Source organism: Budorcas taxicolor, chromosome 14 (assembly GCF_023091745.1).
Source record: "Budorcas taxicolor isolate Tak-1 chromosome 14, Takin1.1, whole genome shotgun sequence".
NCBI classification, from domain to species: domain Eukaryota; kingdom Metazoa; phylum Chordata; class Mammalia; order Artiodactyla; family Bovidae; genus Budorcas; species Budorcas taxicolor.
Window position 1 is genome coordinate 91570650 of NC_068923.1, and position 144179 is coordinate 91714828.

Below are 144179 nucleotides of genomic sequence, written 5' to 3' on the forward strand. Positions count from 1 at the left end.
AAGAAACGAGTCCAATTTTATAGGCTTCTCTGTCATTATAATCATGTTTTCATTTCAGACACGGTTTTTTGGCATCACTGTGGAAGCTGTATTCCATGTGCAGAGGATGAAAGTCATCGTTGCTCCATTAGTTAATATTACGGGATGTTAAAATGGCACTGTTTTTGCCTCAGTTTTTGTTCAGGTTCCAAGGGCAAATACAGATCTACAGCTGTGCGTCCTCCCACTTTCCAGATAACGTGGCGGGACTGCGAAGGAGGCGCTGCAGAGGGGCTGTGCACTCACGCGCCCACTCAAGGTGTTAATAGACGGAAGAGGCCAGAGGATTACGGCCAGAGATTCTTTGAGATAAGTTGCTGCAGTGAGCTGACAGGACCCACTCCCTTCCACTCTGGGATGAACAGTTTGCTTTTTAATCACTCCAAGCCCTGGGGAGAGGAGCCTCAGGAAAGACAGTTAACCCGAGAACGACCCTCAGCTGAGAGTTAACGTGTGTCCCCTGGAGCCTGGGACAATAGACAAATGCCTGAATTATGTCTGTAACCAAACAGAACTTGATGTAAGAACGGCAGGGAGAGTCGGGGCGGCAGGGAACAGGCTCTGTAGGGACTGATTTGCCAGCACTGATGGTGGGGCCAAGGTCAGATGGAGACTAGTGTCCTGGTCAGACGAGGTGACAGGCACAGACCCTGATGGGAGATTTCGAACAGCCAGTCAGAGAGACGGCAGCCCCTTCCCACGGCAGCTGCAGTTAGCATAACCCGGAAAGGACAGGGGCTAAGAGAAAAGATTCTGCTTTAAACACCTCATCAGTCCAGTTCAGTTCAGGCGCACAGTTGTGTCCGACCCTTTGTGACCTCATGGACCGCAGCACGCCAGGCCTCCCTACCCATCACCAACTCCCAGACCTTGCTCAAACTCACGTCCATTGAGACGGTGATGCCATCCGAACATCCCGTCCTCTGTTGTCCCCTTCCCCTCCCTCTTTCAATCTTTCCCAGCATCAGGGTCTTTTCAAATGATTCAGTTCTTCATATCAGGTGGCCAAAATATTGGAGTTTCAGCTTCAGCATCAGTCCTTCCAATGAACACTCAGGACTGATCTCCTTTAGGATGGACTGGTTGGCTCTCCTTGCAGTCCAAGGGACTCTCAAGAGTCTTCTCCAACACCACAGTTCAAAAGCATCAATTCTTTGGTGCTAAGCTTTCTTTATAGTACAAATCTCACACCCTTTCATCACTACTGCAAAAACCATAGATTTGATTAGACGAACGTTTGTTGGCAAAGTTAATGTCTCTGCTTTTTATATGCTGTCTTGGTTGGTCATAGCTTTTCTTCCAAGGAGCAAGTATCTTTTAATTTCAAGGTTGCAGTCACCATCTGCAGTGATTTGGAGCCCCCCCAAATAAATCTCTCACTGTTTCCATTTTTTCCCCATCTATTTGCCATGAAGTGATGGGACCAGTTGCCATGATCTTCGTTTTCTGAATGTTGAGCTTTAAGCCAACTTTTTCACTCTCCTCTTTCACTTTCATCAAGAGGCTCTTTTTCACTTTCTGCCATAAGGGTGGTATCATCTGCATAACTGAGGTTATTGATATTTCTCCCAGCAGTCTTGATTCCAGCTTGTGCTTCATCAAGCCCAGCATTTCTCATGATGTACTCTGCATATAATTTAAACAAGCAGGGTGACAGTATACAGCCCTGACTTACTCCTTTTCCTGTTTGGAACCAGTCTGTTGTTCCTTGTCCATTTCTAACTGTTGTTTCTTGACCTGCATACAGATTTCTTAGGAGACAGAACAGATGGTCTGGTATTCCCATCTCTTGAAGAATTTTCCATGGTTTGTTGTGAAACATCTGATCAGGTCATAGCAAATGGAGCTGAGATTAGATTGATACTGGTCAACTGTGGCTTTTTCTTTCTCCTACTCTATCATCCTTTCTTCCCTCTCTTCAGCCATGAGGAGGCCAGAGGCAACTTGAAGAACAGGTGTTGGGGAACTGGCTACCAGGAAAGAGAAGTGTCACTCAGGACCCCCAGCTTTCAGCCTGGCAGCCTGAAGCAGCTCTAAAGCTGCAGGGAGCTCCATCCCGTTGCAATGAGTTATGAGACCTTCCTCCCCTCCCCTTCTCTGTCTTCTCTCCATTCCTTCAGTTCAGTTCAGTTCAGTCGCTCAGTCGTGTGCGACTCTTTGTGACCCCATGAATCACAGCACGCCAGGCCTCCCTGTCCATCACCAACTCCCCGAGTTCACTCAAACTCACATCCATTGAGTTGGTGATGCCATCCAGCCATCTCATCCTCTGTCGTCCCCTTCTCCTCCTGCCCCCAATCCCTCCCAGCATCAGAGTCTTTTCCAATGAGTCAACTCTTCGCATGAGGTGGCCAAAGTACTGGAGCTTCAGCTTTAACATCATTCCTTCCAAAGAACACCCAGGACTGATCTTTAGGATGGACTGGTGGGATCTCCTTGCAGTCCAAGGGACTCTCAAGAGTCTTCTCCAACACCACAGTTCAAAAACATCAATTCTTCGGTGCTCAGCTTTCTTCACAGTCCAACTCTCACATCCATACATGACCACTGGAAAAAGCATAGCCTTGACTATACGGACCTTTGTTGGCAAAGTAATGTCTCTGCTTTTCAATATACTATCTTAGCTAACTCTTCTTACCTTTTCTGAAACAGAGTAGAGATGCAAGATATTGAACCTGAACTGGAGATTTACCTTTAAATGAAAGGTGGAGCGTATTTGCTTTTGTTATATGGGACTGAGAATACCCATCATTGAATCTGGAGGACTTTTCATTATCTGAGATAATAAATTTGCACTAGATCGCATCAAGAGTCAGGCGAAGAACTGAACCCACAGGAAGCATTTGAATGGACAAAGGGAGAATAATTTTTTCTAAAATCTCCTGTCAATCCTGTTCACTCAAGATGCTAATTACAACTGCGTGCAACACATTTGACTTGGCTTGTATTAGATGGAATTGGTTTTGTTCCTCTTCAGCCAGCATTCTATAGAAATGTCATGCTTAATTTTGATCTTGTACTGTTGCCTGTACATATTTTTATATTGTGTATTATGTACACAATGTTTCTAGTGAATAAGTGGGTATTTAAAGACTTATAAGCCCTATTTGGCTCTCCCTTCGCCTTGCGAACGCCACAGTTGTATTATACAATGTGTATTCAAAATTGGAGGATTTCTCCTGTGAGGCAGTGATTATGAAAATGTGCTCTCTTTTGCTTTCTTGAGGCACGGTATTGTTAGTCTTTTTGGTAACTGCCGCCAGCATAATCTCTGCCCTTTCGCCAGGGCAGGCTTCTGGGCTGTTCGTGCTTTCTTCTGATTTTTCCCTTTTCTTTTCTGTCATTGTTCATAGACTCATCTGAAGGATTTGCTCTATTTTACTACCCAGGGGCTCAAATAATGTTTGTATATACTAGGGCCTGCTTGCTATTAATAGCTTCAGTTCTAATTTTATTGCTCTTTTTCATACTTCAGGAAAGTGATTTTTAGACTGTGTCCCAGGGTATCACCAGAGGCGCTGCTGAGGGTCATGCCATCTTTATTAGAATAGTGCCAGCACTCTTTCATACCTGTTTTGTATCTTCCATATCCCAGTATGATTTTTTCAAAGGGAGAGGTCTATGAATAAATAGATTTGAAAAATCATTACTTTTAAAGAGCAGTCTGAACCCTTTGTTGAGTCACTTTTGCCTCTGAAGATTTGATAATTGTAAAATATTTTTATAATTTTCTATAAGTTCAAGATGCATTAATCAAAACTTTTGCTACCTTCCTTGTGGCTCAGCTGGTAAAGAATCGGCCTGCAATGCAGGAGACCTAGGTTTGATCCCTGGGTTGGGAAGATCCCCTGGAGAAGGGAAAGGCTGCCCACTCCAGCATTCCGGCCTGGAGAATTCCATGAACCCTATACTCCGTGGGGTTGCAGAGAGTCGGACACGACTGAGCGACTTTCACATCACTCAGTTGCTGCCTTCATATATCTCTTCATAGAGTTTATAATGTGTAAAGCAGCCCTTTCATTTAATGGAAAAAGAAATGTTTTTTCTTCCTGTTAAAGACAGTTTACAATGATTCCTTCAGGTACTTGAATTGTATTATAGAAGGAATAACTAAATTGAGTACCTCATATTCCTTTAAAAAAAGTATTTTTAGCATCATTTAATTTTTATTATGAGACAGATGCATACTCACTATGGAAAAGTGGAAAATTAAAAAAAAAATCACAATCCTATAACTCTGAAAAAAACTATTAACAACTAGGTTATATCAAGTAACAAACCAGATCTCTAGGAAGGAAATAAAGAAAAAGACAACCCGATTGTATGTGAGTGCTCAGCTGTGTCTGACTCTGTGCGACCCCATGGACCGCAGCCCACCAGGCCCTTCTGTCCTTGGAATTTCCCAGGCAAGAATGCTAGACTGGGTGGCCATTTCCTCCTCCATGGAAACTTCCTGATCAAGGGACTGAACCCGTGTCTCCTGTGGCTCCTGAATTAGCAGGCAGATTCTTTACCGCTGAGCCACCTGGAAAGCCCTAACCAGGTTGTCGTCTTGGCTAATTTCTGTGGTGTAAATAATCCCACCATGGGAAAAATTTCAAATTCCCGACACATATCTGAACGTGCAGTTAGATATAGAGTTGGATAAACTGAACACAAGGAGAGACTTCCAGCAAGATGGTGGGAGTAGTTATGAGACGGAACGTTTATACTTGTCCCTGATCTTGAAGGGAAAGCTTTGAATTTCTCACCAATAATTGTGCTGTTTAGCTGGAGATTTGTTCTAGAGAATGCTGTCAAATTGAGAAAATCACCTTCCATTTCTAGGGTACTGAGAGTTCTTATCTTGAAAGACTATTGGATTTTGTTAGGTGCTTTGCCGTATCTATTGATACGGTGATGTGATTTTCTTTTCTACCCAGTTGATAGGATGGATTACCTTATTTTTTGCATGTTGATCTAGCCTAGCATAAATGGGAAAAGTTCAGTTGGTGTCGTGTGGAATTATCTTCAAACATTATTAGATTAAATTTATTAATTCTTTCTTTTGTTGAGGATTTTGTTCTGTGTTTGTTCATTTGATCTATGTTCGTGAAAGATTCGTTGTTCAGTCGCTAAGTCATGTCCAACTCTTTGTGACCCCATGGACTGCAGCATGCCAGGCATCCCTGTCCTTCACTATCTCCCAGAGTTTACTCAAGCTCATGTGCATTGAGTCAGTGATGCCATCCAACCATCTCATCCTCTGTCACCCTCTTCTCCTCTCGCCCTCAATCTCTCCCTGCATCAGGGTCTCTTCCAAATAGTTAGCTCTTAACATCAAGAGGCCAAAGTATTGGAGCTTCAGCTTCAGTGGCAGTCCTTCCAATGAATATTAGAGTTGATTTTCTTTAGAGATGACTGATTTGATCTCCTTGCAATGCAAGGGACTCTCAAGACTCTTCTCCAACACCACAGTTCAAAATCATCACTTCTTTGGTGCTCAGCTACCTCTATGGTCCAGCTCTCACATCCATACAAGACTACTGGAAAGCCACAGCTTGGACTGCGTGCACCTTTGTTGGCAAAGTGATGATACTGCTTTTAAATATACTGTCTAGTTTTGACATAACTTTTCTTCCAAGAAGCAAGCATCTTTTAATTTCATGGTTGCAGTCAATGTCTGCAGAAGTAGAAGATATTAAGAAGAGGTGGCAAGAACACACAGAAGAACTGTTCAAAAAATGGCTTAGTGACTCAGATGACCACGGTGGTGTGATCACTCACCTAGAGCTAGATATCCTGGAGAGTGAAGCCAAGGAAAACTTAGGGAGCATCACGACGAACAAAGCTAGTGGAGGCGGTGGAGTTCTAGCTGAGCTATTTCAAGCCCTAAAAGATGATGCTGGGTTAATATGTTGCATTCAATATGCCACCAAATTTGGAAAGCTTATTAGTGGCAACAGAACTGGAAAAGGTCAGTTTTCATTCTAATCTCAAAGAAGGGCAATGCCAGAGAATGTTCAAACTATTCCACAATTGCACTCACATGCTGCAAAATTTTGCTCAAAATCCTTCAAGCTAGGCTTCAACAGTAAATGAACTGAGAACTTCTAGATGTACAAGCTGGATTTAGAAAAGGCACAGGAACCAGAGATCAATTTGCAAGCATTCGTTGGATCATACAAAAAGCAAGAGAATTTCAGAAAATCATCTACTTCTGCTTCATTGACCATGCCATAGTCTTTGACAGTGCGGATCACAACAAAATGTGGAAAATTCTTAAAGAGATGATATATCATTTGCAAATAAGTTCTCCCATTGTGTAGATCGTCTTTTCATTTTATTGGTGGTTTCCTTTGCTGTGAAAAAGCTTTTAATTTTGAGTAGGTCCCATTTTTATTTTTACTTTTATTTCTTTTGCATTGGGAGACTGATCTAAGAAAATATTGCTGTGATCTATGTCAAATAAATGTTTTGCTTGTGTTCTAGGAGTTTTATAACATTATATCTAACATGTAGATAGTTGAACCTTTCAATGTTTATTTTTGCATGCAATGTGAGGGCATGCTCTAATTCCATTATTTTATATGCAGCTGTCCAGCTTTCGCAACACCACTTGTTGAAGAGACTGTTGTTTCTCCGCTGTGTTTTATTCTTGTCTCCTTTGTTATAAATAACTCACCATAGGTGTGTGGGTCTATTCCTGGGCTCTCTGTATTGTTCAATAGATCTATGGGTCTGGTTTTTTGTTTTTTTTTTTTTTGCCAGTTCCATGCTCTTTTGATTGCTTTGGTTTTGCAGAATAGTTTTAAGTCAGGCAACATCATACTTCCAGCTTTGTTTTTTTTTCCCTCAAGATTGTTTTGGAAATTCTGTCTTTTCTGGTTCCATATAAATTTTAAGATGATTGTTCTAGTTTTCTGAAAAATGTTTGGGATATTTTGATAAGGATTTAGTTAAAATCTATAGACTGCTTTGGGTATCCATGTTGGCCATTTTAGCAATACTAACTCTTGCAACTGTTCTGTTCATAGGGTTCTCAAGGCAAGAATACTGAAGGGGATGACAGAGAATGAGATGGCTGGATGGCATCACTGACTCGATGGACGCGAGTCTGAGTGGACTGCGGGAGTTGGTGATGGACAGGGAGGCCTGGCATGCTGCTATTCATGGGGTCGCAAAGAGTCAGACACGACTGAGTGACTGAACTGAACTCTTGCAGTCCAAAGAAAGAGGATTAAAGTTTGCTGATATTCTGTTGATTTCTCCCTTTATATCTGTTAGCATTTGCTTTATATATTTAGGTGCTTCTATATTGTGTGCATATATGTTAATAAGCATAATAGCCTCTTATTGAATTAATCCTTTTATCACATGTATTATATATAATGCCTTTATTTGTCTTTCTTTTCGGCCTTTGTTTTAAAGTCTATTTTGTGTGGTATGAACTTCCCAGGTGGCTCAAGTGGCAAAGAATCTGCTGGCAATGTGGGAGACCTGGGTTTGATCCCTGGGTCAGGAAGATCCACTGGGGGAGGAAATGGCAACCCACTGCAGTGTTCCTGTCTGGAGGTTTCCGTGGACAGCACAGTCCATGGAGTTGCAAGGAGGCAACCATAACTGAGCACTAGCACGCTCCTGTCCTGTCATTCCCATTTGTCCAAAATATCTTTTTCTATCCCCTTTCAGCATGTATATATTTTTCACCTCGAAATAAGTGTCTTACAGGAGGTTTTTTTCAGGTACTTTTTTTCAGTCCAATCAACCACTCTCTGTCTTTTGATAGAAGCATTCAGTCCACTGATGTTTAAAGTAATTATAGATAGATATGCACTTTATTGTCCTTTAATTCTTTGTTTTTAAATTGTTTTTGCAGTTCTTCATTTATTTCCTTTCCCTTTTGTGATTTGATGATTTTCTTTTGTAGTGTGTCTGAGCTCCTTTCTTTGTGATTTCTGTAAATCTATTTAGTTTCTGATTTGTGGTTACCATGGGGTCATATATGTTGATCCATAAGCATATCTACTTGCTTTAAACTGACAGTCATCCAAGTTCAAATGCATTCTTACTAATGTACATGTTTATCCTCCCACTCCTCACATTTTGTGACTTTGAGCTCCTGTTTTATGTCATCATGCTTATCCTTTTACTGTTTATTGTTGCTATAATCCTTTTTACAATTTTCTTGTTTGCTTTTTAATGTATATACTGGCTTATTTACATGAATTTCAATTCTTATTATATATTTCCCTTTCCTATTGTGATTTTCCCTTTCCTATAGATTCCTGCTTCTTTTCTATTTAGAGGCGACCCTTGAATATTTCCTTTAGGGTCGGTGTAATATTGCTGAATCCCTTAATTTTTCTTGTCTGAGAAGTTCTTTATCAACCCTTTTATTCTTAATGATAATCTTGTATAAATTACCTGAGGTTGTAGGTGTTTCCTTTTCACGACTTTAAATATATCACGGTACCCCCTCCGACCTGCGAAGTTTTTGCAGAGAAATTGGCTGATAGCCTTATGGAAATTCCCTTGCAACTGACTCTTGGTTTTCCTCTTGTTGCCTTTAGGAGTCTCTCTTTAACTCTTGCCATTTAATTATGATATGTCTTGTTAAGGGTCTGTTTGGGTTCATCTTGTTTGGGACCCTCTGAGCTTCCTGCACCTGAATATCTGTTTCTCTCTTCAGATTTGGAAATTTTTCAGACCTAACTTCTTCCATACCTTTCCCTTTTGATCCCTTTCTCTCCCACTTCTCCCTGCGGAACCTCTATTATGCATAGGTTTACATGTTTTATGCTATCTCACAGATCTTGCACGTTGCTTTCATTTCTTTTTCCCATTTGTCTCTCATTTTGCTGTTCTGGTTGGGTGATTTACATTACCGTATCTTCAGAATTGGGTATTCATTCTTCTTTGTCATTTAGTAAGCTATTCATTTCTGTTTGAGGGCTTTTTAATCTCAGAAACGGTATTATCTATTTTTGATCGTTTCTGTTCTATTTTTATAGCTTCTGGTTCCTTTTTACAGTGATCCTCATTTATATCAGTATTTCTGCTTGGTTTCGATATGATCGTCCGCTGCATCTTCCCTAAAGGTATACCGGCCACTCTCACCTTGATTGGAGGCGCAGTTGGTACCGGAGTGTCTAAAGTCTGTAAAGAGGACGAGACAGGCCTTCCTTCTGCTCTGTGGGCATTGCTGCCCTTCTGGGGTCAAGGTCTGCGGCCGAGTTGTTGTAGTAGAGGCCTGAAGGTCAGATTCGATCAGGTTCCATTTCCCTTGAGTGTATGCTTTGCCCCAGAGGAAGGGTCTGCTGCAACAAGCCAGGCCAGTGTGTTGAGAGGGGACCGAAGGGCCACCTGCATAGGTGTCCACAGCTCTGCTCAGGTGCAGCCTAAGGTCCTGCCCCTTCAAGGCCATGGCATGGAGTGGATGGGGCCAGTGTATCCGCTAAGCTGGATCTGGGCCGTCTCTACAGCAGATTCTCCCAGACTTGTCTGCCCCAGATCCTGCATTAGGTTGTGGTATGCAGTGAGTGGGGTGGAGAATTCCCTTGAAGTGGGGGGGAGCTGGGGCCTGAAGTGAGGACCCAGGTATGCTAGCTCCTGGGACGGCTTGACTAAGTGCTAACAATGGCCACAAGCAGCCAGCTCCATCCCAGGTCCTAGGCTGTCTCTGCAAAGCTAGACCCAGAGCCCATGCCACCCTGTGGGGTGGTGAAAACAGAGCTGGGCATTTGCCCCACCTGGATCGGGGAACACAGTGAGGCCACAGCCTCCAACGCAGGGTTCTCTCTGCTCTGACTGGTGGCAAGCCAGCACCTGCTCACTGTGAGTAGGAGCTAGACTTTGCCAGCCTTTCCACAGCCCTGCAGTTCTCCCAGCAGCTGAGCAAGCTCGTGTCCTCTGTGAAGGATCCCAGGACAGGAAATCTCAGTGTGGATCTCAGCCTGTATCTCCCCGGGTGAGGGTTCTCCTGTGCAGAGCTTTTCCTCATCTTGGGCAGGAGGTCCCAACCCTGTGCCCTTTCCCTGTGCTTCCTGCTTGTGTGGGAGTTTTTCGTGCAGGTTTGGGTATATAAGAATTCTTCTGCCCATTTCCAGGTAGTTTTCTGTGAGAATTGTTCCACGTGTATGTGTGTTTTAGATGTGTTTGTGGGGGAAGGTGAGCTTCATGTCTTACTGTCCTGCCATCTTGACCCAATCTCGTCTGATTCTTTACTAAATTTCCCGTCCGTTCATGCATGCTTTTCACCTTCTTCCGTACATAATTTAGTATATTAAACATAGTTATGCTGGAAGCGCTAATAGTTTCAGTCTTTTGGTTTGTCTGTTGATCTCGTTTTGCTGTTTACTCCTCCTTGCCATGGGTTATACTCCTGCGCTGCGTTGCTGTGAATGGCTCATGATTTTTGACAGACTGCTAGATATTATGAGTCAAAGAACACAAAGGCTGAGGTAAGCAGGATTTACACCTAAAAATGTGCACGCCTCTGCTTTTTTCTTGCTGCGAGGAGCGGGTGAGTGCTGAAGTTGGGCCCAGGGTGGCTCTGTGGGTGCCCTGGTTATCATCAGGGCACCGGAGGCTGCACGCGTCTTTGGCTGTAGGCAGCTAATATCTTGTGCAGAATGTGAGGTCTGGGGCATTGAGGAGAATGTCTCAGTTCTTCTGTTACTCCCTGACAACTTCGACGTGTCTTTGCCACAGAAGAAGCTTCTCTCCTGCTCCTTTTCCACTCTGTATGGGAGCGTCTTGGTTCTCTTGCTCTCTCCCTGGTAGACCGTTTCCACCGGGGCCTCCGAGGTAGAGTGCTGACTCTCCGCATAGCGGCGGCAGGATTCTCCCTCCTGTTTGTGCAGGACCCTGGAGCTGAGCAGAGGCCTCGCCTCTACCCCCCTCCGCTTGTGTGTTACCTGCAGTGGCAGAACTCCTTCCAGGGCGTTTCATGTTGATCAGAGGGGGCAGAAGGACAGGCCAGTTTCCTGCTCTTCCTCCAGCAGGTCATTGAGTCACACTTGGGTAGACATAAAATCATAACCTTTCTGAATTTTGCCTACGATACATTTGTGAGATAATGATTGCTGGATGCTAGGTTTAAAATAATTGGAGACAAATTTCTAGTGTCTGGGCTCTTACGTCCCTTAAATTATCCTCAATTTTAAAAATGGTGTGCTCATTAAAGTACTTGTTTCCTGAAAAAGCTTATGGAGTGTAATCTTTATAAACAATTAGTACAGTGAAGAGGAGCAAAATCAGCCAACAATGCCATGTTTTCAAACACTAGTCTAATCACAAATCTGAAATAATTTTATTGACAAAAATGCTGGAGGTATCAGAGCTTGCCTGAAAAACTAAAGCAAAATTTATAGTGCCAATGAATAAATGAAATTCTCAGTTGATAAGCAATTATCATGAGGGGAAAAGCCACGGGAATGGGTGCCAGCTGGCAAGTGGTCCCCTTGTTGGCAGTCTCTGCCAGTGCTACAGCCTGAATCAACATCCTCACTCAACTATCATCTCACCCATAGAGGTGTTCTGTATACAGCAGGGTTGACACATTTTTCATAAGAACACTGGAAAGCTCTTTTGCTATGCCTACTCTGTATCCATTCAGTGAAAACACAATACAAAATAGAGAATTTCAATTCGTTAAAATATATTTTTATCTAGAAACCCTTGTGTATATACTTTAACAAATTTAATTGTATATACTTTAACAAATTTAAATGTTCTTAAAACATATTGCACATTATTTACATGAATAGGTTTAGCTCTTTTAAAAATTACATACTTTACTTACCCAACTTACCCATAAACCCTAGGTTAAACTCATGACCAAATTTTGGAAGCAAATGTTCATTTTACTGAATGTAAATAAAACTGGGTTGCTAAACTCTACAGAACACCCACCCTGTAAAGCTGTAACAGAAAAGTCTCCAGCAGAGGAGGAGTTTAACAAGTTACATCTGACAGAAATGGAGAACTCTAAGCATAAACAGCTAAGCTTCCTGTTTGCAATACTGGGTGAGGCAGGTCCTAGAATAAAGGATGTCACAGAAAGAAGGGAAAAAAAACAAAAACAAAAACAAAAACTTAACTCCTAACAGGTAAACTGAACTCTAAACTGATTTGCTGAGCTCAGAAAAGACACTTCTACTGAGTGACTTGAAATATTTACGTACTGATCCCTGGGGGCTCAGATGGTATAGAATCTGCCTGCAATGCAGGAGGCCCGGGTTCAGTCCCTGGGTCAGGAACCTGAAGAAGGGAATGGTAACCCACTCCAGTACTCTTGCCTGGAGAATCCCATGGACAGAGGAGCCTGGTGGGCTATATACAGTCCATGGGGTCACAAAGAGTCAGACACGACTGAGTGACTGACACTTTCACAGAGCCAGTAACAGAAGGAAAAAGGTTTTCCTAAAAAATAGATTTATTTTAATGAAGTATAGTTGATTTACAAAGTTGTGTTCATTTCTGATGTACAGCAAAGTGATTCAGTAACATATACACATACACACAGACACACACACACATATACATATATATGTATACTTTTTTCATCTTCTCTTTCATTGTGGTTTATCACAGGATAGTGAATATAGTTCCCTGAGCTGTACAGTAGGGTCTTGTTTACCCATTCTGTATCTGATAGCTTGCGTCTGCTAATCCCAAACTCCAAATCCATCCCTCCTTCCCCACCACTTCCTCACCCTTGACAACCAGTAGCTTCTTTATACCTGTGAGTCTATTTCTGCTTGACAGATATGTTCATTTGAATTGTATTTTAAATATTTCGTTCTTTTCAATGGCTGAGTAGTATTCCATTATATATATGTACCAGTTCTTCTTAATTCATTCGTCTGTTGATGGACATTTAGGCTGTTTCCTTGTCTTGGCTGTTTATTGCAAACAGCGTTGCTATGAACACAGGGTGTGTGTGTCTTTCTGAGTTATAGCTTTATTGGGATAGATGCCCAGGTGTGGGATTGCTGGATCATATGGCAAGTCCGGTTTCTTAAGGAAACTCTGTTCTGTTTCCCATAGTGGCTACACCAATTTACATTCTCACCGACAGTGTAGGCGGGTTCCTTTCTCCTCCATACCCTCTCCAGCATTTGTTATTTGTACTTTTCAGTGCTGAAAATTCTGACTGGGGTTTGTATTTCTAACCTAGCGTAAATATGCTGTTGTTCTTTTGCAAGATGCATTTAACACCATCGCTGCATCATCTGGGTCGGAATTCTGTGGACAATCCTCAAATCTGCCCTTTGTACCTGGAGATAACTGGATTAACTGGCCCTGAGTTAGGCTGGTCACAGACGGAACTTGAATCTTGGTGACATTGTATTGCTTTCTGCATCTATGTATCCAAAAGAATTGCTAATATCATGTACAAATCTACCTAGAATGACTTTTATTTAACATCTTTTAACTTTTATATAGGCTTCCCTGATAGTTCAGTTGGTAAAAATCTGCCTGCAATGCAGGAGACCTGGATTCTGTCCCTGGATTGGGAAGATCCCCTGGAGAAGGGAAAGGCTACCCACTCCAGTATTCTGGCCTGGAGAATTCCAGGGACTGTATAGTCCATGGAGTCGCAAAGAATCGGACACAACTGAGTGACTTTCACTTTCTTTCAACTTTTATATAAATGGAAGATAGCTAAACAGATAGAAAGTTAAGTACATACATAAACTAGAAAATAGATAAAACACTTAAATATAAAATACAGTGATATTAAAATCATTTTCTTTGAAGTACAGATACCTCTAACATACAAATATCTTAATAATTTAATATATTTCCGACAAATTCTCTTTTACCATCTACAAGTGGTTTTTTTCCTTAGTAGTATATATTGTCATAGGTCATACATATAGGTAAATTGAAATGATAGCTAGAGATTAGCATATACTAACTCTAGTTAGTGGAGAAGGCAACGGCACCCCACTCCAGTACTCTTGCCTGGAAAATCCCATGGACGGAGGAGCCTGGTGGGCTTCAGTCCATGAGGTCGCTAAGAGTCAGACATGACTGAGCGACTTCACTTTCACTTTTCACTTTCATGCATTGGAGAAGGAAATGGCAACTCACTCCAGTGTTCTTGCCTGGAGAATCCCAGGGATGGGGGAGCCTTGTAGGAGGCCGTCTATGGGGTCGCACAGAGTCGGACACAACTGAAACGACTTAGCAGCAGCAGCAGCAGCAGCAGCAACTCTAGTTAGTGAAGTTTTTTGAACATTTACTCTGTGCAAAGTGTTAGATGTTTTGGGTTGTTACAGGATGAATAACCTGTGTCTGTCAAAGTCATTGTAACCTAGTAGAAAGGAAAGGGAAGCCACAAAACTGTGATATAAGGTAGAATTTAATAAGACACAAGAGAAGAGATTAGTTTAGTTTGGAAGATCAGGGAACATTTCAAGGAGGAAGAATCCATTTTGTTAAAGAATGGCTAAGATTATGAGAACAAACAGGAGTGGAGATTGAGTTGCCAGGTAAAATATAGGCCTCTGAGTTAAAGCAACATTTCAGAGACCAGTAAGTATTATTTTTGCACAAGCAAAATCCCATGGACAGAGGAGTCTGGTGGGTTACAATCCATGGGGTTGCAAAAGTGGACATGATTTAGCAATTAAACAACAGCATGGCTTATATAATATATGGGACATACCTGTTGTTTTTAAAACTCATTTATCTGAAATTGTAATTTAACTGGTATTTTGTATTTTTATTTGCTATACGTGGCAGTCTTATGAGTGTGTGCGTGCTCAGTTGCTTCAGTCCTGTCCGGCTCTTTGCAACCCCACAGACCATAGCCCGCCAGGCTGCTCTGTCCACGAGATTTTCCCTGGAAGAACACTGCAGTGGGTAGCCATGTCCTCCTCCAGAGGATATTTCTGACCCAGGGATCGAACTCTGATCTCCTGTGTCTCCTGCACTACAGAAGTATTCTTTACTGCTGAGCCCCTGGGGAAGCCCAGTCCTAGTAAGAGAGGATTCCGAACAGAGCAAACTATTATAAAATACAGGAGGTTGGTGACGGTCAGGGATTGTTTGGGGGAAAAGCGTGAAATTCAGCTCAACAGAGATGCCATACCGATAGATGCGTATCATCAGGAAAGTTAAGTTCAAGTCCTGGTTCCAACACTTGACGCTGAATAGTATTATACAAGTTGAGAAACAGCTTAGTTTGTTTAAGTTCTGTTTTTCTTTCCTGCAAATATTAGTTACACCTCTGTTTCTCACACTTTTGTGAACATCATGAGAAGAGACGGGTGATTGGATTCGGTGGGTTTTGGAAGCTGTGTAAGTTTTAGTTACTGTCAGAGCCATCGTAGGGGGAGGAGGAGGCAAGAGTAGAATTTGATTTCCAGATGGAAAAGAAGAGACCGTAAATGAAGTTCACACTTCGCACTGGGAGAAGTGATATTTAAAATGTCTGACAATTGGGATAACACAAGGCACTAACCAATCTGAATTGATACGATGAAGAACTCTTTTGTTCTTTTTCACACTGGCTTCTCTTGTGATATGACTTACTGGCTTTCTGTGTGGGTTCAAGTAGCAGGGATATAATGCAGGAAGAGGGAGGGAAAAAAGGTGGCTCACAACTTAAGATCAAGACTGACAGCACTCTAATTTTATTATCCTCCCGCCCATTGAACTCTACTAGCAGGATATTTTCAAGCAATATTTCTGATTTCTTTTCCTGAACAAAAATTTCACGTTTATAGTAGAAAATTCAGAACTATGAGAAGCAAAAAGTATATTTTATCAGAAATATGAATAATTTTTGATAAGTTTAGAAACCTTGGTAAAGAATTAACACCCTAACAATAGTAGCTTTAAGTATATACACATACATGTATTATATCAAGTCCCTTACAAATAAATGGAATGGATAAATTTTAATAATCAACTGAAAAATAGGCAAAGATATAAAATATTCAAGGTAGAAGTATAAAAGTGGCCGATAAATATAATGAGTTTATGATTCTCACTAAACATGCATATAAATGCAAATTTAAAAAAACAGCAGTCTATGTTAAATTCAGGAAATACTAAAGAAATAATAATATCTTTGTTGCTAAGTAGAAGTAAAAATGGGCAATTCCTCAGCTTGGTGATAGTGCAACTGAATATGTCATTTTTAAAGGAGAACTTAAAGTAGCTACTAAAATTTTTTTTTAAAATTAATTAATTTTTTTTTGACTTTTTTTTTTAAAATTTTTAAATCTTTAATTATTACATGCGTTCCCAAACGTGAACCCCCCTCCCACCTCCCTCCCCATAACATCTCCCTGGGTCATCCCCATGCACCAGCCCCAAGCATGCTGTATCCTGCGTCAGACATAGACTGGCGATTCGATTCTTACATGATAGTATACATGTTAGAATGCCATTCTCCCAAATTATCCCACCCTCTCCCTCTCCCTCTGAGTCCAAAAGTCCGTTATACACATCTGTGTCTTTTTTGCTGTCTTGCATACAGGGTCGTCATTAATTCCATATATATGTGTTAGTATACTGTATTGGTGTTTTTCTTTCTGGCTTACTTCACTCTGTATAATCGGCTCCAGTTTCATCCATCTCATCAGAACTGATTCAAATGAATTCTTTTTAACGGCTGAGTAATACTCCATTGTGTATATGTACCACAGCTTTCTTATCCATTCCTCTGCTGATGGACATCTAGGTTGTTTCCATGTCCTGGCTATTATAAACAGTGCTGCGATGAACATTGGGGTACATGTGTCTCTTTCAATTCTGGTTTCCTTGGTGTGTATGCCCAGCAGTGGGATTGCTGGGTCATAAGGGAGTTCTATTTGCAATTTTTTAAGGAATCTCCACACTGTTCTCCAAAGTGGCTGTACTAGTTTGCATTCCCACCAACAGTGTAGGAGGGTTCCCTTTTCTCCACACCCTCTCCAGCATTTATTGCTTGCAGATTTTTGGATCGCAGCCATTCTGACTGGTATGAAGTGGTACCTCATTGTGGTTTTGATTTGCATTTCTCTGATAATGAGTGATGTTGAGCATCTTTTCATGTGTCTGTTAGCCATCCGTATGTCTTCTTTGGAGAAATGTCTATTTAGTTCTTTGGCCCATTTTTTGATTGGGTCATTTATTTTTCTGGAATTGAGCTGCATAAGTTGCTTGTATATTTTTGAGATTAGTTGTTTGTCAGTTCCAAATGGTTGATAATATGAGATCCCATTTCAGAAGGTAAAATTAATCTTGAATAGACACATTTATAAGAATATTCTCTGTGACATTATTGTTAAGAGTGAAAAGTTTGAGATAGCGTAAATGGCTATTATAGGGAAAAATTAATCATAGGACATCCACATAATGCCATGTTGTGTTTCAGTCACTCAGTTGTGTCCAACTCTCTGCAACCCCATGGACTGCAGCACGCCAGACTTCGCTGTGTTTCACCATCTCCTGGGGTTTCCTCAAGCTCATGTGCATTGAGTTGATGATGCCATCCAACCATCTCATCCTCTGTCATCTCCTTCTCTTCCAGTCTTCAATCTTTTCCAGCAGCAGAGTCTTTTTAAATGAGTCAGTTCTTCGCATCAGGTGGCCCAAGTATTGGAGTTTCAGCTTCAGCATCAGTCTTTCCAATGAATATTCAGGGTTGATTTCCTTTAGGATGGACTGGTTGGATCTCCTTGCAGTCCAAGGGACTCTCAAGAGTCTTCTCCAACACCACAATTCAAAAGTATCAATTTTTCTGTGCTCAGCTTTCTTTATAGTCCAACTCTCATATCCATATATGACCATTGGAAAAACCATAGCCTTGACCTGATGGACCTTTGTTGGCAAAGTAATGTCTCTGCTTTTCAATATGCTATTTAGGTTGGTCATACCTTTTCTTCCAAGGAGCAAACATATTTAATTTCATGGCTGCAGTCACCATCTGCAGTGATTTTGTAGCCCCCAAAAATAAAGTCTGACACTTTTTCCATCATTTCCCCATCTGTGTGCATGAAGTGATGGGACTGGATTCCATGATCTTTGTTTTTTGAATGTTAAGTTTTAAGGCAGCTTTTTCACTTTGCCATTTCACCTTCATCAAGAGGCTTTTTGATTCCTCTTCACTTTCTGCCGTAAGGGTGGTGTCATCTGCATATCTGAGGTTATTGATGTTTCTCCCAGCAATCTTGATTCCAGCTTGTGCTTCTTCCAGCCCAGCGTTTCTCATGATGTACTCTGCATATAAGTTAAATAAGCAGGGTGACAATATATAGCCTTGATGTACTCCTTTTCTTATTTGGAACCAGTCTGTCGTTCCATGTCCAGTTCTAGCTGTTGCTTCCTGACCTGCATACAGATTTCTCAGGAGGCAGGTAAAGTGGTCTGGTATTTTCATCTCTTTAAGAATTTTCCACAGTTTGTTGTGATCCACACAGTCAAAAGCTTTAAGGTAGTCAATGAAGCAGAAGTAGACATTTTCCTGGAATTCTCTCACTTTTTCTGTGATTGAAGTGGAAGTTGGTAATTTGATCTCTGGTTTCTCTGCCTTTTCTAAATCCAGCTTGAACATCTGGAAGTTCTTGATTCCTGTACTGTTAAAGCCTGGCTTAGAGGAATTTTGCATGACCTTGCTGGTATGTGGAATGAGTACAATTTTGAAGTAGTTTGAACATTCTTTGGCATTGCCCTTCTTTGGGATTGGAATGAAAAGATATTTTCCAGTCCTGTGGCCACAGCTGAGTTTTCCAAATTTGCTGACATATTGAATACAGCACTTTAACAGCATCATCTTTTAGAATTTGAAATAGCTCAGCTTGAATTCCATCACCTCCCCTAGCTTTGTTCGTAGTGATGCTTCCTAAGACACACTTGACTTCACATTCCAGGATGTCTGGCTCTAGGTGAGTGTTCACACCATCGTGGTTATTGGGTCATTAATTTCTTTTTTGTATAGCTCTTCTGTGTATTCTTTCCACCTCTTCTTAATATCATCTGCTTCTGTTAGGTTCATACTGTTACTGTTCTTTATTGTATGCGTCTTTGCATGAAATAGTCCTTTGGTATCTCTAATTTTCTTTAAGACATCTCTAGTCATGTATATATTGGGTTATTATTAATAAAAAAAACAAAAGCTCGTGTGTATATATGCGTGTGTTGCATTTCTGTGAGATGAATGTGAGCGTTTATACATGTAAAGTGACTCCTGGAGCTAGAAGATGAGGAAAGAGGCCCTAAAGTCATTAGAATAAAGACAAAGGAATAACAATTAGAGCAGAATAACATACATGTGACGTCTTTTTGGATGGATGTGTGTATAGAGACAGACTGAGACAGAGGATATAATAAAAGACTCATATTCATATTTTGACCTTTATAGATATAAGGGTATCTGAAGCTGTAAAAAGAAACTGTTGAATGTCGAAAAATAAATTGGTTTATATTAATGTACATGTGGCTCTGGAAAGAATAGTTCACACACAGCTTTGGGCTGGAGAGCCATAAGCCATCTTTATAGAAACTGTTGACCTGGGAAATAAAAATTTGTAATAGAGAAGAAAAGAAAAAGACCCAGGAACTCATGGAATGCAAGATAGTGAAAAGTTTGAAAACTAGAAAACTAATCTTATTTATCATCTCCAGTGCTGCTTTCCCCCTTCAGGTAAAATTTTTGTCTTACTCTCAACAATAAGGTTCTCCTTATTAAAGTGTAGAATCTCTTTGAAGGTTAATAGTGTATGTGGATTATGGTATTACCCACCATTCACGATTGCTTATAAACCTTTGAAAATGGTGATTTAAACCAGGGTACCATATACTGATGCTGAAGCTGAAGTTCCAGTGTTTTGGTCATCCGATGTGAACAGCTGACTCATTGGGAAAATCCCTGATGCTGGGAAAGACTGAGGGCGGAAGAAAAGGGCATCAGAGGATGAGATGTTTGGATGGCATCAGCAGTGCAATGGGACGAACTTGGGCAAACTTTGGGAGACGGTGAGGGACAGGGAAGCCTGATGGACTGCAGCCCATGGGGTCGCAAACAGTCAGACACGACTGGGCAACAACAGCAACAACATCAACAACCACACCACATACTTCATTATTTCACTTCCATTGGCGCACTCATATAGATATAGTGAAGTCGATCAGTCGTGTCTGACTCTTTGTGACCCCATGGACTGTAGGCTGCCAGGCTCCTCTGTCCATGGGATTTTCCAGGCAATAGTCCTGGAGTGGATTGCCATTTCCTTCTCCAGGGTATCTTCCCAACCCAGGGATCGAACCTGGTTCTCCGGCAGTGTAGACAAATGCTTTACCATCTGAGCCACCAGGGAAGTTTGTACATATTGGCTGCTTCCTAAGGTCTGTCCGTCAATGCGTGCGTGCTGCGTGCTGCGCGTGTTCAGTCATGTCTGACTCTTTGCGGCCTTGTGGACTCTGGTCTGCCAGGCTCCCCTGTCTGTGGAATTTTCCAGGAAAGGGTTCTGGAGTGGGTTGCCATTTTCTAGTCCAAGGGATCTTACTGACCTAGGGATCAAACCTGCAGTCTCTTGTGTCACCTGCCCTGGTTAGTGGATTCTTTCCCACCAGCGACACCTGGGAAGTGCCAATCCTTCTATGATGAAAACGTAATTCATGTATCATACCTATGCATGGCTTAAAGCCTTCAAATGTCTGTAATTAATAAACTAAAAAGAAAACACCATATTGTGGCAACTTTTTCAAATTACCATCAGACTTTAAAGACATTCTCTAACCATGAAACAGCTAGGCAATCACATTCCACAACAAATTTCAGTATTGTATATAGCACTAAGTTGTCAAAGAATCATGGTGATTTGAACCAAGAAACTATTTGCAATAGGTATAGAGTGGAAAACACAGGCATTTATGAAGCAGTCATTGAGCATATTGAATCAATTTCAGATTAAATCCAAGTCTCTGTCATGGGTGTCCAATAAGGTTGCTAATTTAAATAGGAAATAAAAAAAAAAAGAGAATTTCTGGAAGTCTAGTCAAGGCTATGGTTTTTCCAGTGGTCATGTATAGATGTAAGAGTTGGACTGTGAAGAAAGCTGAGTGCCGAGGAACTGGTGCTTTTGAACTGTGGTACTGGAGAAGACTCTTGAGAGTCCCTTGGACTGCAAGGAGATCCAATTAGTCCATCCTAAAGGAGATAAGCCCTGGGTGTTCATTGAAAGGACTGATGCTGAAGCTGAAACTCCAATACTTTGGCCACCTCATGTGAAGAGTTGACTCATTGGTAAAGACTCTGATGCTGGGAGGGACTGGGGGCAGGAAGAGAAGAGGGCCTCAGAGAATGAGATGGCTGGATGGCATTACTGACTCGATGGACATGAATATGAGTGAACTCTGGGAGTTGGTGATGGACAGGGAGGCCTGGTGTGCTGCAATTCATGGGGTCGCAAAGAGTCAGACACGACTGAGCGACTGAACTGAACTGAACTGAACTGGAACATAGTTGGCTGGAGTTGCTTGTTGAAGAAACCAAAGAAAGATGTCCAGTAAACTGTTGGATCCTGAGCAGAGGACAATGAAATAAAATTTCAGATTTCAGAGTGATCCACTTCACCCACCATGAGAGTTGGTGGGATCAAAGTGAGTGTATCGACTAAGAATAGAAACATACATAATATATTGATGGTTAAAAAAAAAAGTCCTAATATAATGTTGGAAATTCTGATGGAATATTCAGGGGTAAACTGCTGCTGCTGCTAAGTCACTTCAGTCGTGTCCGACTCTGTGCGACCCCATAGATGGCAGCCCACCAGGCTCTGCCGTCCCTGGGATTCTCCAGGCAAGAACACTGGAGTGGGTTGCCATTTCCTTCTCCAATGCATGAAAGTGAAAAGGGAAAGTGAAGTCGCTCAGTCTGTCTGACTCTTCGGGACCCCATGGACTGCAGCCTACCAGGCTCCTCCGTCCATGGGATTTTCCAGGCAAGAGTACTGGAGTGGGTTGCCATTGCCTTCTCCAGAAGGGCAAACTATTCAAGTATTATATGTAATAGCTAATATTATTTACCTTGTACTTCTGCTCTTTGAGATTAAAAAATTTTTGTGTTATTTTACCCTATGGTAATTGATTTTGTTCTGAGTGTAGCCCTGTTTGTGCTTAACCTGTTACTTAATAATTGTCTTTTAATGCTTAATAACAGTGATTTGCTAAGACTTCCAGTAGGAACTATTATTTCATACCTCTGAGTATGGCATTTCTTATTTAACAGGAAACATTAGCATTAAATTTATATAATGTCAACTCTTTTATTGTGTGCACTTTAAAAAGAAAGAATAAAATTTTGAAATGTATAGTTTAACACCCAAGATACTTGGCTGTGGTACCTCTATATGATAGTAACAAATGGAACCATTGCAAGTAAGCAGCTCTATACTATTGATTCAAAAACTCTTGCTGTTCAACAAAAATATTATCTATAAAAACTGATCTTTTGTAAACAAATGGAATAGCTTCACCAGCCCATCAAAGGAGATGATGTGTGTGAAAGTGTTTATCATAGTACCTCCTGAATAAAGGGAATTAAATTATATTTACCACTGGCATGTAACTGTAATTTCACAAAATTTTAGATTCCACAGATTTTATAAATACCCCACAGACGTGCAAAAAAAAAAAAAAAAGACTTTTTTTTCACAGTGCTTACAGCTCCATAATGAAAACTGGCGCCGGGATTGTTCTGTCACTGTTCCATATAATATACTACTTTCCCTATGAAGAGTAAATTTATGACTAAAGAATATGATTTAATGTTTTCTGCTTTCAACAGAACATGTCATTTTTAATCAACTTGAGTGTATAAAAACTTAATATATCTTGAAATGTTATTTTTAAAATAACCAAAATTAAGCAAACCATCAGGCTGCAAAGGACGTCTTCCATAGAGAAATCAGCTTTAAACCCAATTATTTTCCTATGGCAGAGTCTAAGGCCTTCTTCACTAATTTGAGCAAAGCTACCACTGTTCAACCATTTTAAAATTAATAATTGCTGTTTATTTGTCTAAATCATCTGTATTATGAATTTATCAATTGAATTTAAAAATACTCATCCTCTCAAAAAACAAAAAAAAAGTACCCAGTCTATTGCACAAACACATGAGCACGTGAGCAGAACGCTATGACAAGTCTTTGTACAGTTTATCTGGGGCTTCATAAATTAAAAAAAAGTGGATTTGTTATTAGTGTTAGACAGGTATTCTTGACTTCCAAACAGTCTAATTATAATGATAATTATTCTAACAGTCTACCAGTCATTGAGCTGGGACCTGTGTAGCTTTGCTTGTAACTCTGAAATATGAATTGTAGATCATATTAAACTCATATTAAATATGAATTAAGACGCAGATATGGGGAGTGACTTATGCCAAAATCATATAGTTAATAATGCTGAAGAACAGAAAGGAAACGAGGATTTTCTCTTTTCAAACCCAAATCCAAGGTCAAAATAGTACAGAGATGGGGATTTATTTTTTTTCCTGTGTGCTTCTTGATGGATATGGTTATTGAATCAGTGGAACAAAATACTAATTGGATAAAGTATTTGAAAATTCTAAATGATGTCCACATAGACCACCCCTTGATAACGTGGAAGCTAATGCTTTGAAAGTTTCTTTGAGAAAATTAAAAAACAATGTGGAATATTGAATATTCTGAACTGCAGAGTCTCTAAAGTTTTGCTTTTCTAGTCACATATCAAGAGTTTTTGTGCATACTTTGTACAAGTATTCTTTTAGCATGACTGCTGCTGTGCTTTGAAGCAAATTCAAGTAAAAGAGTGGGAAATTTAAAGACTAAAATGTGATTTTTTTTTTTCCACCAGCTGCTTGTGGCCAACCAGGAAGATTACAATTAGGAAGTATTACCATCTAGCTGGCCCTGCAAGAATACAAGCTGATAGAGAAAATCAAGGACTACAATGAATCAAACATCTGCATAATTTGAGCTGCCATACAAACAATCAAACTGCAGTGTCTTTGTTTGTGAATACAGAAAAGACACAGGATAGTGCCTAAAATGAGATGAGAAGGTGTGTTTATCAAAAGTGGAAACTTCGCCTCAAGGGTTCGTGTGCAGCAGATCCTTGAGGCTAGTGCTGCAAAATGTTGAACATCTATTTCAACTGACTTAGCCTCCACCTCTTAATAAAACATGAACACCGTGTGTCTTTTTCATTATTTTTTTCCCAAATGTGAGATAACGCAAAAGGATAAAGTGAAATATAAAACCTCCAAAGTTTAATTAAAGTGCTTCAAAAGGAAGACTTTATTAATGCTTACCTTCCCTCTACTTCCTTTCTTGTAAGGATTCCTCACAAGTCAAAAAATTTCAGCCAAAGATGAGATAACTCATTATTCTGAAACTCATGATTGTTATGTACTTAAAACGGAGCATTTTGCTGTATCACATAGCAGATGACAGTTTGGATTGTAAAAACTCACACTAAAACCATATGTGTAAATACATTTGCAGAATGATTAGCTGTTTTTCCTCCAAGCACCGCGAACAAAGTAGGACATTGTAAACAGAAAAAGGGATGCGGAAATAGGCTTAAGAGGACCTGTTTCTGCCTTAGTAGACCAAGCATACGAAAGGCCCCGATTCTCTGCAGCTCACTGTGCTCTTTCTCATGTGACTTTCAGGGTTTTGTTTTGTTTTTTTTTTTTTTTAAACTGTATTCCTCATCCTTACATCTGAGGCTTCCCTGGTAGCTCAGAGGTTAAAGCATCTGCCTGCAATGTGGGAGAGCTGGGTTCGTTCTCTGGGTTGGAAAGATCCCCTGGATCAAGGAAATGGCAACCCACTCCCAGTATTCTTGCCTGGAAAGTCCCATGGAGAGGAGCCTGGTGGGCTATACTCCACGGGGTGGCAAAGAATCGAACACGACTGAGCGACTTCACTTTCATCCTTACATTACCACCACCAACCATGATTCCAAATTAACCTTGCTGCTATCTTGGACAAACTTTAGCTCAGTGAGATGTTAGCAGATGTGATGCAAAAAAGACTTGGAAATGTATTTCTGCTTGCCTTTCATTCCTTTGCTAGAGAACATGCCTGAGCTAGTTTGGTGGGGGATGAAAGATTGTGGAACAAAGCCAAAGTGTCTGAGTTTTCAGCTGAAGACTTCGCTTATAAACTCTTGGCTATGTGAAGGAAGTAAGGGCGTTAGAACTGCCTAGCTGACCCACCACCGTCCACAGAAGCATGACTGGGCACAACTAGGACCAACCAAGATCAGCAGAGCCCAATCCAGGGCAGCTGGGCTTTGCAAGCTCAGGAGCCAATACGTGTTTGTTATTTTATGTCACAGATATGCTCTATTACTTAACATTTTGTGACAATAAATAAATAATACACCTATCTAATGAATCAAGAAGCAAGCTATAATCCATCGGCAGGTATTTGCAAATGGAATCACATTCCATTATATGTGAATAACAGACAGCATTTGTAGCAGATAAGAATTCACCAACACCAAATCCACTTCTTGCAGTTATGGATAATTTTCTAGTGGGGGGTGGATAAACAAGGAATAGCTTTATCAGCACCTATATTCTATTCTGTAATGATTTCTGTAGTGTGGGAGCATGTATGTAGCCTGCTACCAGAAACACTCATACTTCAAGTAAAACAGATGCAGGAGAATGTCAAAGAAAAATTGCCCCAGAGATGTGAAACAGGAAAGAAGTCTTTATTCAAAAATATTTAAATGAGGGAGTGAGATTGAACTTAAATCTGCTGAAACAAAAAGGAAAGTTTTTAACACTGGGGTGAGCCAGTGGAGCATTGCTGGAGGGTGTTAGAGGGGAGACCATCTATGTCTGCAAATTGGCACTGATCTTGATCAAAGTTAAACACTACATTCTCATGGAGAGATAAGGATACTGTCTTTCTTGGTGATTATATTTGAAAGGAATGACTCCCAGGTCCTTGAGAAAGATATTCTTAGGTTATAAAACTGACAAGAGGCTGGGAGAAAATTTATATCTCAAAGGGCAGAGAAAAAAAATTGTTTCTGCAAGTTTTCTAAAGTAAAACTCCAAGAAAAGAGAGGTCTAGGACTTATAGTCAGGCAGAAACCGGTCTGAAGTTTAGTGTGACTGAGGGGAAAGTTAACGCTGTCTTGGCCAGGAATTACATGGAAATAGTGTTGGAAAGGAGAAGGCAATGGCACCCCACTCCAGTGCTCTTGCCTGGAAAATGCCATGGACGGAGGAGCCTGGTGGGCTGCAGTCCATGGGGTCGCTGGGAGTCAGACACGACTGAGCGACTTCATTTTCACTTTTCACTTCCATGCATTGGAGAAGGAAATGGCACCCCACTCCAGTGTTCTTGCCTGGAGAATCCCAGGGACGGGGGAGCCTGGTGGGCTGCCGTCTCTGGGGTCTCACAGAGTCGGACACGACTGAAGTGACTTAGCAGCGGCAGCAGCAGCAGCAGTGTTGGAAGGGGAACTGGAAAATTATGCCCGCTCTTCTTTCTTCAGTCTGGGTGGATTCATTCTCTTTCTTCTCTCTGCAAAACCAACTGCATTCTGTTTTGCATAAAACAACTTTTTCTGGGTATTCAGTATTTCTAACAGACAGCAGCAACTCAACTAGCATCTGATTTTTATGCATCAAAGAATTAACACTGGCCCTGACTTTGTATGTATTGTTAATCCTTGTTTCTGTCAGTCACATTTTACAAAGTTACTGTAAACCCTGAATTAGTGAATACTGAATCACTGTTCCTTAGTGGGATATAGGGATAGATTTCTCTGAGCCTGAAAGTGAAAGTCGCTCCATCATGCCCGACTCTTTGCGGCCCCATGGACTATACAGTTCATGGAATTCTCTAGGCCAGAATACTGGAATAGGGAGCTGTTCCCTCCTCCAGGGGATCTTCCCAACCCAGGAATCGAACTGGGGTCTCCTCAAGTCACATTTTTGCCAACCAATCAATAAATACATAACCTCACCTTCTGTGTTTTCTGTTTAAAGATGCATTTAACAATACATATGGAAGCCTTAGTCAACAGCACTTTTCAACAATTTATTTTGCAAAAATAATATATTTCAAAATATAAAATAAGAAACAAGAATTCTGATGGAAACTGAAATAAAACAAGTTAACTGTGGAAATAGTATTGAACAACCTAGAAATTTAGGTAGAATCTGACTTAACTTCATTAGTCTATGTAATAAAATGAATAATTTTTTTGTTTAGTAGGTCAGACATACTCTTTTCAGAATAAAAAGACCATCAGTTGCGAGATTCAGTTAACAGTTACTTTATCATGTGCCTGGGAAGAGATGCCAGTATAGCCATGCCTTAGACTAAATCTGTGTTAAGCAAAAGTTCCAGTGTGTTTATTGTAAACAGTTCTAAATTGGTCTACTCTGGCTTGATAATATAATCAAACTGACCCATAAAAAAATAGAATTTGTCAAAGTCTGATACAGACCTTATTCCTCATTCTTTGATTATATATAGCTGCTCTCCTAAGTTTAGTCATAGACATCTGCCATTGTCAAAAATACTGCTGACCTAAAAATATGTGGAAATTAGGATATACATTAAATGAAGCACATGTATTCCTGTTCTGAAGTATAAGGGTCACCTGGCATATATGAAAATGTTTCTCTACTCCCAGTGGGTTACCTTGAACAGTATTTTCATATATTCTACATTTTCCATGTGTGTGTATAGGGGGAGTAGGGTTGCTATAAATCTTATAGGATTATCCACCAAATCATATTCTGAAAGCAAAGAGGTAATAAAATTCAAAACAAAAAGAAAATCCTAAAAGGGTTTCTAATTCTTTGACATTATATATATACTAAACAAATGAAAACATTCAAAACCAAAAATATGAAGTGATGATTCAAAAATATAATAACTCCCAAAGTAAGTAAGGAAGGAAGCTTATTTGAAAATGTAAAACCAGCTCTTTTAAAGGAACTTTCCTCTAAGCTGCAATTCACTTTTAAAAATAAAATTAAGGCAACATTTTCAATGAGCCAAGGGTCTAACACTGAGATGCTATGTGCATCCAAGCAGGAGGAGCCACAGGGTACTTTGTCTGGTGTTTCTAGAGGCATAGGTGGGACACACAAGTGGACTGCTATACATCCACACAAATGGACTTATAGCAATGCCAGAATCTCTAAACACTCACGCTTAAAGAGGTTTGGCACCTTCAGACAGAAGGGTCAGGAACTAAAGGATAGGAAGTTATCAAGTATTGTTTCAACTTTGTCCCAAGTATATTTCAAAATTATTTTCAAAGAATATGAATTGATTGTAGATGCCTAGGAAGAATGGACATGTTGATTATGATTTGAAAAATATTAATATAAATTTTATTTGGATTATAACATCTTATCAGGAAGGAATGCAGATACTCAAACATACACACACATATGTACAAATACATACATATATATATGTATGTATAAGGAAATAATTTCCTTAAAAACTGGATAAAACACATAGGATTAAAATATTTGACCTTGTAAATATCTATGTGTTGCTATTTTGTTGTTCATTTGCTCAGTGGTGTCCAACATTTTGTGACTGCATGGACTACACCATGTCAGGCATCCTTGTCCTTCACCATCACCCACAGCTTGCTCAAATTCATGTACATTGAGTTGGTGTTACCATCCAACCATCTCATCCTCTGTCATCCCCTTCTCCTCCCACCTTCAATCTTTCCCAGGTTCAGGGTCTTTTCCAATGAGCTGGCTTTTTACATGTTAGCCAAAGTATTGGAGCTTGAGTTTCAGCATCAGTCCTTTCAATGAATAGTAAAGGTTGACTCCCTTTAGGATTGATTGGATTGATCTCTTTGCTGTCCAAGGGGCTTCTCTAGCACCACAGTTCAAAAGTGGTGAACTTTTGAACTCTTTATACTCCAACTCCCATATCCATACATGACTACTGGAAAAACCATAGCTTTGTGTAGGCAAAGTAATGTCTCTGCTTTTCTTCCAAGGAGCAAGCATCTTTTAATTTCATGGCTACAGTCACAGTCCACAGTGATTTTGGAACCCAAGAAAATAAAGTTTGTCACTGTTTTCATTGTTTTGCTATCTATTGGACATGAAGTGATGGGACCAGATGCCATGATCTTAGTGTTGTGAATGTTGAGTTTTAAGCCGTTTTCTCACTCTCCTCTTTCACCTTCATCAAGAGGCTCTTTAGTTCTTCTTCACTTTCTGTCATAAGGGTGTTGTCATCTGAATATCTGAGGTTATTGACATTTCTCCCAGAAATCTTGATTCCAGTTTGTGCTTCCTCCAGTCCAGTGTTTCTCATGATGTACTCTGCATAGAAGTTAAATAAGCAAGGTGACAATATACAGCCTTGACGTACTCCTTTTCCTATTTGGAACCAGTCTGTTGTTCCATGTCTAATTCTAACTGTTGCTTCCTGACCTGCATACAGATTTCTCAAGAGGCAGGTCAGGTGGTCTGGTATTCCCATCTCTCTCAGAATTTTCCAGTTTGCTGTGGTCTACAGAGTCAAAGGCTTTAGTATAGTCAATGAGGCAGATGAATTTCTGGATTTCTCTAGCTTTTCCTATGATTCAATGGATGTTGGCAATTTGATCTCTGACTCCTCTGCCTTTTCTAAATCCAGCTTGAACATCTGGAAATTCTTGATTCACATACTGTTTTAGCCTAGCTTGGAGAATTTTGAGCATTACCTTGCTAGCCTGTGAGATGAGTGCAATTGTGCGGTAGTTTGAGCATTCTTTGGCATTGCCTTTCTTTGGGATTGGAATGAAAACTGACCTTTTCCAGTTCTGTGGCCACTGCTGAGTTTTCCAGATTTGCTGGCATATTGAGTGCAGCACTTTCACAGCATCATCTTTTAGGATTTGAAATAGCTCAGCTGTAATTCCATCACCTCCACTAGCTTTGTTCATATTAATGCTTCCACTTGACGTCACACTCCAGGATGTCTGGCTCTAGGTGAGTGATCGCACTATCGTGGTTATCTGGGTCATGAAGATCTTTTTTCTTCTCTGTTTCCATGCCACCTCTTCTTAATATCTTCTGCTTCTGTCAGGTACACACTGTTTCTGTCTTTTATTGAGCTAGCCGTTGCCTGATGTGTTCCCTTGGTATCTTTAATTTTCTTGAAGAGATCTCTAGTCTTTCCCATTCTATTGTTTTCCTCTATTTCTTTGCATTGTTCATTTAAAAAGGCTTCTTATCTCTCCTTGCTATTCTCTGGAACTCTGCATTCAGATGAGTATATCCTTCCTTTTCTCCTTTGCCTTTCACTTATCTTCTTTTCTTAGACAACCATTTTGCCTTTTTATGTTTCTTTTCTTGGGGATGGCTTTGATCACTGCTTGCTGTACAATGTCATGAACCTCTGTCCACAGTTCTTCAAGCATTCCCTCAGATCTAATTCCTTGAATCTATTTGTCACTTCCACTGTATAATCATAAGGAATTTATGTCATATTTGAATGCCCTAGTGGTTTCCCCCCTGTTTTACAAATTAAGTCTGAATTTTGCAATAAGATGTTCATGGTCTATGTATTATGTTGAACCAATACTTTGGCCACCTAAGGCAAACAGCTGACATTGGAATAGACCCCGATCTTGGGAAATATTGAAGGCAGAAGGAGAAGAGTGTGACAGAGGATGAGATGGTTGGATCCATCACTGATTTAATGGACATGCACTTGGGCAAACCTCAGGAGACTGTGAGGGGCCAGGGAAGCCTGGTGTGCTGCAGCCCATGAGGTCGTGAAGAGCGGGACACAACTGGTGCCTGAACAGCAGCAACATTATGCTGATCAACTTAATAAAATGAGATTAGGGAGATATTATTTTATGTGCGCTGGTTCTTCACCTGAATCAGGTTTAACTAGAAGCCATTCTATGTATTATTATATATATAAGCCTAATATAGCCTGGCATCCATTTTGGTACAGAGAACGACAATGGTTTTTATATTTTAGATATTATTTTAAAGATATGTTATATGTCATTTCACAAAAATTAAGAATATTTTCCCATGTAAATTTATATAAATTGCAAACTTTAGTGTTCATTAATAATATTTTATTAGAATACATGCACATTCATTTATCTGCATATTTGTGGTAAAATAACAGAAATGACATGGGACAAATATTGTATGGCTCACAAAATAAGAAATATTTCCTAGCTGACCATTCATAGAAAAAATGTCTTGACTCATATTTTATAATGTGTGCAAATGATAAAACAAGCTTCTATTTTACTTCATTATTATAAATATTTATGCTCTTCCTCTTTAAATCTTTCAGAAACTATTATTGTTATTATTCACATATAATGGGAGATGGGGAGCAAGCAGATAGATAAAAAGTGGGAGGAAGTCCCACTTTGAATCAGTTTTGCCTGAAATCCCTTTCCTCTTTGAAGAGGCATGAGGGTTTTCTGGAGTAATTCATCTAAAAGAAGGGAGAAAAGGAGGGAGAGAGACAAAGGGATGTCCTGAGAATAAAACAGTTGACTTTTAATATCTTCAAGTAATACGATTTAAGATTCTTCATATTAAGTCACTTGATAGCAAAGAATTTTAATGAGTTAATTTTGAAGGTAAGTAATGCTTGACTACCAAAAATGTGTAATTTATTTCACAATATGGATGACGGATCAATTAGCTTGGTGGAGATGAAACTTCATGCATGCAGCCTTAAATTTTTCATGTGTTAAGTTTCAAGCTTGAACACTGTGTAGCTATATGTAGTAACTGCAAAGATGGCTTTTTCTTCCTGTGAAAATCTTAGTGACAACATACGTAGTTAGTAAGGACAAACCGCCAAGCCTGAAAAAGGAAATAAGGTGAATAATCAATTTGTCAACAACATGTAAAGAAGAGTGTTATTTCACTTATCTCATAGACCCAGAGCTTATTTGTTAGTAATTTCTCTGATCTAAAAATGGAAAATGTTCAGGTATAGCTGCAGTTTTTCTAGCTTCAGTATAAAATCTCAGCTTTCACAGGTGTTAATGAAAGAGATGTAAGTGTATGGAAAAGAGAATAGGCACTGAATTATTTATAAAGGTGAATGATAAAGAAGTGCAAAGAACTAGGTAGCTTGGAAGATGGTGATAAAATATGGATCATTTTTGTTATCACTTCTGATCAGTGCTTTGATTAATAGGCATCTGTAATCATCACATTAAACCAGTTCACTTACCAGAATGCATTTATAAATCTGTAGTCAGAATGACTAATTTGCTTTACTCCATATAAATAGCTTTTATTATATTTAAAATGTGGAAACATGGCAAATTAAAACATATATAGAGTATTTCATAAGGCAAGAAGGAAAATATACATTGCTAAAATTCTCTACCTTTTTACTATCCACAATCTTATGAATACTTAAACAAACATTCTCAACTCCATATTTAACAAGGTAATGTGGCAGGAAAAAATACGCCACAGGTTAGGGATCCTCAGGCAACTGAAGACGAGTGCATATGGTGCTTCATTATCAGCCTGATTATAACTGAGTTTCAGAGCAGTAAGTTTCACATCACAGTTGGTGCAGATATGCGTTTGAGTGTTATTGCCTTCTCTTTGCCAAATAAAGATAATTGATGATTTTAGTGTATTTTGAAATTTCAATGCAATGTCTGTATTTAACTTTGACATTTTGTTTCTGTATTATCTTTCTTTATTCCCACATCCAATTTGTGTGGGGCACTGTTAAACATTCAAAATGAACAGTTCTTAAAATCATCTTAATATTTTACTCATTTAATCTCAGGTTAAACTGTCCAACCTGATGCCTTTTTTTGAAATTAGTCATCTAATATGTGGTTTTCAGGCAACCAAATATATTATAAGGATTCTGAAATTTTATTACAATCTTTATTGCGGACTTTTAGTTCACACGAAGCGATTATTATTTTGATTCCCGTCTTCCAATTTGTACAAATCATAAAAACTTCTACATTTTTAAATTTTTTGTGAGGTATACCTTTAGGATCATCTATTTAATAGAAAAATAAAAACTATTAAGCACGTATACTGAATTACTTTCATCTATGATGCTTCACAAGAACACTCTAATTTACCTGGGAACCAGGAGTATATTTTATACCACTTTTATTTTCCTTAGAGCAAATGACACAATGTCTATCACGTAATGTTTTCCCAAGGCATTTCTACTACAGATGGGAAAGGGTCAAAGGAAGATGTCGAGCTCCACTCTGACCTTGTTTGGAACAGGGAGGCCCCTAGAATCAGTGGGACTGATCCCCAAATAGCTCCTCACTAATGAAGGGAAGGGAGGACATGCCAACTGCTGAATGAGAAACGATGCGCTCCACTCAAATGTGAAATAAGTGTAGAGTCAAGTCAGTCTACTGATGGGTTCAGGGGGTGCAGAGTGCATGTTTTGGATGTTAGTGGGGAAAGAGGGCGTGACACCAGGAAGCAGAGGGACTTCAGATGAAATGCTGGTGCATGGGGATGACCCAGAGAGATGGCACGGGGAGGGAGGTGGGAGAGGGGTTCAGGATTGGGAACACGTGTACACCCGTGGCGGATTCATGTTGATGTATGGCAAAACCAATACAGTATTGTAAAGTAAAATAAAGTAAAAAAAAAAAAAGAAAAAAATGTGCCCCCTGCTGTCAAACACAAACCTGTACTTCAGTCTCCAGTACTGTGCATTTTCTGTGACCTCGCTTTTGACAGCCTATTGAAGGGATGAAGAAACTCTCTAAGAGCTGTTTTTATTGATAAGGAATGTTTTAAATAATCAGGTGATAAAATCAATGTCTAATTAGGATAGTAGTAAACATTCTAAAGAGTGAATGATTGCAATTTCTGGAGCTAGTCAAAACTTGCATATTATTGAAAACATTTCAACATCAGCAACATCAACACTTCATGAACTCCTAACTTATACAGGACATCATCCCAGGTACCAGAACTTCAGAGTGATGTAGACAGATACACATCTGCTTTAGAAGGCAGCATATCAGCTGTTTGTTCTCCAGTCATTCCCTCTTGTTCCTTTTCAGTAGAAACTGGGCCTTTAAAAGTATCCCTCACTCTTTCCTTGCATGGCAACCCCTCTTTCCACCACGCCCCCCATGCAACTCGAGGAAAAGCTCACACTGCTGCTGGACCTGGAGGTTCACTAAGGACTCTGTGAACTACTTCAGGCCAGTATCATATGAGAATATTGTGGACCTTCCGGAAAAATGTCTATATTCTAAAAAAAGAAAAGACAACCTAAAGATGTCTCTTCTTTGCTTTTGTTTGTGTTTGCTGTTATGACGTGTGAATGTGCCCGTTGCAATGGCAGAGGCCTTTCTGCTGTAGCTGGAAGGATGGAGCCATGTGGCGGATGGTGGAGGGGAGGAACTGGAAAACCCAGTCACTGCATCAACTGGCTCTTTTTGTTTTTTGGTGTGCTGGGTCTTGGCTGCCGCCTGGGCTTTTCTCCAGCTGCGGGGGTCGGGGCTCCTCTCTGGCTGCGGTGTGCGGGCCTCTCCCTGCAGCAGCTGCTCTTGATTCCAAGCACTAGCTCTCCGGCGTGCGGACTTCAGCAGTTACGGCACGTGGGCTCCGTGATGACGGCTCTGGGCTCCAGCTCACAGGCTCAGCAGGCGGGACGCACAGGTTTGGTTGCTCCGAGGCATGTGGGGTTTTTCCGGATCAGAGCTCCAACCCGCCTCTCCTGCACTAGCCGGCAGATTCCTTACCACTGACCCACCAAGGAAGCCCCTTCAGCTCACTGTAAGACCACTTGCCATTTACTATATGCACCTTTCTAGACTTCAGGCAATATACAAAATACAGTTTCTTACTAATTAAGGCAGTCTGAGTGAGGCATTTTAGTTATTTTGCAGTTGAAGCATATTTTAACTGATGCCCTGGGAGCTTTAGTAGCTTTTCAGAATTTGTTACAGATACATATGAAATAATGTGTCATTAAGGGCTTTCCTTTGCCAGGCCTAATTGCAAATATTTTAAGTGTCTTATCTCAATAATCCTCCCACAACACACAAAACCTAAGAGATAGGTGTTACTGTTTTTAGTCACATTTTAGAAACAGACAACTAGGATTTATGCTCTAAGATAGTGACAGAAACAGGATTTGAACTCAGGCATTTAGCCTTCAGGACTTGAATTATGGTGGTTCTCTAGAAGGTTACATTCTAAGAAAAGACCCAAAGGCTCACTGAGGTCTGCAAACAATTTCAGATAGAGAATTTGCAAATATAAAAACAGTGAAGAATTCTTGAGTAAGGGGAATTTGAGTTGAGTCACAAAGACAAAGGGAGGTCAAAACAGCCAGGCTGCAGAGAGAGGTATTTCAGGCCCAGGTGAAAGCGTGAAAGCAAAGCTAGGAGTGAGCTTATCCCTCTTCTGTGAGGAGCAGGGGGTTGTGGTGGCCAGATTCTTGAGAGGATCAGAGATTAAAAAAGGCTGGAGGAAGGGTAGGTACCATGACGGAGACTGATGGCTTCACTCCCCTTAAAGTTTATACATGACAATCCTTTAAACATGCGAATCTGTTCTGTGAATGGAAAAATTTGTTAGTGGCTGAGTCCTGTCTGACTTTTTGCCACCCATGAACTGTAGCTTGCCACGCTCCATGGTCCAAGGAATTCTCCAGGCTAGAATCCTGGAGCGGGTTGCCATTTCCTTCTCCAGGGGATCTTCCTGACTCAGGAACCTAACCCTGGTCTCCTGCATTGCAAGTAGATTTTTTTTTTCGTCTGAGCCACTACATGCAAATGGAAATTTATAGATGTCATTAAGATTCAGTTCAGTTCAGTTCAGTTGCTCAGTCGTGTCCGACTGTTTGCGACCCCATGAACCGCAGCACGCCAGGCCTCCCTGTCCATCACCATCTCCCGGAGTTCACTCAGACTCACGTCCATCGAGTCCGTGATGCCATCCAGCCATCTCATCCTCGGTCGTCCCCTTCTCCTCCTGCCCCCAATCCCTCCCAGCATCAGAGTCTTTTCCAATGAGTCAACTCTTTGCATGAGGTGGCCAAAGTACTGGAGTTTCAGCTTTAGCATCATTCCTTCCAAAGAAATCCCAGGGTTGATCTCCTTCAGAATGGACTGGTTCGACCTCCTTGCAGTCGAAGGGACTCTCAAGAGTCTTCTCCAGCACCGTAGTTCAAAAGCATCAATTCTTCAGCACTCAGCTTTCTTCACAGTCCAACTCTCGCATCCATACCTGACTACTGGAAAAATCATAGCCTTGACTAGATGCACCTTAGCTGGCAAAGTAATGTCTCTGCTTTTGAATATGCTATCTAGCTTGGTTATAACTTTTCTTCCAAAGAGTAGGCATCTTTAATTTCATGGCTGCAGTCACCATCTGCAGTGGTTTTGGAGCCCCCCAAAATAAAGTCTGACACTGTTTCCACTGTATCCCCATCTATTTCCCATGAAGTGAGGGACCAGATGCCATGATCTTCGTTTTCTGAATATTGAGCTTTAAGCCAATGTTTTCACTCTCCTCTTTCACTTTCATCAAGAGGCTTTTTAGTTCCTCTTCACTTTCTGCCATAAGGGTGGTGTCATCTGCATATTTGAGGCTATTGAGATTTCTCCGGGCAATCTTGATTCCAGCTTGTGCTTCTTCCAGCCCAGCATTTCTCATGATGTACTCTGCATAGAAGTTAAATAAGCAGGCTGACAATATACAGCCTTGACACACTCCTTTTCCTATTTGGAACCAGTCTGTTGTTCCATGTCCAGTTCTAACTGATTAAGGTTAGAAATTGTGAAATCAGAAATTTGTCCTGGATTATCTGAAAGTGAAAGTGAAAGTCACTCAGTTGTTTCTGGCTCTTTGCGACCTGACGGACTATACAGTCCACGGAATTCTCCAGGCTAGAATACTGGAGTGGGTAGTCTTTCCTTTCTCCAAGGGATCTTCCCAACCCAGGGATCAAACCCAGGTCTCCCATACTGCGGGCAGATTCTTTACCCGGTGAACCATAAGGGAAGCCCAAGAATACTGGAATGGGTAGCCTATCCCTTCTCCAGGGCATCTTCCCGACCCAAGAATCAAACCCAGGTCTCCCGCATTGCAGGTGGATTCTTTACCAACTGAGCTATCAAGGAAGCCCCAATCATCTGAGTGCACCCAATCTAATCACTTGAGCCCTTGAAATCAGAGCAATTTCTCCTGCTAGAAGAGGGCAGAGATGAGGCAGTAAAGAGATGGGAGGTTTGAAGTCTGAGAAGGACTCCGCCTGCCATTGTCTGCTGTGAGGACCGAGAAGGAAGGTGCTGAAAAATGCAGGTAAACTGAGGAAGACCCCCTCACTGACAAGCAGCAGGGACACCGGGGCCTGAATTCCTGGAGCTGAATTCTGCACATAAGGTGACTGAGTTTACGAAAAGATTCATCTTCAGAGGTCCAGAAAGGAACCGAGAGCTGCCCACGTCTTGAATTTGGCCTTGTGTAAGCTAGAGTGGAGAACTGGCCGTGCCCCGTTTATTCCAGGACAGTGACCCACACCTCCAGGAGATCATATAGGAGTGTGGTGTTATTCTTAGCCACCAAATCTGTGGTTATTTCTTACAGGCAGCGTGCATGCTAAGTCGCTTCAGTCCTGTCCGACTGTTTGTGACAGTATGGATGGTGGCCGGCCAGGCTTGTCTGTCCTTAGAATTCTCCAGGCAGAATCCTGGAGTGGGTTGCCCTGGCCTCCTCCAAAGGACCTTCCCAATCGATGGATCGAACCCTCATCTCTTACCTCTCCTGCATTGGCAGTCGGGTTCTATATCACTCACACTGCCCATCCACTCCAGGATTCTTGCCTGGAGAATCCCCACAGACAGAGGAGCCTGGTGGGCTACGGTCCATGGGGTTGCAAAAAGTCAGACGTGGCTGAGTGCCTAAGCACAGCGCCTGGAAAGCCCTTAGCAGCGGCAACGGGGCACCATCAGAGGCACCCAGTGAATACGGGAGATTGAGACAAAGGAGATGCCACAGAAGCATAGCCTAGTGCCTTCTGCATGGTGTTCTAGAGAAAGCTAACTCTGAAGTAAAACACTAGATTAAGCAAGTTAAAGTATTCAATTAGTTGACTTCTTACATTTTAAATTTGGAAATGAAATACTAAGGTGGACATTCAAGACAGAGATTATGTGGTGCTTCTCAAACTCATTCAGGCTTAAGTTGCCCACAGTTGGTTACAAATGGCTGAGATAATCCATTCTAGTTCCAACTACACTCAATTAAATACTCATTTAAAATTAAACTACAGTTTGCCTTTTAACTCATTTATATCACTTTAAATTCATTTTTCAGGTTATCTGACTGTTTCTTTAGATCTGAGTTTTTCTTTGTTCTCAGTCTTTTATGATTCCCTCTTCCTTTTCATTTTGTTATTATATATCATTTTTTCTCTATTAGCATATTTTATTTTATTTTTTAATTTTTATTTTTACTTTATTTTGCTTTACAATACTGTATTGGTTTTCTCATACATTGACATGAATCAGCCATGGGTGTACATGAGTTCCCAATCCTGAACCCCCTTCCCACCTCCCACCCCATATCATCTCTCTGGATCATCCCTGTGCACTAGCCCCAAGCATCCTGTATCCTGTATCGAACATAGACTGGCGATTCATTTCTTACTGTTAGCATATTTTAAAGAAAGCAGAAAATTTCCTGCCATTTACAAATGTGTAAAAGACTGCGCTTCTCACAGGACAATATTCGGCAGTTTTTAGATGGGTATGTATTATTTCAGACTTACAAAATTGTGTGGCAGTAACAGCCCTAGGGTGTAAGATTTAATGATTCCTCAAAATTTCCTGGTGAAAAATAATTAGAACTTTAGTCACACTGAAATAAGAGTGAGTATTTCCTTCTGGCTGAGCTTTCAGCACACATATATATGCATGCTAGGGGAAATTTTTAAATGAATTATTGGATAAGACCAAGGAAGAGTCTCAACAGAGAAATCACCTGAGTAATGAATAAAATGATATCATGTATGAATGGACAGAAGAAGCAATAAAAATTTATTAGGGCAGAATACTAAAGATCACCAAAGATCAATAGCAATATAATTTTTGTCTGATGATGTGGGAAATAATTTCAGTATTAAAAGACTTAATAAGATAGCAGGTTATGATTACCAATCAGACATTTTATGTATCTAATCTACATAATCTTGAATTTATATATATATACATATTAAGGTTGTAATTAAAACAATAAAAAATGATGTTTTAATACAATTTCCATGAAATAACATATGCTAAAAGTGTGATTTGTTATAAACCAACCATTTCCCTCCATTTTTCTTATTTTATGTCTTGTATAAATTATCACATTGATATTATCAATAAATTCATATGTTGAAAATGAAAAAAAATTTTTCTTTGTTTCTTCTTTCTTCACTGTTTCGTTTGCTTACTTTTCTATAGCTCCTTTAGGTATGCTTGATATAAAATTTTTGCTATAGAGAGCAGATAAGACATTTTAATCAATGAAACAAAGCCCCAATGCTGAATGTAGTCGAGGTCATATAAGTTTGTAGTAAGTCTTAACTTTGTTCTTACATTTTCAAAATTACCTCTAGGTTTTATCATCAATATTTCTATAGTGTATGGACCACTAGATAAAACTTTTATAAACATGGTACCTCTTATGTGCAAAACTCAAGTTATGTAATTAATGTGATAGGTTAAATAATTTTGTTTTGCATCATGGGCATAAAATTCAGCTTAGATTAGTGTTGGTTATTTATTATTAGCTTATATAAAATATAGAGCTTCCCTGGTGGATCAGATGGTAAAGAGTCTGCCTGCAATGCAGGAGACCTGGCTTTGAATCCCTGGGTTGGGAAGATCCCCTGGAGAAGGGAATGGTTACCCACTCCAGGATTCTTGCCTGGAGAATCCTATGGACAGAGGAGCCTGGTGGGCTACAGTCTATGAGGTTGCATAGAATTGGACACGACTGAGCAACTGAGCACGCATGTGCTTTTCTCTCAAGAGCCTATGTTGACACACATTTATTTATATAAAATATAAATTTAGACATAGTTTCCACAACTTTTTGCCAAGAATAATTTGAAGATTGCAGACTCATTAGTTCTCTAGATGTGAGGGTTCATAGGTACTGATACGCTTAGCAGTTATGACAGAGGGATTTGTAGCATTCATATTCAGGTTTTGGCTTCCAGGTAGCTCAATGCTAAAAACATGCCTGCCAGTATATGAGCTGCAGGGGATGAAGATTCTCTGGAGGAGGAAATGACAACCCCATTCAGTGTTCTTGCCGGGATAATCCCATGGACAGAAGAACATGGCGGGTTATAGTCCGTGAGGTCGTGGAGAGTTGACCATGACTGAGTAATTGAGTATGCAGGCACTTTTCTCACAGGAGCCTGTGTTGGTGCTCCCTTCTTTAAGACGGCTTTGTTGCTGTAAGTATCAGAGTCATTTGGTGAAGTTTAAATATGTGCTATTTGCAAATAGACATGACAATCTATTTTGTTAGTCAAATTTAAATTTTCAGTTCCTTTGATTTGCTCCCTTACTCTAGCCCTCATTTTTTAAAAAATAGAATGTTTCATTTACAATAATGTCTGTTCTTCCTCGGTCTATCTTATTACTTTCCTTTTCAAGAGCCTAATCTCCCCCATCCCAATACATGTACCTGCTGTTTCACACCACCGGCTTCAGAGGTCCAGTGGTTTGTAACAATGTCTCAACTTTAAGTGGAAAAAGTGTTTCCTACCAGTCCCTTCTCCACCTGAACTCTCATTGTGAGGATAATCAAGGCTACAATTTGATGGGATTGGGTGGATAATGAGGCAGAGATGTACAACACACGCTGAAGCTCAGTTTAAAAAAGAAAAATTGCTTCTGTAATATGGTCTAGGGATCATGGATGTTTACAGTATCTCACGTTTGGTAAAATGGAGCTTTCATATGAAAGTCCCTTTTAACTCCAGATTAGAAGCAACATGATTTTGCTTATTACTTCTTTACCTACTTTTTTACTGGCTATTCTGAGGCACAAAATAGGGAAAGATAGAATTGTTCATGCAATTATGGGAGCTGAATCAACAAAAATAACTGGCTCAGAAACAGATGCCAACATTTGGAAAAGTAAGTTGTTAAACTCCAATTGAGCAACAGCCAGTCTGGGATGACTCAGAAGTCAAAAGACAGCCTTGACAGTTCAGAATGAAGAGCAACTCATTGTAAAAAAGTACAACAGAATGAGTGGAAAAACAAGCTCAAAGTTTCTGCTTAAATTTTAATTATCCTTATATTTACTATCATTTCTATGCATTATATTATACATATTCATACTTTTAAAAAAAACAGCTTTTCTGCTGAGAGAAAGCAAAATGGTTTCTATGAAACTGGGTCATTGGTTCTGCAGTCTCTAAAATGGTGTATAATTACAATGTTTTACAATTTTGAAGTTAAAATTTGTGGGCTGTGGAGACACATTCGCGCGGCAGTCATAATCCTGGATGTAGCAGGTAATCGGGCAGGTCTTCCCCATCGGCTCTCTAGGTCCATTGTCTGTCTTTTCTGCAGGGAGTTGTGCTCTGAGTTATTATCTCCCTGGATTGTAATATCTAAACATCTTTTGCCCTGCTCATAGTAAGTCAGGTAATTAGGAGCCATACTCAAGAGAAAGTGTGTTGAGTCTTTAATTTTGTTTTCATCTCTCTAGTTTCTAGAATTCTAAGCCAGTGGACCTTCTGTTTCCCTCTGTAGATATGACTAACATAGGTGGGCACATTGGTTGCTGATAGGAATGTGCTAAGTGAGATGGGAAGTATACCATGTTCCTGGGTTAAAAGTATGGACACTGTCAAAGTAACTACACTATGCAAGGATATCCACAGATCCAATACAGTCCCCATCGAATCAACAATGGCATTTTTGACAGAACTAGAAGAAAAGATACAATATTTGTATGAAGACACAAAAACTTTGAGTGGCCAAAGCAATTTGGAAAAGAAAAACAGAGCTGGAGGAATCAAACTACCTGACTTCAGACTACACTACAAGTCTACAGTCATGAAAACAACATCAGACTGGCACAAAAATGGAAATATAGATCAATGTAACAGGACTGAACCCAGAGATAAACCCATATATCCATTGTCAATTAATCTATGACAAAAAAATACAAGACTATACAATGGAGATATAAGACAATCTCTTCTACAAAAGATGCTGAAAATGTTGGACAGCTTAATGTCAAAAAATGAAATTAGAACATTCCTTAACACCATATGTGAAACTAAATTCAAAATTAAAGACCTAAAATTAAGACCTGATGCTCTGAAACTCTTGGAAGAAAACATAGGCAGAAAACTCTTTGACATAATTGGCAGCAAGATCTTTTTTGACCCACCTCCTAGAGTAATGAAAATAAAAACAAAAATACACTGAGACCCAGTTAACCTGAAAAAGTTTAACTTTTGCTTATAAGCAAAATGAAAAGAAAACTTACAGAAAGGGAGAAAATATTTGCACACAATGCAACCATGAAGGGGTTAGTCTCCAAAGTGTACAAAGAGCTCAAGTAGCTCAGTATCAAAAACACAGTCCAATCTAAAAATGCACAGAAGACCTAAGTAGACATTTCTCCAAAGAAAACATACACACGAACCAGAGGCACATGGAAGGATGATCAACATCACTATCAGAAAAATGCAAATCAAAGCTACAGTGAGGTGCCACCTCACACTGGTCAGAAAGGCCATCATTCAAAAATACACAAGCGAGAAATGCTGAAGAGGGTACAGAAAAGGGGGACCTGCTTCACAGTTGGCAGGAGTGTAAATGGTACGGCCACTCTGGAGAGCTGTCTGGAGGTTTCTTAAGAAACTAAAACTAGAGCTACTGTATGATTTATCAACCCCACTCCGAGGCATCTATCCAGAGGAAAAGAATACAATTTGAGAAGATGCAGGACACCAGGGTTCACTGCGGCGCTGTTTACAATAGCCGAGACACGGAAGCAGCCTAAATGTTCATTGACGGTTGAATGGATGCTGATGATATGGTGCACACATGTGATGGACTCCTACTCAGCCATGAAAAAGCATGAAATAACGCCATTTTCAGCAACATGAAGATGATCATGCTAAGTGAAGTGTGTCAAATGAAAGATAAGTGTCATATGAGATGACGTATATGCAGAATCTTAAAAAAATGATACAGATAAACTTATTTAAAAACAGAAGCAGAGTCAGACTTAGGGAAAAAATGTACTATTTCCAGGGAAAAGTGTGGCAGGTAGGGATAGACAGCAGTTTTTGATTGAAGTGTACATACTGTTATATTTAAAAAGATAGACAGCAAGGACCAACGGCCCAGGGAACTCTGCTCCATATTCTGTAATAGCCAAAAGTGAAAGTGTTAGTCACTCAGTGGTGTCCGACTCTCTGCGATCCCATGGACTGTGGCTCACCAGGATCCTTTGTCCATGGACTTCTCCAGGCAGTAATACTGGAGTGGGTTGCCATTCCTTTCTCCAGGGGATCTTCCAGACCCAGGGATCAAAACTAGGTCACCCGCATATGCAGGCAGATTGTTTACTGTTTGCCATCAGGGAAGTCTAAACGGCAAGGAATTTCAAACAGAATAGACACAGATAAAGGTGTAGCTGAGTCATTCATAGGTATAGCTAAAACAACATTGCTAATCAACTGTAATATAAAATGAAAAGCAAAAAACCAAATAGTGGCTATAACATATATGATATGTTATAAAATAAAATAAATGATATATGATACAGTAAACAATATATTATTTATATATTAATATATTACTATATATTAATATATTATAATGTATATAATATAATATAATATATAACACAATATAATGTAATATATAACATAATATAATGTAATATATAACACAATATAAAACATATTATATATATCATATTATATATAATATAAAATATAATATATACACAATATATATTATATAATTATTATAATTAGTAATATATTTATAGTAACACTAAACTAAGATGAATATTAGTATAATATATAACATTATAATGTAATATATTATTATAATATATTATATTATATATAAATTAATTAATTAACATTAATATATTAATATACCATAATATATTATTTATATCAATATTTTACTATATATTAATATAATACATTACTATAATATATAAATATACTATTTATATTGATTTATTAATATATGTTAAATTATATATCTATATTAAAATATTAAAATATTAATTTATATATTTAAATATTTATACATTATATAATAAATATATTTTAAATATATATTTATATTAATATATTACTATATATTACTAATATATTACTATATGTATTAATATATATGAATAAAATATATGATACAGATATAGTAATCAATACATCTATAGATACATGTACATATATAGTGCTTTATCTAATGGTCATCCAATAACCATTTCACATATTTAATTACAGGTGTTATAAGATATCTATATGTATTATACTATATATTGTATAGTATCTATATCTATATTACTGATATACAGTATATATTATAATGTATATAAATATATGTTAATTCATATAATAATATATAATAATTTTTAATCATTCTAAAATATAATAGAGGAAAAAGATGCAAAGTCCACACATTTTATGTGCATATGTACACAACTTTTTTTCATTCTAAAACAATATTTCATCATTAATTATTATTTTTTTAATTTTTTTCCCATTGAGCTTTCACAGAAGAAGTCAGCTTATTTAGACTATGGAATATTGTACACACTGGATTTGTTTCTTGTATTATACTTTAACTTTGTCCTTTATCACAGCTGCTGCTGCTGCTGCTGCTGCTCCTGCTGCTAAGTCGCTTCAGTTGCGTCCAACTCTGTGCGACCCCATAGACGCAGCCCACCAGGCTCCCCCGTCCCTGGGACTCTCCAGGCAAGAACACTGGAGTGGGTTGCCAACTCCTTCTCCAATGCATGAAAGTGAAAAGTGAAAGTGAATTTGCTCAATCGTTTCCGACTCTTAGTGACCCCATGGACTGCAGCCCACCAGGCTCCTCCGTCCTAATACCTCCTGTAAAGAGAGTGAGACCCAGGGGTTTGGCAGATTTGTCGGCTTTTTTAGACTGGTTTGCTCTGAACTTCATTCTTCTTCCAGGGTTGGCAGGTCCCATCACCCACCTACATGATGTAGGTCATATGCAGGGTCACCCACCTGCTTCTCAGGCAGACTTTCAGCAGCCCCTTAATGTTATTACCGCTTTCATTCCTCTCTCTAGCAGTCCTGCTGCCACTTACTTCTAGGCTTGTTATAAGTTCTGAGACGAAATTATCTTCTGCTTACCCTGTATCAGTAGCTTTAGGTACATGGTTTATCATTATTGTTATTATTTTAATAAATTACTTCCCACTTCTTCTGCTTTCAGATTCTAAACGTTTGTTCTGTTGTCTCTTTACTGTTATATTTGACTTGATGGATCTTTTAAAACTACCGTTAAAGCTGAGATTTGGAAAAGAACATAAAGTGTGTATTTTTGACCCAGTTTATCTACCTATTTTTACGAGGGCAGGAGGAGAAGGGGACGACAGAGGATGAGGTGGCTGGATGGCATCATTGACTCAATGGGCATGAGTTTGGGTGGACTCTGGGAGTTGGTGATGCATAGGGAGGCCTGGCGTGCTGCGGTTCATGGGGTCGCACAGAGTTGGATGCGACTGAACTGAACAGTGGGTACTGTTCTTCTGTATGGGGCGTCCCTGGTAGCTCAGATAGTAAAGATGGACGCAAAAGTACAAAAATATTTTGTTGCTCTAGATATAGTGATACAATCTGTTAATGTATAAAATAAAAACTGCATGAGGAAATGTGCCTTCCAGAAAAGAAAGTGGTCAGATTGTCAAGAAGCCTCATGAGTGATCTTACACCTTCAGGGATTTACCAGAGAAGAATATTGGGGTGGACTGCCATTTCCTTCTTCAGTGATCCTCCTGGCCTAGGGACCAAACCTCTACCTCCTACATTGTGGCATGTGGAGTATTTGCCACTGAGCCATTGGGAAGCCCACTTCTTGTCTATTTATTCATTCATTAATGCAATGAATTGGGCTTCCCTGGTGGCTCAGCTGGTAAAGAATCCGCCTGTAGTGTGGGTGACCTGGGTTTGATCCCTGGGTTGGGAAGATCCCCCGGAGAAGGGAACGGTTACCCACTTCAGTATCCTGATCTGGAGAATTCCATGGACTATATAGTCCATGGGGTTGCAAAGAGTTGGACACAACTGAGCGACTTTCACAAATGCAGTGAAGAGCTTTTAGCTCTTACCATGCATCCGAGGGGGCTTGGCAGATGGCTCAGCAGGTGAAAGAATCTGTCTGCAATGCAGAAGTCTCAGGAGACATGGGTTCAATCCCTGGATGAGGAAGATCCCCTGGAGGAGGGCATGGCAACCCACTCCAGTATTCTTGCCTGGAGAATCCCATGGACAGAGGAGCCTGGCGGCTACAGTCCACGGGGTCTCAAGAGTCGGACACGACTGAAGGGACAGAGCACAGCACAGAGCACATGCGTTAGAGGATGAATTCAAATTACAAATCACAGGAAAATGAAATGTCAAATCATGCTGTCAATTGCTAATTTCCAAAAGGAAATAGAGCTATCGTGTGGACATGCATATTTACAGAAATGTGGCCAGCACAATAATCCTTTAAGCAGGTCTACACTGGAAGCCAAATTATACGTGGAAGTTTGCTGAAGCAGGACAGAAAGTCTTATGATCCAGATATTTATTGGCGTCTGAGCATGAGAGGCCTAGGCTTGCCAGAGGACCTGCTGTGACTGAGTCACTGGCAGGAAAGTCATCTGCTTTGGACAGGGCTTCAGCAGGCTCTGCCAAAGCACGGCTCTTCAGCGCTTAGTCTGTATGCCCATCCGCTGCTAAAACAGCGCTCTGCGAGAGGAACTTCATTTCGGGGGGAGCCCTAGATCCTTTCTATACCTTAATGTGACTTTGCTTTTTCACTATTGATGTGTTATGCATGTTGATGCTCACAATTTCAGAGTCCAATTTTATATCCAACTTGTTTGTACAGCTCTTAGTGTGCCCCTTATACTTACCAGTATTTATTGGGAGCTATTAGATGATTCAGTTCCATATGGTATAAGCTGTGTTTATCTATAAATCTGCTTAAAAGTTACCCTCCAAAAAAAGGTAAATGGAAATTATATTGAAGTATTTTACATAATTCATTTATCATGCTTAATAAGCATGATATAAATATATACACATGTATGTACAAGACTTGAGTTTATATTTTATTTTCAATAATGGAAACTGTGAAATAGATGCGTGTAATATATGTTATGGGCTTTCCTGGTGGCTAGTTGGTAAAGGATCTGTCTTCAATGCAGGAGACCCAGGTTCTATACCTGGATCAGGAAAACCCCCTGGAGAAGGGAATGGCCCCCCGCTCCAGTATTCTTGCCTGGAGAATTCCACAGACAGAGGAGCCTGGTGGGCTACAGTCGATGGGATCTCAAAGAGTTGAGCACAACTGAGTGACTAACACTTTCACTCTCACTTTCAATATATGTTATAATTTACTGCAGTATATTTCAAGCATCAAATTAATAGAATTTTAATAAACATCAGCTTTTATTAAAACCATCATCTCAAGAAATGGGAAAATAAGTATTATCAAGGGAAATATTCATATCAATTAGCTTTTTGTTTTAAAATGTAAGAAAAAAATAACTTAATGATGCATAGCATAGATCTAGAAAGATGAAAGTGAAGCCTTGGCTTGAGGCAAATCTGCTTAAATGAAAATGCTACTTGCTCAAATTAAGGAAAACAAACCTGACGATGATAGTTTTCTACTTCTTACAAGGTTTTAATTTAATACTTATCACGTGGAAACAAAATACATATTAAAACTGATCCACAGATTTTATAATATCATTAGCTTTACTAGCCAACTTTATCTTGGTTTTTATAACAAAATTCATGTACAGATCATCAAAAGAGTCCACAGACAGCAGCTTCATGTTCTCAGCTCTGAGAGGTATGGCCACATCAAGCCCGTTTTAGCTTACTGTCAGCCCTGAGTGGCTCAATGATAAAGAAGCCACTGCCCGTGCAAGAGACGTGGGTTTGATCCCTGGGTCAGGAAGATCCCCTGGAGGAGGAAATGGCAACCCACTCCATTATTCCTGCCTGGGGAATCTCATGGACAGAGGAGCCTGGCGGGCTGCAGTCCAGGGGGTCGCAAAGACTTGGACACTACTCTCCACACACACACGCACTAGGTCAACCTCTGTGAGCTTTGAAATCACGAGGGATGGAAACCGGGCGGTCATTGCTGCTGCTTCGGTTTTGTTTCACCTGCTGAAGAGTTTAGAATTTGAAGGGAAACTAGCCATTCTTCATCATAAACAGAAGGGCTTTTCTGGGGACAAAAATTGCAGAATATAATTAAAGCTCTGTTGTTTGAATATTTACAAAATGAGGAATTCTATTCAGTGTGAAACGAATGCTGTGATTTATACCTGAAACAAAAGAACAAAAATCTTTAATTATTAGAAAAGAGCAAGATAGTGACAAAGCATGGGAGGTGAGAGTTAAAGTGTATCATATGAGGGCATTCAAGTTAAAGAAGAGACCTTTATTTATATAGTGCAAGGAAAAAACCTTTAGGGTTCATAGATCATTAGAAAATGATATTGAAAAAAACTCAGCATCTGGAATGGTTTGGAAATCAGTGTCCAAACTCAAAAAGAAATATACCCATAAATGCATCCAAGATGTGTGGTCACACGAGCTTTGATAACATAATTAATTTTAGTATTTTTTTTTAAGGGAGACTGATCTCAGGGAGGTCAAACAAAAGAGCTGTCTTTTTTTTTAAAAAAAAAAACAACACTGAAAGATTGTGAACTTCTGCACCAATGAGAGGTTTGCAAGAGAAATTCATTTTATTCTGAAAAATCCATTATTTGTTGTTTTATAGATATCATTATTCAAATGGATCATTCAATCAATTCTGGTGTAGCAGGTATTTAAGGATTTCTTTTAGAAAAGTGTCTAGCCTGTTTTGATTGCATATGCTATTTTGTTCTAGATTGCCAGTCTTTCCCCACAGGAGTGAGGTTTGTCAGACTGCTTATGTAAATCACTAGGTCCAAGCACAACTTGAGCATGCTGCCACTTTCTGGAACAAGCTTTCAGTAACTAGCTAATTTTTGTGCCCTTTTGAATGAGGAAGATCTCTATACTTCAGAGGTTAAATGAAATGGGAGGACTTTGAAAACGGGAGGTGATTAACTTCATGTAATACTTTAGGATTAATGTTTTCTACAATAAAATAAAGTAAAAAAACAATGAGAAATCTTGTTTCTACACTCAGGCTTTGAATATGCATGCTGACTTAAAAAAAAAAAATATATATATATATAATGATTTTCTTCTCGTTCTAGTTTTGGCCTTAGTCTTGGCCATCCGCGTGGTCTCATCTAACTTATCTTATTTTCATTCTGTAATTAATTAGGTGTTTAACAAACATGTATTTACACATCTATTTGGGTTTAATGGATACAACTATGGATAAGTCTCTATTATTAAGGTGCTTACTCAGAATAGTTTGTGTCAGAGGCAGGTATTGAGGGTGTGTGTGTGTGTGTGTGTGAGTGTGTGTGAGTGTGTGAGTGTGTGTGTGAGTGTGTGTGTGTGTGTGTGTGTGCCGTGTTAGCATGGGAGTCAGGGAAGAGGGAAAAGGTACTATGCCCGTGACTCTGACTTCAGTAAAAGGAGATGCTTAAAATTAAGTAGCTTATCCCAGCCATGGTTATGTTGCATAAACTGTATCTTTTAAACATTATCTAAACCATTAAATTTATTACACACTTACCTTTTAAGTTGAAATGAAGAGAGGAGTCCAGACCATTCTTCATTCTAAGGAGAGATTCAATGGTTTTAGCAATTTTAGACAAAAGGCTTGGACACATTGGTTAATGCTTTTCTTTCAGTGATATTTCCCACTAGGTTGGGTTATTCCTCATGTTAGCAATCCTTTTGGGGGGAAACATAATTTCTCTTTGACTGTTGTGAGATAAATTGCCTTCTATCCCACTCACTCTTTTCTCATCTAGAATGGGTTTCTATTGAATTCTTGATACCTTATCAAAGACCCTGATAGGAGACGCTGGGGAGTCATCACTTCAGGAGATGACTGGGTCACTGAATCTTCATGCACAGTGCCAGGGAGGTGTTTAGAATTGTTCGTTGGCTTCTCCTGTCTGAAAGAAAGTGAACTAAAAACTAAGTTTTTAGGAAAGAGCAATGCAAGGTAATGGGAGCTGAAGGAACTCACGTAAGAAGAAAAATCAGAACTGAATACGTGCAGTTTGTTGAAAGGCTTCCCTCATAGCTCAGTCGGTACAGAATCTGCCTGCAGTGCAGGAGACCTGGGGATCCATTCTGGGATCAGGAAGATCCCCTGGAGAAGGAAACGACAACCCACTCCAGTGTTCTTGCTATGGACAGAGGAGCCTGGAGGGCTACAGTTCATGGGGCCGCAAGAGTCGGACAGAACTTAGAGACTAAGCCACCAGCATAGTTTGTTGAAACAACTTGGGAAGCTATGACAGCTGACTGCAAACCTCTGTACCCTTGGAGGAGCTGATTCTTGGGAGCAGCCCACAGGCACGGTGCCCTGGGTGGGAGTGGACTTCAAGGAAAGCAAGTTTAAGTTCAGTGCTAGTCTACATTTCGAAAATGAAGTGTACCAGCTTGGGGAACAGAAAAGTATTCCTTGGGGGAAAGCCTTCAGTCATTCCCAAAGAAGGAGAAACAAAGCAGATAATGTTTTTGGCTGTTTTCAAGGAAAGCAGAAGACGTGCATCAGTCCTGAGAGAATTTATTTTTTCCTTAGTTTGATTATTATTCATGGTAAATTTAAATGAGTCACTGGGGACAGCATTTGAGTGCATAAAAGATAAAAGCAATGTGTAAATATTTGGAGACTATCAGCGCTTCTAACTTTCATGACAAGAATGATTGGTGATAAGCAAAGTCCTCTTATAAAGCAGAAACCCATTTATAATTCAATACTATCAAACCTTGACCATGTGCATTTGAATATAGAAAGCGTTATGTCAATCATAAATAACTTTCAAACCACATTTTAACAAATATATTCAAGCTCCATCAAACAGTTTCTATGTTATTAAAAAGGAATCAATTAACTGAGGAATGTTATTTCTTTTTTTTCTCTGAGCACCTATTGAGGTAGTTTTGGATGAGTAGTGAAATGACCAAAATGGAAGAGCTCTTAAAGAGGAAACAACGGATCAAATGCTCCATAAACAGACAATTACGTTTAATAACATCAAGGTGGCTGAGATTCGTTAATAATCATAAGGGGCATTTTCTGAGAAAAGAGAAACTAGTGATACTTTTAAACTAGGCAAAAGCATACTGCCTAAGTCAAGCTGTACAATAATATATTGTAAGTATTGCAATGTGTTAACATCTGAAAAAAAATAGTATTCCCAAAGAACAAGTTAGGCTAACAAATTTACGTTTAGCAAATGTTTGCTTACTGGTTACAAGTAATGTGGCTGTACAATGCAAACTGGACAGACGTTTTTATACCAATCTTCAGCTACCCCTTGACTGTATTTTTATGGCCGTAGAGGCAGAAAGTTGTCTCTTGGCAGGAGAAACTTGAACGTCTTCCTGTGTTGCTCCCGGATGGTGACTCACAGAAGCGTAGAGCGAGGCACAGAATGAGGAGGTCTTGTAATCCTTTCTCCTGTGCTCAGTGTCGCTTTGCCTAAGCTGCCCCAGATAATGAGGGAATGGCTTAAAGATTTTCAACGTGTGAGCTGCCGTTTCTCTGCTGGTGACCTCTTCTGATGTTACAAACTAGACCGATTTCCTCTTGTTCTGCTTTTTCTTAAAGTAAAAAACAGCTCCTAATTATTGTCAATGTAATAATTATTCTTACTAGGGGCCAGTCTAGTCACCTAAGAACATTTTCTTAGTGACAACAGGATGCAACTTGGAGATAGGGAAGAATTCTCTGTTTTAAAAAAAATAATAATAATTTCTTACTGTACCTAATTATTTTCATTTCAGTTGATGGTTAAGCTTGAAATGACGTTTCTTGGTTTGGCTCTGTGTAGTCATCTGATTAGGCATATCCAGTGGCTTTGTCTCTTGGGAATTGTCACAGCCTCAACACCAGGGTTGTTCAGACATTCTACAGCCACCTAAGGGAGATGTTTGCAATTGAGACACTACTGCCACAGCGGAGGGGTTGAATACCAGAGATATCAGATCTAATTTCTCTCACACAAGTTTTAGAACATGTCTGGAAGAGAATTTGGCAAACAAAACAAATTAAGAGTGACTCTTACAGATCTTTAATAATGTGTCAAGCACTGTCAAACTTTATATTCCTTGTCTTATTTAATGCTCACGATAACCCTTTGATGCGGATAGTATTCTTCTCATTTCTATACAGGAAGAGAGGGTTTGGACAAGTTGAAAAACTGCCTAAGTTTGCGCAGCTGGTTATGTGTTAGATATGCCTGTTAAAATTCTGACTTTAGTAGAAAGTGTTCATGCTCTCCTGGCTCGACCAGGGAGGCAAAGTTCAGCATTTTTAGTTCATAGAAATGACTGAAGCAGAACTTCTCCATTCACGGGTGAGCAAGGAAGCAGGCCTTTAGCTTGTTGCAAACTCTTGTGTGGGGAACAACTCATGTAGCAATCAATAGATGAAACTCACAGGAAAATTTCTTCAGGTTCTTGATTGGTGAGTGAGAAAAAGATCTTGATAAACATAAGACTACTCTTAACATGAATACCAGCGGATTCATAAAAGCATTAATGAAAGCAATCAGCAGAAGAAATAGACATACAAGGCAGATGCTTTCCCTAGCTGAGTCTAATGTTCATGTCCTAGCTACAACTCTTGACCCTGCATTGTTGGTGAAATATATACTTTGTATATGTATAGATATACATCTGTGTCTATGTATATATACATATACCGTGAACCTAAGTTAACACTGTAAAAAATATTGTCGTTTCTTTTTCAATTAACTTTTCTGATAATCCTATATGGTCTAAACCAAAATAATATTTCTGCTTTGAATGGTGAATAGATGATAGAAACAAGGCTTGGGAGAATTGCAGTGAGAGTTTTTGTGGAGGTGATGAATCTGTTCATTCAGTCAGTTCAGTTCAGTTGCTCAGTTGTGTCTGATTCTCTGCGACCCCATAAACCGCAGCACGCCAGGCCTCCCTGTCCATCACCAACTCCTGGAGTTCACCCAAACTCATGTCCATCGAGTCGGCAATGCCATCCAACCGTCTCATCCTCTGTCATACCGTTCTCCTCCTGCCTTCAATCTTTCCCAGCATCAGGGTCTTTTCAAATGAGTTAGGTCTTTGCATCAGGTGATCAAAGTATTGGAGTTTCAGCTTTAGCATCAGTCCGTCCAATGCATATTCAGGACTGATTTCCTTTAGGATTGACAGATTGGATCTCCTTGCAGTCCAAGGGACTCTCAAGAGTCTTCTCCAACACCACAGTTCAAAAGCATCAATTCTTCGGCTTTCTTCACAGTCAAACTCTCACAGCCATACATGACTACTGGAAAAACCATAGCCTTGACTAGACAGAACTTTGTTGGCAAAGTAATGTCTCTGCTTTTTAATATGCTGTCTAGGTTGGTCATAACTTTTCTTCCAAGAGCAAGCGACTTTTAATTTCATGGCTGCAGTTACCATCTGTAGTGATCTTGAAGCCCCCCCAAATAAAGTCTCTCACTGTTTCCATTGTTTCCCCATCTATTTGACATGAAGCGATGGAACGACATGCCATGATCTTAGCTTTCTGAATGTTGAATTTTAAGCCAGATTTTTCCACTCTCCTTTTTCACTTTCATCAGTAGGCTCTTTAGTTCTTTGCTTTCTGCCATAAGGGTGGTGTCATCTGCATATCTGAGGTTATTGATATTTCTTCTGGCAATCTTGATTCCAGCTTGTGCTTCATCCAGCCCAGCGTTTCTCATGATGTACTCTGCATATAAGTTAAATAAGCAGGGTGACAATATACAGCCTTGATGTACTCCTTTTCCTATTTGGAACCAGTCTGTTGTTCCATGTCCACATTTAACTGTTGCTTCCTGACCTGCATACAGATTTTTCGGGAGGTAGATCAGGTGGTCTGGTATTCCCATCTCTTTCAGAATTTTCCACAGTTTATTGTGATCTACATAGGCAAAGGCTTTGGCATAGTCACTAAAGCAAAAGTAGATGTTTTTCTGGAACTCTCTCACTTTTTTGATGATCCAGTGGATGTTGGCGATTTCATCTCTGGTTCCTTTGCCTTTTCTAAATCCAGCTTGAACATCTGAAAGTTCACAGTTCATGTATTGCTGAAGCTTGGCTTGGAGAATTTTGAGCATGAATTTGCTACCGTGTGAAATGAGTGTGATTGTGCGGTAGTTTGAGCACTCTTTGGCATTGCCTTTCTTTGGGATTGGAATGAAAACTGACATTTTCCAGTCCTGTGGCCACTGCGGAGTTTTCCAAATTTGCTGGCATTTTGAGTGCAGCACTTTCGCAGTATCATCTTTAAGATTTGGAATCCTAAAAGGGTATTTTAGGATTTGAATCTGTTCACTATTTTTTTTTTAATCATTGAGGTAAAGTTGATTTATATGTCAATTTCTGCCATAAAGCAGAGGGACTCAGTTACATGTGTACACTATTTTCCAATATGGTTTATCCCAAGATATTGGGACTATTTCCTTGCTATAGAGTAGGACCTTGTTATTTATCCACACGGTATATAATAGCTCGCAGCTGCTACGTCCAGGCTCCCAGTACATCCTTCCTCTTCTCCCAGCAACCACAAGTCTATCTTTATGCACGTGGCAATTTTGGTCAAGAGCTTGGTGCCCAGAGTGGGAAAAACTACAACCCTTATCGGATGCAATTATTAACATTTATTTGCTTAAGTTGTTTAAGCTCTTTTCAAAGTCAGGGTTTATTTAACTTTTATAAGGCCTGGCTTACTTCAATATTTAGTCAACATTTTGGGATATGGAAAATTTTTAGCCTCCCACTCCAATGATTCCTTTATTTATTATCCAAAATGATTTTTAAAAACATTATTTTAGATATTTTCTCAGATTTTATCTTCCCCATAGGGACTGATCTGACCATTTTATTTAAACTGTAATCTCACTCCCAACCCTCCTAAACCCCTTTAGCTTCTGATGCTCTTCTGCTTTTAAACTTTACTTTTCTACTTTTCAATTTCCAACTGTATCACTTACTTCCTTCTAATATATGTGAATACATGTTTACTTCTACATCTGTAGATTATACTTTAAGCATTATGTTGTCTATCTCTTGCCACTAGAATGCAAGTTCCACAGATCAGGGATACTTATTTGCTTAGTTCATTCTTATATTCCCAGTGTCTGAAATAATGCTCAGACATTAGGAGGCATTCAATAAATATTTATGAATAAATAAGCAAATGGCCACTCATTATTGCTCTAACTTAAGCTCTCTGCTTGAAAGATTACTTTTTCAAAATATTATAAATATATGGATTTTTTGTTTATGAAAAAGCAACTAATCTTACTGGTTACTGTTTGCCACAGGGCAACTACTTCTTAAGGGGTAAACGTTTTAACTCTTTTTATTTACCTTATTTTACAAAAATTATCAGTTCAGATAATGTACAGGAAGACTTGACTTTGAGCTAGTCCAGTGGGCATTTCCTTTCCTGTTCCATATTTATAGGAAACCATTGAGAAGGCAGAGTTTTTAGAGAAAGCAATGCCTCACAAAAATTTTTCAAGTTCAGCTATTCAAACTAATTAATACAGTCCTCAGAGCTCTCCTATGATGTGTCTGTTCAATTACACCAGAGGTTTGAATATCATATACAGTATCACTCCTCTAATAAATAAATGAATTTTCTATAGCATTCTGACTGAAGCTTCCTGGCTTCAGAGTCTACTTTTTTCTACTATACTATTCAGGTTCACATTTTAATTTCCTTTTTCTGAAGATGGAACAGAAATTGATTGCATGATGAGAGTTGAGGGAGAGAGCTGTGCCCTGTGTTTCTTAGGCCCATCCAGTGAAACTGCACCAAGGTTCTTCCTGAGAACACTGAGCTATATAGAACGACTTCACTTTCACTTTTCACCTTCATGCACTGGAGAAGGCAATGGCAACCCACTCCAGTGTTCTTGCCTGGAGAATCCCAGGGATGGGGGAGCCTGGTGGGCTGCCGTCTCTGGGGTAGCACAGAGTCGGACACGACTGAAGCGATTTAGCAGCAGCAGCAGCAGTGTTCCTAGCCTAAGGAAAATAAAAGTTTCACATCAGAAGCCTTGGAGTTAATTGGCTTCCACTTATAGCTCAGTGGTAAAGAATCTGCCTGCAACGCAAGAGACAAAGATATGTGGGTTTGATCCCTGGGTTGGTAAGATCCCCTGGAAGAGGACATGGCAACCCACTCCAGTATTCTTGCCTGGAGAATTCCATGGACAGAGAAGACTAGCAGGCTGCAGTCCACAGGGTCACAAAGAGTCAGACACAGCTGACGTGACTTAACACAAGCACAAGAGAGAAATATAGGTATATACTAATTACTGGGCAATAAAAACAAGAGATTAGGGTGAGTCCCAGATGGTCCCCTAAGAAGACAAACACAACAGCAAACGCTGCTTTGTTGATGCTGAGGGCCATCTAGGAGCTATATAAAGTGTCCGGACCAGCAGTAACATTTACGTGTTATCAGGTAGGTCCCAGAAATTCAGATGCCTGTTTTTCAATAGTGAGAACTTTAAAGTTAGTGTATTAGAGATATTTCGTTACAAATGAACAAGGTCATAGGCAATCTACCGGAATGCTAAAAATGTCTTTGAAAATTCACGGAGCTTTTTAAGATAGCATAAAATTCTACTCTTTGCTTGGACTCTACTATTGATTAGTGAGCTGGTTGGGCTGAAATATCAACATAGTAATTAGGACGCCCTCTAATTAGTTCAGCCTCCTCCGCCTCCTCTCCTCCTGTGAGCGTCACCTGGCAATACTAGAGGCTAAGAGTTTGTGAATGTAGCGCCTCATGTAACTTCGTTATCAGTAAGTGTGTTTGATTCAACTGCAACTTGAAAAGGAATGGTGATTTTCTTAACTCGTTTTACTTTAAGGCCTAACTCTGTTTGTATATTTCAGGCTTAAAGTTGTAACTGAGACGAGTTAATTTTGACTCCATAGTATACCTGTTTCTGTGACTTTAATGCTTTTTTTTTTTTTTGGCTGCTTTTGTTATCACAGCATCCATAACGGCCTGCCTCAGGGAACACTGCCGCCTTCTGCCCGACTGTTGAACTAAAGCGCCTTTGTTCATAACCCTGGCCCTTTCTTGATTTCAAGAGCAGAGATATTAACCATGAACACACCCCCCTGCCTGAGGCTTGCCCTTCTAGGAGACATTTTCAAGAACTCAGTGGTCTTTTTACTTTGGTTCCTCACCACCCCCATCTCTGATCCATGAAATAACCTGACAGCCGGGTCCCTACAAAATGGCTGTTTTGAGCCAGGTGCAGGGAGGAAGCACCTGGCTCCGTGTTGGAGCTGCTTCTTTGATTTGCTTTCTGTTGCATTTGCTAGTACAGTCATACTTAATGACTTACTTAAAAGAGCACCGCCCCTCTGCCCATTAAAGAGTGCCTTTGTTCAGAACCCTGTCCGCCTGTGGATGGCAGGAAGGAAGAAATGGACACATCCCCTGACTGAGGCTTGCATTCTAGGAGGGCTTAGCAAGGTTGCTTCCTCACTTCCCTGCCTCCCTGATCTGTTGAGGAAACTGGCATCCAGACCCTGATGAGACGGTTATTTTGAGGCACTAGCCTGCCATCTTGTTGGACCACCGCTTTTCGAATAAAGCTGCTTTCCTTGCCTCAACACCTCGTCTCTCGGATTCCTTGGCCTGTCACGTGGCCAAGTGGAGTGAGCTAGGACTTAGTGACGTGCCGTCTTCTCAGGCGTCTTTCCGAATAAAGGCATATTTTTTGGCCTCAACACCATGTGTCTTGGATTTAGTGGCTTTATAGTGTAGCAAGCAGAGTGAGATTGGACTCAGCAACAATTTATGATCCATTGCTTACCTCTTTGCTTATGTGTGAGTATATTGCTTACTGTGTGAAAAATAGTTTAAAGGTGACTGCTGGTAAAATGATATCTCCTTAGCTGTTTCTTTGCTAGCCTTAACAAACTAACATACTTTTGAGGATCAAAACTTTTAATAACATTTCCCATGAAGTTTTAAAGAGTCAATAGATGGGCAAAATCTGAGATGCCTTTCCACTAACTATAAAACTTCTGATATTGAAGTGGCCTCTGAAGTTGATGATGCAACTATGTTTTGCTCTTTGTACTACAGCAAATCCAAATATACTGTCCCGAAAATAAGTAGAGTTAAGAAATGTCTGTTCTATGCTCTACTGGCACTCTTTCAAAGATCCTTCCAGGGATCAGGCCTAAACAGTGAAGTACTTATTGTGCCCGCATTGCTTGAAGAAGAACCCAAAGTATTGTTTTCTTGACCCAAACTATATTGTCACCTCATTTAATGGCTTATGTGAATAACTGAAAACAAAATAAAATAAACCGAACCTAAGGGGGAATAGTGGCGGTGAATCACTGCGTCTTACTTCCAATAGTGAAGCTGTCCATGGATGCGTGAGTGTCACGGAGGTCAACGAAGAGTACTAGCCACAGTGCATAGTAGTATCTTTGAGCTGTCCGTTCGTTCACCACATGGGAGTTTCAGTCACGGAGCAAGTGGATGCTTTATTGGCCTTCAGTGGGGCTCTACTGCAGGCTATGCCTACCCACACGCAAAAAAATGGTGTTTAAAACAACCTACCCTCTGTGTGCAGACTTCACAAGACTATTTTTACTACATCTAAGTGAACGTAAAGTGGAATAAATAAAGTTGTATTAGGTTGGTTAGTGAAACTCTGTCTGGACAAAACTGATTTCAAGAAGAAAAAATAGAATGCTAGAGTCTGTTGTTAGAGGGTATAGAATGAAATTAGAAGCTTATTCTGAAGTTTTAGAGGAAGAGCAAGCCTCATAAAAAAGGTTATGTCTTAGAAGTTTTAAGCATATTTTGTGTTTTTACGGGTTAGAATCACATTGCCTCTGAAAAAGCACAAAACAGAATCTATAGGAAAATAAAACTGATACTTGAGTGATACAGGGGTTGGAAGCCCTCCTGCACAGTAGAAAGCCCATGTTTAGCTTATGGTCCACGTTTTGCATCCACAGGCTCAAGCTACCTTTGGTTGTGTAGCACTATGCGTGCGTGCATGCTGAAACTATTCAGTTGTACTGACTCTTTGCAACTCTATGGGCTGAAGCCCACCAGGCTCTTCTGTCCATGGGATTCTCCAGGCAAGAATACTGGAGTGGGTTGCCATGCCCTTCTCTAGGGGATCTTCCCCACCCAGGGATCCAAGCCCTTGTCTCCTGCATTGCTGGTGAATTCTTTACTGCTGAGACCGAGAGAAGCCTGGGTAATATGACAGTATGTATTTACTGGAAAAAAAAATCCATGTGTCAATATATATGGACCTATGTAGTTCCAAGTTCATGTTGTTCAAGGATCAACTGTATGAGCTTAAAAATTATGGAAAAGGATTTATATCAAAGTCAGCATCTAAGATGAAAATAGAGGTGAAATAGTTAAAAGACTGGAAGAAAAAATTAGTAAAATAGTTAAAATCCGTATTATTGCTTTGGGCTTCCCTTGTGGCTCAGCTGGTAAAAACTCTGCCCTCAGTGTGAGAGACCTGGGTTCAATCCCTGGGTTGGGAAGATCCCCTGGAGAAGGGAAAGGCTAACCACTCCAGTATTGTTTCCTGGAGAATCCCATGGACAGTATAGTCCATGGGGGTAGCAAAGAGTTGGGCAAGACTGAGTGACTTTCACATATATTGCTTTTGTGGAAACTAGAGCACTAGTGAATTGATAAACTTGAGAACAGTTTCCAGATTTAGAAGGAAAGCATGTAGTAATAAAAATACTGAGTGTCTTTTCTTATAAGGATGCTACTCTAATCCTGAGAGCGCCAGCCTCATGATCTCACTAAACTTATCTATCCCCCAGCGGCCCCGTCTCCAGACACCATTGCGTTGGGGTTAAGGGCTTCAACATTTGAATTCTGAGGAGACACGGAGCATTTAGTCCATAATATTATCCTATATTGATAATCAGTGCCTTTAGTTAGAAACACAGAATTGGACCTGGAGAAATAGGAAAAAGCCACACAGTAATGATCCCAACTCAATGCGGACACGGATGCGCTGTGAGCACGAGACAAGAGGGAGGAAATGCTCAGAAGGTACGTTTTCAAGTGACTGATGTTGTATGGACTTTTTGTCCCTGGGTGATTACAATGATTGGGTCCATGCCACAGATATGAATAATAAAAGATGAATTTGCTTTAATATGCATAGCTGATGTACAGGCACCACAAATCAATATGCCAAACTTCAGTCTCATAAACAAGATCTATTTTCAGATGTAACTGTTGCTTTCATACAGTTATTGTTATTTGACCTCTAATTCTGTTTCCCAGGAAACTGAGCACTGGAGTTGTATTCTAATATTATCAAAATAAGTTTCTAAATTACTGTTTCACTACTGAAATTATTTTCACTAATTCATTTCTAAATGAATCCCTACAATTTCTTTCAAGTGGATTAAAAAAAAAAATTGGAACATAGTTGCGTCACAGTGTAGTCAGTTTCTGCTGCACAGCAAAGTAGTCAGCCTTCTGTGTGCACATATCCCTCTTTCTTGGGTTTCCTTTACGTTTAGGCCACAAAGACACTGAGTGGATTTCCCTGTGCTCTGAAGTGGGTAGGTTCTTGTTTTCTGTTTTACATATGACAGTGTATATCAGTTCTGTTCAGTTACTCAGTCGTGCCTGACTCTTTGCAACCCCGTGAATCGCAGCACGCCAGGCCTCCCTGTCCATCACCAACTCCCCGAGTTCACTCAGACTCACGTCCGTCGAGTCAGTGATGCCATCCAGCCATCTCATCCTCGGTCGTCCCCTTCTCCTCCTGCCCCCAATCCCTCCCAGCATCAGAGTCCTTTCCAACGAGTCAGCTCTTCGCATGAGGTGGCCAAAGTGCTGGAGTTTCAGCTTTAGCATCATTCCCTCCAAAGAAATCCCAGGGTTGATCTCCTTGAGAATGGACTGGTTGGATCTCCTTGCAGTCCAAGGGACTCTCAAGAGTCTTCTCCAACACCACAGCTCAAAAGCATCAATTCTTCAGTGCTCAGCCTTCTTCACAGTCCAACTCTCACATCCATACATGACCACAGGAAAAACCATAGCCTTGACTAGACGGACCTTAGTCGGCAAAGTAATGTCTCTGCTTTTGAATATGCTATCTAGGTTGGTCATAACTTTTCTTCCAAGGAGTAAGCGTCTTTTAATTTCATGGCTGCAGTCACCATCTGCAGTGATTTTGGAGCCCCAAAAGATAAAGTCTGACACTGTTTTCACTGTTTCTCCATCTATTTGCCATGGCCAACACCCACTGGATCATGGGAAAAGCAAGAGAGTTCCAGAAAAACATCTATTTCTGCTTTATTGACTATGCCAAAGCCTTTGACTGTGTGGATCACAAGAAACTGTGGAAAATTCTGAAACAGGTGGGAATACCAGACCACCTGACCTGCCTCTTGAGAAATCTGTATGCAGGTCAGGAAGCAACAGTTAGAACTGGACATGGAACAACAGACTGATCCAAATAAGAAAAGGAGGACATCAAGGCTGTATATTGTCACCCTGCTTATTTAACTTATATGCAGAGTACATCACAAGAAATGCTGGGCTGGAAGAAACACAAACTGGAATCAAGATTGCCAGGAGAAATATCAATAACCTCAGATATGCAGATAACACCACCCTTATGGCAGAAAGTGAAGAGGAACTAAAAAGGCTCTTGATGAAAGTGAAAGCGGAGAGTGAAAAAGTTGGCTTAAAGCTCAACATTCAGAAAACAAAGATCATGGCATCTGGTCCCATCACTTCATTGGAAATAGATGGGGAAACAGTTGAAACCGTCAGACTTCATTTTTGGGGGGGCTCCAGAATCACTGCAGATGGTGATTGCAGCCATGAAATTAGAAGACGCTTACTCCTTGGAAGGAAAGTTATGACCAACCTAGATAGCATATTCAAAAGCAGAGACATTACTTTGCCGACTAAGGTCCGTCTAGTCAAGGCTATGGTTTTTCCTGTGGTCATATATGGATGTGAGAGTTGGACTGTGAAGAAGGCTGAGCACCGAAGAATTGATGCTTTGGAGCTGTGGTGTTGGAGAAGACTCTTGAGAGTCCCTTGGACTGCAAGGACATCCAACCAGTCCATTCTGAAGGAGATCAGCCCTGGGATTTCTTTGGAAGGAATGATGCTAAAGCTGAAGCTCCAGTACTTTGGCCACCTCATGTGAAGTGTTGACTCTTTGGAAAAGACTCTGATGCTGGGAGGCATTGGGGGCAGGAGGTGAAGGGGACAACAGAGGATGAGATGGCTGGATGGCATCACTGACTCGATGGACGTGAGTCTGAGTGAACTCGGGGAGTTGGTGATGGACAGGGAGGCCTGGCGTGCTGCGGTTCATGGGGTCGCAAAGAGTCGGACACGACTGAGCGACTGAACTGAACTGAACTGATGGGACCGGATGCCATGATCTTTGTTTTCTGAATGTTGAGTTTTAAATCAACTTTTCACTCTCCTCTTTCACTTTCATCAAGAGGCTCTTTAGTTCCTCTTCACTTTCTGCCATAAGGGTGGTGTCATGTGCGTGTCTGAGGTTATTGATATTTCTCCCAGCTATCTTGATTCCAGCCTGTGCTTCTTCCAGCCCAGCGTTTCTCATGATGTACTCTGCATAGAGTTGAAATAAGCAGGGTGACAATATACAGGCTTGATGGACTCGTTTTCCTATTTGGAACCAGTCTGTTGTTCCATGTCTAGTTCTAACTGTTGCTTCCTGACCTGCATACAGATTTCTCAAGAGGCAGGTCAGGTGGTCTGGTATTCCCATCTCTTTCAGAATTTTCCACAGTTTCTTGTGATCCACACAGTCAAAGGCTTTGGCATAGTCAACAAAGCAGAAATAGATGTTTTTCTGGAACTCTCTTGCTTATAAGCCAGTCCTAATCTCCCAACTCATCCGACCACTTCCCGCTCGTTATCCATGTTTGTTCTCTACATCTGCGTGTCTATTTATTCATTGTAAATAAGATCACCTTTACCATTTTTCTCGGTTCCACATGTATATGTTAATATATGTGATTTGTTTTTCCAACTTCTTTCTCACCTCCCCCTGTATGGTAGTCTCTAGGGCTACTCACATCTCTAAATGACGCAATGTCATTGCTTGTTATGGCTGAGTAATATTTCATTCTGCAAATGTACCACATTGCCTTTAGTCTTTCCTCTGTTGATGGGCCTTTAGACTGCTTCCATGTCCTGGCTATTGTGTATGGTGCTATGATGAACATTGGAGTGTATGTGTCTTTTCGAATTATGATTTTCTCTGGGTCTACACCCAGGACTTGGATTGCGGAATTATATAGGAGTTCTATTTTTAGCTTTTTAAGGAATGTCCATACTGCTGTCTACTGTATCAATTTACATTCCCACCAACAGTGTAAGATGCCTTCCTTTTTGCCACACCCTCTCTAGCATTTAAATGTTGTAGATTTTTTTGGCTATTCTGACTGGTGTGAGGTGATACTTCATTGGAGTTTTGATTTTAATTTTTCTAATAATTAGTGATTTGAGCATTTTTTTTCATGTGTTTTTTGGCCATCTTCTTCAGAGAAATATCTTTAGGTCTTCAACACAGTTTTTGATTGGGTTGTTTCTTGGTTTATTATTTTTTTTTTACATTGAGCTACATGAGTTCTTTAATGCACTTTGCAGATTAATCCTTTGTCAGTAGCTTCATCTGCAAATATTTTCTCCCATTCTGAGGGCTATCTTTTCATCTTGTTTATGGTTCCCTTTGCTGTGCAAAGGCTCGTAAGTTTAATTAGGCACCATTTGTTTGCTTTTTCCTTTTTTAATTTTCATTATTCTAGGAGGTGGGTCAAAAAAGATGTTGCTGCTTTTTATGTCAGAGAGTGTTTTGCTTATGTTTTCTTTTAAGAAGTTTATAGTGTCTGGCCTTACATAAAGGACTTTAATCCACTTTCTTTTTCTGTATGGTGTTAGGGAGCGTACTAATTTCATTCTTTCAAATGAAGATGTCCAATTTTTTGAGCACCACTATTGAAGAGACTATCTTTTCTCCACAGTATATCTTTGCCTTCTTTGTCATAGGTTAGGTGACCATAGATATGTGTTTCCAACAGATTTTTCAACTTAGAACTAGATTTTTAAAAGTATACCAAGTTGGCTATTAAAAATTACATTTCAATTTTACATTAATACTATTTTAAATGTATATTTACACTATTAAATGTGGATTGAAAAATAACAAAAAGGCTCAGATACATCTGATTCAGTGAAATGAGAATTCTCTCTGACTGTTTACATTGGCAGTTCCCCATCTCCTTCAAAGTAATATTGGAATCTCATCTTTTCTGGATGATAAATCATTGCAATATCAGAATGTTTATGTAGTGTGTGTTACTTCATTCTTGAGGTGCAAAAGGAAAAATGACAATATTTTTATTGCATCAGTATGGAACATGGAACTAGTTGTCTTGAAGGCTGATTGAAGAAATGCTCCTATCTCAAATCCATTTAAAGTGACTTTGCAAGAGCTGAGCTATAAACATGAAATGACCAGAACACCATAACACCAATGTGACTGTACTAACCATCTTAGCAATTTATTCCAATGGCAGTTGGTGATGCAACTGCACAATCATTTATCAAAGGGCAGTCACAAGACTGGATTGGCAATCCCCCCTCCCAGGTTGTAGGGTGCATGTTTGTGTATACGTTTGCCTGTATGTATTCACACATCATATAGCTTATTAGCTATCATCAGATACAGAGTTCAGTGGGATAATCTGAGTTTTGCCAAGCAATAAGCTCATGGTGAATTATTATACTGATGGCAGAATTTGAGAAAGGGTCAGATTTTTCAAATGTAAAGGAACAAGTCAAATTATCTCCAGGAAGACACTCTAATTTCAGGCACATTTTTTCTGCAGGTTTGAAGATTTTGTTGTTGCTGTTCAGTTGCTCAGTCATGTCCAACTCTTTGCAGCCCCATGGACTGCAGCATCCCAGGCCTCCCTGTCCATCACCAGCTCCTGGAGTTCACTCAGACTCATGTCCATTGAGTCAGTGATGTCACCAACCATCTCATCCTCTGTCGCCCCCTTCTCCTCCCGCCCTCAACTTTTCCCAGATGCAGGGTCTTTTCCAATGAGTTGACTCTTTGTATCAAGTGGCCAAAGGCTACTTTGTATCAAAGGCCAGTTCCCTGCCTTCATATTAGGTAAAATACCCACCCTATTACCCAGCCTATAACATCCTAACCAAATCACTTAATGCCACCCTTGTAGACAGAATTTTCTCTGTCTCAAGGCTATAAAAAATGGCTTCTAGCCCATGAAGGGGTTTGGCTCTCCCTTGAGCTTGCCTGGCCTGCATACAGATTTCTTAAGAGGCAGGTTAGGTGGTCTGGTATTCCCATCTCATGAAGAACTAAAAAGCCTCTTGATGAAAGTAAAAGAGGAGAGTGAAAAAGTTGGCTTAAAGCTCAACATTCAGATAACAAAGATCATGGCATCCGGTCCCATCACTTCATTGGAAATAGATGGGGAAACAGTGGAAACAGTGCCAGACTTTATTTTTTTGGGCTCCAAAATCACTACAGATGGCGATTGCAGCCATGAAATTAAAAGATGCTTACTCCTTGGAAGGAAAGTTATGACCAACCTAGACAGCATATTCAAAAGCAGAGACATTACTTTGCCGACTAAGGTCTGTCTAGTCAAGGCTATGGTTTTTCCTGTGGTCATGTATGGATGTGAGAGCTGGACTGTGAAGAAGGCTGAGCACTGAAGAATTGATGCTTTTGAACTGTGGTGTTGGAGAAGACTCTTAGAGAGTCCCTTGGACTACAAGGAGATCCAACCAGTCCATTCTGAAGGAGATCAGCCCTGGGATTTCTTTGGAAGGACTGATGCTAAAGCTGAAACTCCAGTACTTTGGCCACGTCATGTGAAGAGTTGACTCATTGAAGAATACTTTGATGCTGGGAGGGATTGGGGGCAAGAGGAGAAGGGGACAACAGAGGATGAGATGGCTGGATGGCATCACGGACTCGATGGATGCGAGTCTGAGTGAACTCCGGGAGCTGATGATGGACAGGGAGGCCTGGCGTGCTGCGATTCATGGGGTTGCAAAGAGTCAGACATGACTGAGCAACTGAACTGAACTGAACTGAGCTGAGCTGGCCTGCTGTTCTAACAGCATCTCCCACTCTTATAAACTTTATTCTCCTCTCTGCCTGATGTTTAGAAATTCTTTTCCAACCCACACATGGACCACTGCATTGATGACCTTGTGATTTTAGTCAAGTGTGGATGCTGACTCACAAGTTTGGGGTTGGGTCTAAGATTCTGATTTTCTAAAATTCTTCTAGGTGACACCACCGCTGTGGACTCTCTGACCTCGCTTTGAGCTCTAGGAGCTACTGACTAAGCAATGTGAGAATCTTACTGAGTCAAGCTAGTAATGCAGACTTTTCCAAACTTTCTTTATCAAAAAAACAAAACAAAACAAAACAAAACACCTGGAGGTTCTTCTCATAAATATGGAGTCCCACGTTTTGTTGCTATATATAAAATAACATACTTTAAGGAGAAGGGTCAAATTTTATTTATTTTTAATGATTATCCCGGATGGTTCCTAGGGTAATTACTAAAAGTAAAAAAGAAAATAAAATTTAAAAGCTGACCCTTTTCCTTAAAGCATACTATTTCTGGACGTCCCAAGTGGCACAGAGGTGAAGAATCCATCTGCCAGTGCAGGAGACGCTGGAGACTGCGGTTTTGATCCCTGGGTCAGGAAGATCCCCTGGAGTAGGAAGTTGCAACCCACTCCAGTATGCTTGCCTGGAGAGTCCATGGACAGAGGAGTCCGGTGGCCCACAGTGCATGGGGTCACAAAGACTTGGGCGTGACTGAGAGATTGAGCAGGCGCGCACCAGAGGGTTCCTATGATCAGCGAGTTTACACAGCGTGGAGACGATGCGGTGCCTTTCTGGGCTGATCTTCAGACCACGGCCAAGCGGATTACGCAAGGAGCTGCTCTCCCGAGTTCTCACCGGAAATGAGCGTGGATGTCCTCACTAAATGTTAGAGTTCAAATGTCCCCAAGACTCTGATGCACGCCAAGCTTGCGAATCACTGATTTTGTGTGCTACTGTTTGACGTGAGTTAACAGACATGCCCCAGACTTCATAGAAGCGGCTTAATAGTCTAGCCTGTCTGTATTCGCCCGCGTCCAAGTGCTGGAGGCAGCGCCTCCCTGCGGTCGCCGGGATTACAGCAGCAGTAATTAGCGAAAAGGCCGAGAGAACAGGCTCCTTGGGGATAGGGGGGCCTTCACCAACCTCCATTAATCTGAGAGCTTTCTGCGTGAGTGTTTTAATGAGGCTGACAAGGTTTTTCATGTAAGCAATTCTAGCCAGCTTGCTGAGTTTACAGTAGAATTGCATTCTCCACAGGGAACTGTTGGGTTTGGTGGATACTTATATGGTAGAAAACTTCTAAGTATATTTGAAATAAAAACTTCTAAATATATTTGAAAAAGAAAAGTTCTTTTGACTTGGATACATTTAGTTTTAGCTCCATTTATCTATTTATCATAATAGAAATAGTAATAATAACTAATAATACTAATAGTTTTTCAGCGCTTATTATGAACCAGGCCAATATTTGTCTAGGGGCCAAACATTTATTTAAATTTCTAAGCAGGTGACTTAACCCCTCTGAATTCTTTTAGCTTCCGATTTTGGTTTCCAAACCATTATTTGATCTCCCTTATGCAAATAAAATATATTCTACAGAAATGAACTCAAGTGACTTTACCGCCAACGTTGGCAGGACCTGTAGCACCTCAGATGCAGTCCTGTGATCTCCTCAGTGACAGCTGATCCCGGCCTTCACTGCGCCTTATCCCACACCCCAGACTCAGAGCTGGTTCACTGTAGGTATTTCTAGACGTCTGTGTAAATAGCACACTGTTGGCCTACAGTGCTAAACATTTATCTCAAATATGCTCTTGCTATATTTATCCTTTCTCCTTACATCTTATTGTTCAGTCGCTCAGTTGTGTCCGACGCTTTGCGACCCCACGGACTGCAGCACGCCAGGCCTCCCTTTCCTTCCCCATCTCCTGGAGCTTACTCAGTCTCATGTCCATTGAGTTGGTGATGCCATCCAACCATCTCATCCTCTGTCATCCCCGTCTCCTCCTGCCCTCAATCTTTCCCAGCATCAGGGTCTTTTCAGATGAGTCCATTCTTTGCATCAGGTGGCCAAAGGATTGGAGTTTCAGCTTCAGCATCAGTCCTTCCAACGAGTGCTCAGGATTGATTTCCTTCATGATTGACTTGTTTGAACTCCTTGCAGTCCAAGGGACTCTCAAGAGTCTTCTCCAACACCACAGTTCAAAAGTATCAATTCTTTGGTGCTCAGCTTTCTTTAGGGTCCAGCTCTCACATCCATACATGACTACTGGAAAAACCATAGCTTTGACTATATGGACCTCTATTGGCAAAGTAATTTCTCTGCTTTTTAATATGCTGTCTAGGTTTGCCATAGCTTTTCTTTCAAGGACCAAGAATCTTTAATTTCATGATTGTAATCACCATCTGCAGAGATTTTGGAGCCCCAGACAATAAAGTCTGTCACTGTTTCCATTGCTTCCCTGTCTATTTGCCATGAAGTGATGGGACCGGATGCCATGGTTGTAGTTTTCTGAATGTTGAGTTTTAAGCCAGCTTTTTCACTTTCCTCTTTAACTTTCATCAGGAGGTTCTTTAGTCCTCTTCACTTTCTGCCATAAGAGTGATATCATCTCATATCTGAAGTTATTGATTCTATGGCTTCATAAGTCCTTTGTTTTCTTCTAGTCTATCTGGACATTTGCAGCTTCCTTCCTTAACAACCCTAGATCCTTGTTCATCTGCACTATATCTGAGGAGATTCTTCTATTCAAGGCCTCACCATTCCTAGAAATTTCTACAATCTCTTTGTCTTCACTCGTTGGACATCTGAGTATCAATACAAAAGCCTGTATGAGCAGGGGGAGTGGTGAGATTATTGAGGGTCCAAGCTCCGTAGCGGTGTGTGTGTACCCATTTACTCTTTCACTGTGTTACGGTCTGCTTCCTGGAATATTATTCACGGGGGCAATTCCAAAACTTACTGCTATCCTTAGAGATCTAACCAAGGGTTCTTAAGCCTGGCTTTAATTTTAATTATTTATTGAATTATTATTGTTTCACCAAAGCAGATTTATTCTCTTATGATCAGGCTCACATCAGAGCAATTAAATAATAATCTGAAGATGAAGCTCAAGTGGTTGTACTTAACATTTTTTCCCAAGTTGATTCTAACATGCAGCCAAGTCAGAAACCATTGCTATAATGCACCTCCGAGGGGGTCCTGTTTTCAGCAGAAAGATTTCATCTCCTAATCTTTTCAAAGGTGTGCAGACTCTCATGCTTGAACCAGCCTCCTTGTTTCTCTCTTTTTGAGATGATTTGTAGAGTTATTTATGGCCCCTCTGGAGGCTCAGAATGTGCTGCCAATGCAGTGTCGATCCCCGGGTTGGGAAGATCCCCTGGAGAAGGGAAGGGCTACCCGTTCCTGGTGGGCTACCGTCTGTGGGGTCACGAAGAATCAGACACAACTGAGCAACCAATACTTTCACATTTTATGCTTCCCAGGTGGCTGCTGCTGCTGCTAAGTTGCGCCAGTGGTGAAGAACCCATCCGCCAATGCAGGAGATGCAAGAGACAAGGGTTCAGTCCCTGGGTCAGGAAGATGCCCTGCAGGAGGGCATGGCAACCCACCTCAGTATTCTTGCCTGAAGAATCCCACGGACAGAGAGGAGCTTGGTTGGCTACAGTCCATAGCGTTGCAAATAGGTGGACATGACTGAAGCGACTTAGCAGAGCACAGACGCACTTACTTTTCCCAGCCTGTCAACTGTACTGGCTAAGGTCTTAGAGCCACGGACTAACACTAAAAATCTCAATATATAGGCACTCTGCAGCATAACTGTTTGCGAAAATTTAGATGGTAGGAATTTTCTCTGGACAAAGCAGCTGAAAATATCCAGTGGGAACATTTGCTTCTAATTTGTGTGATACTAGTTCTTATTTTATTTTTAAATTTTATTTGTTTATTTTATTTGGAGGATAATTACTTTACAATATTGTGATTTTTTTGCCATGCATCAACACAAATCGGCTATAGGCAAACATGTTTCACCTCCCTTCTGAACCCCCATCCCACGTCCCTCCCCATCCCATCGGTCCAGGTTGTCACAGAGTACTGGCTCCCTGTGCTCTGCATCATACATCAAACATACTGGCTATCCTTTATATATATATAAAATACATATATGGTAATGTATATATTTCAATGTTATTCTCTCAAGTCATCCCACCTTCTCCTTCTACCACTGTGTCCAGAATCTTTAAGTTCTTTATGTCTGGTCTCTTCTGCTGTCCTATGGCTAGGATCATTGATACCATCTTTCTGGATTCCATCTATGTTTGCTAATATAATGTTTGTCCCTCTGACTTAACTCTATATAGCAGGCTCTTGGTTCATCCACCTCACTAGAACTGACTCAACTTTCACTTTAAACTTAGATTTTCATAACATTCTGACCATTAAACAATTTATTTTCAATTTTCTTTACTTTAGAAAATAAGATTAGACATTTTTGGCAAGTCAACAAAAAATCTCAAGTTCAAGAATGTTGGTGGTATTTAGCTAATTTAAGTACACATCTAATTATCTTGCATTAAATTAAGTTCTAATTAGTTTCCTATTCAACAGATCTTTCAAACCAAGAAAACTTTTTCTGTGTATAATTCCTTTTAGGATTTTTTTTTTAATAAAAAAAAATTAAGTGCATCTTTTGTGTATCTTTCTCTTTAATGTTCCCCTATTTGCAAGTGTTATCAAAACATTGCCCTATAAGCAACCAGGGAAAAGCTGGCAACTGTCTAACTTAACTTTGAACATTTTTAGTATTTTCTAATAAAGCAAGAAGGCTGTAGTCTTAAAGCATAAGTAAAATGGATTCTACATCTGAAATAAGCTCCAGTGAGACATCTGAAAGTGGAGTCAGGGCAAGCGAGGGTAGTTAGTACACAAAAAGCTGCCACAAGCAGCAGAAACCAAAGTGGAAAAGAACAGCCTCTTCTTGGAAGGCAGAGCTCATTTTCAATTTGCTTTTTTTTACCCCTTTAAGATATCTCAGATATAATAAATTTTAGAATGTTTTCTGGATTGCTATCTGATTGCTCGAGCCCCTTTAATTTGTAAATTGATTTAATCTGGACTCTCAAGAGGCAGACCGATTTTCTGAACCATCAATGCGATTACTTATCAAAGTTTGGAATTGTTTGCAAAATGACATCACTTAGAAAAGGCAATTCTTTTAAAAACTAAATGAGATCAAGATAACAATCATAACAATCAAGTAATGGCATGATATAAGGTTCATTACTTATACCTTCTAGGGCAAAAGAACGTCAGGTAGAGTAGCTGCAGAATTCATTGTTTTTGTCTAAAACTAGAAACACTTTCTAGAGGAATAAGCTATTTTTTCCTAACAATAATTATTAGATAATTAAAAAAAAAACAAATATGAGGATTGTAATTGCTCTTAATGCTTTTAAAAATCACAATACATTTAAAGGCTAGAAACAGTTACTATCTCTGGAGGAGGAAATGGCAACCCACTCCAGTACCCATGCCTGGGAAATCCCATAGACAGAAGAGCCTGATGGTTTACAGTTCATGGGGGTCACAAAGAGTTGAACATGACTCAAGCGACTGAGCTTGCAGTCGTTACTATCAGGGTTAATTATGTGTATAATGTTACTGTCACATATGGATGTACATGCTTTCTTTAGTTTCAGCAGGAAACTTCATTTAATATTAGTGACCAGATACTTTAGTGTTTTTCTTTTTTTTTTAATTTTTATTTTTACTTTATTTTGCTTTACAATACTGTATTGGTTTTGCCGTACATTGACACGAATCAGGCACGGGTGTACATGAGTTCCCAATCCTGAACCCCCCTCCCACCTCCCACCCCATATCATCTCTCTGGATCATCCCCATGCACCAGCCCCAAGCATCCTGTATCCTGTTTTTCAAAAGTAGAACTTTATTGATGAGACAGTTATAAAACACATGATCTGTAGGCAATCATCCCAATATTTTTAAGCACAGCAGGCAAAAAAATAATTATACATGCATTATTTTATTATCATGACAAAGATTTTTAGTTAATTTTTATTTTTGCAGTCTCGTTCAAGTTAATTTTTGCATTATTTAATTACATTTAGTTGTTTAAAATGTTTATTGTCATATTTCTGAAATGAGATGGGATGCTTTTATTCAATTATTTTTGTAAAATGCTTTTTATATGCTATATCTTAACTTCCTCTTTTCTTTTAAATTAGTTTATGATTGACCTCAGTGAATCAAGTAGGCAAAGTAGACTCAACGTGAACTGAAGTCTTTGTTGCATTAGACGCTAATCATCCAGTGATGGGCACTGAGGTTGCTTCCAGTTTTTGGCCACTGTGAACAGTGAGTCTGTGAACATGAGTGCACACATAGGTGTTTAAATCCTTGCTTTCAGCTCTTTTGGATATATTCCATAGAAGTGGAATTGCTAGGTCATACAGTTATTTTATGTGTCATTATTTGAGGAGCAGCTATACTGTTTTTTCTTAGGGGCTGACTCACTCTCCATTTCCACCAGCAATGAATGCATAGAGGCTCCAATTTCTCTGCGTTCTTGATAACATCTCATTTTCTTATAACAGTGTGTAAGTGGAATTGAATACTTTTGAGTATGATTTTATTCATTCTGTTGTCAACAAATATAAAGATATAAAATCTGAAATAAACATACATAAACTAACTTATGCAATTACACACAGAAATATAAATCAAGGAGTTTCACTGGTCCCACTCTCCATAGGTCAGAGGAAAAGGTATTTTTAGGCAATAAAATTATGTATGCAATTAGCATAAAATATTCAGGACTTATTTGATGGCTGAAGGGTATGTGTTGTTGTGTAATATATCACATTCAGGTTTTTGTTCAACAATGAAAGAAAAATAGGAAAACAATCAGAGTACAAATTTTAAAAGTAATTTAGATGAAAAATAATGTGATGGGCTATTTCCACATATAGTTCCACCCCGATCTCTCACGGCAACGTGTCTTTTTGTAACGTGACTTCTGTCTTCTCTCATCAACTGGATGACCCTTTCCTCCGGCACGGTCCAGCTGACCAAAAAGTGTCCTTTCTCTCTTCTGCCTTTTGAATCCTTCTCTACTTCAGTTGTTCCTGATCTACAATCCGCATTGATCACTAAGTTTTCTTCTTTTCGGAAGACCCACCTGTTATGCACACCACATGCCCCACACCTCTCCCGTCTAACTGCATCTGTAGTCTTGTAACTTTGTGCTAGTCATGTCCTGACCTTTAACTTTACAGCACTCTTTCAGCAATCTGCCCCTTGTCCTTTGCTTCTCCCTCTTTTGGCTTTTTGCTGATCACATCCTGATGCTTAGCTTTATGGTACTCTCTTGAGAAGACTCTTGAGAGTCCCTTGGACTTCAGGGAGAGCCAACCAGTCCATTCTAAAGGAAATCAGTCCTGAATATTCATTAGAAGGACTGATGCTGAAGCTGAAGCTCCAAAACTTCGGCCACCTGATGCGAAAAACTGACTTATTTGAAAAAACCCAGATGCTGGGAAAGATTGAAGGCAGGAGGAGAAGGGGATGACAGAGGATGAGATGGTTAGATGGCATCACCAACTCAATAGACGTGAATTTGAGTAAACTCTGGGAGTTGGTGATGGACATGGAGGCCTGGCATGCTGCAGTCCATGGGATTGCAGAGTTGGACATGACTGAGCAACTGAATTGCACGGATGGACAGTTCATCATCCTTTATTTTCATATGAATTTACAGCTAACTGCAACTCTTAATCATTAAAGAGGTGAAGTTTTTAATTTTATATATGCCATAATAATAAATTGAAATTTCTTCTCTTCTCCTCCTCCATTAAACTTATAAACTCACTAAGAGGTGGAAATGTTTCTTAGCCAATAGTACTTCCCAGTGTTATGAAGCACACTAGTCAATACAATATGTATTTTGAATCAGTTAACTGAATGACTTTCAATCCTTTAAGAGACCTGCTCATTGCAATGGGGTAACTTTGCAAAAGTCTAACTGTTGTTGTTCAGTTGCTAAGTCATGTCTGACTCTTGGAGACCTCATGGACTGTAGCAGGCCAGGCTCCTCTGTTTCTACTGTCTCCTAGGGTTTGCTCAGAGTCGTGTCCATCGTGCTGATGATGCTATCTAAACATCTCATCCTCTGCCACTCTTTTCCCCTTTTGTCTTCATTCTTTGCCAGGTTCAGTCTTTTCCAATGGGTTGGCTCTTTGCATCAGTTGGCCAAAGTACTGGAGCCTCAGCTTCAGCCACAGTCATTCCAATGAATATCCAGGATTGAGTTCCTTGACAATTGACTGGTTTGATCTCCTTGCAGTCCGAGGGAATCTCAAGAGTCTTCTCCAGCACCGTAAGTTGAAAGCATCAATTCTTCAGCCCTCAGTGTTCTTTATGGCTCAACTCTCACATTTATACATGACTACTGGAAAAACCCAGTACTCTTGCCTGGAAAATCCCATGGACAGAGGAGCCTGGTAGTTTGCAGTCCATGGGGTCACAAAGAGTCAAACACGACCGAGGGACTTCACTTTCACTGGAAAAACCCTAGCTTTGACTATATGGACCTTTGTCAGCAAAGTGATATGTCTGCTTTTTAATACACTGTCTATGTTTACCACAGCTTTCCTTCCAAGGAGCAAGTGTCTTTTACCTTACTGGGTGATTTTGGAGCCCAAGAAAATAAAATCTGTCACTGCTTTCACTGTTTCCCTTCTATTTGCTGTGAAGTAATGGGACCAGATGCCATGATATTAGTCTTTTTAAAGTTGCATTTCAAGCCAGCTTTTTCACTCTCCTCTTTCACCCTCAAAAAGAGGCTCTTTAGTTCCTCTTTATTTTCTGCCACTAGAGTGGTATCATCTGCATATCTGTTATGAATCTCCATCCATAGTTCTACAGACACTCTATCAGATCTACCCCTTGAATCTATTCCTCACATCTACTGTATAAACATAAGGGGTTTGATTTAGGTCAAGATCATACCTGAATGGCCTAGGAGCTCATGATCTGAGCCCCAGTCAATGCCAGGGCTTACTTTTGCTGACTGTATAGAGCTTCTCCATCTTTGACTGCAAAGTATATAATCTATTTGATTTTGATGTTGACCTTCTAGTGATGTCCATGTGTAGAGTCATTTTTTGGGTTGTTGGGAAAGGATATTTGCTATGACCAGTGTGCTTTGTTGACAAAACTCTGTTAGCCTTTGCTCTTCTTCATTCTGTACTCTGGAGTCAAACTTTCCTGTTACTTCCAGGCATCTCTTGACTCCCTCCTTTTGCATTCCGATCCCCTATGATAGAAAGGACAGCTTTCGGGGGTGTGAGTTCTAGAAGATATTGTAGGCGTTCATGGAACAGGTCAGTTTCAGCTCCTTTGGCATCAGTGGCTGAGGCATAGACTTGAATTACTTTGATGCTGAATGGTTTGCTTTGTTAATGGACTGGGATCATTCTATCTTTTGTGAGATTGCACCCAAGTACTGCACATCAGACTCTTGTTGACTATGAGGACTGCTCCATTTCTTCTAAGGGATTCTTGCCCACAGTAGTAGACATATGGTCATCTGAATTAAACTCTCCCATTCCTATCTATTTTAGTTCTCTGATCCCTAAAATGTGGATGGTCATTCTTGCTGTCTCCTTCTTGACCACGTCTAATTTACCTGGAATCATGGTTCCAACATTCCAAGTTCCTGTGCAATGTTGTTCTTTATAGCATTGGACTTTACTTTCACCACCGGACACATCCACAGCTGAGCGTGCTTTCCACTTTGACCTGGATACGTCACTTCTGCTGGAGCCATTAGTAACTGCCTCTGCTCTTTCCCAGTAGCATATTGACCACCATCTGACTGGGGGGCTCATCTTCTGGTGTCATATTTTTGCCTTTCATTCTAGCCATGGGGAGAAGGCAATGGCAACCCACTCCAGTACTTTTGCATGGAAAATCTCATGGGCGGAGGAGCCTGGTGGGCTGCAGTCCATGGGGTTGCAAAGAGTCGGACACGACTGAGCGACTTCATTTTCAGTTTTCACTTTCATGCATTGGAGAAGGAAATGGCAGCCCACTCCAGTGTTCTTGCCTGGAGAATCCCAGGGATGGCAGAGCCTGGTGGGCTGCCATCTATGGGGTCGCACAGAGTTGGACACGACTGAAGTGACTTAGCAGCCGCCGCAGCAGCAGCAGCTAGCCATTGAGTTCTCAGGGAAGTATACCCCTTCACGGATCACAGCCTTGTGGTAGCACAAGGGCTTGTGTAACTCAAAGAAGCTACCAGCAATGCTGTGTGGGACCACCCAAGATAGTCAGCTCACAGTGAAGAGTTCTGACACAAAAATGGTCCACTGGAGAAGGAAATGGCAGCAACTCCACTATTCTTGCCTGGAGAACCCCATGCACAGTATAAGTCTAATTAATTCCTCAAAATGTATTGGCTATAGATGAGTGATAAATTCATTTTTCTGGCTTAAGTTAACAATTCTGAATGTTGGTCTGTGTATTTATCTTATCTGCTTGGCATTTTTTTAAATCATTGGAATGATGAGTATAAGTACATAAATTATTCAAAGTAAATAATAAGACAAAGATTATAAAGACTTCAATAATTGCAAAGCTAGATAAGCCGTTTTGAAGATTTACCAGCCATCATTTGTACAGTTTTATTGGTGAAAGCATAATTCACTTTATCAGATTTTATTACTTGATATTTGACCAATAGATTCCATGTTATTGAAACAACTGATGTATCTCTTACTAGTACAACATTTCCCCCTTCCTTTAGAAATATTTTTGGAAAGCTAGTTAATATTTTTCTTTATTTTGTTGTCTACTGATAGTTTCGCAATACTGACGTCACATTTGTAAATTATAGAAATCATCAGAAACACATGCCATGTTTCACAGGGAAAAAAATAAATTAAACCCAAATTAAAATGTAAGAAAAATGGAAAAGAGACCAGTTGAGTCAGTTTAGGACAGTTGCCACAGAACATAGAACAGAGAAAGCCTTTTCAAAGAGATATTTAGAAGATTTATTTCATCTCCTCTTTACTTTATACATTTTTCAAACAACAGATGGATTAGGACTAACTGTGTCCCCATGCATTGGTGTTTTATATAGGTATGTGATGCTGATCTTGGCTCAGCACAACTGAGCGCTTTCTCTTTCACATGCCAGGGGGTCTTGAAAGTGACTTTTAAGACTGGCTTTTAAGTTGTCCTGTTCTTACCTGTAGCTGGAATCTGAAGTTAAGAAAGGAAAAGAATATCATCCCTTTGAAACTGAGTCCTGCTCTTACTCACTGTCTGAAGACATGTGGTTACCAGAAGGGTAGAGGTTTGGATGTCTTGCTTTTTTTTTTTAAGTTTAAAATATTAACTCTTAAAAACCAGTATCACCACTTCACATACATGAGGCTGCTGTGAGTGTATGAATTTTCCCACTAATTATACATTTCACAAATAGCTTTTATAATTCTGTTATAAACCTTGGAAGATGATGGTGGTATTTTATGTTCTGTAACCAAGATGCATCATACAGGTATTTTTCATTACAACAAAATTGAATCTATTCCAAATAATATCCTAGGTTCTACTTTTGGAAATGTTTAGTTGTTCAAAAACCTTTTTTACTTTCACTTTTCAGAATTTAAAATGACTGCTCAAATTAGAAGTATACTGTGAAACTACAGTTCAAAAGTACCCTTAAAAATTGCATGACATATGTTTGTTGACACATGTTGATTTTGGAAGGAAAATGCAATGATTGAATAGGAATATTATGAAAACAATTTTTCATAACTCAGGAAACAAAAATATTTAAAATATTACTTACTTTCTTCCTCTTTTTATTTGCTATTATACTTACAAGTTTTCTCTAATCACTTTATATTTTTTAAGTTTATAAAGCTGACTCATTCTATTATATGTTTGCTAATTTCTCTTTGGCAGATAATTCTCATTTTCTAAAAATCTTTTTGTGTCATTTTTTGAAATAAAACCTTCTGGGGTGAATATCATTTGGTTGTGAGAATGTTAATGTTCTATAATTTTGCTACTTATCTGTATCATGATTTTGAGAAATTAAGAAATGACAGAGTATGCCTATGTTTAAGTCACTCAGTGAGAATTTTCTTTGGCCATTTTTGAGATTTTCAAATAAATCTGCTAAGGACAAATCACATTTTGAATTTTAGGGTGATTGCTAAAATAAATACTTCAATCTGCTATTTATATTTAGGTGAAAGTCACCCAGTCATGTCTGACTCTTTTGTGATTCCATGAACTGTAGCCCACCAGGCTCCTTTATTCATGGGATTTCCTGGGCAAGAATCCTGGAGTGGGTTCCCACTTCCTTCTCAAGGGTATGTTTCCAGCCCAGGATCAAACCTGTGTCTCCTGCATTGAAACGTGGATTCTTTACCACTGAGGCAGGAGGGAAGCCCATGGGCCTGATGCACTAATGCAACTGTTAGCATTTTACAATAAAATACCCACGTGTATGCATTCACACACACACACACAGATTCACTCACTCAGCAGAAAGCTGAAAACTAGGATGGAAAGATGACCTATTGCCAGTCTCTGAGGACATTCCCCGTTTAGAAGTGCTTCAGTTCAGTTGCTCAGTCGTGTCCAACTCTTTGCGACCCCATGAATCGCAGCATGCCAGACCTCCCTGTCCATCACCATCTCCCGGAGTTCACTCAGAGTCGCATCCATTGAGTCAGTGATGCCATCCAGCCATCTCACCCTCTGTCATCCCCTTCTCCTCCTGCCCCGTATTCCTCCCAGCATCAGAGTCTTTTCCAATGAGTCAGCTCTTCGCATGAGGTGGCCAAAGTACTGGAGTTTCAGCTTCAGCATCATTCCTTCCAAAGAAATTCCAGGGCTGATCTCCTTCAGAATGGACTGGCTGGATCTCCTTGCAGTCCAAGGGACTCTCAAGAGTCTTCTCCAACACCACAGTTGAAAAGCATCAATTCTTCGGGGCTCAGCCTTCTTCACAGTCCATTTCTCACATCCATAGATGACCACAGGAAAAACCATAGCCTTGACTAGACGGACCTTAGTCGGCAAAGCAATGTCTCTGCTTTTGAATATGCTATCTAGGTTGGTCATAACTTTTCTTCCAAGGAGTAAGCATCTTTTAATTTCATGGCTGCAATCACCATCTGCAGTGATTTTTGAGCCCCCCAAAATAAAGTCCGACACTGTTTCCACTGTTTCCCCATCTATTTCCAATGAAGTGATGGGACTGGATGCCATGATCTTCGTTTTCTGAATGTTGAGCTTTAAGCCAACTTTTTCACTCTCCTCTTTCACTTTCATCAAGAGGCTTTTTAGTTCTTCTTCACCTTCTACCATAAGGGTGGTGTCATCTGCATATCTGAGCTTACCCAGCTATAATTAGACTCTACATAAAGAAACAAGGATAATTGAAAGGTTATTTCATATTTTCCCTACTCTCTTTTACGAAACTCAATGTTTTATTATCTATACAAACATAGATACTTTAGCTGCATTCTATGTAAAATGCACCCTTAACACATATTAAATTGCTTTACACATACATACCCAGAGTTCATTGCTAAACTTATTTTATTTCACTCTTGTTATGCTGTTGCTTAGATTTTTTAAAACATTAATTATTTTTAATTGGAGGATAATTGCTTTACAGTGTTGTGCTGGTTTCTGCCATACATCAACATCAATCAGCCAGAGGTAGCTTAGATTGTTTTGAGTGTTGTTACTTAGCAATATCTGTTAGTACATACGTTGCGGCAGACACACCCCGCAGTGACTCAGCAGACTGTACCCTTACATGACTCCCTCCTCTTGAGAGTGGGTGACAGCTGTGACCTGCTTTCAATAGAATATGTGCTTACAATCAATAGAATATGGCAGAAGTAGTGCGATGCCAGTTTTTTGATTAGGTGACTGCATATGGCAGAGTCTTAACTATCTTAACTGTTACGTTATATAAGACTTTGTTCTAGCTGACCAAACGGACAGAAGTTCTTCTGTTAACTCTGAAGCAAATGAGATTCAAAGCGGATTCTTCCCCAGTCAGCCCTCCAGAGGAAAATGCAACCTGGCTGGCACTTTGACTGGAGCTGCATGACAAAGAGGACTCAGCTGTTCCCTACCCATTCTTGACCCACGAAGCCATGGCATGATATATTTGGATTTTATTAAATTGCTAAATTTTTGGTGATTTTTTTATGTAGCAATAGAGAATTAACAAAGATATCTGCACATCCTACTAATTTTGGGTATAAACCTATATAAATTTTTCCAGATAGCTTTGAGAATTACTTTGGTAGATTCCCATAAATCTTTGATGTTTTGATTGGGATCATATTAAAACTATAAACTATTTTTTTTAGCAAATGTGCTTTTTTGCATACTTTTTTTTAAAGTCCAAAATTATGTTTTCTTGATTCTTGTACTCTTAAAAAAATTGTGGTAAAATACACAATGCACAAAACTTACCATCTTAAACAGTTTCAAGTACACACTTCAGTATTAAACATTCATGTGTTGTGCAACCATCACCATCCATCTCCAGAACTCTTTCCATCTGAGGCTGTATGCCTGGTAAGCATACCCTCCCATTATCACACTTGTCTCTGCCCTAGCTTCTGGAAACCACCATTCTTCTGTCTGCCTTTAGGATTTTCACTGCACTATGTACCTCAAACAGTATTCATCTTTTTGTAACCAGCTTATTTCATTGAGAATAATTCCTTAGTGTTCATCCATGCTGTAGCCTGTTAGAATTTTCTTCTTTTTTATGACTAAATAATATCCCATCGGCTATGGACGCCACGTTTTTCTTGTCCGTGCATTAGTTGATGGGCACCTAGGTTGTTTCCACATTTTAGCTACTGTGAACAGTGCTGCTCTGAACGTGGGTGTGCGAATGCAGGTCTGCATCCCTGCTTTCAATTTTTCGCGTGTATATGCAGCATTGACATTGTTAGGTTAATTGGTAATTCCATTTTTAATTTTTTGAGAAGCTATCATACTGTTTTCCAGAGTTGCTCTCCTATTTTACACTCCTATCAGCAATGCACAAGAGTTCTAATTTCTCTACAATCTTGTCAACATTTGTTCTATGTTTTTTTTGATAGTGTCCATCTTAATGTTGGTCTAAAAGTAACTTTTTTTGAGATAAAAAATTATCATTGATCCAGATGATTATGTTTCTACATTAATACATTGATATTATTTATATTAACAAATAAAATTTGCTAATGTTAAACCAGCATTATATTCCTACACAGTGACTATAAAATGTCATATTACAATATGACAATCCATGTTATAACTCATGAAATATAATGTCAAAATAAATTCATGTATTAATTCATATATTAGTTTTCATTTATTTTGAAAATAGCATTGGTAAACCTATCATATTTTGTTCTTGGTCAGTTTATGTATCTCCTGAATTTAATTTATTAACATTGAAAAAAATTTTATTTTTTATCATTGTCTTCTGAATAAATTTTGTTAATTACTTTTCATATATCTATCTAGGAATATGTGTTCATGACCATGTGTGGCGCCCCTGTAGTTTTGGAAATAGCAACTCTTAGTCTTTGTTGTAAAACCACTCCAGTTACCAGTATAAAATTTGAATGTTTTCATGTTGTATGTGTGTGTTTTATATGTGTGTTGAAAAAGCCCTTATGGAGTCTAGAGGACTGGCTAAATCTAATTATTATGGTCTTAGTAACACTGACAGAGATGGCAATGGCACCCCACTCCAGTACTCTTGCCTGGAAAATCTCATGGATGGTGGAGCCTGGTAGGCTGCAGTCCATGGGGTCACTAAGAGTTGGGCATGAATGAGCGACTTCACTTTCACTTTTCACTTTCATGCATTGGAGAAGGAAATGGCAGCCCACTCCAGTGTTCTTGCCTGGAGAATCCCAGGGACGGGGAAGCCTGGTGGGCTGCCGTCTATGGGGTCGCATAGAGTCGGACATGACTGAAGCGACTTAGCAGCAGCAGCAGCAGCAGCAGAAAAAATTGATTAACATGGAGGGTCAATTATATTAGACTAGATATTTCAATCCTTTATATCATTTTAAATCGCCATACCAGAGAATATACTGCCTTCTTCATTTTTAATTCACATATTTTCATCTTCGAATATATTTTCTTGGATCTCTCTCTCTCTTCCTGTGTATTTTTGTGTGTATGTCTTTAAGAACCAGAATTTGAACAAATTTTTAATGCTTTTTCTTGTTTTCCTGTTTTCCAATTAATTTCTACATAGATTCTTGTTTACTTGCTTTTCCATCATAGTATTCTTGTAGTCAAAGCACGATTTCTTTTCATTGTTTTCTGTTAGCAATGACAATGTCAAAGCAAGAATTTTTCCTTTGAATATAGCTTTATTGTATACCATAAGCTACCACTACAGGTATGCCACCTGATGAGACTTCATGAGTAAATGAGTAATTTTGTTTCTAGTTAACATAAGGAATGCTTACTTTCTGGAATTCTTTCAATTGTAATATAGTTGATTTACACTGTTCTCTTGATTTCTGATGTATAGCAGAATGATACAGTGATTTTCATGTTCTTTTCTCTCACAGTTTACTGCAGGGTGTTGAGTGTAGCCCTCTGTGCTATCCGGTGGGGTGCTGTTTATTTTGTGCCTGGTAGCATGCATCTGGCAGCCTCAGCCCCCTAGTTTGTGCCTCCCCTCTCCTTTCCCTTTGGTAACCATGAGTTTACTTCCTATGTCTGTGAGCTGCTTCTGTTTCATAAACCCATTTGTGTCATATTTTGGATTCCACATGTAAGTGATATCTATGGTATTTATCTTTCTCTTTCTGACTTACTTCACTTAGTATGATAAACTCTAGGTCTAATTATTACATTGATTAAAGAAAGGTGCTGAATTTTAAGGTAGCTTTCATTACTTTGATGTTTTATTGCATTTCATTTTAAACATATAGCTTTATTTATTGTGATTGGTGAGCTGTAATTGACAGTGCTAATTAGTATGTGCATAAATGCAGATTTCTTTTAATTGTTATATTTTGGAGTGTGATGAACTATTTATATCTGCCTATAAAAATAATGTTTTTACAGAGGCATATTTTCATTTGGATTTTAAATAGACGTATATTTCCAGTTGCCTGATACTCTGGCATATTATATTTTGAGTCTACACTATTTTTTTCATTCAAATGAATTTTTCTTAGTAATTTCATTTTTGTGTTGTAATTATTGTTTGATTTGTGAGTGGCTACAGGTAACACTTTATATAATAAATTACCATTTGTATTGATTTTATTCATTCTTTTATACTTGTTCTGATAGCCTATCTTACTGTTTCCATTAAATATGGATTGCTTGAGAAGTCTCATTTCTCAGACTGGTAAACCAGCTGGTTCAGACAAACCTCCTGCTGAAATTAAAGAAAACAATGTTTGAAAAAAGTAATTATGATTGAAGATGTAAAAGAACTTCTAAGTCACTGAGGAAATGAATCACTATAAGCTCAGAGAGAAAAGAACAATCTGGAATAGAATATTTATTTTCCTTGTAGGAATTTGTTAATTCCAAAAGATATGGCTGGCAGCTCAAAAGCTGAGTAGTAGTTTTGACTAACACAGGCATTGAGAGTGGGAGGGATTTGGATCTAGGGTCAGATAAGGAGGAAAATCCTGGTAAAACAACGAAGTTTTGTGTTGGTGGCATAAAGAGCCAACCACGTGAGAGTGACCCAGAATAGATCATCTCTTGCAGGCACGGAAACAGCTTTTTAATCTTATCCCTTGATTGAATTAAATATTCTGGGATCGCTAGCATCCCCAGCACTGAAATAGTCTCTAAAATTTGACACTGTTACCTATATTTGAACAGCAGATACACTATGATGCAGAATTCCAACTTAAAGTTTTCCTAACATAGAGACAGGAGATGAGAAGTCTATTTATCCAGTGTTCTTGCCTGGAGAATCCCAGGGACGCGGGAGCCTGGTGGGCTGCCGTCTATGGGGTCACACAGAGTCAGACACGACTGAAGTGACTTAGCAGCAGCAGCAGGGGAAAAAAATATCCGTATCTTTGAAGGGTGTAATGGATGAATAAATTTGGCATAGTCATTCAGTGGGACAATATACAAAAAGGGAAACACATTAGGAAATGATGTTGATCAAAGAAGGACTATCAGGAAAGCATATGGTACAAGTCCATCGGTAGCAAGTTCCAGTGCAGACTCTAAGCTCTGTTGCTAGAACCTGGGATGGCGGTTCTCTTTGGAGAGCAAGAGAATCATAGTAGGAAGGCACAGCAAGCAGGCTTCTGAGCCACCGAGCACAGTTTGCTTTTCGAGTTGGGTGGTAGCTGAATGGATGCTTGCTTTGGGGTCATTTACTGAGTTACACATTCATATTTGGTGCCTTTACTATGTGTAAATTATGCTCTACAGTGGAAAAGGAATAGTGAAAATACCGAACGATGTGGCATTTTTATAAGTGAAATTTTACTATTAGTTGAAATATTTTATCCATTCTACAAATGAGGAAGCTAGAATTAAAAAACATTAAAGTATTTGTTCTGGTGGACAATATGAAATAGCTGATATTAAATTTAAATATGTTAATATCATCTAAAACTTAAGGTTGCAGTATAGCTTTCTATACTGCAAAAAAACAAGCAAAGACTGAACACACACACACACACACACAAACTTTTAATAATCACCAGTAAATTCTAATCCTTAAGGTTAAGGACTAGAGTGTAAGTAGGAGCTGTAATTATAGGAATATGTACTATTTTCTGTAACCCATTTCCCTCTTTTATAAACACCTTCATACAAGCAAATATAGATTTTTTTTTTTTACCTTAATATGGGCCACATGTCTTTGTAACTCTAAAATCATAAGAGGTCATAAACAGACAGTATAGAAATATTGTCTCATCTAACCATAAATTAATATGTGTTCTTGCTTATGGAATTTCTCTAAATCTGGGGGAGGCTTATTCTATCATTGGACAAGTCTGTCTTTAGGACCATAATTCCATTGTTTGACATTTAACTGCAAGCATTTCAGATACAAATCAATTGGGTTTGACCTTGAGCAAATTATATAACCTCACTGTGCTTCAGTGTCTTCATCTGCAAAATCAAGGCAATAGTCACACCTACTTCAGAACGTTGTCAGGAGATTTAAAGAACTTTTGTATGCAATATATCTAGAACTCTGTACCAAATACCTTCTGTGTTAGCTTATATTATTAATGATAATAATAAATAATATTAGTCATAGTGCCAGTCAGTTATGTCTGACTCTTTGTGACTCCATGGACTGTAGGCTCCTCTGACCATAGGACTCTCCAGGCAAGAGTACTGGAGTGGGTTGCCATTCCCTTCACCAGGGGATCATCCCAACCCAAGTATCAAACCTGGGTCTCCCGCATTGCAGGCAGATTCTTTACTGTCTGAGCCACCGGGGAAGTCTGTTATGAAACGTGTCAGCATTTCACCTCATACTGTTTGATCACAAGGGACTCAGCAGCCGTTCACAGCACTCTCAGGATCCCTCAAAAGGCAAAGTCTCCTTTGGAGTCCCATTTATGCATCTACTGCATCTCTTTTTCTGATTGCGATTTAATGGTCAAAACTATGCATATCTCTTTCAGCCACATTTTCTTCCTTTGCGTCTCATTTGGCTTCGAATGTGGGAAGGAACAGAATAAATGCAAATCGAAAGGAAACATTCAGAAATTGCATTTCACTTAACTGAAGTCAGTTCTTGCCTGTGCGTGCATGCTAAGTCACTCAGCCGTGTGCAGCTCTTTGCGACCCCATGGACTGTAGCTCACCAGGCTCCTCTGTCCATGGGATTCTCGAGGCAAGAATACTGGGTGGGGTGCCACGCCCTCCTCCAGGGGACCTTCACGATCACGGAAGCCGCGTCTCCTGCGACTCCTGCATTGCAGGCGGGTTCTTTATCGCTGAGCCGCCAGGGAAGCCGGAAGAGAACCCAGTAGATGTATATTCTAAATTATAATGGAGTAAAATCTGTAACTAACTGATGGAATGGGGCTAATGCTTCCTCAATTTTTTCATACTATAGTCCATGAATCTCACTTAGCTTGCCCTTAAGCTGGCTTCCTACAGTACCAGTCTAACCTTTTCACTAGCATTTCTACAAATCATCTGTCTAGCTATGACAGTCTGTTTACTTGGCTTAATTGAGAGGATCTGTTATTTGCACTTATTGTCCTGGTGAGATTGTTTATAATGTCAATAGTGCGTCACTCAAAAAGATAAAAACAAACAAACAAAAAACCCACCCAGAAGGACTGATAGTGTTTTGATATATTTCTCCTTGCCAGTTGAATTTTTAAATATTTATTCACAATTTTTTTCCCCAAAACTTTTGAGCCAATGTCATTTTCCTATCTTACTATAATGTTTTCTGACTACTTTGCAGAGATTTCTTGCTTATTATCCACCAGGAAACCACATCAGCATTGCAAATCTAGTTTTACAGATGTGTACATATTTTTGAATACACCCACACATATTGGCAATATTTGCCTGTGGTTTAGATACTGTTCAATTCTTAAAATAGTCTTTCAAATATTTTCCCTTGGAAACTAATGATGTGGATTTGATGCTGTCATCACTCATTGTTAGAGAAATGCAAACCAAGACCACCATGAGGCACCACTTCACACCAGTCAGATGGCTGTGATCCAAAAGTCTGCAAGCAATAAATGCTGGAGAGGGTGTGGAGAAAAGGGAACCCTCCTACACTATTGGTGGGAATGCAAACTAGTACAGCCACTATGGAGAACAGTGTGGAGAGTCCTTAAAAAATTGCAAATAGAACTGCCTTATGACCCAGCAATCCCACTGCTGGGCATACACACCAAGGAAACCAGAATTGAAAGAGACACATGTGCTCCAATGTTCATCGCAGCACTGTTTATAATAGCCAGGACGTGGAAACAACCTAGATGTCCATCAGCAGATGAATGGATAAGAAAGCTGTGGTACATATACACAATGGAGTATTACTCAGCCGTTAAAAATAATACATTTGAATCAGTTCTAATGAGATGGATGGAACTGGAGCTGATTATACAGAGTGAAGTAAGTCAGAAAGAAAAACACCAATACAGTATACTAACACATATATATGGAATTTAGAAAGATGGCAATGATGACCCTGTATGCGAGACAGCAAAAGAGACACAGATGTGTAGAGTGGACTTCTGGACTCAGAGGGAGAGGGAGAGGGTGGGATGATTTGGGAGAATGGCATTGAAACATGTATACTATCATGTAAGAAACGAATCGCCAGTCTATGTTCGATGCAGGATACAGCATGCTTGGGGCCGGTGCACGGGGATGACCCAGAGAGATGTTATGGGGAGGGCGGTGGGAGGGGGGTTCATGTTTGGGAACGCATGTACACCTGTGGTGGATTCACGTCAATGTATGGCAAAACCAATACAGTATTGTAAAGTAAAATAAAGTAAAAATAAAAATTTTAAAATAAAATAAAATTTTAGTCTTTTCACCATAGCTGTATATTGAAGAATACTGAGTTAGAATATTTTCCTGTTTTATATATAGAACAGATTTGAAAAATTTACAATTATGATCTGAGTCATATTTTAAGGTGAATTAATCTAATCATACCAGAGTCAATTTCTTTTATTTTCCTGACGTTGCCAAAGAATATATAAGAAATAAACCTTTTGTGCCTAAGAGATAGCAGAACTTAATAATTATTGAAGTAGACACACCCCAGTGCTGGAATAAAATGGGTCAAAAATTTTGTTAATAAAATGTGTATATTTTATAATAATTTACTTCCTTATTTAAAAACAACTAGGAAATAATGTTATAAGATTGATGATATGCCACTGGAAGAGATACAAAATTTTAATGATGCTGAGAAATTAAAAAAAAATAAACCTAGCACTAAGAACAAATAAGAAGAGATAGCATCTGACTTTACAGACAATAATTCTGTTAAACATTTGTAGAATTGGTTTCAGGGAAAGATTAATTTTTCTTCCTACTTTGTAGTTTGAAATGACTTCATCTTTTAACTATGTGGTGAATATTCTTTCATAAGATGGATTTAAAAATAGTAATTTTTACAAAAATATCAGAACCACTCATGAAATGTCTAGTTCAAAACACAGCTGTCCTAGCCCTCATAGGGATGTGGAGTTTCTGGATTCTATTTCCTAAACAGAGATTGGTATGCATTCAAGATTTAGGCACCAACTGAAGCTAGTCTGACAAATAGTGGGAAAACGGATCACTTAACATGTTGCAATGAAGGAAGTATAACAGTGACTCTGTTAGGGTCACTATGCTTATTGGCGTGGCATTAAACAAAGACAGCACTCTCCACCTGGCTACCCATTTCAACTAGACAAAACTCAAAACGACAGAGGGAGGCAAAGTCTATATTTGAACGTAAAATATACAGCCCAGGAGAACATCCTGTCAAATACAAGATGACAGATAATTTCTCTTTCACCAAGTGCGTGTAGTAACGAGTTTAAATCAGACTGAAACAGGACCATATCCCAAAATAGTTATAAAATCTGTAGCAAGAAATAAGGGCAGCAATAATATATGATACCTTCTATGTAAGGGAGAATTGATTCTACAGTGTTATACTAATGAACTACTAAATCTCTTCCCTAATTTTAAAGTATAATTTTATAGAAATGTATCCTGCAGATTTATAGTTTGCTTAATCAGAGAATAATTTTAAAAAGAAATATCAAATAATAATCCAAAATATTGTTTGCATGTGTGAGTTAGGTATATGCTTTGCAATTTCTTCCTATTTGAAACTACTAAAATCTTTCATATATCTATCACTCAATTTAGAAAGGCCTTCTCAATCATCATCTATAAGGGATGCTCTTTAAATATACTCTTTCCATATTTTTTTCAAGGAGAAGTGGACGATAGAGGAGGAGTTGGTTGGATGGCATTGCAGACTCAATGGACATGCATTGGAGCAAGCTCTGGGGAGATGGTGAAGGACAGGGAAGCCTGGCGTGCTGCAGTCCATGGGGTCACAAAGAGTCGAACACAACTGAGCAACTGAACGATGACAAATATATTTGGTAGAATATTTTTCTTTCAATTTTTATTTAACAAAAGTTTTATATATACAGAAGGAAATGGCAACCCACTCCAGTATTCTTGCCTGGAGAATCCCAGGGATGGGGGAGCCTGGTGGGCTGCTGTCTATGGGGTCGCACCGAGTCGGACACGACTGAAGCGACTTAGCAGCAGCATATATATATTTAAGATGTACAGCATGATCTTTTGATACTCATATACCAGGTGAACTGATTACTACAGTCAAATACCTGAGATCTACTCTCTTAGCAAATTTCTAATATACAACATGGTAATTAGTAAGTATAATCAGCACGTTGTACACTGGATCCAAGAACTTATTTAGTAGAAAGTTAGTGACAATTGACATTTGTGCCAATCAGTATCAGGTACTTCTCATTAGAAAACCTCTTGAAAGGGCCATTATATAAACCTCCACAAGAACAAAACATTTTTTTTGATAAGTAATGAGCTTACCTTGTTGGATGATCTACAATATAGTAAACATGAAAGCTTAGCTATACCAATAATCCTAAAGAACTTTTGATTGATATTAACCCAATTCATTCCCACTGGGTACCTGGTTGAGCCTTTATTAAGAAAGGACAGGAGGAATATCTCTCTCTTGCTTTCATTTGGATTCTGTTCTTCCTTAATCATGATAGTCTCTCTCATCCTTCTCCTTTCCTATATTCCATGTTGACTTGTGTTTATTCATCTTGGATTGACCCTCTTCTTATTGTGAATTTGATAGATTATTTATGGAGTTCTCAGTGTCTCCAGTTGTAATTGGTCAATAATTGGAATTTGGGGTTTAGTGTGTTCATCAGTTGTATTTATCTAGCAATAGTTTATTATTTCTATTTACGTTTAACAAGCAGACTCATGAAAATGCTAGAGGTTAGGGAGATGCAGGCTGTCAACCAACATGTGCATTTTAATTATGTGCTGCAGCTGCTTGGGAATGAATTCATCTCCAGGCTTCACCATTGTGGAAGGAGTAAATAATTTGTCATCTGTTGCAGAGGAGACGATTTTTGACCTGAGTGGTATTTAAAGGCTCATCACTTATTATGAAGATTAAAACAAACAAGGACAATGAAATCTAAAGTTTACTTCCTGTGTCAGTTATAAAGATATCCTTAATGTAGCACTGTGTGCTTTAACATTTAAATGTCACCTCCACTTGCATAAAATAGTGTGTCTGTGTTTATTTAACATATTTACATAATAAATCCCTAAAAAGCAAGCTTGGTCATTAGAGATCAGAACAGAGTGAATCAACTGCCATTTTTCTTGGCATCTATGTAATAATTATGACCACCGTTAACTGCATGGGATTTCCAGGTAGCTTGGCTGGTAAAGAATCCACCTGCAATCCAGGAGACCCCGGTTTGATTCCTGACTTGGGAAGTTCCCCTGTAGAAGGGAAAGGCTACCCACTCCAGTAAAGAATCTGCCTGCAATGTGGGAGACCTGGGTTTGATCCCTGGCTTTGGAAGATCCCCTCGAGGAGGGCATGGCAACCCACTCCAGTATTCCTGCCTGGAGAATTCCTGTGGACAGAAGGGTATGGTGGGCTACAGTCCACGTGGTCGCAAAGAGTCAGACACGACTAAGCACAGCACAAAACGCAGCATAACTGTATGCTTGATAGATGATAAAACATATTCATGTACCATGTCTAATACTGAAGGCATTTTTGCAAGATTTCTATAATTCTTGTTTAATACATGACAGAAATGAGGGTCAGAGTGATTAGGTAACTTTAACTCCCTAATTCATGTAATAAATATTTATTGGATCAGTTCAGTTCAGTTCAGTCGCTCAGTCGTGTCCAACTCTTTGCGACCCCATGAATCGCAGCAAGCCAGCCCTCCCTGTCCATCACCATCTCCTGGAGTTCACTCAAACTCAGGTCCATCGAGTCAGGGATGCCATCCAGCCATCTCATCCTCTGTTGTCCCCTTCTCCTCCTGCCCCCAATCCCTCCCAGCATCAGAGTCTTTTCCAATGAGTCAACTCTTAGCATGAGGTGGCCAAAGTACTGGAGTTTCAGCTTCAGCATCTGTCCTTCCAAAGAACACCCAGGACTGATATTCTTTAGAATGGACTGGTTGGATCTCCTTGCAGTCCAAGGGACTCTCAAGAGTCTTCTCCAACACCACAGTTCAAAAGCATCAATTCTTTGGTGCTCAGCTTTCTTCACAGTCCAACTCTCACATCCATACATGACCTGTGGAAAAACCATAGCCTTGACTAGACGGACTTTGTTGGCAAAGTAATGTCTCTGCTTTTCAATATGCTATCTAGGTTGGTCATAACTTTTCTTCCAAGGAGTAAGCGTCGTTTAATTTCATGGCTGTAATCACCATCTGCAGTGACTTTAGAGCCCCCCAAAATAAAGTCTGACACTGTTTCCACTGTTTCCCCATCTATTTTCCATGAAGTGTTAGGACCGGATGCCATGATCTTTGTTTTCTGAATGTTGAACTTTAAGCCAACTTTTTTCACTCTCCTTTTCACTTTGGTTACCTACCATTGATTATCTAGTTCGTATCAGGCATGTTGCTAGGTATGCAGTATATGGTCATGGGATGACATGGGATGACAAAGCGCTCTTGTTGCCCATGTGGCACCTTAATTGGTGATATCTGTCATCTTTGGCAGCATCAGGAAGATTGAGTCGCACTCCAGCCCTGCTGTTTACTAATCGAGTGCCACTTACTGCCTATGTATCACTTTCTGGTTGTCTGTAATTCACTAGGTGGCCACATTTCTCAAATTTGATAACCATTGCTTTATTTCATCTGTAATATGAGGACCACAGTAATATTTAAGTGCACGGTTAAGCCAGACGCTTGCTTAAAAGGTTTAAACCCACTCATGGCTCCAGTGACTCTCCTAGAACAATGTACGTATTTCTATTTGCTGGTAGCTCAGCGGTAAAGAGTCTGCTGCAAGTGCAGGAGATGTAGGAGATGAGGTTTCAGCCCCTGGGTTGGGAAGATATCCTGGAGGAAGAAATGACAACCCATCCCAGTATTCTTGCATGGAAAATCCCATGGACTGAGAAGCCTGGCGGGCTACAGTCCCACTGGGTTGTAAAGAGTCAAACATGACTGACCAACTGAGCGTGCATGCAGTTAGACCCTAATACCAACTTTTTCCAAAGAAGACATATCTGTGCTTGTCCGTTTGAGAAAGTTTTATTGGCATGAAAAAAATAGGAAATCAGTATTTTTTGGAGTGAATCTTCATCCTTCCTTCTTCCCTCCTTCCCTCCCTTTTTTTCTTTCGCCCTCCCTTCCTCATTTTTCTTTGTCAAGCAAACAAAAAGCCCATTCATCCATCCATTCATTCATTCATTATTAAACATTTACCATGTTCCATGCTAGGGTCTAGAGTTATATATGAATGAATACAATATGGGATTTTCTGTGTATAGTGTAGTAGGAAAGAAAAACAAATTCAGAAACTATAGTAGTTTCTACCATCTACCAGGTGACTAGATAGCAAATTAAGCTTTCTGTCTGTGTTAATCTACTAGCTGGATATATGGAAAACAATCTTTGCATTGCTCTTGTATTGATAGCAGACTCATAATTCAACAGGGACCCTGAGGCAAAAGTATTGTTTTAACACCTAAGCTTATTTAAGGATAGCAGAGTTCCTGCACAATCGCCACCCTTGGTAAACGGCAGCATGGCAGTAAATGGTGGCTATTTTGATTTCACCAGAGCTGTGTTCTACTCCACAGCAGTCTTCCACTGATCCCTCATACCATCCTCCCACTGCAAATAAGAGAGAACAGAAGTTTTATTTTTGAAAGCCCATTGTTCAGATTTTTGCTCAGCTTGAAAAAACAAAAACAAAAACAAAAAATAATAATAAAAATAAAGGAGCACTATTGACATTTTAATTTTAATGAGATGTATATATGAAGTATAATAAGGCTAAAATGCTGTATTTTCCATGTGTGGTGAGATCCAGCAGGTATCTGGACAATGTAAATATTCATTCTTGTTGAAATGTTTTCTTTTTCCTTTAATGGAGGAGGACATTTTCTCCTTGTTAGGTAGATAAATTTCTTAACTTTCAGTTTTACTTTGCCCACTTAGATACAGCTATGGTTTAAAACACTGACAGTTTTTGGAGGGAAAAATCATATATTCCTTTTATTAATTTCTTTACTTTTTGCTATGACAGTCATTTCCACAAGGAGAATATTTAATAAAAAATGTACTGAATCCAAAACCTACGAAGTCAAGTGCAGTAAAAGGTAAGAAGAGCCAGCTGTTCTGACTCCTTACTAATTGTATGCTGCCTCTGCTTTCATGGCCATGTCAGGATTTCAGCTCTCACTAAACTAGCAAGGAAAAAAAAATACAGCATCTGGGCATTCAACCAAAGCTCACATGCTGTCATTAAAACCGAACCACCTTGTGAAAAAGATTTGCTTAAATGATTTTTTTTTGCTCAGAGCAGGTGCTTAAATTTGTCAAGCTGTCTTTTTAGTTTGGTTGATTATTTCAGACCTTGCAAGTTTATTTCTAACAATATGTATAGTCATTAACAGCTGAGGTGAAACGTTTATTGTTGTTTCCCCAAGGTAGAAATAAACTGTACTTACTGAGTAGGGTGATCTCGCTTTTCTAGTGAATCAACTACTTTACTCAACTTATGTAAAAGACTCATGTGATTGTCATTTTTTGATCCTTGAGCTTAACCATGCAACAAATTTTCTCAAGGAAAAGAAAAAAAATCAGTGAAACTGCGCACCTGCCAACTTTGTAAGAACTAAACTTCTCTTCCAATTAAAACATAATGTCTCTTATATTTCTTCAGATGAGAAAGGTATTAGGAATAAGATGCACTTAAAAATAAAATTAAGAACCTATGAATTAATTTTTCACTCCAAGAATCCTTTATCTAGTATAAGAAACCAATAAAATGATGAGATATCAATAGCATATTTTATGTTGGGATAAATGTAAACAAACTAATATTTAGGGCTTCTTAATGCAAAATATAAATTAATTTCAGAGAAAGAGAGAGAGAAAGACTTACTAAATAATTACAGCGGTTTGCCATGTACTACCTCTCTGAAGTTTTCAAGACTTCTGCCAAACTTGACTTTCCAGGTCAACATCTTACCTGGAAGAAATAAACTGTTGCAATGTAGCATCACAAAAATACATTATGTTGCTCAAAAATCTTAATAAAATCTTACTTACAATTTGACAATTTTAGAAGAGGTTTCTTTCTAAAATGAAATTCCTTAGACTGATTTATATGTGGCTTACATCACTGGAAAATAAGTTTCCTGTCTCTATGGTGGGTTAACACTACCTGCTTGGAGAATCATTTTTTCTTTGTTACATTTGATATATTTTCTTTTTTGTCTTTGCAGGAATGATGGATTGACAATTCTGTATTCTAATTAAGTGAAATTCCAAAGGCAAGTCCATGGCCTGAATAGATGCCTGCTGCTTTATGCCTTATCCATTTTTAATAATCCTCTAGGCAGTATCTGTTTATTTCCTCTCTTTTCACTTCTCATCCTGCTCTCCCACTTTGTAAATCTTATTTAAGGAAATAGCAACCCTTTCAGTTGCAAAGAAGCTGGCAATAAAATAATCTTTCAGGAGTGCTACTGTGCATTCATCTTCCTGTCTCATTGTCATAAATTATTGATTAATTCTTTAGGACATAATCAGCTTTTCTTAATTTGTCTAGTTGACCACATATGAAGAAACACTGTTACTTAGTGACACTATCAAATTATATTTTTCATAATGATTCATCTTTTCATATTGTTAAATGCAACAAGTAATGAGATTTATATTATTTTAGTCAGACAAAATTCCCATTATACTTTCTATTTTATATGTAATTATCTCATCCTTGGTGTTATTTTTTAACCACATAACATTTACGTCATTTACGATTTATTGAACAAGCTGCTCATTTGATATTCACAAAGAATAAAAATGAATTGGTAAAATTTAAAGTGTTAATTCTTTACAATTAGCAAATGGCCACAAAGCAAATAAACTACAATCTCTATTTAGTCTGTGAATCATCCTATAACCTCATAAACAACTTTCATGCCTTTGAATCAAAAATAAAATGCTTTTCAATGGAAAAATACAGAATGTTTTTTCATTATCCTTTGTTGGTTGCTGTGTACAATTCTTAATTTGAACTGGAGACACCTTCCTACTACGCTCCTCTTATGATTTTCTTATTGAAAATAAAGAAAAACACAAGTAAAAGAAGAAACATTCTTCTGCCATTTTTGGTTCTATGGACATCATCCTATTATCCATAATAAAATGAAAATCAATAAAACATCACAAAGGATACAAATGAAATGTAGCTACAAACTGTACATTCAACAAAATCTTATCTATGACCTCCATGTGACATAGGCTGCAAAACCAGATGCATCTGTACACATTTGTAGGGATTTGTGATTAGTTTGATGAGTGAATCTTTTATCATTTGCTGTTATTTCAGGATAACCAAGATTCTAAAGAACCTCAAAAAATTACTATTTGTCTTACCTGGAATGATTACTGCTGTGGATTGGTGACAGTGCAGTCTGAGAAATTAGGGAGAAAAGGGCTAGGAGGATTAGTAAAAAAATGTAATGAACAGTAAATAACACATTTCCAAACATTTAGTAATGTTATCAGAATCTGTATCTCTTGAACCACTAGCTTCTTAATGCTAGCAGATTCTGAGTCAGTCAGAGAGCTTTTCTACAAGACTCCTGGAGAAGGCAGGTAGTCCCAGTTCTACAGATTACCACCTGAGTGCTTTTGTTTTGTTGCTTAATATATCTTATCTGTATACTATCAATAAGAGACTCACTTCAGGTCTGAAAACACACACAGATTAAAAGTAAGAGATGGAAAAAAATATATTCTTTGTAAATGGGAAGTAAAAGAAAGCAAGGGTAATGATATTTATATCAGACAAATAGAATTTAATACAATGACTTTACTAAGAGATAATGAAGGACAGTACATAATGATCAATACAAGAAGACGTAACAATTTTAAATACATATGTACCCAATATAGGAGAACCTAACTACATAAAGCAAGTATTAACAAATATAAAGGGAGAAATTGACAGTAATAAAATAAGAGTAGGGGTTGTTAACACCCCACTTGCATCAGTGGACAGATAATAAAGAGAAAATTAGTCGGGGAAATTTGGCCTTAATAGAAAAGTTGGACCAGACTGGAAATATACATATCTGTCTATCTATCTGTACATATATATACAGCATTTCATTCTAATACAGCAGTATACACATTCTTTTCCAGTGCATGTAGAGCATTCTCCAGGATACATCTCATGCTAGACCACAAAACAAGTCTCAATAAATTTAAGAAGACTGAAACCACATCAAGAATCTTTTATGACCATGTTGGTATGACACTGGAAATTAACTAAAAGAAGAAAATGAGAAAAATAAAGACATGTGGAGGCTAAATGATATACTATTAAACAACTGATGGATCAGTGAAGAGAAAAATCAAGGAGATAATTTTAAAAATACCTGGAGACAAGTAAAAATTGAAGTCAAGATCCAAAATGTATGGGATACAGCTAAAGCAGTTTTAGGAGGGAAATTTCTAGTGATATGGACCTAACATAGGAAACAAACAAAGCAAAACAAAAATCTCAGTCTGACCTTACACCTAAAGGAACTAGAAAAAGGACACACAAAACCTGAAGTTAGTATAAGGAAGAAAACAATAAAGATCAATTTATGTGCTTTGCTGTGCTAAGCCACCAGTTATGTCTGACTCTTTGCAACCCTATGGACTGTGCCCACCAGGCTCCTCTGTCCTATGGATTCTCCATGCAAGAATACTGGAGAGGCTGCTGTGTCTTCCTACAAGGGATCTGCCCAACCCAGGGATCAAACCCATGTCCCTGTAGCCCCCACACTATAGGCAGATTCTTTACCACTGAGCTGCTGGGGAAGCCCCGAGATCAGTTAACAAATAAATAAAAGACTGAAAAAAAAAACCACGAAAAAACAATGGAAAGTATCAAAGAAACTGAGCTGGTTCTTTTAAAAGATAAACAAAAAGATAAAGCTTTAACTAGACTCATCAAGAGCAAAACAGATGGAATCTACCTAAATAAAATCAGAAATGAAAGAAAATTGATAAACAGAAATACAGATGATCACACAGGTTACTATGAACAAACTGCACAGCCCAGAAGAAGTGGATAAGTTCCTAGAAATACACAGTTGAATAAAATTGAATCAGGAAAATAAACAAAATATGAGTAGACCAATTAATAATGAAATCAAATCAATAACTTAAAAATTACTATTAAAATTAAAAAATTTAAAAAAATTACACCCAATACTTTAGAACTAACACCCAAAAAAGATGTCCTTTTCATTATAGGGGACTGAAATGCAAAAGTAGGAAGTCAAGAAACACCTGGAGTAACAGGCAAATTTGGCCTTGGAATGCCGAATGAAGCAGGGCAAAGATTAATAGAGTTTCGCCAAGAAAATGACCTGGTCATAGCAACCACCCTCTTCCAACAACACAAGAGAAGACTCTACACATGGACATCACCAGATGGTCAACACCAAAATCAGAATGATTATATTCTTTGCAGCCAAAGATGGAGAAGCTCTATACAGTCAACAAAAACAAGACCAGGAGCTGACTGTGGCTCAGATCATCAACTCCTTATTACCAAATTCAGACTCAAATTGAAGAAAGTGGGGAAAACCGCTAGACCATTCAGGTATGACCTAAATCAAATCCTTTATGATTATACAGTGGAAGTGAGAAATAGATTTAAGGGCCTAGATCTGATAGATAGAGTGCCTGATGAACTATGGAATGAGGTTCGTGACATTGTACAGGAGACAGGGATCAAGACCATCCCCATGGAAAAGATATGCAAAACAGCAAAATGGTTCTCTGGGGAGGCCTTACAAATAGCTGTGAAAATAAGAGAGGTGAAAAGCCAAGGAGAAAAGGAAAGATAAGCATCTGAATGCAGAGTTTCAAACAATAGCAAGAAGAGATAAGAAAGCCTTCGTCAGCGATCAATGCAAAGGAATAGAGGAAAACAACAGAATGGGAAAGACTAGAGATCTCTTCAAGAAAATTAGAGATACCAAGGAAATATTTCATACACAGATGGGCTCGATAAAGGACAGAAATGGTATGGACCTAACAGAAGCAGAAGATATTAAGAAGAGGTGGCAAGAATACACGGAAGAACTGTACAAAAAAGATCTTCACGACCCAGATAATCATGACGGTGTGATCACTAATCTAGAGCCAGACATCCTGGAATGTGAAGTCAAGTGGGCCTTAGAAAGCATCACTATGAACAAAGCTAGTCAAGGTGATGGAATTCCAGTTGAGCTGTTTCAAATCCTGAAAGATGATGCTGTGAAAGTGTTGCACTCAATATGCCAGCAAATTTGGAAAACTCAGCAGTGGCCACAGGACTGGAAAAGGTCAGTTTCCATTCCAATTCCAAAGAAAGGCAATGCCAAGGAATGCTCAACCTACCACACAATTGCACTCACCTTACATGCTAGTAAAGTAATGCTCAAAATTCTCCAAGCCAGGCTTCAGCAATATAAGAACCGTGAACTCCCTGATGTTCAAGTTGGTTTTAGAAAAGGCAGAGGAACCAGAGATCAAATTGCCAACATCCGCTGGATCACGGAAGAAGCAAGAGAGTTCCAGAAAAAAACATCTATTTCAGCTTTATTGACTATGCCAAAGCCTTTGACTGTGTGGATCACAAGAAACTATGGAAAATTCTGAAAGAGATGGGAATACCAGACCACCTGACCTGCCTCTTGAGAAATCTGTATGCAGGTCAGGAAGCAACAGTTAGAACTGAACATGGAACAATAGACTGGTTCCAAATAGGAAAAGGAGTACATCAAGGCTGTATATTGTCACTCTGCTTATTTAACGTCTATGCAGAGTACATCATGAGAAACACCGGACTGGAAGAAACACAAGCTGGAATCAAGATTGCTGGGAGAAATATCAATAACCTCAGATATGCAGATGACACCACCCTTATGGCAGAAAAGGAAGAGGAACTAAAAAGCCTCTTGATGAAAGTGAAAGTGGAGAGTGAAAAAGTTGGCTTAAAGCTCAACATTCAGAAAACAAAGATCATGGCATCTGGTCCCTCACTTCATGGGAAATAGATGGGGAAACAGTAGAAACAGCGTCTGACTTTATTTTTCTGGGCTCCAGAATCATTGCAGACGGTGACTGCAGCCATGAAATTAAAAAACGCTTACTCCTTGGAAGAAAAGTTATGACCAACCTAGACAGCATATTCAAAAGCAGGGACATTACTTTGCCAACTAAGGTCCATCTAGTCAAGGCTATGGTTTTTCCTGTGGTCATGTATGGATGTGAGAGTTGGACTGTGAAGAAGGCTGAGCACCGAAGAATTGATGCTTTTGAACTGTGGTGTTGGAGAAGACTCTTGAGAGTCCCTTGGACTGCAAGGAGATCCAACCAGTCCATTCTGAAGGAGATCAGCCCTGGGATTTCTTTGGAAGGAATGATGCTGAAGCTGAAGCTCCAGTACTTTGGCCACCTCATGTGAAGAGTTGACTCATTGGAAAAGACCCTGATGCTGGGAGGGATTGGGGGCAGGAGGAGAAGGGGACGACAGAGGATGAGATGGCTGGATGGCATCACGGACTCGATGGATGTGAGTCTGAGTGAACTCTGGGAGATGGTGATGGACAGAGAGGCCTGGCGTGCTGCGATTCATGCGGTGGCAAAGAGTTGGACACAACTGAGCGACTGAACTGAACTGAACTGAACTCCCAATAAACAAATCCAGGACAAAGTTTCACAGGTCAATTCTATCACACATTTAAGGAAGAGTTAAACTCTATCCTTCTCAGCTCAGTTCAGTCGCTCAGTCATGTCCGACTCTTTGCCACCCCATTAATCGCAGCACGCCAGGCCTCCCTGTCCATTACCACCTCCTGGAGAACACCCAAACTCATGTCCATCGAGTCAGTGATGCCATCCAGCCATCTCATCCTCTGTCGTCCCCTTCTCCTCCTGCCCCCAATCCCTCCCAGCATCAGGGTCTTTTCCAATGTGTCAACTCTTCTCATGAGGTGGACAAAGTATTGGAGTTTCAGCTTTAGCATCAGTCCTTCCAAAGAACACCCAGGGCTGATCGCCTTCAGAACGGACTGGTTGGATCTCCTTGCAGTCCAAGGGACTCTCAAGAGTCTTCTCCAGCACCACAGTTCAAAAGCATCAGTTCTTCAGCACTCAGCCTTCTTCACAGTCCACCTCTCACATCCATACATGACCACTGGAAAAACCATAGCCTTGACTAGATGGACCTTTGTTGGCAAAGTAATGTCTCTGCTTTTCAATATGCTGTCTAGGTTGGTCATAACTTTCCTTCCAAGGAGTCAGCGTCTTTTAATTTCATGGCTGCAGTCACCATCTGCAGTGATTTTGGAGCCCAAATTTATAAAGTCGGACACTGTTTCCTGTATTTCCCCATCTATTTCCCATGAAGTGTTGGGACTAGATGCCATGATCTTCGTTTTCTGAATGTTGAGCTTTAAGCCAACTTTTTCACTCTCCTCTTTCACTTTCATCAAGAGGTTTTTTAGTTCCTCTTCACTTTCTGCCATAAGGGTGGTGTCATCTGCATATTGGAGGTTATTGATATTTCTCCCGGCAATGTTGATTCCAACTTGTGCTTCTTTCAGCCCACCATTTCTCATGAAGTACTCTGCATATAGGTTAAGCTATTTCCAAAAATGAAAAGAATGTTTCTGAACTCATTATGTTAGACAAGCATCTGGAAATGACATGAGAAAAAAAAAATATATATATACAAAACTCTAAAAATGCCACCAAGACTATTAGCAGTAATCAATAAATTCAATAAACTTGCACTGTACAAAATCAATATATATAAACCTGTTTTTTTCTATATACCAATAATGAACTATCAGTAAGGGAACCAAATAAGACAATTACACTAACAATTGCCTCAGAAAGAATAAAATACCTAAGAATAAATCTAATAAAACAGGTGAAAAACTTATACTCTGAAATATTTAAACATGAATCAAAGAAATTACAGACAATACAAGCAAATGGCAAGATATACTATGCTCATTAAATGGAAGAATTCATATCATTTAAATGAGCACACTACCTAAGGCAGTCAACAGATTCAATCAAAATACCTATAATATTTTTCAAAGAATTAGATCAAATAATTTTAAAATTTGAATGGAATCACAAAAGATCCCAGATAGTTAAAATAACATTGAAAAGAAAAAATTAAATTGAAGATAACACACTTTCTGATATAAAACTATACTTCAAAATTATAGTAATCAAAACTTCATGATATTTTCAAGAAAACAGACACATGGATTATGGGAAGAGAATAGAGAGCCTAGAAATAAACTCATGCTCATGTTTGTCAATTAATGACAAAGGAGGCAAGAATATACAATGGGGGAAAGACAGCCTCTTTAGTAGGTACTGTTGGAAAAACTGAAAAGCTACAAGCAAAATAATGAAGCTGAACCACTTACACCAGATACAAAAAGAAAACCAAAGGGATTAAAGACTTAAATATAACACTTGATACTGTGAAACACCTGGCAGTAACCACAGGCAGTGTGGTCCTTGACACTGGTCTTAGGAACTTTTTTTTTCAATTTGTCTCAACAAGCAAGAGAAACAAAAGGAAAAATAGATAAATGGGGCTACAGCAAGCTAAAAGTCTTTTGTACAGCAAAGGAAATCATCCATCAAATGTAAAGCCCACCTACTGAATGGGAGAAAATGTACACTCATGGCATATCCAATGAGACATGAATATCTAACATATAGGGCTCCCAGGTGGTACAGTGGTAAAGAGTCTGCCTGCTAATGCAGGAGGCAAGAGACACAGTTTCAATCCCTGGGTCAGGAAGATCCCTTGGAGAAGGAAATGCCAACCCACTCCAGTATTGTTGCTTGAAAAATTCCATGGCCAGAGGAACCTGGTAGGCTACAGTCCATGGGGTCACAGAAGCAGATAAGACTGAGTGACTGAGGATACATACACGACTAACACATACAAAGGACACATACTGCTCAATAGCAAAAAGCCTGATTTTAAAAAATGTGCAGAGGAACTGAATATTTTTCCAGTTAAGACATATCGAAGGTCAACAGGCACATGAAAAGATAGTCAACATCACTAATTATCAGAGAAACACAGATTAGAACCATACGGAGATATCACCTCACACATGTCAGAATAGCTATCATCAAAAAGACAACAAATAACAACTTTGCTAGGACGTGAAGGAAAGAGAATGCTAGTGTACTCTTGCTGGAAATTAATCTGTTACAGCCACTATGGAAAACTGTATGGAACTTTCTCAAAAAATTAAAAGCATAACTGCGTGCAACCCAGAGATTTGACTCTTGAGTATTTATCTGATGAAAATAAAAATGCTAACCAAAAATATATGTGCACCCCAATTTTCATTGCAACATTATTTACAATAGCTGAAATATGTGAGCAATTTGAGCATCTACTGCCAGATAGATGGATAAAGAAGTGGTGTATATACAGTGGAATATTACTGTAACACAGCAAAGAAGGAAGCATTGTCATTTGCAGCAACATGAACAGAACTGGGAGGGTATTATACTTAGTGAAATAAGTCAGAGAAAAACAAATACTGGATATTTTCACTTACACATGGAAACTAAAAAACAAAGCAAATAAACAGGTTAAGATGAAAATAGACTTATAGGTACACAGAACAAATGAGTGGTTCCCAAAGGAAGGGAGTTAGGGAGTTGGGTGAACTAAGTGTCAGGGAGTAAGTGGTATTCACTTTTGCTGGATTAATTATTTCATAATCAGAAGTGTATACCACTCAGTCCCTGTCACTTGGTTCACCCATCTCCATGTCTCCCTTCTTCAGGGAACTACTCGTTTGTTCTTTGTACCTATGTACTACCCTGACTTCCCTGATGGTCCAGATGGTAGAGAATCTGCCTGAAAAGCAGGGGAAGCAAGTTTGATCCCTGGGTGGGGAAGATTCTCTAGAGAAGGGAATGACTACCCACTCTAGCATTCTTGCTGGGAGAATTTCATGGACAGTAGGTGTTGGTAGGCTACAGTCCATGGGGTCACAAAGAGTTGGACACAACTGAAAAACTAACATGCATATACACATGTACTATGCTGTATAGAAAATAGGGCCATAATGTTATAATAATTTCACAAGGGGATGGAGGGTTGCTAGCCTTATCATGTTAAGCATTTTATATATCTATATCATACACAGATAAATAATATTGTTTAGTTGCTAAGTCGTGTCCACTTTTTGCAACCCCATGGATTGGATTCTGCCGGGCTTCTCCAGTGGAATTTCCCAGGCAAGAATAATGGAGTGAATTGCCTTTTCCTTCTCCAGGGGCTCTTCCTGACCCAAGGATCAAACCTGCCTCTTCGACGTTGGCAGGCAGATTCTTTACCCCTGAGCTACCAATAGATTCACCAAGTCTAGCAAATTCAAAAGAAATGAAAACATAAATCCACACAGAAACTGGTACCTGAATGTTCTGAGTAGCACTATTGATTCAGCCCCAAAATAGAAAGGACCCAAACGTTCATTTGTCAATGTAGGATTCAATGGAATGCTGTATATCTATGCAATGGAATATTATCCAGCAATGAAAATGAATGAAGTATGGATGCACACTTCAATATGAATGAGTCTTGGAAAAAAAATTGCACTAATTCCAATAGTCATTTACAGAGGACTGCATGTGACTCCATTGATATAAAATGTCCATAATCGGCAGACCTATAGAGATAGGATATGAGCTTTGCCAAGGGCTAGTGTTAGAGGGCAAGAGTGGGGAGAGATTGCTGAGAAATACAAAATTTCTTTCTGGAAAGACAAAAATGTTTTAACCTTAGTTTTTGATGATAACAGCACAACTCAGAAAAAAAACACTGCATTGTAATTTTTAGGTGTGTCAATTATATAGGATGTGTGTTATACCTCAGGAGTGCTGAGAATGAGTATGTTTACAGAAAATTCCCTAATTTTGTTCCCTGTGTAAAATCACTGAATATAATATGAAAATATTGCATTCTAATTGCCCCTCAGTGTAAGAACCACAGTACCCTGTATAGAAGGAAATATAAACATTGCCTAATGCCTCACCAAGAGGTTCTTCCTGGTCTATTATTCTATTCTCCTGTGAGATAAATTAGAGATAATTTTGGACTCTCTGATATTATCCCAAACTCACACACAGAAATGGAAGTAGACTCATGAAGAAAACTGGGAAAAATAGTGAAGGTATCCTTGCTTTTAGGTTTGGTATAAGGCTAGTTGCCAAAACTGAAGTCAATAATTTATCAGTGGTTCTAGTGTCTTCTGACTCTTTTAAAAAAAATGGCTGCCTGTTTTCTGTTCAGTGGGCTCCAGAGGAGGAAGCAAGGAGAAAGCCGTCCCTTCACTGGGTGGTAGTTCTTCTAACCCGACCTGACAGCTTTCTCTGCTAGTTTTCACATGGATAGCTTGCGCTGTGAGACCAAAAAATGTTTCACAAAGAAAGCTGTTACCTTCAGAGGTCAATCAGAGGTCTGTAGATTAACTTTAGAGGTGCAAGGGGGGAGCAATTTTTCTCCCAAGAAACCCAAGGCCAGTGCCCTCCGCATAGATCTGAATCGGCGAGCAACTCGAGCAGCGCTGCTTGCTTCTTTCCGAGGAGGCGTAAGCTTCAGCAGCTACACCACACAGCAAGACAGGCGGCTTTGGGGAGGTTCCTCAGACTTAAGGACTCCCCCTGCTGCTTAGGCAGATAGCTGTACTTCCCTTCTCGGTCCTTGGGGGTGTCTCTCAGCATTGCTTCAAGCGGTAAGGGGGGGACTTGCTACTATTAAAGTGTGCCGAGCTTCAGGTAAGTCATCGGAGAAATGAATGTGTGGTTGTATGTTACCCGCAGTTTACGGAGGTATTCATACTGGTTATAGGAACAAAATGCGTTCTTTAAAATTCGAATTCAAATGTTAATACAATAGTAGATGTGAACTGGATTGCAAGGAGCGGATAGCTTTATTTTAGTAAGGGAGAGTTTAAAAGGCGTTCTTCTTTCCTTATTTGACACCAAACCTATTTGAAATTTCACTTCCACTATTAATCATGTTCTCTCTCATCTTCTTCACCTAATATAAAGACAGACAATGACTTAGTTTCACCTTGAATATTGCAAAATTGGCTTTAGCTGCAATGATTGTTGGCTATGTGTAGAAGGACCAAACCACCGTTTCTTGCTCTCAGGAGATCTGTTGAACAAGAAAGAAGGCCAATATATTTTGACTTTTAGCTTTTTTTTTAGCAACAGAATTCTTTCATACCTGTCCAAGTGCCTCCTTACCCAATGAAATCTAATAAATAGCACGAGTATTTGGGCTGTTTCCAAAGGATGCTTTAGTGATAACCTTGGGAAATCTTTCAACAGAAAATAACGTAACAAAAATGTAGCAAAGGAATGTGGGCAAGAACTTGAAACCATGCAAGTATGTGGAAGCAAAGCAAGGATTCATAAAAGCTATTGACAGTTGCAAACAAGTCTCTAAAATTTAGGAATTACATGTTTTGTTTAGATGTTTCCATGTAGCTTAAATTCCCCCCCCCACCCCCCATCCCGTCCCCATCATGCTTGGGCTCTTTAAATGTAGTTTCTTCATGTCAGGAAGATTCACATAGGAAGACGAGAGGATGCATAAATCAGTAACGATTCTTGGTAAGAATTTCGGTAGTGAGTTGGGTATGTTTTTACTCTGTGTGCAGCTCTTCTGATGTGACTCCTCACAAGGTAAAATCTTGGATAGGTATGAAGTCACCCTACCATCCTCTTCCTCCATGAGTGATACTGATTTTAGCCATTGGCTGTGCTCTGTTTGACTGTTAAGTGGCAAAGGCAATCAGAGTCCATTATTTTGACCTGTAAAGTAAAGCTTCCACCCTCTGGAGGGCACAGGGTAGAGGAGGGAGAGCTCAGACCTCTTGGATGTGCTTGCCCGGAATAGACTGCTGCACAGACTTGGTGGGAAGGAGAAACCGGTGCCCTGACAGACGTAAAGAGAAGCCAGAACCAACCGTAGACGGAGTACGTCCTCTACTGCATTTATTAGTCGGGGGGGTGGGGTGGGGCAAGGGAGCAGGTAATTCCTCAAATGTTGCAGGCTCTCACTGTTTTCAGTTCAGTTCAGTTCAGTCGCTCAGTCGTGTCCGACTCTTTGCGACCCCATGAATCGCAGCACGCCAGCCCTCCCTGTCCATCACCAACTCCAGGAGTTCACTCAGACTCACGTCCATCAAGTTGGTGATGCCATCCAGCCATCTCATCCTCTGTCGACCCCTTCTCCTCCTGCTCCCAGTCCCTCCCAGGATCAGAGTCTTTTCCAGTGAGTCAACTCTTCACATGAGGTGGCCAAAGTACTGCAGCTTCAGCTTTAGCATCAGTCCTTCCAAAGAAATCCCAGGGCTGATCTCCTTCAGAATGGACTGGTTGGATCTCCTTGCAGTCCAAGGGACTCTCAAGAGTCTTCTCCAACACCACAGTTCCAAAGCATCAATTCTTTGGTGCTCAGCCTTCTTCATAGTCCAACTCTCACATCCATACATGACCACAGGAAAAACCATAGCCTTGACTAGACGGACCTTAGTCGGCAAAGTAATGTCTCTGCTTTTGAATATGCTATCTAGGTTGGTCATAATTTTTCTTCCAAGGAGTAAGCATCTTTTCATTTCCTGGCTGCAATCACCATCTCCAGTGATTTTGGAGCCCAAAAAAATAAAGTCGGACACTGTTTCCACTGTTTCCCATCTACTTCCCATGAAGTGATGGGACCGGATGCCATGATCTTCGTTTTCTGAATGTTCAGCTTTAGGCCAACTTTTTCACTCTCCACTTTCACTTTCATCAAGAGGCTTTTTAGTTCCTCTTCCCTTTCTGCCATAAGGGTGGTGTCATTTGCATATCTGAGGTTATTGATATTTCTCCCGGCAATCTTGATTCCAGCTTGTGTTTCTTCCAGTCCAGCATTCCTCATGATGTATTCTGCATACAAGTTAAATAAGCAGGGTGACAATATACAGCCTTGACGCACTCCTTTTCCTATTTGGAACCAGTCTGTTGTTCCATGTCCAGTTCTAACTGTTGCTTCCTGACTTGCATACAGATTTCTCAAGAGGCAGGTCAGGTGGTCTGGTATTCCCATCTCTCTCAGAATTTTCCACAGTTTATTGTGATCCACACAGTCAAAGGCTTTGGCATAGTCAATAAAGCAGAAATAGATGTTTTTCTGGAACTCTCTTGCTTTTCCAATGATCCAGTGGATGTTGGCAATTTGATCTCTGGTTCCTCTGCCTTTTCCAAAACCAGCTTGAACATCTGGAAGTTCACGGTTAACGTATTGCTGAAGGCTGGCTTGGAGAATTTTGAGCATTACTTTACTAGCATGTGAGATGAGTGCAATTGTGTGGTAGTTTGAGCATTCTTTGGCATTGCCTTTCTTTGGAATTGGAATGAAAACTGACCTTTTCCAGTCCTGTGGCCACTTTTGAGTTTTCCAAATTTGCTGGCATATTGAATGCAGCACTTTCACAGCATTATCTTTCAGGATTTGAAATTCCAGCTCAACTGGAATTCCATCACGTCCACTGGGTTTGTTCGTAGTGATGCTTTCTAAGGCCCACTTGACTTCCCATTCCAGGATGTCTGGCTCTAGATTAGTGATCACACCATCATGATTATCTGGGTCGTGGGTAATAAATTCAATTTTGTATCTCAAGAGATCATAAGTTCATTTAGATACTAACATTGACTTCTTTGTGACTTGGAATCTGGAGATAATTAAACTCTTGTATTCTTTTTCTATGATTATATAGAAGGCATAGGATATTGACATATTATTTACAATGTTAATTATATTTTGAAATAGGCTAAAATACTATTGAAATTTTGCTGTTTCCTTTCAGGAAAAAAATGGAGCAATAAAATATAAATGTTTTAAGAAACTTGTAAGAGAAAATGTATAAATTTTAATATATTGAAGCTTTAATATCAATAAAATTTTAAAGCCATGTACATGTGGGAAATGAATTGCAGAGCTTTTTTTTTTTTTTTTTTTAAGTCTCTTTGGACTAGTAATTAAGACAGGAGGTTCTGAAAGCTGAACATTTCCTTCCAAATATGTGCCCTCTCAACTGCTGTTAACTATTTAACTTTGGACAATTTACCTGATGACTTTCTTCTTGAGACTTTTAATTTTTAAAGTAGAAAGATAAGCACCTGTCTTATAGAGTTATTTTAGAAATTAAGCAATATAGATACTTTAACATAAGTATTTTCAGGGTAATTTAAAACGTAACATACATACTCACAACCCACATGTACACATGTGACGGTATATGTAGTTTTTAAAAAACGATCCAACCATCTTTCAACTTTTCTCGAAAGCATCAGGAATCCTAGACAACAGACTGAGGCCTTATGAAACTCTTTAATAGGCTGTGTCCCCAGAAGACCTGCACCTGGAAAAGAGCCAGAGAAGGATTTAAGCGAGAATATGGTCCAAAGCAGACCGTCTTCCTTCTTTCACTTTAGCAGTCGATTTTCTTTTGCTCTTTCTGGAAATCAAGCAAACAGGAACCCTGCCATCCCATTTTCTGATCCACACATTTATATGCATGATGAGTTTCATTTTTAATCTTAAACTTGCTGTTTTTCTTGCCTACTTGTCTTCCCTTGACTTATTTTGCCTTCTTCTTTCCAGAAAGAGATAGCTATTTTATCTTTGCTTCTACACCTTATGACTTTCATATGTTCTGTATTCACTTTTTTTTATCACATTCTTTTTTAATGCTGTTAAGCTTAAAGCGCACTCTCATCAAAGCTTAATGAACAAATAGCTGGAACTTTTGAAGAGGGAAAATTATTTAATGGCATATTCAACAAATGTAGACATCTACCCAAGGTTAAAAAAACACTATTTTCTTTCTTTGTAGAGGAAATATCCCTATATATGTTATGCAAATTATTAACTTTCTAACTTCTCTTTTGTATGTATGTTAATCATAGAAATTAATATTTAAGGCCGTATATAAATATACACACACTATATATAAAACCTTCAGATAAGTACAGATACGACACACACACTGTAGTAAATGTAGGCCTTGTCTTCAGTGAAGACTTCAGGGAAATACAGGTCCCCTTGTGTTCACTCTGTTAGATGAATATCATTAAATTAATTCCTAGAGTTCAGCAGTGCAGAACTTAATGGCATATAAAGATTGTATCGAACAGTCTGTCAGAAGGGATCACCAAGTGCACGCCTGTGTTTGAATAACGGGACCTTTGTGGAAACAGTACCTCACCTTTTCTGAGACGGCTGCCTGTGAAATGATCTCAATATTACATTTTCTGTGAAAAAATGACGGTTTTTTGGGTACTCATTTGTGTGTGTACCAATATGGATGTGTATATTGTAAGTGTCCACGTTGTTCACAATACTCTCTAAATAAGAGGTTTCTCTAAAGATTCAGAGAGTCTCAAACTGAGTTTCTCAAGAAGAGATTAGCAATAACAGTATATAAGTCAGGGAGGAAATCTGGAGGCAGTCTATATTTTCCTCTAAAACAAAGAGCTAAACAATCATGTATTTATCAAATAGACAGCATATGCTTGTTTTTAATAGCGTTTGCTTTGGTCCTTCCTACTAGATTAAAATTTTCAGGGGATAAGCATTATTCTTGCTCATTAAATATCATTAATTCTTGATAATTGTTGAATTAGTGAATAACTGAATGCAAAATTATGTATATGTAACGAGAATTCCTATTATGGAGGAATCAATAAGCTGTACTCCATACTTAATTGGAGGGCTGCTAAAATAAATGTTCAAAGTCTACAATTAAAAAAATACAAAAGCAAGGTCTAGAGAGTGAATCTGAGCTCCATTTGCTTCTGTAGGAACTCTGATATAAGACATTTAAATCCTCCATTTTGGAGATTGACTAAAACATATACTTACATGCATGATAAAACTGCTCAAAAACTGAGAATCATAGAATCTCCTATTGACACATGCCATGGTAGAAATTGCTTTCTGCATTTGTATCTACACAGGTTTTAGCATATTATTTAATGTGTACTATTGGGATTAAAATCTTATTGCCAGTTTTTGTAGAAATGTACCAAAAAAAAAAGTTTTCTGATTTTACTTTAAAACTTGCATTTATAACCTTTAATAACTATGTCTTTAATAGATCCCATTATATTTCCCTAATTACACACTTATAAGAAGAATTGAGGTAAAATGGCTGTCTGAGGAGGCCTTACAAATAGCTGTGAAAGGAAGAGAAGCAAAAAGCAAAGGAGAAAAGGAAAAATGTTCCCATTTGAATGCAGAGTTCCAAAGAATAGCAAGGAGAGATAAGAAAGCCTTCCTTAGTGATCATTGCAAAGAAATAGAGGAAAACAACTGAATGGGAAAGACTAGAGATCTCTTCAAGAAAATTAGAGATACCAAGGGAACATTTCATGCAAAGATGGGCTCAATAAAGGACAGAAATGGTAGGGACCTAGAGATCAAATTGCCAACATCTGCTGGATCATCGAAAAAGCAAGAGAGTTCCAGAAAAACTTCTATTTCTGCTTTATTGACTATGCCAAAGCCTTTGACTGTGTGGATCACAATCAACTGTGGAAAATTCTGAAAGAGATGGGAATACCAGACCACTTGACCTGCCTCTTGAGAAACCTATATACAGGTCAGGAAGCCACAGTTAGAACTGGACATGAAACAACAGACTGGTTCCAAATAGGAAAAGGAGGACGTCAAGGCTGTATATTGTCACTCTGCTTACTTAACTTCTATGCAGTGTACATCATGAGAAACGCTGGACTGGAAGAAGCACAAGCTGGAATCAAGATTGCCGGGAGAAATATCAATAACCTCAGATATGCAGATGACACCACCCTTATGGCAGAAAGTGAAGAGATACTAAAGAGCCTCTTGATGAAAGTGAAAGAGGAGCATGAAAAAGTTGGCTTAAAGCTCATCATTCAGAAAACTAAGATCATGGCATCTGATCCCATCACTTCATGGCAAATAGATGGGGAACCATGGAAACAGTGTCAGACTTTATTTTTTTGGGCTCCAAAATCACTGGAGATGGTGACTGCAGCCATGAAATTAAAAGACGCTTACTCCTTGGAAGGAAAGTTATGACCAACTTAGACAGCATATTCAAAAGCAGAGATATTACTTTGCCGACTAAGGTCCGTCTAGTCAAGGCCATGGTTTTTCCACTGGTCATGTATGGATGTGACTGTTGGACTGTGAAGAAAGCTGAGCGCCGAAGAATTGATGCTTTTGAACTGTGGTGTTGGGGAAGACTCTTGAGGGTCCCTTGGATGGCAAGGAGATCCAACCAGTCCATTCTGAAGGAGATCAGTCCTGGGTGTTCATTGGACGAACTGATGCAGAGGCTGAAACTCCAATACTTTGGCCCCCTCATGCAAAGAGTTGACTCATTGGAAAAGACTCTGATGCTGGGAGAGATTGGGGGCAGGAGGAGAAGGGGACGACAGAGGATGAGATGGCTGGATGGCATCACTGACTTGATGCACGTGAGTTTGGGTGAACCCTGGGAGTTGATGATGGACAGGGAGGCCTGGCGTGCTGCAGTCCATGGGATCTCAAAGAGTTGGACATGACTGAGTGACTGAACTGAACTGAACTGAAAAACTATAATGGCAACAGGAGGTTATTCTTGCTGGACAACTCCTTTTCAGGACTATCCCCCTATCCTGTATCCTGTGAAAGACATGCCAGACACCTCTTCCTTTATCAGGAAATTGTTGGCTGTCACTTGATTCTTTTCGAGGACTCTTCACATTGGAGTTTATCTATAATCCAGCAGTCCTTTGGAGGTGCCTTCTTTAGTAAAGAGAAAGACGTGCTGCCACTGTTTGCCTTAATATCTTGTCTTCCGTTGAACATAATCAAACTATTGCTCAAGCTCAAACAGCTAGCAAGCAGCTAAGGTGTTGCTGAAACCCAGCCGGTTTCCCACACTTAGTGAAGATGCTGTGGAATGGTCATCCTTAGCAAGTCATAGTGACAGACCCCTTTGCACCCTGAAAGCTAATTCTTTTTGCTCTTTGGCTAACCAAGAACTGCAGAAATGCTTATCTCAGCATAACTAATCTTTAGACAGGATTTTCTTTTTCTTTTGTTCTTACTATGGGCCCCTGGCCTCTTTTTTTCTTAAAATATTTACTTTAGAAAAATTTCAAATAAATACTTTCTCAGCCCTTTTGTGATGTAAATCTTCTTCCAAGTGCTTGCCAGTCTTATATGCTAGGAAATGTCTTCCTCAAGGACCTCGGGCGCCATTCCACTGAAGGGTCATCCTTGGAGAGGATGGCCTCCTCTGTCTTCCAATCTCTGTGGGGGAGTAGAGGGTAGGAGCACAGTCTTGGGAAGAGGAAATTAGCAAACACAGATGGCCTAATCCCACTGACCAGTTGCCCATGGAATATTCTCCAGGACTTTTCTAGCAGTTCACCCCAAGTGCTTAAAAATCCTTTTGTCTTTTGCTTCAGTATAGTTGAGCTCAGTTTTTTCTCCTCTGTGGCAACAATCTTGAGTGAAGTATTCCATGTCTGTTTAACTGTCTGCAGTGCATTAAAAAAAAATTTTTTTTTATGGATCTTCCCAGATATCCCTGCACTGCTGGAAAATGGGAGGTGCATTCCTGATGTTACCAAACACTTTCAAATGCTTTTATGTTCCTTGAAAATCATACCGCAGTTGTAAAAATAGTCTATTGATTGGCCGGGTCAATGTTATTCTCATTCCTGATGTAAAAAGGACACCTGTGAAAATTTTTTTTTTTTTAATGGGGCAGGATAGTTTTTTCTTTGGCTAGACTACCACATAACAAGTTGTTGTTTTCAACACATAGGCAAGACCAAACATGGCTGCCTTTTTATTAGCATCACATTCTAACCAACTGAGCTAACTGGCCACGACTGGTTGCCTTTTTAAAAGAAGTCATATGCTTGACACTTAGGTTATGTCACAGGATGCTGACACGATTATCAAGTTATTTGTATTGAATTCTCAAGTAATTTATGTTGCATTTACCAATCATTCAGTTTTATTTTTTCCTAAAATGGAATCTGTGACTTAATATGTTACAAAGTGATTTTTACGAGGAATTCTGTATGCTGGATTCTCTCAGATAAGGGTACTGAATGCTTTTTTTTTTTTTTGTAACCTGAAACATTTTATAACCATCTCTATTATCTAGACAGTTTTGAGACAACTGCTGACAGCAACAACAAAAACAAAGCACTTTCTTTGAAATTGACTCTATTTCTGGATCTGCTTTATGTATGAGATCAAGCTATCAATCCATCAGTTTATTCATATGCATTTTCCCTTTCAACACCCGTGTGTTAGGCACTAGAATGCAGGGCTTTCGGTTAATGGTTTCTTTAGCAAAATCTTTGTCTACCTGCAGTGCTGATCTCTAGCTTTAAATTCAAGATGAGATCTACTTTGTTTGGTACTTATTTCCTTCCATCTCTCTTCTGCCCTTCTACTTTTATTTTTACAATGTAATGGAAAAATATAACTAATCCCATTATGACACAGCATGCTCTGGTATCTACTTAGTTTCCATCAGCCTCTTTTAAATCACTGTTTAGAGCAATATTATTTAATTTCTGGAAAAGATTCTATCCCCTGACTAGTGAAAACCCTGAAGACAAGAATATAACCTACAGCTTAGCTGTATCAGTGTGTATGTAGGTGTGTATATGTGTGTCTAGTTTTGTGTATAGCCTGGTGGGCTGCAGTCCATGGGGTCGCTATGAGTTGGACACGACTGAGTGACTTCACTTTCACTTTTCACTTTCATGCACTGGAGAAGGAAATGGCAACCCACTCCAGTGTTCTTGCCTGGAGAATCCCAGGGACGAGGGAGCCTGGAGGGCTGCCGTCTATGGGGTCGCACAGAGTTGGACACGACTGAAGCGACTTAGCAGCAGCAGCAGCAGTTATATATAAAGCAATATGCACACGTGAAGACAGGTATACTTATTTTCATGTAATGTTTGCTTCATGTTTTCATTTGTGGGGGTCATTATTAAATTATCTTAAGAAGTCTTTTCTAAATACAAATGAATTGCTTAATAAATTATAGCTGTTTGTATTTTCAGTGTTTTGAAATAGAAGTTTAAAGAATACTTTGAAACCATTTAATTTTGAGTCATGAAATTTCATGTACTAATACTGTTTTCTTTTAATATTGTAATCACTCTGCTTTAGACACAGTATCAGTGACTGAAATTTCAAAGACAAACAAAATACGTTCCTATTCCTGAGGCCTAACAGTCATCGTTTTCCACCCTGTGTATTAAAAATCACTTGGGAAGCCTTGGAGTCTTATGGGTCCCCTTCCAGGAAATGGTGATTGGCTTAATTTTTAAAAGCTCTCTGGTTGATTGTATTATGCATCCACTGTGAGACCCATCGTCTTATGAAAGGCGAGGCTGGAATACACATAAGCAGATATTCACCGCCGCGTGGTAGGAGCCTTGAATAGACATGCACAGAAAGTGTGAGAGAAGGACAAGGCGCAGAGAAAGCTACTGGAGCAGTTTTTCGGGATGTCTGGCGGGAATGGGGTGGGGGTGGGGAGTGGTGTCATGATGCTTGTGCCGAGTTTGGAGCATAGAACTTGTGAAGTAGTAAAGAGGAAGGTGGATAGGAGTTTGGAGCTTCAAGGGAAGGAAATCCAGATAGAAGAAAACTATTTGCAAGAGGAGTCATGTGTCAGTCATGTGAAAGCTGGTTGCCCAGCGACATTCTGGAATACTCAGGTGTACATCTGGGAGGGGCAGCCATGGGCTGGAGCGGAGGAGACCATGGGGCAGCATTAAAACTTCCCCTACCTTATAACGCATGTTCAAACCCCCCATGTAACAAAGGGAAAAATCCGGGATAGTAACAAAGGCAAGAAGACTCTGAACAAGCATTCAGTGTTGACAGTTTACATAGAGAAGAAAGATCAGTTACATCATCCTAGCCTATCCTGGTGGTCATTAAGCAGAGGAAAGATTCTACACATTGTGTATAGACGTGTGGAAATGTTGCTTTTGATATATCACAGAAGATATAATGCCTGAAACACATGTAAAATAAAAAGAAACTCCTTCCTTGCTAATTTTATCTCCTTATTCCAGGATAAGGTTAAAAGAAGTATCAACTTCCCTAGCAAATAAAACATACTTATTAAGGACACATAATAGTTCAGGCACCCTAGATAAATTTTGATCTGCAAAAATGAGTCATATATTTTAACCAAAATATCCTTCACCAATCCAATAAAGTCAAGTAAATCATCATTGGTTTTATGGCTACCCTTTAGAATTTTTTTTTAATGGAAAATGTGCATTTCTGGATTAGAAAGAAACAGCACACATTTTTAACTTTCCTTCTTCTGGAATGTCATTAAGATGATATTAATGGAATAAAAAGGGTTTAGAATTCACAGTGGTAAATAAAAGCGGGTGATGACAAGACAAAGGATTCAACATTCTTAAGACATACTAAAAGACAGCTGAGGACAGTTACTGGTGAAGTCTAAGCTGAAGTCTAAGATAAGGAAGTAGGAGGCTGTAGCCAAGGGGATAAAAGTGCTCTGTGAACCTTGGGTTGGAGAAGGGAGTTGTTGACTGAAGATCACCAGGTTTTAGAACAGAACTTGTAAGTTACATTACAAGAACCCAATTTGGTTTAGCAGTGTTAATTTCAGGATCAAAAGAGGATTTTTAAATTTGTAGTATTTGAGACATTCAGGAATATAGTATATCTCCACAAAAAGAAAAATACAAAAAAGTAATAATTAGAACCCAAGAAAGAAATATTTAAATGTTTCATGAAATTTAAATTGCACTAGAATTAAAATTTAATAGAATGACTGAAAGATAATGAAAAGGAAATATCTCAGAAATATATAAGACAAAGGGAGTCAGGAAAAATTATTTAAAAATTACAAATGCAGATAATTAAGGTAGGAAATCAAACGTCCAACTGATTGGTATGTAAGAAAAAGAAAATAGAGGAAACCTAAGAAGAAATTATCAAAGTAATAATAGAGCACTTCCCAGATCGAAGATCACAACACTGTAGCCTAAAGTTCTTATTTAGATTAAAATTCCTATTCACTGTTTTGGGAAAGTTGGGAACACCAAAGCTAAAAAGAAGATAGTGAAATTTCAGAATGAAAAAACAAAACAAGTTAGAAACAAAATAGATCACCTACAAAAAAGGAATAAACTGATTTCACAATTTTGGCAGCAACAGTAGACACGAGGGGACAGTGAAAAATGCCTCCCAATTTCTTTGCTTTTCTGCTGGCAATTTGGTGCCCAGGTAAATGATCAATCAATTATCAAGGGTGAAGATGGATTGAAAACCCTTTTTAGACACTTCAGAAATCATAATGTTTATTTATCATGCATCCTATGTTCCACATTATTTTAAGAGATATTAATACTTCAGTAAAATGAAAGAATAGGCAAAATAAAAAAGTGGATTTAAACCAGTAGAACAATGAACGAAAATCCAGCTTGAAACTGGTACACAGATTTAAATGTTAAGAAGGGGGGAATTCCCTGGTGATCCAGTAATTAGGCCTCCATGCTTTCACTGCCAAGGATACAGGTTTAATCCCTGGTCAGCGAAGGAAGATACCACCAGCTCTGCCACACGGCTCCCCCCCACCCCCAAAAAAGGAAAATTTAACATTGGAGAAAGAAGGAAGATTACTCTGGAAGCTGGCAAGTTGATCTCCATAGATTTAGATAATATAATGGTGGTGCTTGAAAGCATAAAGTACATTAAAAAAAGCAAATGGATTGTTTTTTTAAAAAAATTACTTTGTGTTTTTTAAATAAATTTATTTATTTTAATTGGAGGCTAATTACTTTACAATATTGTATTGGTTTTGCCATACATCAACATGAATCTGCCATGGTATACACGTGTTCCCCATCCTGAACCCCCCTTCCACCTCCCTCCCTGTACCATCCTTCTGGGTCATCCCAGTGCACCAGCCGCAAGCATCCTGTATCCTGCATCAAACTTGGACTGGCGATTCATTTCATATATGATATTAGACATGTTTCAATGCCATTCTCCCAAATCATCCCGCCCTCTCCCTCTCTCACAGAGTCCAAAAGACTGTTCTATACATCTGTGTCTCTTTTGCTGTCTCACATACAGGGTTCTTCTTCTTAAAGGCAATTAGTAACCGCAAGAAGCACAAAATATCTAATAAGTGAACTGCCATAATAGAATCCGCGACATCACAATAGTCAATACTTTAATATGTGCAGTAACAGGAAAATGCATTCATTTCACACTTCAAAATCCACGTAAAGAAAAAGAGCAGAGAACCTACTTTAATGGGTTGAATGGGATCAATCTCGACAGTATGAAAGTAAAAGTGCACATGACAGAAGTGGACAGAAAAAGAAGAAAGAGGGAAGACTTTTGATATCCATGCCTTGACATGTTAATCTTTAGTGTACAAAATATACGTTACATCTAAACTAAGCAACAGAACATATAGACTTGGTGTTGTAATTACACTGCAGGCTAAACAATACAGTGAGTTTGGCTGAACACATCATAACCAAAAACTCCAAACATTTAATAAGTTGATAAAAGAAAAACATATCAACATCATTATCTTATTGAAAATACGGGTGTGATCACCAGGCAAAATAGTGACGAGAGACGAATATGTGAAGGGATTAGACAAGATGATGTTATGTTTCATTGTAAACTCTCTTACTTGGTTCTTACCCACATTCATATATTACTTTAATAAATAGATACAAGTTAAAATCCAAATTTAGATGTGTACTCTGCAGTTGCAATATTTATTAAGGTAGCTATGCTTCACTCTCCAGCAATTATTTTTTGATGATAACCAGTTGGCAGCCACCACTGGGAGTAACTGACAGACTAACCATTTTGCAGTCCCTAAAATCTAATGAGCATCATACTCAGTTTATTTGATCCACTCATCATCCTGACTGCACCTTACTCATCATATTTCTGGCCGTTACTGATTTTCTAAGCACATTATACCTCAGCTGCCTTATTTTTTTTTGTCTTTACCCCTGCCTTCTATAAGATGCTAGCATGTTGTTGGCACTGTTGATGAGTCACTCTTGAAAACCGTGTATTACCTTATATTCTTGGCAGCACTTCCTCCTCATTCCTCGTATCCCTTTTCACAGTTTCTTTTCAGCATCTTTAAAGGAGTTATCTTCTTAGTCTTTTTTTTTTTATCTTCCTAGTCTTGATAACAAATCTTTAGTTCCTCTGTTTTCATGCACTCCTTTGAGTGTTCACTTCTATAAAAACTACTTAATGTAATGGCTTCCACATCTATATTTAAAGTCTAACTTCTTATCCAAAGTTATTCTTTAAAATATACAATCAGTTATACTTTGCACCTCCATTTGAATAACTTTCTGGGACCCTAAACTCAAACTGTCACGAACTCAAAACAATTCTTCCTCCACCTGTTCCATTCCATCAGTATGCTGTTCCTCCTAAAACAGATCCATCATGTATTTATTTTACCCACGAGTAAGAAAAGCAACACTCCACTGGTAATTACTAAGTGTACCTTCTTCACTGATTGTTCCTTTAGTCATCAAGTCATGTTGATTCTTCCTTTGTAATAACTTCCAAAGAAAATTTCCTCAACCCTTAATCTAATATGCATATTGCTTTAGAAGCCCTCTCTTTATGAAAACTTTCAGGGGCTGCTTATATATAATTTTTCCCCTTCACAAATGATCTGCCCTAGCTAAAGAGGTCTTGAGTTTCCTTAAACATGCTGATTATTTTATCTTCAAGGTTTTACTTTCAAGGTTTTACTTTTCTTTACTTTTATCTCCTTACTCCCCTTGCTTGTATCTTACCCAGACTTCAAATAGAGCTTGATCTCATTCCCCCCATAGAATCTTTACTCATTCTTTCTGTACTTACAGGTTAAGTATCTTTTAATGGATGGACATTTTATTTCAAGTAAAGTCATGTATACACGTCTATCCCAAACTCCCGACCTATCCCTGTCTCCTACATTTCTCTCCTGGAAACCATAAATTCATTCTCTCAGTCTGTGAGTCTGTTTCTGTTTCGTAGTTAAGTTCATTTGTATCATTTGTTTTAGATTCCACATATAAGTGATGTCATATGATATTTATCTTTGATGTTCTTCATTTACTACGATACATCTGGAGAAAAGCATGCTTTGAAAGGATGCATGCACCCTGAAGTTCACTGCCACACTGTTGACAACAGCTGATAGATGGAAACGGCATAAATGCTCACTGACTGGTGAATGGATAAAGACATGGTGCAAGTATGCAGCGCAATGCTACTCAGCCATCAGAAAGAAGGAAATGATGCCGTTTTCAGCAACATGGATGAGCCTGGTGATTTTGGTACTAAGTGACATAAATAATTCTTCCTATACCACAGCCTTGTCTAACTCAATGAACTAAGCCATGCCCATGGGGCCACCCAAGATGGCTGGGTCATGGTGGAGAGGTCTGCCAGAATGTGGTCGACTCTACAAGGTAATGGCAAACCACGTCTATTCTTGCCTTGAGAACCCCATGAACAGTATGAAAAGGCAAAATGATAGGATACTGAAAAGGGAACTCCCCAAGTCAGTAGGTGCACAAAATGCTACTGGAGATCAGTGGAGAAATAACTCCAGAAACAATTAAAGGATGGAACGAAAGCAAAAACAATATCCAGCTGTGGATGTGATTAGTGATAGAAGCACAAGAGAAGACTCTACACATGGACATCACCAGATGGTCAACACCGAAATCAGATTTATTATGTTCTTTGCAGCCAAAGATGGAGAAGCTCTATACAGTCAACAAAAACAAGACCAGGAGCTGACTGTGGCTCGGATCATGAGCTCCTTATTGCCAAATTCAGACTTAAATTGAAGAAAGTAGGGAAAACCACTAGACCATTTAGGTATAACCTAAATCAAATCCCTTATGATTATATAGTTGAAGTGAGAAATAGGTTTAAGGGACTAGATCTGATAGATAGAGTGCCTGATGAACTATGGTCAGAGGTTTGTGACATTGTACAGGAGACAGGAATCAAGACCATCCCCATGGAAAAGAAATGCAAAAAAGAAAAATGGCTGTCTGGGGAGGCCTTACAAATAGCTGTGAAAAGAAGAGAGGTGGAAAACAAAGGAGAAAAAGAAAGATAGAAGCATCTGAATGCAGAGTTCCAAAGAATAGCAAGAAGAGATAAGAAAGCCTTCCTCAGTGATCAATGCAAAGAAATAGAGGAAAACAACAGAATGGGAAGGACTAGAGATCTCTTCAAGAAAATTAGAGATACCAAGGGAACATTTCATGCAAAGATGGGCTCCATAAAGGACAGAAATGGTATGGACCTAACAGAAGCAGAAAATATTAAGAAGAGGTGGCAAGAATACACGGAAGAACTGTACAAAACAGATCTTCACGACCAAGATAATCACGATGGTGTGATCACTCACCTAGAGCCAGATGTCCTGGAATGTGAAGTCAAGCGGGCCTTAGAGACCATCACTACGAACAAAGCTAGTGGAGGTGATGGAATTCCAGTTGAGCTGTTTCAAATCCTGAAAGATGATGCTGTGAAAGTGCTGCACTCAATACGCCAGCAAATTTGGAAAACTCAGCAGTGGCCACAGGACTGGAAAAGGTCAGTTTCCATTCCAATTCCAAAGAAAGGCAATGCCAAAGAATGCTCAAACTACCACACAATTACACTCATCTCACATGCTAGTAAAGTAATGCTCAAAATTCTCCAAGCCAGGCTTCAGCAATCCATGAACCGTGAGTTTCCAGATGTTCAAGCTGGTTTTAGAAAAGGCAGAGGAACCAGAGATCAAATTGCCAACATCTGCTGGATCATGGAAAAAGCAAGAGAGTTCCAGAAAAACATCTATTTCTGCTTTATTGACTATGCCGAAGCCTTTGACTGTGTGGATCACAATAAACTGCGGAAAATTCTCAGAGAGATGGGAATACCAGACCACCTGACCTGCCTCTTGAGAAATCTATATGCAGGTCAGGAAGCAACAGTTAGAACTGGCCATGGAACAACAGACTGGTTCCAAATAGGAAAAGGAGTGTGTCAAGGCTGTATCTTGTCACCCTGCTTATTTAACTTCTATGCAGCGTACATCATCGGAAACGCTTGCCTGGAAGAAGCACAGCTGGAATCAAGATTGCCGGGAGAAATATCAATAACCTCAGATAGGCAGATGACACCACCCTTATGGCAGAAAGTGAAGAGGAACTAAAAGGCCTCTTGATGAAAGTGAAAGAGAAGAGTGAAATAGTTGGCTTAAAGCTCAACATTCAGAAAACGAAGATCTTTGCCTCTGGTCCCATCACTTCATGGGAAATAGATAGGAAACCGTGGAAACAGTGGCAGAGTTTATTGTTTGGGGCTCCAGAATCACTGCAGATGGTGACTGCAGCCAGGAAATAAAAGACACTTAATCCTTGAAAGAAAAGTTATGACCAACCTAGACAGCATATTCAAAAGCAAAGACATTATTTTGCCAACAACGGTCCATCTAGTCAAGACTATGGTTTTTTTCTAGTAGTCATGTATGGATGTGAGAGTTGGACTATAAAGAAAGCTGAGCACCAAGGAACTGATGCCTTTGAACTGTGGTGTTGGAGAAGATTCTTGAGAGTCCCTTGGACTGCAAGGAGATCCAACCAGTCTGTCCTAAAGGAAATCAGTCCTGAATACTCATTGGAAGGACTGATGCTGAAGCTGAAGCTCCAATACTTCGGCCACCTGATGCGAAGAACTGACTCTTTTGAAAAGACCCTGGTGCTGGGAAAGATTGAAGGCAGCAGGAGAAGGGGATGGCAGAAGACGAGATGTTTGGATGGAATCACTAACTCAATGGACATGATTTTGAATAAACTCCAGGAGTTGGTGATGGACAGGGAGGCCTGGCGTGCTGCGCTCCATGGGGTCACAAAGAGTCAGACACAACTGAGCGAATGAACTGAACTGAATTGAACTGGTAACTCAGATGGCTGAGAATCCAACTACAGTGCGGGAGATCTGGGTGTGACATCTGTGTTGGGAAGATCCCCTTGAGAAGAGAATGGCCAACCACTCCAGTGTTATGACACTAAACTTGAAATTTTAGATGTCACGAATATCTTCCTAGAAAAAGTATATTTTGAAAGACACCTCAAGAAAAATAGAAATATTGAAGTTGCTTAGCAGTAATTCCCTGCCAGTTCAGCAGTTATATCTCTGTGCCTTTACTGTAGGGAGTCTGGGTTCCATCTGTGGTCAGGAAGAATGATCTTGCATGCCACCCAGAGGAACTAACTTTGGATAGTTTGGATAACTAACTGGATAGTTTGGATAACAAACTCATATCCATTGAGCCGGTGGTGGCAACCAACCATCTAACCCTCTGTCTTCCCCTTCTCCTCCTGCCTTCAATCTTTCCCAGCATCATATATATATATATATATATATATATGCACATATGTGGAATAGTATCTCCTCTCACAGTTTCTAGAGGATTAAGTTAATAAAAATGAATGCCTTTAGAATAGTTCTTTGAATGTGCTGTGTTCTCCATAAATACTAATCGTTAACATTGTTACAATTGAAGTTGAACTCCTAGAATTATTAATGTAAAAAACTAAAAGAAAAAGATATGACCATGACTTCTATAATTATCATGTTCTTCACACTCTAAGATAACAAAAAAATGTAGTCTACTCAGTTTAATAGTAGTTCTGTTTTTTTAAACCATAATCACACTATATATAATAAGATTCACCTACATTTTGAAAATGTGAAAAAATGTATCTTAGAATCTGAAAAATATGGTATTTGATTTTGGTCTGAAAATTTAGCAAGTTGTATGTGAAACTGGATTGTGAGAATATAAGTATTTGTAAATATTATTTCAAATTGTATCATTTTATACCTATATAACTGAAGAAGACTAAAGAGAAGGTGAAAGTATATATTTGTAAAAGTATAACCATTTAAAATAATTAACTATTTGCAACTGATAAAACAATACTTAAATTACAGGTACCTATCTACGTATATAGGTTTGTGCCTTGCCATGACTGTTTAATGCTATGTATTGTACGATATGTATGCATTACTTATCTGTATTATACTTATGCACTCATGAGAAATTAGGGTTGATCCTGTTGTTGTTCAGGCCCTCAGTCGTGTCCGACTCTTTGCTACCCCATGGGCTGTAGCACGCCAGGCCTCCCTGAGCATCACCAACTCCTGGAGCATACTCAAACTCATGTCCATTGAGTTGGTCATGCCATCCAACCATCTCACCCTCTGCCGTCCTCTTCTCCTCCTGCCCTCAGTCTTTCCCAGCATCAGGGTCTTTTCAAATGAGTCATTTCTTCGCATCCGGTGGTCAAAGTAATGCAGCTTCAGCTTCAGCAGCAGCAGTTCTAACACATATTTAGAGTTGATTTCCTTTAGGATTCAACCTGAATGAAATGGCAACCCACTCCAGTATGCTTGCCTGGAGAATCCCATGGATGGGGGAGCTTGGTGGGCTACAGTCCACGAGTCTCAAAAAGTCGGACACGACTGAGCGACTTCACTTTCACTTTCCTTTAGGATTAACAGGTTTGATCTTACAGTCCAAGGGATATGCGAGTCCTCCCCAGCACCACAGTTTGAAAGCATCAATTCTTCAGTGCTCAGCCTTTTTTTTAATTGTCCAGTTCTCACATTTGTACATGAGTACTGGAAAAACCATATCTTTGACTATATGTGTGTGTGTAGGCAAAGTAATGTCTCTGCTTTTTAGTATGCTGTCTAGGCTTGTCATTGATTTTCTTGCAAGGAGCAAAAGTCTTTTAATTTCATGGCTGCAGTCACCATCTGCAGTGATTTTGGAGTCCAAGAAAATGGAGTCTGACACTATTTCCTTTGTTTCCCCATCTATTTGCCATTAAGTGATGGGACAAGATGCCATGATCTTAGTTTTCTGAATGTTGAGTTTTAAGTCAGCTTTTGATGCTATCTAACTCATCAAAATCACAACTCTTTAATCTGTAAAAGTTAAATATTTTTTAAAAAAATTTAAATTGTAGGGTAATTGCTTTACAGAACTTTGTGGTTTTGTGTCATACATCAAAAAGTTATATTTTTTGATCTTTATGTATTTGATATTGTGTTCCTTTTAAGAGAAATAAATACTTCCTAATTATGTTTAAAATTGTTATATAAAATTATATTTTGACTATAAAGAAATGTGCCAGAATATTAATAAAATTTGACTATTACCGATGTACTATGTTTCATAATTAAAATATATCTTGAAGATGAAGTAAAACATTTGTAATTTAATATTGTTATGACTAATAAATAATTGTATGGAATGACTGAAAAAATTGCCAAATTTTTAGAAAATGCTTCTGAGTTGTAATTATGGCTCTTAGCCCAATTCTTACTTTTGCAACTAATATTTTTAGATTTAGGGTTTGATTTTTTTTTATCTGGTTCAGTAGTTACTGAAAATTGACGAAAAGTAAAAAAATATGTCAGAATACCAAAAATAGGATGTTTCTTACAGATTTAAATAAAATCAGAAGTAGATGAAGCTAAATCCCACGTTTCTTTTCTGAAGTTACATCATGCAGTGCAAGAGCAGCAGGAAGAGGGTGTGGCGGTTTAGATAGAAAATAATTCCAAAAATATAGGGTTTTAAAGAACATCTCACCAAATAGATGATCTAGGGTTACTAGGGTTATCCTAATAATCAACAATTTTCACATACAAGACTAATATTAATTTCCTGGCCTTTCAACTTAGCACAACTTTGGGCACAGATTCTATAGAATTCAGGTTTCTTTTTGACAGTAAGAGCAGTGTGAATAAAATGCATTAACATTTTAACAGCTGTGATGAGGGAAATCTGATAAATTTGTACTATTTGATGAATGATTAGGAAGAAAATGAAAATCTATAAACGTGTAAATATTTAGTATGTAGTTATAGACAAGAATATAAGTATAATGGCTGTATTATACAATTATTTTAAACAAAATCCCTTAAAATATTTATATAGTATAAAATATTTTGAAAATATTTTCTAATGGATGTGTTACCTATTAAGTGGATTATTTTCTCCCCAAATATTTTACTGTTTTGGCATTTTGGGGAAATGTGATAGACGGGAAGTAATTGCTAAATTATACTAAGTAAATGGTTTAATGTGGTTGATGACATAATCAGAGGGAAAAAAGTTACTGCAGAATTCAGAAGTTAAAACTTATCTGCCTTTATTCTCACTCATTGTTATTCATTCCTCCTTTAAGTAAACATTTATGTGTTAGTGTCACAGCTCTTTGAGCTTCATCCCTTTTTTTCCTGCTTCTCATAACAAATTGCTTTATCTATGAGATGTTTCTATTTACATTAATGTGTGACTAATTTAAAAAACTCCCTACATTACAGTGTATCTTTTAATCAAATAGCTTAGAGTTGAAAATATAGAGAACATACGTATTTTGAGTATTAAAATATCTATGATCTTAACTTTCAAAGCTGTTTCAATTCCCTCTCGACTATTCCTAGTGAATTGTCACGGGCTAGAGTCCTCCAATTAGTTCTAGTTAATGGAAATTGTCTTTACTGCCCCATCTTCTGCATCCATTCCTCGACCAAAAAAAATAAAACCAGAAAAGACAAAAGCGAAGCCTCGTACCTGTGGTTTGGCTCAGTGAATACCAAAGTTTTTGAAGACAAATAATGTTTTATCATGTAATGGTACATTATATAATTTTAGGTTAAACTGCAGATTGCACACAATGTATGTATAGCATAAAGAACAAATATCAACGTGGAGATGTCACTGGATTAATTTATACTTTGATTTAATTTGACATGTTAGGGACCAAGTTTCAACACATGTTACCTGGTAATACATTAAGCAGTGTCAACGGATCTAAATGTAATTTTATAAAATTAGGAAAAGCCTTGACTCCCTATAAGAACCTAAATGTTGGTGCAATTATCCCATTTCAGGTTCAGTGACAAATTAAAGTTGACAAAGTAGAAACGAAATTAACATACTTTGAAATGGAAACATGTTCAGTCTAATGGATTAATTTCTACATTCACCTGCCATCTTTCTGTTTCAGCAATAACAAGGGAGGAAAACTTAATGAAGTTAGATGAACCTGAAAACTTCAATACAAAGTGAGTTCACCGATGTGATTATGGCTTTATCGTTTCCTCCATTTACAGAGACATGTACATTTTTGCTGAGGATTCTTTCTGATGAGAATCTCACCTACAACTTAGTTCTTCTTCAATCTGAGGTTAAAATTGAGACTTAGTCCTTTTTCTTCCTGTGGTTTCGAAATGATCACCATGATTCTTAACGTAATAGTTTGAGATACTTTAGCACTGTTTTTATTAGCTTATTTCCTATCTAGAAACATTAGCTTAAGTAATGGAAAAAACACAGGATTTAACTATCGTATAATTCCTCATTGAAGTATATTTTAGCGATTTTTCCATTTACTTTATATGTTTGAGTTGTATACTATGCCTGTACTAAGCATAATTATTCCAAATCTAAAGAGAGACATTTCATTTCTGTTTCCTCTTAATATCTAAGAAACAAGGGTCTAATGAACAATGGTAATGGTTAGCTTTAGCCTGTGTCTTCTGGGTACTTTCTTTCTATTTTGTCTTCTGAATACAAATGACAGAGGAAATTCTTTTTTTGGGGGGGGGCTTGTTTTTTAGCTTTAAAAAAATTCATTTTTAATTGGAGGATAATTGCTTTGCAGTGTTGTATTGATTTCTTCCATACAGCAATGTGAATCGGCCATAAGTACACAGATACCCCTTCCTTCTTGAAACTCCCTCCCACACCCACCAGTCATTCCACCCATCTAGGTGGTCACAGAGCACTGAGCTGATCCCCCTGAGTGATTCAGCGATGTCCCACCGGCCGTCTGCTTTACATGTGGTCATGTCTACGTTTCATGCCCCTCTCTCAAGCCGCCTCGCCCTCTCCTTCCCCCGCTGTGTCCACAGGCCTGCTTTCCATGTCTGCGTCTGTGTTCCTGTCCTGCAAATAGGTTCATCAGTTGAACTGAGGTGGATGAACCCAGAGCATGTTATACAGAGGGCAGTAAGTAAGAAAGAGAAAAACAAATATTGCATATTATCACAAATATAACAGAGGGATCTTAATGGATGAGTAGAATGGCAATATAAAATGGTCCAAATTCTTCAATCAGTACATGGAGCTCAGTTGCCTTTTGTGTGAACAAGAAGTCAGGCTTTATTGTCTTCAAGCTCCTATTGAAGTTCATAAGAATACAGGCATGCCTCCAAGATATTCCAGATTCAGGTCCACCACTATAAAGTAAACATTGCAACAAAGTGGGACTCAGGAATCTTTTGCTTTCCCAGTGCAATGTAAAAATTACCCTATATAGTTTATACTGTAGTCTGTTAAGTGTGCAATAGCATTAGGCCCAAAGAAACCAATTTGTATACCTTAATTTAAAAACCACTTTATTGCTGGTCTTTCCATTCAAGATGGCCGGAGTAGAAGGATGGGTGCTCATGTCCTGCTGTGAGAGCACCGAGATCACGACTAACTGTTGAGCAGGCATCAACAGGAGGATGCTGAAAGCTGCCAAAGAAGGATACCCCACATCCAAAGACAAAGAAGAAGCTGTAGCAAGATGGCAGGAGAGGTACAATCTCGGCAAAATCAAATCCCGTACCCACTGGGCGGATGGGAACAATAATACTGAAGAAGTCCTTCCAGTGCTGTGAAGGTTCAGAACCCCACAGCAGGCTTCCCAGCCTGGGAATCCCCGGGGAATCTGACCTTGAAACCCAGAGGGATTTGATTACAAGACTTCCCCAGGACTAGGGGAAATAGAGACTCCAGGCTTGGAGGACACACGCAAAACCTTGCACGCACCAAGACTCAGAGGAAAGGAGCAGTGACCCCACTGGAGACTGAGACGAAACTACCTGCACGTGTTGGAGGGTCTCCTGTGGAGGTGTGCATCAGCAGGGGCTCACCGCAGGGATGGGGGACTGGGCAGCATCTGTCTGGGAAGCTCCCCTTCTGTGTACACACTCTTGCAGCTTCCCATTAACTTGACCATAGGTCCCTTAGACCTGCAGTCAAAGGCTAAGAATGGGTAGAATGGGTATGCTCCCAGCCCTACCAGGGTCGGAACACAACCCTACCTATCAGTGGATAATTGGATTAAAGTTGACTGAGCAAGGCCCTGCCCACCAGAGCAAAAATCAGCTTTTCCCACCGCCAGTCCCTCCCATGAAGAAGTTTACACAAGCCTCTTAGTCTCCTCCATCTTCAGGCAGACAGAGGAAGCAGGAAGAACAGCAGTCCCACAGAGACGAAAACAAAACCACATTACAGAAAGCTAATCAGCGTGCAAAAGCAGAAAGTTACATCCCAGATGAAGGGAAAAGACAACCCCCAGAAATACAACCAAACAAAATGGAGATAGGCAAACTTCTGGAAAAAGAATTCAGATTAATGATAGTGAATATGATCCAAGATCTAGGAAAAAGAATGGAGGCAAAGACTGAAAAATGCAAAAAATGTTTACCTGAGACCAACAAGAACTAAAGAACCAGCAAACAGAGGTGAACAATACACAAGAAAGAATCCGTAGCAGAATAGCTCAGGCAGAAGCACGGATAAATGACCTGGAGGACAGAATGGTGGAAGCCACTGCCACAGAACAGGATATAGAAAAAAGATGAAAAGAAGTGAGGACAGCCTAAGAGGCCCCTGGGACAACGTTAAACACACCCATATTCACATTATAGGGTCCCAGGAAGGGAAGAGAGAGAGAAAGGACCTGAGAAAATATCCAAAGAGATAATATCTGAAAAATTCCCTAACATGGGAAAGGAAATAGTCATCCAAGTCCAGGAAGCAGAGATAGTTCCAGGCAGGATAAACCCCAGGAGGAACACATCCAGACACACAGTAATCAAATTAACAAAAATTAAAGACAGACATAAAGTATTAAAAGCAGCAAGGGAAAAACGACAAATAACGTACAAAGGTGGAGAAGGCAATGGCACCCCACTCCAGTGCTCTTGCCTGGAAAATCCCATGGAAGGAAGAGCCTGGTGGGCTGCAGTCCATGGGGTCGTGGAGTCGGACACGACTGAGTGACTCCACTTTCACTTTTCACTTTCATGCATTGGAGAAGGAAATGGCAACCCATTCCAGTGTTCTTTTCTGGAGAATCCCAGGGACAGGGGAGCCTGGTGGGCTGCCGTCTATAGAGTCGCACAGAGTCGGACACGACTGAAGTGACTTAGCAGCAGCAGCAGCAGCAGCAATGTACAAAGGAACTCCCATCATAGCTGATTTCTCAACAGAAACTCTTCAAGACAGAAGGACATGACATGACATATTTAAAGAGATGAAAAAGAAGAATCTACAACCAAGCATGCAGTCCCCAGCAAGACTCTCCAGATCTGATGGAGGAATCACTTTACAGGCTAGCAAAGGGAGTGAAAGCTGCTCAGTCGTGTCTGACTCTTTGTGACCCCACAGTCTATACAGTCCCTGGGATTCTCCAGGCCAGAACACTGGGGTGGGTAGCCTTTCCCTTCTCCAGATGATGTTCCCAACCCAGGGATCCAACCCACATTGCAAACAGATTCTTTACCAGCTGAGCCGCAAGGGAAGCCCAAGAACGCTGGAGTGGGTAGCCTATCCCTTCTCCAGGGGATCTTCCTGACCCAGGAATCTAACCGGGGTCTTCTGCATTGCAAGTGGATTCTTTACCAACTGAGCTTATGAGGGAAGCCCTGAGAAGCCAAAGTTAAAAGGATTCAGCACCATCAAACCAGCATTACACAAATGTTAAAGGAAATTATCTAGGCAGAAAACAAACGAAAGGTCCTACCTAAACAAACAAACAAACCCACAAAAACAAAAAACAATTAAGAAAACAGTAATAAGATCATAAATATTGATAATTACCTTAAATGTAAATAGATTAAATGCACCAATCAAAAGATATAGACAAAAAGAGCAGAAGAAAACACGTGCACTTCCCTCGTCATTCTGCTTGACCCTACAAACTGAATGTAATTATTTTATGTTGTTAGGTTAATCATGTTCCCATTATGGTTTGCAATTCTAATTATCTGTTATATTTGTCTAGTAATTGATTATGAAAACTGATAAACATATTTTACTATTGTGATTATGTAACTATTACTCACTTAATATGATTGTATCATGATTGTCAACAGAAAAATTATAAATTCTGTGACACCAACATACCACTTAATAGAAAAACCTGTAATCACTTTTGAAAATCCAAATGCATATCAGAATTATATTGGAATTTTTTGAAAAATATAAATGCCCAGTTATTGTATTATTTTTTTTTTTTTGGCCAGAGCTCCAGATATGTTTTTAATGAGCAGCCATGTTTAAAAGCTCTTGGACTCTATGAGAATCTTTTATTTTTATCTCATTTGTTTTGCATTTTCTATTTCATATTCAGTGAAATAGAATTTCATTTACTTTATGTTTCCAATTTCTATGTCTCTTTTTTCTTGATGTTCTTTCTTAAGCCTATATTTAGTAGAAAAGCTTTTGTATGCATATGTATAAACATGTATAATATATATATTATAAAATTATGAATTTCTACCTATCTAAAACATTTATGACATTTTGATTTCACATGTTTGACTTGGTTATATTTCTAATTTAAAAAAATAGATGCAACAAGCAACAAAGGTTTACTGGGAACTGTAGTCAATATTTTATAATAACATAGAATGGAAAATAATTTCAAAAATAGCATAGATGTATATGCCATTTTGGACGCACCCACCATCCAGTCTCACTTAGGGTTAGGGTTAGGCTATATGTACAACTGAATCGTACACACAAAAAAGAATTCTACTTTTTGAAATTTAGTAATATTTATCTTTTTGCCAATTTTTCTAAATGTCCTTTGACATATAATAAGAATGTATGCGATACAAAATTTTAAATATATTTGCATAGGATATGATTAATATAAATCACTTAAACATCAATCTGTTATATTTAAATTATTGATGACATCACTCAAGATGCTCCTATTCTTTTTTGGCACTTGATCAAATACTCTCAGAGAAATGTTAATATGTCTCACTATGATTAGATATTTTTTCTTTTCCCTTTTATTTCTCCTAATTTTTGCTTTATGTATCTTTGTTTCTTTGTTTTTAATGTGCTTAATTGTTTATCATGTCTATTTTCCTGTGAACTGTATCTTTAATCATAAAAATATTTATCTTCGGTTCAGTTCAGTTCAGTCACTCAGTCGTGTCCGACTCTTTGTGACCCCATGAATCGCAGCATGCCAGGCCTCCCTGTCCATCACCAACTCCAGAGTTCACTCAGACTCATGTCCATTGAGTCAGTGATGCCATCCAGCCATCTCATCCTGTGTCGTCCTCTTCTCCTCCTGCCCCCAATCCCTCCCAGCACCAAAGTCTTTTCCAAAGTCAACTCTTTGCATGAGGTGGCCAAAGTACTGGAGCTTCAGCTTTAGCATCATTCCTTCCAAAGAAATCCCAGGGCTGATCTCCTTCAGAATGGACTGGTTGGATCTCCTTGCAGTCCAAGGGACTCTCAAGAGTCTTCTCCAACACCACAGTTCAAAAGCATCAACATTTAAAATAAATAAATTTTAAATATAAAAAATATTTTATTGCCAAAAAATGCTGACCATCATCTTAGTGAGTCATAATCTTTTTGTTGGTAGTGGGTCTTGCCTCAGTATTAATGGCTGCTGACTGATCTGACTGATCAAGGCGGTGGATGCTGAAGTCTGGAGTGGCCATGACAATTTCTTAAAATAAGATAGCAATGAAGTTTGTTGTATCAACTGACTGTTTCTTTCATGAACAATTTCTCTGTAACATAAAATGTTACTTGATAGCATTTTACTCGCAGTAGAATTTCTTTCAAAATTGGAGTAAATCCTCTCAAATTCTGTTTATACAACAGTATACATTCTTTCTTGTTATTTCAACAATCTTCAGAGCATCTTCACCAGGAATACTTTCCATCTGAAGAAACCACTCTCTCTGCACATCCATAAGAAGCAGTTCTTCACCTGTTACTTTCATCCTGGATTGCAGTAATTCAGTCACATCTTCAGGTTCTACTTCTAATTCCAGTTCTCATATTATTTCCACTATATCAGCAGCTACTTCCTCCACTGAAATCTTGAAACCCTCAAAGTCATCCACGAGGGTTGGAATCAACTTCCTCCTAACTTCTGATATTTTGCTCTCTTCCCATGAATCAAAGATTTTGTTAATGGCACCTGGTAAGCTGTCTCCTGGAGAAGGAAATGGCAACCCACTACAGTATTTTTGCCTGGAGAATCCCAGGGACGGGGGAGCCTGGTGGGCTGCCTTCTATGGGGTCACACGGAGTCAGACACGACTGAAGCGACTTAGCAGCAGCAGCAGCAAGCTGTCTCCAAAAGATTTTCAGTTTATTCCGCCTGGATTTATTGGAGGATTCACTATCTATGCAATTATATTCATACAAAATTTATTCCTTTCCAAGGAAGACTTAAAATTGAAATTCTCTTTTGTCCATGGGTGGCAGGACGGATGTTACGTTAGCATCATCTTTTTTCATCTTTTCTTCTTTCATCTTTTTTCAAGCATGAAAAAGTTAATCTCATTGTACATCTCCATCTGAACCCTTGGGTGAACAGGTGCATTGCCAATGAGCAGTAATGATTTGAAAGGAACTTTTCTTTTTTAATAAAAATTAGTTTCAATAGTGGCTTTAAAATATTTGGTAAATCATCTTTTAAACAGATGCACAGTTATCCAAACTTCGTTCAATTTATAGAACACAGGCAAAATGATTTAGCATAATTTTTAAAGATTTTTGGGATGGTAATGAACATCAGCTTCAACTTAAAGATGCATTAGCTCCTAACAAGAGAGGCAGCCTGTTCTTTGCAACTTTGAAGCCAGGTATTGACTTTTTTCTTGCTAGGAAAGTCCTAGATGACATCTTTTCCCACCAAAAGCTGTTTTGTCTACGCTGGAAACTTGTCTAGTCTAATGGCCTTCGTCCATTGCCCTAGCTGGGTCTTCTGGATGGCGTGCTCCTTCTACGCCCACACTTCTTCACCTTGCACTTTTATTTGATGGATTGACTGCTTATTAAACCTCATGAACCAACTGCTGCTAGCTTCAGACCTTCTTCTACAGCTTCCTTTCCTCCCCCAACCTTAGCAGAATTGGAGAGAGTTGGGATTAGAAGGGCTTCCCTGATAACTCAGTGGGTAAAGCATCCACCTGCAATGCAGGAGTCCCCAGTTCGATTCCTGTGCTGGGAAAATCAGCTGGAGAAGGGATAGGACGCCCACTCCAGTATTCTTGGGCTTCCTGGTGGCTCAGTTGGTAAAGAATCCGCCTGCAATGCAGACCTGGGTTCAATCCCTGGGTTGGGAAGATCCCCTGGAGAAGGGAAAGGCTACCCTCTCCAGTATTCTGGCCTGGAAAATTCCACGGACTGTATAGTCTATGGGGTCGCAAAGAGTTGGACATGACTGAGCGACTTTCACTTTCACTTGGGATTTAAAGGTCCTAACCCTAACTCTCACTTTTCACTTTCATGCATTGGAGAAGGAAATGGCAACCGACTCCAGTGTTCTTGTCTGGAGAATCCCAGGGACGGGGGAGCCTGGTGGGCTTCCGTCTATGAGTCGCACAGAATTGGACATGACTGAAGCGACTTAACAGCAGCAGCAGCAGCAACCCTAACTCTGAGTTAAGCTTTGGCTAAAGTGAATGTTTTGGTGGTCTAGAAAAAAGGCCAACCCAACCCCTCCATGTCAGCAATAAAGTATTTTTGCTTTCTTATCATTCCTGTGTTTACTGAACTAGCAATTTAAATTTCTTAAAGAAATTTTCCTTTGCATTCGCAACTTGGCTAATTCATACAGAAGGCTTAGCTTTCAGCCTGCCTTGGCTTTTGAAGTGCCTTCCTCACTAAGCTTACTCATTTCTAGCTCTTGACTTAAGTGAGAGATGTACAATTCTTCCTTTCACTGAACACTTGGAGGCCATTGTAAGGTTGTGAACTGGCTTCATTTCAATATTGGTGTTTCTTGTTTCTCAGGGAATAGGGAGGCCCAGGGAGAGGGACAGAGTTAGAGGACTGGCTCGTTAATGGAGCAGTCAGAACACACACAGCACTTGTGGTTAAGTTTGCTGTCTTCTAAGAGTATGACTCATGGCACCACAAAACAATTTCAATGGTTAGATGAGAGGTCCTTGATCACAGATTGCCACAAAAATATAATCATAAATAATAATAAAGTTTAAAACACTCTGAGCATTGCAGAAATGTGGCTCAGAGACATGACGTGAACAAATTATTTTGGGAAAATGATGCTGATAGACTTGCTCAGTGCAAGGTTGCCACAACCTTCAATTTGTAAAACATACAGAACCTGCGAAGTGCTATAAAACAAAGCACAATAAAGCAAGGTATGCCTACAGAAATTGATATTAGGTTAGTGGGAGGAGTATGTTACCAACAAGACTGAACAAAATTGATTCTGACTTAGTTGGTAGATCAAATATTGTTTTTGAAGTTTAGAGAATGAGAGAGCTCTGTCAAGCTGTGAAAATATTTGGCAAATCTGTCATATAATGCAGTGTTAGTCACTCAGTCATGTTCAACTCTTTGCAACTCCATGAGCTGTAGCCTGCCAGGGTCCTCTGTCCAGAATTCTGCAGACTAGAATACTGGAGTGGGGAGCCATTCCCTTCTCCAGAGGATCTTCCTGACCCAGGGATGGAATCCAGGTCTTCTGCATTGCAGGTGGATTCTTTACCTCTGAACCTATAGAGAAGCATGGAAGCATGTGAGATAATGGAGAAGGTAGAGAAAATACATGTTTAACTTTTAGATCTATTGGAAATGGTTGAAAAAACAGAAGGTCACTATCTGTTGACTACCTCTTACAGCTTTTTGCAAGATGCTATAGGATATGAGGTTAGCTGGGAATTGACAGGTTTGGAAAGAGAAGGAAGAAAGAGAAAGTCCAGAAAATGGGAAAAGGGTTGAAAAAATTTAAGTTCATTGTCTCACGCAACTTCAGGATATAGCTACTATTAAGTTTAAAGAGAGAACTGACAATAGATCACGATTAAAATAAATAAAAATATGGTGGAACTAATAATGATGTTTAGCAAAGAAAACTGATTTTGCCAGCAGCATACAGAAGATGTTAAAAAAATATGCCAGAAAACTACCACGTTTTTGAGGGAATTTTATTGCTATGTAAAACTGTGTTTTGCCTAAAAAGCTTGTGACTATTCAGACCTTAAATCTGTCTTCATGCAATCAAGTATCCAAGAGCTGAATGGCTCTGTGAAAAGCAGGTGGATCTTCCAGGGGAACATTTTCTCCACACTCTTTTCAGATATGGCCACAGGGTATCACGGATAAGAAAAAGCCTTTGAGAGGACAAACTTGGGAGTCAAGGAGCGTTAGCAAAAGATTAGAAAAATAACAGGAGTTAGGGTACACTGGGCTTTATATTCCATTGTAAATGGCTTGGGTAGTTTGGAAAAGGGTGGATTTATAGGAGTTTGAGCTGAGCCATAAAACAATCTCAATTAAAATATTAACTTTTTTTTTTTTTTTTACAGGAATTACTCTGGATAGTGAGTTGAGAATAGGTTATAGGAGGTAACCTAGAAATAGTGAGACTGTTCAAGAAGTTATTGAAATAACCTAGAAGGATATGCTGGTGCTTTGAACCAGGCTGAGTTGAGCAAAAGTGGTGGAAATTGCTGGCAGTTCCCATATTACTCAGGTTGAGTCAAACAGACCTTCCCTTGCATTGGATGTGGGGTGCGAAAATGATGTTAGGGATTCTGTTTTTCAGCCTGAGCAACTGGAAGGATCAGAGAAGGCAATGGCATCCCACTCCAGTCCTCTTGCCTGGAAAATCCCATGGACAGAGGAGCCTGGTGGGTTGCAGTCCATGAGGTCGCTAAGAGTCGACACGACTGAGCGACTTCACTTTCACTTTTCACTTTCATGCATTGGAGAGGGAAATGGCAACCCACTCCAGTGTTCTTGCCTGGAGAATCCCAGGGATGGGGGAGCCTGGTGGGCCGCCATCTATGGGGTCGCACAGAGTCGGACACGACTGAAGTGACTTAGCAGCAGCAGCAACTGGAAGGATGGAGTTGTCAACAGCTGTGCTGGGGAGGCTTCTAAACAGCAAGTTCAAGGAAGGAGAACATCCTTAAGTTTGGGACATGTGAAGGGTGAGATATACATTACATAGCCAAGTGAGGAGGTTTAGTGTGAGTTAGACAGAAAGTGGCTAGAATTCTTGACAGAGGTCTGAGTTGACTACTTCTGGGAGTAGTGAGCACATATCACATATGAAACCACACATCAAGATGATATCACCCAAGGACTGAGGATTATCGATGAAGAAGATGAAAGATGCAGGGATTGAGTCCTGGGCAATTCTAACTTCAAGAGTTCAGAGAGAAGAAAATAGTTGAGGAGACTGGAAAAGAACAGCCAATGAGATAGGAATACATTCAAGAGAGGATGGAATCCCAAAAGCCATGTAAAAAGTGTTCATTAGGGAAAAAGGGCATGCCACTGATGCCTGGACTCCTGAGCGGCCAAGTGAAATAGTGTCTAGGAAGGTTTTCCAGTAGATGTGTCCATGTGGCTACTTCTTTCCAACAGAACATGAACAGAAGTTATGTGAGCTAGTTCCAGGTTTTTTAGAGAATGCCTATATTTCAACCACATCCTTCTTTTTCTTAAATATGATGCAAAAATGATGATGTTCTAGGAGAGCCTGATTCTCCCCAGATGGAATTCCGAAGCCTGGTCACTGGGTCACTACATGGAAGAGAGGCACAAACCACCTACAGCAAGTGCCCAGACCTGGTATGTGAGCAAATAACAATATTTTAGTGATTATATAGCTCAAGTCTATTTTAGAGTATTTTGGCCTACCTTACACAGTAAGTTAGCATGACTCTTTGTCTCAATTTCTTCACCCAGAATGTACAGCACAACTTTCACTATTCAGTAAGATGGCCATTTACTGACATGTTTACAAACACCTTTGAATGTTTAAATAAGTAAACCCAATGCCTATTCTGATTTAGCTCAGATTGATGCTCAGAGATCAGTATACCACTTACTAGGAACACTAAAATTCTATTAAATGATACTACACTGCTTAATTATTTAAGAAGGAGTAGATTCAAGTTATGCGGGTGGTTTAACAAAAATAAGAGCAAACTCTGTACCACATTTTCCCTTTTAATATGACAGTTGCATCCATCCTTGCTTCTATTAATAAACTAGAGTGGTAGAGGATACTGTTTTTAATATTTGCCTAAATAACTTGGGCAATGAAATGTTTTCATAGAAAAGAGAGCCATACAAGCCTTTTCGCTAGAAGAGAAACAAGAAGCTTGCCATCTCACCACATGACTGACAAAGGTTATAGGAAATTTCAAAGCCTGAAAACTAAAAAGATCTCAGTAAGTTTCTACTTCTTACTTTGGAGAAGGAGTGAATTCCAAAGAATGGACAAATTTGAAGGTGTTCAGTTTTGAGGTAGAATAGGAAATATTCCACCTTTGGAGATTTGCGGTGTGGTCAGCAAGTTCGTCTATGGGGTCGCTCAGAGTCGAACATGACCGGAGCAGCGCAGCAGCAGCAGCAGCAGCAGCAGCAAGTCCCTTGGGTATCCCCGGTGGTGTACGTGCATGCTAAGTGTCTACGGTCGTGTCTGGCTCTTTGCACCCCATGGACTGTAGCCAGCCAGGATCCTCTGTCCATGGGGTTTTCCAGGCAAGGATACTGGAGTGGCTCCATGCCCTCCTCCAGGGCATCTTCCTGGCCCATGGATCAAACCTGCGTCTGTCATGTTACCTGCATTGGCAGGTGGGTTTTTCACAAGAATTCCTGGTGGATGAGCCGTGAAGAATCCATCTGCCGAAGCAGAGGATGGGGGTTAGATTCCTGGGTTGGGAAGATCTCCTAGAGAAGGAAATGGAAACCACTCCAGTGTTCTTGCCTGGGAAATCTCATAAACAGAGGAGCCTGGCGGGCTTTAGTCCGTGGGGTCCAAGGAGCTGGACATGACTTAGTGACTCAACAGTAGCAACAGCAACACAGCAAGTCGCTAGCGCACCAAGAGGTGCTGTGGGGCTGATTCAGGGTGCGAATGGCACAGCAGCCCCTCAGCGCTATCACAGTCAAGTGTAAAAGCCTTCCTTAGTAACTCCTCTATATTCACAAACTGTGCACCCACTATATTCTCCAATTACCTCTTTATATATCGGTGTCCTCGTTTGAGCTGAATTCAAATACTCTCGCTTGGTATTCCTACATTTGGTGAAGTGGCCCATAGTAGACCCATCCTGAGGCTGAAGTGACCAGATACGCGTTTCTTTGTTAGGTGACGAGATGCTAATACTGAAGAGTGTGGAATAAAGACGCACGGGCACAAGAGGAGCGAAAATGAGAAGTAGCGCAAAGCCAAGTAGTCTGAAACCTTACTCCTAAGACAGCTAATGTTCCCTTCCAGAATGTGATCTTTCATAATGTTACTCTTTTCAAGACACAGCCTGTGAGACACTGCCGAACAAATAGCACCTGCATGAAGACGTAATTTTTCTTTTCACAATTATTCTGCAAGATTGTAAGAGGAAAGCAGGGGATCTTTTGATACGATAGATACATTTCTCAGATTTCAGGATGAATGTGCAAACAAGAAAAGAATGGCCTCGAAACGACCAGAGGCTCCTCACTCCACGGTAATTCTAACAATATGCATAGGTAGCTTCTGCTTTGCTTAATTGTCTCTGCTGTCTTTGTTGTCAGCTGTACAAAAAATGGGCGTCCTTGGTGGCTCAGTGGTAAAGAATCCACCTGCCGTGCAGGAGACACAGGAGACGCAGGCTTGATCTTTGGGTTGGGAAGGTCCCTGGAAGAGGAAATGGCAACCCACTCCAGGTTTCATGCTTGGGGAATCCCACCAACAGAGGAGCCTGGTGGGCTACAGCCCAAGGGGTTGCAAAGAGTCAGACACGACTGAGCAAATGAGCACTGGTACCTACCTGAACTTCAGTCATGGATGTTTATATCCTGTTCCCTCTCCCTACCTACCCTCACCGAGCTTCCCTGGTGGCTTAGTGGGAAAGAATCTGCCTGCCAATGTGGAAGATGCAGGTTTAGTCCTTGGTTTGGGAAAATCCCCTGGAGAAGAATGGCGACCCACGCCAGTGTTCTTGCCTGGGAAATGCCATGGACAGGGGAACCTGGCAGGCTGAGCGATTAAACAACATTTACCCCCCACCAGCCCCCACAAGCACCATTATACTGTCTGTTCCACATATAAGCAATACTATGCAGTATTTATTTGTCTTTCTCTGGCTGCAATCCTTTAGTATAATGCTCTTCAAGTCTTTTGTGCCCAGAAATGGAAGAATTTTCCTTTCTTTTCTGTTTCATTAATATTACAGTGTGTGTATAAATGTTAATTTTTACCTTTATACCATCTTGTTTTATCTCTTATTGTGTCTTGAACTCTGACAGCCAAATTTTCACCCTGCTGCTACTGATGCTGCTAAGTCACTTCAATTGTGTCTGACTGTGTGACCTCATAGACAGCAGCCCACCAGGCTCCACTGTCCCTGGGATTCTCCAGGCAAGAACACTGGAATGGGTGGCCATTTCCTTCTCCAATGTATGAAAGTGAAAAGTGAAAGTGAAGTCTCTCAGTCGTGCCCGACTCTTCACTACCCCGTGGACTGCAGCCCACCAGGCTCCTCCATCCATGGGATTTTCCAGGCAAGAGTACTGGAGTGGGGTGCCATTGCCTTCTCTGAATTTTCACCCTACTGGATTGTAATAGCAGGGATGTTGTCTGCTTTGCTTAAACCTATTTTAAAGTCACCTAGCAAAGGTTTTGGAACATAAGAAGGATTCAACAGACATTCTGGACAGATTGAGTCTACATTTCTATTAAATGAGTTTTATCAATTGTACTCACTTTAAATTCTGCACCAAATGTAACTCTTTTAAATTCTGTGGGGTCTTGAAATATTAAGAACACTTGAAATGATTAAGCAAAACCTCTGTAATTAAGGTAAGTTTTATTACCATCATTTTGAAAATTATATCTTAATCCATATCAGAACAAATGTATCCTTCAGGCTTTGAAAGCTTGACTCTGTTCATAGAGAGCTTATTAGCAGAGTTCTGAAACTAGAGGCCAGATGCCTATACAAGACTATTTGCAGCACAGCTCTCATGCTGTGAAATAAAATTATAGTGTAAGGCTGATTTCATTTTCTTGCATTTGCTAATTTGCTAAGGAAACCTTTAATTTTTTAAAATATAATAGGATTAATAGCTAATGCTATTATTGGAACATAATGCAAAAACCAATGGCTATTATTTAAGCATAATAGCTAATTACTAGTGGCATTAATTTTAAACTTTTATTTTTGAAACATGGCTGAATATCATGAGTTATTGCACTAATTGTCCACTGCTCTTGGAAGTTAATGGTACCTTCAATATTCAAGGATACGTAGGGTTAAAGCAGGGACGTTGTGTATAAAATATTGGGAAAACATCTCTACTGACTAGAAAAATTTCCCACCTATAGTTGTTATCCTGAATTCATTTTTCTGGTGTGTTTTTAGATAGTCCAGTAAAGCATTCCCCATTCATAGCTGTATTACTATTAAATGACTACCGTGTGATGGCCACCACACTTGGTAGTCTCCATATACCGGCTCATTAATCTTTACAACAAACGTAGGTGAAAAGCCTTTCCACGTCTTTTGACATTTGAAGAAGCTGCTGTTTAAAGATATTAGGCAACTTGCCAAAAATTACATAGTGAGTAAATAGACCTAGAAGTGCAACTCAGATCTGTTTCATTGTCAAATTCACGTTCTTTGCTTCACTGTCCTCCGAGTTTCCATTTTCTCAGGAGAGGTGAACTTGGTTCTCTTCAAACCCGAAGTCAAGGCAGGTCCAAGGGTTCTGTGAGATAGCTACTGGTATCACAGGTTTATAATGACGTTGATGACATAGGAGGAGGCCCAGTGATTGACAGAGTCTTTTGTGATGAATAATGTGAAGAATCTCCACCTCCATGCCATGAACTTGTAACCAAACTAAGAGACTAAAAATCAAGACATATTTTCTGGGAATTAATGCTTACTAAGAGTGTGTGATTGAGTTTTACAACAAGTTGTGGACACAAATAATCTAAGCATTTGAGCCAATGAAGAAGCAGAGATTGTGAATAAAGATATTGGAAAGTTCTAGATTCTCTCATCTCTTGAAATTGTGGATTTGAAACAAACTTTCTGAAATCATCAAGGTCCCAGGAAGCCTAATGTAGTTGTACCACATTCAGTACCATTTATTTGCCTCTGAAGAGAATGGAAAGCAATCGGATTATTCTGTAAGGAATGAGTATCTAGTACCTCTCCACCTGTCAGACTCAGCCTTGCGCTAAGCTCTGGAGACGAGTGAGTGTGCATGGGCCTGGCACCCATCAGACTCAGCCTTGGGCTAAGCTCTGGAGATGGAGTGAATGTGCATGGGCCTGGTACCCATCAGACTCAGCCTTGCACTAAGCTCTGGAGACGAGTGAGTTCTCATGGGCCTGGCACCCATCAGACTCAGCCTTGCACTAAGCTCTGGAGACGAGTGAGTTCTCATGGGCCTGGCACCCATCAGACTCAGCCTTGCGCTAAGCTCTGGAGATGGAGAGAATCCGCATGGGCCTGGCTCCCATGGCTGCAGGAAACGGGGAAAGAAGACAACGATGGCAACTGCACCAGAGCAGCGGTGGCACTCGCTGGAGCCACCCCATATATTCCCAGTTGTAAAATGCCTTTAAAATCAAAGAGCCTCATGTACCCTTGATTTAGTCACACAGAATATTTTTGAAAATAGAAGAAAAAAGAAACTACTACTTTGAATGTACATGCCATTTGAAAGATGAGTCTAGATTTCAGACATATTTGAACATGTCTCAGAATTGAACACATCAAGGAGGACTTTCATGAGAACTAATATTTAATTGAAAACCAGAAGGATGAGCAAAAGCTAAGGGGCAAATAATTGAGGAGGGAATGCAGTAGGCAGAATCAGTAATTTAGGTAACATTCCCGAACGAAAAGGAGCAGAGTTCATTGGGACTGAAGGACAGAAAGTCCTGGGACAGATCATCAGCTGCAGCTCCAGGTAATGTTGCCTGGCATACAAAGACTCAGTAAGTTTGAAAATCATGAGATGGATTAGACACCCAGTGCACCAGCAGCTTTAAGCCAAGGAATTACAAGATTTAACATCTATTAAAATATCTTGACTTCAATATGAAGGAAAAATTTGACTGGGACAAAACAAAGGTCAGTGTGGAGAGATATCAATTGGTATAGTATTATAGCTGTCCCAGAGAGACATGAGGGTGAACCAGATGAATTGTAGGGATACAGAAATCAGATATATCTAAAATACGTGAAGGATTTTGAAGAAGTTAAGAAAAAAAGAATCTCTGAGTGACAGTTTTGTCAGACAGTAGATTCTTCTATAGGAGTGTTTGGGAATCCCTCATTGGTGAGTGTTTCACAGGCTGTGGCCTGCAGGTCACAGCTGGTCAGGCTAGTGCTCAGTGACCTGTAGATCTGTACACCTGTCAGTGAGTATACACCTGCGCTTGTGAGTCAGCACGGCTTGAATGGTAGGAAGATACACAGAATGCAGAAAATAAAGTCACGGCTCGATTTTCATGACTTCTTTGTGTTGAGAAAAATTAAAATTTAATTAACTTTGGACTAAGATGTTTGCAGTTTTAAAGAGCAAGGGATACAACAGGGCATGGAAAGAACAGATCGGATTTAAAGAGGTTAATGCAGGTGATAGAGGAATTCTGCCCAGGGAAAGCAATCTGGGAAAATGCAGAA